Genomic DNA, 133980 nt, shown 5'->3' with positions numbered 1-133980 from the left:
ATTATGTATTTGCATTTCAAGTAATCTCTGCTTTAAGTTGATTGGAGAATACCTTTTTGTTAGATAAGAAGAATAAACATTTTTTGTTGCACTATATCCCTGGATCTCATTGAATGTTTGGCCGTTTGGAAACGTTGAGTGTGGACTGTATGCGTCCGAAACAACCCCGCTTCAGGCTAGGGCAGTGGCTATGGTAAAGAGGAAAGGAAGCCACTACATTCAAGTCAAAAAACTCCGTGAAGGATTACTACCGAAAGGAAATCTCCGGTTCGGACACACGCTGGATTTTGTTCTATTTGTAATTGCATTCGGACCATAAGGACAGCTCGCTTGGAAGGATTTGAACTCCTAGATTTCGCCAGCCGTGAGTAACCACTGCGAATGAATGAGCTGCCCTGTTCAAGGCGATCGTTTGATCATGCATATTATGGAAGCGCAAATGTGCTTATAATTGGAATGTTTGATAAACTTGGGAATGGAATTCAAAATACAGCGCTGTGAAAACAATTAAGAAGTTTAAGTTTGGGAAACACAGATCCTATGCACAATGTAGCCTAATCATATATCTAATATTTGGCCTAACGTGGAAATGCAATCCATCAACGCAACGAATGCAACTTAAGGATCTAAAGAGACTGCGTGTTAAAACTTCATTAAAGGGACAAAACCTCAACGGGATGAAATGTTTAAAACGCATCTAAAATGCCAAACTTGCACATGTGCAATTCAAAATGGGTCAATATGCTGAAATGGATGACTGTGTTTTTAAAGATTAAAGGAGGTCTAAAGGGGGCATTACGTTTAACAATCAAACCAACAACCGTGTCATTGTAAATTGAGTGAACTAAAAGTGAATGATGGAGGAGGAAATCCCAAATAAGACTCCACTGGAGAGGGCAGAGGAGCATCTAAATTCACTCTATGCAGCCCGGAGAGGCAAACTTGGAGTGTGTACACGCAAAATGAATGAAATAAAAGTCCTTCTTGTTGATGGAGGAAACATTGCAACTGTGAATGAGAGTCTTGAAGCATTTGATGCTGTGCTCAATGACTTTAAGAAGGCTCATGAATCTGTGCTAGAGCTGGTCACAGAGGAGGAACAGGAACAGGAGAGCATTAACTATTATCAACCAAGAATGAGAACTTATGAACATTTCCTGAAAGAGGTGGAAATATGGAAAAAGGCTGAAGTTGAGCCACAAACGCTCATTGAACCACATGACAGCATTTCCAATGTGTCAAAAATATCAAGTAAAACTAAGTATTCTAAGACTGCTTCCTCAGTGTCCTCTGAACGCCTTAAAGCCGAGGCAGAACGAGCAGCTCTACTAGCTCGCCAAGCATCATTACAAGACAAGCATGCATTGGAACTGGAGAAAGCTCAACTGAATGTTAGGATGGAAAAAATGGCACTGGAAACGGACATAGCAGCATATAATGCCAAACTGAAGGTCCTGGAGAGTACCGAGTTAACTTCTCAATCCCATTCTGTGGCAGCCCATTTACTAAGCCAAGAAGATGGAATGAACTCTTATTTTGAGAAACAGGAACCAGAGGTCTATGTGGAACCTGAACCATCACCTGTTGAGTTTGCTGCATTAGGTGCAGTTCCAAAGACCCCACTACAAAGAGTTTTACAACAACCCGACCACAAAGCCATCAAACCCTATTCCAAAAACAGTCGTAAACCACACTCTTCAGCAGCCAACAGCAAGGTCTAGCAATCGACACAGAATCAACACTGCGGGTATCAGCCATAATACCAGCCATGATAACCTCTCTACTGTCATGCAAAGGCAGAATGAAATTGCTGACCTCCTTGTACTACAGCACAAACAAGCCACACTCCCTGTTAGGGAGATACCTATGTTTGACGGTGATCCTCTAAACTTTAGGCCATTCATGCGTGCATTTGAGCATGGTATAGAAGATAAGACAAGCAGTCACCAGGATAGGCTCTATTACCTGGAACAATACACCTCTGGTCAGCCCAAGGATCTGGTCCGTAGTTGTCTGCATATGGAAGCCAGAAGAGGCTATGCAGTAGCTAAGAGGTTGTTAAAGGAACACTTTGGCAATGAAATCAAAGTCACCACTGCTTACATGGAAAAGGCTTGGAACTGGACAAACATCAAACCCGATGATGGAAAGGGACTGGGTGGTTATGCACTCTATCTAAGAGGTTGCTGTAACGCTATGCAAGACCTACAGAACATGGAAGAGCTTAATCTTCCCTCCAACATAAAGCTGATCATGTCAAAACTCCCCTACAAACTAAGGGAAAAATGGAGGTCTATGGCATGTGATATTTTAGAGAGAAGTCACCTGAGGGCCCAGTTCAGTGACCTGGTAACGTTCATGGAAAAACAGGCCAAAATACTGCAGGATCCGTTGTATGGAGATATTCAAGATCCCCTGTACAACAAAAGGTTTTAAAACCCAAAACAGAAGCTGACTTTAAACAGCAGTTCAAGTCCAAGAGTAGGGGAAGCAGCTTTGCCACTACAGTAGCTGTAGTGGCAGATTGTGACTCTGAAAAACCTTTAAAAGAACAAACATTCAAAGTAAAGAGACCAGGCACCTACCCTTCTGATGCTCCCAGTATCTCATGTATATTTTGTGCTGGTGCGCATCTATTGTTCGACTGCCAACAGGTGAAGGCACAGCCACATGAATTCAAGGTTGAGTTTCTGAGATCAAAAGGCCTTTGTTTTGGCTGTTTGATGAGAGGACACTTAAGCAGAGAATGTAAAAGAAGGATGACCTGTCAGAGCTGTCAAAGAAAGCACCCCACTATCCTGCACATTGAAGGAAGAGAGAGATTTAGATCTCAAAAGGCAGATATGAGTGGTGTAGCAGTAAAGCGGGAGGAGACTGTCAGCAGTGCTCTTGTTTCACTGGAAGCTGGTGAAGATACCGGGGCCGGTACAGATTGTGCACTTGCAATTGTGCCAGTTCAAGTAAAGGTGGCAAATGGAAGCAAGTCTGTGTTAACCTATGCGTTTCTCGATTCTGGTAGCTCAGCAACATTTTGTACGGAGAGACTCATGAGGCAGTTGCAAGCTAAAGGCAGTGCGACTGAAATTCTGCTACGCACAATGGGGCAGGAGAGTCCTACCAAGAGCTTTGAGATATCTGGATTAGAGATTGGCAATGTGGAAGGCGACACATTTCTTGCATTACCAAAGGTCTACACCCAACATAAGATCCCAGTGACAAGAGAGAACATTCCCACTCAGAAAGAGCTCAAAAGGTGGCCATACCTGAAAGAGGTTCAGTTGAAGGAGATTGATGCCGACGTCGAACTTCTGATTGGCGTAAATGCTCCAAAGGCAATGGAACCCTGGCAAATCATAAATAGCCAAGAAAACGGACCGTATGCAGTGAAAACCCTCTTTGGATGGGTGATGAATGGTCCTCTCAACAGTTGTACCATGGCAGAAGAATCCGGGCGTCCTACGGTGATGGCCAATCGTATCTCAATGGCCGACCTGGGGGTTCTTCTTGTAAATCAGTACAACCATGACTTCCCCTGAGAGAGAGTATGAAGAGAAAAGTGAGATGTCAGCTGAGGATCGTAGGTTTATGGAGATAGTATCAAGCTCCATAACCCTCAAAGACCATCACTACTACTTACCGTTGCCCTTTCGCAACAAAGATGTAGTCCTGCCAAACAACCGTGACATGGCAAAGCAGCGGGCTCTAAATATTATCAGGAAGTTCAAGAAGGACAAAGGTTACGCTGCAGAGTACAAAGGCTTCATGGAAGAGATGATAACAAAAGGTTACGCCGAGAAGGTACCACAAGAACAGCTCCTCAGAGAGAAAGGCAAGGTATGGTACATACCACACCATGGCGTTCACCATAAGCGCAAAGGAACGATACGAGTGGTGTTTGACTGTTCATCATCCTATAAAGGTACATCTCTTAACAGTGAACTCCTTCAAGGCCCTGACCTGGCAAACACGCTTATAGGAGTCTTGCTAAGATTTCGGCAAGAGCACATTGCCATGATGGCAGACATCGAAGGAATGTTCCATCAAGTACGTGTCCATGAAGATGACTTAGACTTCCTGCGATTCCTATGGTGGCCGGATGGTGATACTAACAAAAGATTGGAGGAGTACAGAATGACAGTACATCTTTTTCGGTGCTATATCCTCTCCAAGTTGTGCAAACTTTGCACTGCGAAAGACTGCAGAAGACAACTGTGAGGGGTACGATGAAGAGGTGATTCAAACAGTCAAGTCCAACTTCTATGTTGATGACTGCCTCAAGTCAGTGGCCACAGAAGAACAAGCCATAGCTCTCACAAGAAACCTCAGGGATGTGTCTCTCAAGGTGGGTTCAAATTGACCAAGTGGGTCAGCAACAGCCGCACTGTACTAGCTTCTATCCCTGATGAACACAAAGCCAAGCAGATAAAAGAACTGGACCTGGACAGAGAAAAGCTGCCTGTTGAAAGAGCACTTGGAATCCGATGGAACATTGAAAGGGATGTGTTTAACCTCCAGGTCACTGTCAAGAACAGACCCCTTACAAGAAGAGGTATTCTCTCAACTGTCAGCTCTATTTATGATCCATTAGGTTTCCTCGCCCCATTCGTATTAAAGGCAAAGCAAATTCTTCAAGTGCTCTGCAAGCTAAAGTGTGGATGGGACGAAGTCATCCCTGAAGAACACTCTATTTCATGGAAGAGATGGCTCTCAGAGCTGGACCAGCTCTCCAGATTCCAGATCAACAGGTGTATGATGCCGGAGAACTTTGGTCAAATCAAGACCGCACAGCTGCATCACTTCGGTGATGCAAGTGAACAAGGTTATGGCACGGCAAGCTACCTTAGGTTCACAAACGTTATGGAAAAGGTCCACATCGCATTCATACTGGGGAAATCAAGGGTGACTCCACTCAAGCAGATGACGATCCCCAGACTGGAACTTGCTGCAGCAACATTGGCAGTGCGAGTGGACAGGATGTTAAGGTTGGAGCTCCAGATTGAACTTGAGGAGTCAACTTTCTGGACAGACAGCCAGTCGGTGCTAAAATACATTCGCAACGATACCAAGAGATTCCATACTTTTGTGGCTAATAGGGTTGCTATGATCCGTGACCTATCGAAAGCAAAACAGTGGAGGTATTTGAACTCCAAACACAACCCAGCCGATGATGCCTCAAGAGGATTACATGTTGAAACTTTCCTGAACTCAAAGAGATGGCGCAAAGGACCAGAATTCCTGGAGAAAACAGAAACACAATGGCCGAAAGTCCCCGAGGAGCTTGGCTCCATCCCTCCAGATGATCCAGAGGTGAGAAAAGACGTCATCGTAAACAGTACATGTGTGGAAGAAAAGAGTCCGACCAGCAAACTGATTGAGTACTATTCAACATGGAACAGCTTGAAGAAAGCAGTTGCCTGGATGCTGAAACTGAAGAGACTTCTACTACAGTTAAGCCAGAAAAGGAAAGTTCTCACCCAAACTGATCCAGGATCAGATCAGAGTCTGACAAACTCACTGAAGGAACAAATTGACAAGTTCAAACTGACGTTTGGAAAAGAAAGTCTGTCTGTAGATGACCTAGATGAAGCAGAAAAGGTCATCATTCGATTTGAGCAACGACAGCACTTTAAACAAGAAATTGCACTAGTTGTAAAAGGAAAACAATGTGCCAAGAGAAGCGGCTCAATCTGTAAGCTTGATCCAATAGTTGACAATGGCATTCTGAGAGTAGGAGGAAGGTTAAGCAAAGCTGCTATGCCTACGGAACTAAAGAATCCTATGATCCTGCCCAAAGACTCCTACATCTCCAAACTGATCTTACTCCACATCCATGAGCAGGTTGGCCACTCTGGGAGAGGTCACATGCTTTCTAGACTTCGCCAGCGATATTGGATACCCTGTGCCAACTCCTTAGCAAGGAAGATCCTTAAGAGCTGTGTCTTCTGCAGGCGGATGCAAGCTAGAGCTGGGGAACAGAAGATGGCTGACCTTCCACTAGATCGGGTAGCACCTGATTTGCCGCCTTTCACCCATGTGGGCATAGATTACTTTGGCCCCATAGAGGTGAAGCGAGGCCGCGTTCATGTGAAGCGGTATGGTGTGATCTTTACTTGCCTTGTGAGTCGAGCTGTCCATCTAGAAAGTTGCTAGTTATCTGGATACTGATTCCTGCATCAATGCCCTGCGCAGGTTCATCTGTCGAAGGGGCCCAGTAACAAGTATCAGAACAGACAATGGCACCAACTTTGTTGGAACACACAGAGAGCTAGGAGAAGCTCTGAAAGAGCTGGATCACAACAAGATTCAAAATAAATTACTGAAGGAAGGAGTGACATGGTCATTCAACCCTCCCTCTGGAGCCCACCATGGGGGGTATGGGAGAGGTTGATCCGACTGGTGAAAAAGATCCTCTATTCAGTCCTTAAAGAGCAAGTACTGGATGATGAGGCTTTGCAGACAGCCTTGTGTGAAGTTGAGGCGATTATGAACGACAGACCAATCACTACTGTAACAAATGACCCTAACGATCTAGAACCCCTGACTCCAAACCATCTGCTTCATCTGAAAGCAAAGCCAGTCCTGCCACCAGGACTATTCCAGAGAAGTGACCTATACTCACGAAGGAGATGGAAGCAAGTACAATATATCACTGACCTCTTCTGGAAGAGATGGATCAGGGAGTATCTTCCACTTATGCAGGAGCGGAACAAGTGGAACAAAACTAAGAGAAACTTCAGTCCTGGTGACCTTGTGGTCATCGTCGATGACACCGCCCCAAGGAACTCTTGGCTAATGGGGCGTGTGGTGAAGGCTTTGCCAGGGGCCAAAGGTCTTGTCCGGAGCGTCATGGTTAAGACTAAGACCAATATCCTACAGAGACCTATCAATAAACTCTGTCTGCTCCTTGAGGCGACGAAGTGAGACACACACACACACACACACAGTGCTCCATCTTTGAATCACGTGCACCTCTGATTCGTTGATGTCGTACTCTTACATTCGTTGATGTCGTACTCTTACATTCGTTGATGTCGTACTCTTACATTCTTTGATGTCATACATTTTGTGGACGTCAAACTCTTGACATTTTTTGGAAGTTGAACACCTTTACACTTCAACTCAGACTGAGATCTATGGACTATTTTCCTATATGGCACCTTGTATATTTGTATATAGCTATGAACTGTAATGGTGCTCTGGTATAGAATGTTTTTGTATTGGCTCTACGTTTGAATATTAAGTAATTGTTGTGCATTCAGTGCAGTCAACAATTAGGGGCCGGTATGTTAGAGCCGATTTGGGCATATTTTGTATAAAAGACTGAACATACTGAGCTCCATGTACATTTGTGTAAATATATTAAATATTAATGTATATGATGAAATATTAGGTACGTACCTTTATGATTTATTTACCGGATTGAGATATATTCATTTGTTATTAGTGTAACTCAGTTTTTGGCCCCCCTCTTGCCCATTCATTGTACTGTGTTAATTGTGTTAGTATAAAGGCAGGAAGTTGGGCCTTCGGGGAGGAGTCCTTGCTAGATGCGGGAGCGGTATAGTTTTTTGACCATATAGACATACAGAAATACAGACAGACAGGTCATATTATATTATGTATTTGCATTTCAAGTAATCTCTGCTTTAAGTTGATTGGAGAATACCTTTTTGTTAGATAAGAAGAATAAACATTTTTTGTTGCACTATATCCCTGGATCTCATTGAATGTTTGGCCGTTTGGAAACGTTGAGTGTGGACTGTATGCGTCCGAAACAACCCCGCTTCAGGCTAGGGCAGTGGCTATGGTAAAGAGGAAAGGAAGCCACTACAAGGGTTGTACGGGATCTTCAGTTTCTTGGCAATTTCTCACATGGAATAGCCTTCATTTCTCAGAACAAGAATATACTGATGAGTTTCAGAAGAAAGTTATTTGTTTCTAGCCATTTTGAGCCTGTAATCGAACCCACAATTCCTGATGCTCCAGATACTCAACTAGTCTCAAGAAGGCCAGTTGTATTGCTTCTTTAATCAGCACAACAGTTTTCAGCTGTGCTAACATACTTGTAAATGGGTTTTAGCAAGAAGCAGTGCTTCTCAGGGTGTCCAGATTAATAATAAAGGATTAGAAACTCGCATTTCTCAATGAATCATGATGTAGGAGGGTAGGACTGCACAATATGTACTGCTGAGTATCACACTCCCTGTCAGTCTCACCTGTAGCCAGTGTGAGGGGATGCTGGGTCCAGAGGAGGAGTGTCCCACCACCGCTGCAGCGCTGCAGTCATGTCGGCTCTCTCTGCTCCCCTCCATTCAAATCCTCCAGAACGGCTCGCGGGCAGTTTGTTGCTCCCACCGATGGCATAGATGTCGTAGCCCAGAGTCACACCTGGTAGAATATCATGGTTTCTGTTGATCTCCTCCACAGGGAATATCACTATCCATTCCTCTTGAATTGTGCTGGAGAATGAAACAGCATAAGATATCTTCACACGACTGCGCATACCCTCCCCAACTCAAAATCTTTGGAACAATTTGAAAGGCACCATGTTGAAGACAGTAAGATCACCCTCTGACAATACTGAACAAAAACTAAATGTACCCTACATTTGAAACGGATCCACATGTTGTGATCTGGATAGGATTTAAAATACCTTTAACACAGATGTAACCAGCTAATAAGAATTCAAGTTGAGTGCAGTCAATTTGTATGTATACATTTAGTCATCAATGCAATGAGAGAGAGAAATCTGGAGTGACTTCAGTAGAAACTAGCACATTTCTCCGGCATCTTCTGGAGTTTCCCATCAGGTTGTTTAATTGCCTTTTTAGATGTCCCATGATATGTAATTTAGAGTCCAATCATTTGATTTCAGTTTCCCACTGAGAGAATTAAAACAATTACAAACTCAGTACTGATTAAACAAACAAGAGTAACATTTCAATTCAGGTCCTCCAAATCCTACAATAGAATATATAATAATAATACGTTATATGTGTTATACAGACAAAAAATGCATCAATGATTCCTAAATGTAATGTTCCTTGAGAGAGAAATTGTTAGTGCTTGTCACGGATTCTGCCGAGGCTGCCCCTCCTCCTTGCTCGGGGCAGGCTTCGGCGTTCGTCGTCACCGGAGTACTAGCTGCTGCCGATCTATGTTCTATGTTTCTATGTTCTACCTGTTGTGGTCTGATTGTCTCACACCTGTTTCCCATCGGGCAATTACTCCTTCCCTATTTAACACTGTGGCTCCCATTGTGTTTTGTGCGTGTTTGTTATTTCGTTTCGTGTGTCGTTTGGTGAGCGGGTTTACTCCTCCCTGTGTGGAGGTATTTTGTATTTGTTTCTTTACTTGTTAGCAAAGTACGTTTTCATTGAGTTCTGTGTCCTGCGCCTGACTTCGATCCACCGCATTACACTGACACTCGTGACAGTGCTGAAAAGAGATGATCAGATCTGTAAAAATGTACATCAGTAAAAACATGTTTTGCCAATAATTACAATTCCGTTAGTATACTCACCTTTCATATGTTATAACCAGATTCATTCTACAGTGAGTGAGAGCATCTCCAGTGGAGTTGTTTAAATTGAAACCTCTTGTCTCTCCATCCTCTCCACTGTGTGTTAGCTCAGTGCTCGGGACCAGACTCAGAGTCTTCTGCAGCAGGGAGTCACTGCCCCGGTGAACAGAGCTAACAAAACAAGTGTGACTGGCCTCCTCTCAGAGCCTTGGCACAGTCACCATCCTGGACAGTCTCTGTCTTTTCTAGCCTCCTGTCTCCTACCCAGCTGTAGGAGTCATCTTACGGAGGACAGACTGACAAGTAAACACAATTATTGCATGAGGCTTCCAGAACTTTGGAGAACAAACAACTTGAGATCTGATTCCTTTATCAACTAACGATCATTTCCATGTATTTACCACAGTATCTCTTTCAAGCCCTCCTGTAGCTCAGTTGGTAGAGCATGGCGCTTGCAACGCCAGAGTTGAAAAATGTATGCACTCACTAACTGTAAGTCGCTCTGGATAAGAGCGTCTGCTAAATGACTAAAATGTAAGTGTAGTTTTCCCGTTCACTGTGTGGCCTAAAATAAGAGACCTTTCCATTCCAGTGTACACAGGAAGATGTGTTATTTTCCAAGTCATTTGGCATTAGCTGACCTTTAATTTATTGCACCATCTATTTGAAATGGGTTACACTGGTTTCCAACTACAGATAGATATCATTCACAAAGCCGAGCGCATCAGCTGCAAAAATAGTTATTGATTCTATCCACCATATTATTACATGTGCATTACAACTAGAGTATCTGACATCTAATTGGCTGGCTACCTCTTTGTTATCCGTGTTCTGTCTGGGGGGTATCTGGTGTCGGAGGTCTTAGGTCCAGTCTGGTGGTTCTCTGTGGTGTCGGAGGGCTTAGGTCCAGTCTGGTGGTTCTCTGTGGTGTCGGAGGTCTTAGGTCCAGTCTGGGGGTATCTGATGTCGGAGGTCTTAGGTCCAGTTTGGTGGTTCTCTCTGGTGCTGGAGGTGAACGGCCTAGGTTCAAGGTCTTGAGGCCTTAACTAAGAGAACACTAATAGGCCTGTGGTAGGAGATAGCAAGGCCTACTGCCTGGCTCAGTGACACATCCTCCAGAGTGTGACATCACGCTGGCACCCTCCATGAGCAGAGGAGGGGATACTGCTGGGAATCAGTACACTGTAGAGGCTGTTGCTGCAATATGGAGGCAACTCATTGTAATGAGGATGACACATCAGTTGTTTGTTACAGGAAGCTCACAGCTGTGCCCAGTGAATGGCTGGGCATTGAAATTATCTTGACACCCAATGCTCCTTATAGAGAAGTCTAAATACTTAAAGCTAAAATCCTTAATTGAAACAATAACAATGCGTAATCCCCCGACTATGTTTTGGTAAAAAAAGCTGAGGGACGGGCCTCTCAAATTCATGGACAGACCTATGGATGCAAGGACTGACCATCCATAATATCACAATTACAATTTTAAAGATGTGTTGAGGCTGCACAGTGTTTGTTTGAGTTATTTACAAACATTGGAGTAAAGCAAGCTTATATTTTGGGTTCTGATGGGGTACGCCAGTTGAACTAAGCTCACGAGGCATGAGAATGTAAATGTAAAATGAGGCAATTGTAAGTTATATTCTTCTAAAATCAATGGGTATATCATTAATTTATAAGATATGTTCTTCTAGAATATTTGGGTATATATCATTAATTTATAAGTTATATTCTTCTAGGATCAATGGGTATGTATCATTCATTTATATGTTACATTCTTCTAGAATCAACAGGTATATATAATTAATTTATAAGTTATGTTCTTCTAGAATCAATGGGTATACATAATTAATTTATAAGTTATATTCTTCTAGAATCAATGTGTAAACGTAATTAATTAATAATGTATATTCTTCTAGAATCAACAGGTATATATAATCTATTTATAAGTTATATTCTTCTAGAATCAATGGGTATACATCATTAATTTATAAGTTATAGTCTTCTAGAATCAATGGGTACTGTATATTGAACAACTAAGGCTTTAATCTAATTCAAGGACATTTAATCTGTTTTATTGTGATAGTTTTTATATATTTGTTTCAAAATATATATTTTTCAATGAATGTCTTTGTAAGTAATTGATTATGATACGTCTCTTTCACATTTGATGAATATGTGAGATGTATATCAGATTTATGCATCAGATCTGTATTTTTCATATTGTACACAGAGAGAATATATTAAATTCAGCCAAGGCTAAGCTTGTCTGTGGACTGTGTAGATGTCAATAAATAAGCTGAGGTTGTTCTTTAGTTTATATCCACTACAGGGTGTATTGTTTTCTTTTCCTTCAGGACTGTCGGTGTATAATACATCGCCTCAGGTACACTGAGCTGCTGGTGTTTGTCACGGTTTCGGCCGAGGCTGCTCCTCCTCCTGGTTCGGGCAGGCTTTGGCGTTCGCCGTCCCCGGAGTACTAGCTGCCACCGCTCTATGTTTCTGTGTTTGATTGCTTTTGTCTGTCTGTCACACCTGTGTCTGTTTGGGAGTTGATTACGTGTCCTATAAATTCCGTGTTGTGATCTAGGGTATTTGTGTGTTGTTATTCTGTTGCCACTGTGTCTATGATACGTGTTTGTTTTCCGTGTCATTTTTTCATGTTTAGTGTTTTACGCGTGTGCGTAATTTTCCCTCGCCACTTCGTGTTTTCGAGGTCGGGGTTTTGTTCTCGTGTTATTGAGACTATTAAAAGTCTTGTTGGACTAAACCTCTGTTTCCTGCGCTTGACTCCTCCACCACATCCACGACGGAATAGTGACAGTGTTTTTGTTATATGAGAAAAAAAACACTGTTAGATGTACAAAGATGAAATTACACAGTTGGATATTTATTTAACATTATGTGGGGCAGATGGGTACAGTTTGAATCCTAATAAAACATCAAACCTAGAGAACCCACAGAATAGCTTTTAACTAACTTTAATTAATAAGATTGATTGACAATTGTCAGTTTTAAGTCAACAGTCAATAAATAACTGTAATACATTTTACATGTCGTTGTTTTTGTATTTAGATGACCCAAAAGTTAATAACGCATATCATTGGTCTTCTTCCCCATCATGTGTTTCTTGGTGTTTTCCTCTGGCCTCAGCAATATAATGAAACATTTTGGAAGAAAGATACAAAGTAGCATTCCATAACTAGAGGCCAGAATGGCAAATATCTCCACAGCTACAGTGAACTTCCCAGGAGAGCTGACATAAGCTGGGATAAAGGTGATCCAGACTGCACAGAATATGAGCATGCTGAAGGTGATGAATTTGGCCTCATTGAAGTTATCGGGCAGCTTTCGAGACAGAAAAGCCAGCACAAGGCACAAGAGAGCCAGGAGTCCTATATACCCCAACACAGCCCAGAAACCAATAGCTGAACCCACATCACACTCTAGAATGATCTTTTCCTTATAGGTCTTCATATTCTTGTAGGGGAAAGGAGGGGAGACTGTTAACCAGAGAACACAGATCAGGACCTGTATGAGAGTGAAAGCCAGAACACTGAGTCTCTGCTGTGGAGGCCCAAACCATTTCATGACATTACTGCTTGGAAGTGTAGCCCTGAAGGCCATCAACACCACTATTGTTTTCCCCAGAACACAAGAGATGCAGAGGACGAAGGTGATCCCAAACGCTGTATGGCGCAGCATACAGGACCACTCAGAGGGCCGGCCAATGAAAGTAAGAGAACACAGAAAACACAGAGTCAAGGAGAAGAGCAGCAGGAAGCTCAGCTCAGAGTTGTTGGCCCTGACGATGGGTGTGTCTTTATATTGGAAGAAAATTGTTGCTATAATAATAGTTACACAAACCCCAATCAAACAAAACAGAACTAAGACGACCCCCATGACCTCATTGTAGGACAGGAATTCAATCTCTTTTGTGACACATCTATCCCCTCTCCCATTGGACCAGTATTGGACTGGGCACTTCATGCACTCGGCTGAATCTGTTTTAGAGAAGAAAAAAAAAACACAATGTTAATGATTTAGGAAAACGTGCCGAGCATTTAACATATTATATGCTGTGTTGGTTCTACACATTTTCAGTTAAGAGGTTTAAGTAATTTGTGAAGGCCAGTCCCGTATTTAATCCAGCATGTATTCACCTCACCAACTGTATTTTTTGATGGCTGGGTGTAATTTACCTGTGGTATTACTGATCTCTCCCTCTGCACATGGTACACAGTCATAACAGCAGACAGGCTTTCCTTTCTGCGCAGCCTTACGAGTGCCTGGGGGACAGCTCTCACTGCACACTGACACAGGCACCTGGCACACAGAAAACAGACTCACATAGGGGACCAAGGAGAGTCTGTCTATTCATGTTCGCTCATGTACATATTAATCCTGTTTATCATCAATCAGCAATGTCGGTGCACTGTAGAGTGACTTGACTTGTATTGATACTGTACATACCAACAGGGGCTGAGTGGCTGAAGGTTAAGTGCAATTGTTGCGTTATTGAATACAATGCAGGATAGCATTCTGACTCCCCAGCCAGAGATACGACAACAAGACAATATGAAAATGTACCGTCTCACTCCTCCTTCCTCCCCAGACGATGCTAACATTGTTCACAGTGAACTGGTGGTCTTCAGTCAAAGAAGCGTCATAGAAACCGACTGTGGCCACTTCCATGGTTCCCGATGTGGCACTTTGTATATTAACAAGGTCATATCTGGCTGGGGAATCTCCATTGCTGTCAAAAAAGACTCTCTCCTCCTCTCCCGTTGTGAAATTGACAGACTGTAGGTAGTGCAACAGCTTGAGAGGAGAAATGGTAAAGAGAGAAAAGTCGTTTTTATATGTGGCGTTTGCATTCATCGTTCTGTTGTTATCAGTCTACAGTGAAATCATTTATTTTACTTTAACTGATTTGCAATAGACAAAAGGTCACATTTTTAGAGGTATATTTCTGCTCACCTGCCATGGCTGGATGTGTGTGGGTTGAGCACAGTTCCCATTAGAGAAGGGGCCCTGGCTCTCCTCACATGTCAACAGGTTGTGGAGGGCGTAAGCCACGGCATACACAGCCTTATACACATTATTAGTGAATGTCAGCTTGGACACATCTGTGAACGTGTTCTGCACGCCTCTTAAAGTCTCAGAGCCGTTGCATGGCTTCCTCTTAGATTCTGTAGTCATATTGAGAGAGCAGTCGAACACAATCTCCCAGAAATCCCTGAGAAACATGCTGTTGGGGAAGCGAGAGGGGTGGACGTCCCTCAGATGCTCTCCCAGCCCAGGGATGTGAGCCCTGCTCACCGTGAAGCCTATGGCGCCCACCAGGGTGCCGTGTCCCTCGCTGGCAGTGAGTGAAGGGTCTGTGATCCAGGCATCACTGCCGATCCACTGCAGTCCTGTGACGTTGTGCCTGTAGAGCTCACTCACCAGAACCTTGATCTCCCTGTGGGTCATGAAGGCCATGATGACCTTTGAACTGGACTGTTTAATAATCTCCACTATCCTGAGAAGCTTGTGGCGCGGACCTGTCTGCTCAAATGCCTCAGAGTATTCTATACACACTCCCTCCTCCTGTGCAGCTAGCATGAACGTGGCTAGGCCGCTATTTCCGTAGTCATTATCACTGCTTATAGCCCCCACCCAGGTCCAGCCAAAGTGCTTGACCAGCTGGGCCAGGGCTCTGCTCTGGTAGAAGTCACTGGGGATGGTTCTGAAGAAGGAGGGGAACTCCTTTCTGTTACTCAGACACGTACAGGTGGCAAAGTGGCTGATCTGTGTACAAAATAATAAAATGTTATTTGAAACTTAATGACACACTGTGCAGTAGTTTCGAGACCAAAAGCTATTTTTTGTTATCTTAAGACAACGATCCACAAAAATAAGACCTGTATAAAAGTCTATATTATACTGTATGAGTGCATAGAAAAGTGAATGGGACTTCTTACTACGGGTATATGAAAACTCCCAATGATGCGGACCAATCCCATGGTTGGTGTGGAGGCAGAGTGGCCTATGACAGCCTGAGCCATGACAGCCTTGGTGCAGTTCCCCTCATCAATAAACTCCTCCTGGCCACTGGCTAAAGCCACACCAGACTTCAGGATGTTGTCGTATCCACACGCATTGTGGATTGTGTAGCCAAGAGTATGGTTTGGGAGAATTGCAGGATTTCGATTGATTTCTTCAATTGCAAATATAAGTGTTTGGGCAAATTGGAATTCTCTGAAATTCATACTAAAGAGAGATACATTTAATAAATAATGTGCCATAAAAAAAGGCAAAATATATCTCACCAGTCTTACACACAACCTAAAACCCTAGGAGATAAATCTCAGATGGACAGTAGATTAAAACCCTAGGAGATAAATCTCAGATGGACAGTAGATTAAAACCCTAGGAGATCAACCTCAGATGTACAGTAGATGAAACAAATCACTCATTACATTGAAAACAGTGAAAGTCCCATATTTGAAACAAAAAGAAGTTATCTTCAACTGAGAGAGGATACTCACTTCTTACACCTTGGTGGGTCTGGCAAACTCTGGAAATCGGGCACCCTCCCGTCGTATTCCGTCTGGAAGGTGAAGATGCCTCCGATGACGAGGTCCCCGTCCTTGGCCAGCTCTGGCAGCTTTGCCCTGCTCTGCAGTCTGCACACAGGCTCTCCCTCCCCCATCACCATCAGCAGCACCAACAGGACCAGCTCCAGCTGTGGCATGGCTCCTTGCTCCGTGGTGCAGTCTGGAGTTAGGGCTGGCTCTGTGGCTCTGTGCCGCTCACAGCCCCTCTCTTTATACTCTCTCAACCCTGTGTCTGTCTCAGAGCCTTGCCACAGAGGCCCTGTCTGTCGGTGCTCCCGTCCCCGTCCACGTCCTGCCCACACCCCCGTTCAACCTGGCATGTAGGGGGTGTGTGACAGGGTCTCTGAGGTACAGAGAGAATGACGTAGGGGGGTCTTAAGAGAGCACAGGAGAGCCCGCCTGGCGCCGGCAACCCCATGTCCTCACAGTGAGGACGCGTGCGCCAAGCATGATTTAGCCCGTAGGTCTCTTTAACTACTGTACCATAGGTAGTGCTGTTGACAGTGTAATGTAACACTGGCAACATGTGGCACGTATGTATCCGGGCTCTTTGATGGGCTTTAAAGCTCTTTTACAGCCGCTCAAATTCCCAGATCGATGAGTTTGTGGCGGCAACAGTCTGTGAAACGTACAGAAATACATCAATACAAACTATTGCAAAACATGAAAACTGGACTCATTGAAGATATAAATGTGTACCCATAACTAGATCCCCGTTCTTCACCAGTTGGGGCTATTGAGGCTTTCAGTCTGTAAGGTCAACAATCCTTTTAGAAGAGCTTTATCAGCAACCAGGAGAGGATGAGGTATCACCCTGGGCTCTCATAGACACCTGTTCAACCCCCGTCATCCAGTAGGTCCCATTTGTATTACAATGGGTGGGATAAAGTGACAGGCTGATATCTGGGTGCATGGTTCATTTGATAGTATAGTGTATTATTTGCAGTATGATTGCTAAATAATATTTCTACAGATTCTGTCAAATATACTGCCCTGCCCTGGGTTGGGCCTCTTTGTATGTAAGGAGAGAGCAGCATTTTCTTGTGTTTATCTACAAAGCACTCATGCAGAAACTGCCCATGTATCTATCATCATTAATTCAATTTAGACTTACAAATTACCAAACCTGGTCTCAGGCTTGGATAAAACTGGAAGCATATTCGGTGTCCACAGAGTTGGGTAAAACTGCTTTTAGTTTTTATGTGGAACAACTCACAGAGCTCTCTGAAATGAGATGTTCTGGTCCCCTTTGGTCAGTTCAGAGTAATGATCAGAGACCTCTGTGTTGATAACTGTGTCTGGTCCCCTTTGGTCAGTTCAGAGTAATGATCAGAGACCTCTGAGTTGATAACTGTGTCTGGTCCCCTTTGGTCAGTTCAGAGTAATGATCAGAGACCTCTGTGTTGATAACTGTGTCTGGTCCCCTTTGGTCAGTTCAGAGTAATGATCAGAGACCTCTGAGTTGATAACTGTGTCTGGTCCCCTTTGGTCTTAATTATCAGAGACCTCTGAGTTGATAACTGTGTCTGGTCCCCTTTGGTCAGTTCAGAGTAATGATCAGAGACCTCTGTGTTGATAACTGTGTCTGCTATTCTTAACATGTTTTGTCATGTTGTATATTGTATATTATATGTGTTTGATGTATTTATGCAAGGGCTCATCTGTGAAAGAGACCCTAGTCTCAGTATGACTTCCCTTTAAGAAATATATATATTTGACATCCTTGCGCTATACAATGGAGTGCAATGGACCAGAATGTTCTGTTTTTCTTTTCAAAACTGGTTGAAGACTATTTTTATCCTGTCGGCACCTGCAACTGACCACAGGTGAGTTAAATTACACAGTAAACGAGGATCATTGCTTCCAACCAAATTAATTTGGACTATTTCATTTTTATTGGTCCTGTGCAGTAATAAATCAAATGTAAACACCAAATGTTTCTATTTCAATTTCAACTTACTTTAGAATAAATAGTGAATCATGCAAAGGTGGCCAATATTTGACGGCATCTGTATACGACACTGTGTCCCTGGATGGGATGCTGCTACTGTTGTTGTTGTTGTGTTAGAAGATGAGCTGTGGGCCTTGAGGTGTTTCCTCCCCTGGGGCTGAGATCTGTGGCATTAGCAGCAACTCCTCTGTACCTGGAGAGAGACGTCATACTGTGTGGCCCCGTGTAGCTTGCAACGCCAGGGTTTTGGGTTCGATTCCCACGGGGGGCCAGTATGAAAAAATTTAAATAAAAAAATGTATGCACTCACTCTGTAAGTCGCTCTGGATAAGAGCGTCTGCTAAATGACTGAAATGTCAGTGTGTGTTTGTCAAAGGCCCTGCCTGTCTGTCTGTTTGTCTGCCTGCCTGTTTGACTGTCTGTCTGAATGTCTGCCTGTCTGTCAGTTCGTTTGTCTGCATGTCTGCCTGTCTGTCTGTCAGTTTGTTTGTCTGTCTGTCTGTCTGTCTGCCTGCCTGCCTGTCTGTTTGTCTGCCTGCCTGTCTGTCTGTCTGTCTGTCTGAATGTCTGCCTGTCTGTCAGTTCGTTTGTCTGTCTGTCAGTTCGTTTGTCTGTCTGTCTGTCTGTCTGTCTGTCTGTCTGTCTGTCTGCCTGCCTGCCTGCCTGCCTGTCTGTTTGTCTGCCTGCCTGTCTGTCTGTCTGCCTGTCTGTTTGTCTGCCTGCCCTGTGATTTCGTTTACACAATAACATCTTGAGATAGCCTGTCTATCTTTGACAATGTTCTAATGTTTAAATATCTATTATTTGACAAAAGGTAATAATCAATACTTATGTTGAATGTGATTTATTTAAAAACACACAACACTAAAAACACATTAGTGACTTATATTCTTTATTAACGTTCGAACACACGGCAGCTGTTGTCTCACTATTTATTGTATCAGTTAGTAGGCCCAACATTTTCTAAAATATGTTAATAACGGATATCATTGGACGTCTTTCTCATCATATGTTTCTTGGTGTTTTGCTCTGACCTCAGCAATATAATGAAAATTTAGGAGCAAATATGCAGAAAAGTAAACCAAAACTAGAGGCCAGAATGGCAAATATCTCCACAGCTACAGTGAACTTCCCAGGAGAGCTGACATAAGCTGGGATAAAGGTGATCCAGACTGCACAAAATATGAGCATACTGAAGCTGATGAATTTGACCTCATTGAAGTTATCGGGCAGCTTTCGAGCCAGAAAAGCCAGCACAAAGCCAGAAGTCCTATATACCCCAACACAGCCCAGAAACCAATAGCTGAACCCACATCACACTCTAGAATGATCTTTTCCTGATAGGTCTTCATATTCTTGTAGGGGAAAGGAGGGCCAGGTCATCTGATGCATCAATTGGGTTGAGGACGGGTGATTGTGGAGGCCAGGTCATCTGATGCATCACTCTCCATCTTGGTCAAATAGCCCTTACACAGCCTGGATCTGGGTCCTCAGATCCTCAAAAAGTTATACAGCTGCACCATCGAGAGCATCCTGACTGGTTGCATCACCGCCTGGTATGGCAACTGCTCAGCCTCCGATCACAAGGCACTACAGAGGGTAGTGCGTACGGCCCAGTACATCACTGGGGCCAAGCTTCCTGCCATCCAGGACCTCTATACCAGACGATGTCAAAGGAAGGCCCTAAAAATTGTCAAAGACTCCAGCCACCCAAGTCATAGACTGTTCTCTCTGCTTCCGCACGGCAAGCAGTACCGGAGCGCCAAGTCTAGGTCCAAAAGGCTTCTTAACAGCTTCTACCCCCAAAGCCATAAGACTCCTGAACAGTTAATCATGGCTACCCAGACTATTTGTAATGTCACCCCCCCCACCCCACCCCCTCTTTTACGCTGCTGTTACTCTGTTTATTATCTATGCATAGTCTCCTTAACTCTACCCATTATTAGCATGTTTTAACCACTCCTATGTAAATGGTAGATTATCAGACACTCAAGAAGAAGGCCTGATTTAATTATTACTGAAACAGGATACAAGTGGAAAATCTAAAGATCCGGTCCATTAAAAAAATTGGAGGCCCCTTACACTTCAGTGTTGTGATGCAAACTGCAAACATACTGTGACACTCTGGCTCTAGAACTTTTGTATGTGAGCTAGAGTGTATGTTGTTTTGTTGGGGATTTGGGTGTTGTTCCAGTGTTGTATGTTCTGTCGGTGTCACAGAGGACTTCACGTATCGTCATTTGTTGTTTTTTTCGTGGTTGCTTTAATTAAATAAAGTCATCATGTTCACTCCACGCGCTGCGTATTGGTCCACTCCTTCAGACGATCGTGACAGAATAACCCACCGTAAAAGGACCAAGCAGCGTAACAAGCGGCAACAGGACCTACCTAGACAGGATTTGTGGACACCTCCTAAGGATTCATGGACTTGGGAGGAGATTCTGGATGGAAAGGGTCCTTGGGCACAACCGGAGGAATATCACCGCCCTCGTGAAGAGCTGAGGCAGCTAAAGCCGAGAGGAGGTGGTATGAGGAGGCAGCACGGAGTCGAGGCTGGAAGCCCGAGAGGATTACCCAAAAATTTCTTGGGGGGCTAGAAGGGAGTATGGCGAAGTCAGGTAGGAGACCTGCGCCTACTCCCTGGACTGACCGTGGAGAGCGAGAGTACGGGCAGACACCGGGTTACGCAGTAGAGCGCATGGTGTCTCCTGTACGCAGGCATAGCCCGGTAAGGTACATTCCAGCTCCACGTATCGGCCGGGCTAGGTTGAGCATTGAGCCGGAGGTCATGAAGCCGGCCCTACGCATCAAGCCACCAGGGCGTCTCCTCGGGCCGGCTTACATGGCACCTGCCTTAAGCATGGTGTTCCCGGTTCGCCCACATAGGCCGGTGCGGGTTATTCCTCCTTCCAGTACTGGTCGGGCGACGGGGAGTATACAACCAGGTAAGGTTGGGCAGGCTCAGTGCTCAAGGGAGCCAGTACGCCTGCACGGTCCGGTATTTCCGGCGCCACCTCCTCGCTCCAGCCCAGTACCACCAGTGCCTACACCACGCACCAAGCCTCCTGTGTGTTCCCGAGTCCTGTGCGTCCTGTTGCTGCTCCCCGCACTAGGCGGTATGTGAGTCCCCAGGGTCCAGCATGCCCTGTTCCGGCTCCCCGCACTAGGGCGTTATGGGAGTCCCCAGGGTCCAGCATGCCCTGTTCCGGCTCCCCGCACTGCAGGCGTCATGTGCGTTCCCAGGGTCCAGCAAGCCCTGTTGCTTCTCTCCGCACTAGCCCTGAGATGCGTGTCCTCAGCCCGGTACCTCCTGTTCCGGCACCACGCACCAGGCCTACGATGCGCCTCAGACGGCCAGAGTCTGCCGTCTGCCCAACGGGCCTGAACTGTCCGTCTGCCCAACGGGGCCTGAACTGTCCGTCTGCCCAACGGGGCCTGAACTGTCCGTCTGCCCAACGCCGTCTGAACTGTCCATCTGCCCAACGCCGTCTGAACTGCCCGTCTGCCCAACGGGCCTGAACTGTCCGTCTGCCCAACGCCGTCTGAACTGCCCGCTCTGCCCAACGCCCGTCAGAGCCTTCCGCCAGACAGGATCAGCCAGAGCCTTCTGCCAGACAGGATCAGCCAGAGCCTTCTGCCAGACAGGATCAGCCAGAGCCTTCTGCCAGACAGGATCAGCCAGAGCCTTCTGCCAGACAGGATCAGCCAGAGCCTTCTGCCAGACAGGATCAGCCAGAGCCTTCTGCCAGACAGGATCAGCCAGAGCCTTCTGCCAGACAGGATCAGCCAGAGCCTTCTGCCAGACAGGATCAGCCAGAGCCTTCTGCCAGACAGGATCAGCCAGAGCCTTCTGCCAGACAGGATCAGCCAGAGCCTTCTGCCAGACAGGATCAGCCAGAGCCTTCCGCCAGACAGGATCAGCCAGAGCCTTCCGCCAGACAGGATCAGCCAGAGCCTTCCGCCAGCCAGGATCCGCCAGAGCCGTCCAGCCAGGATCCGCCAGAGCCAGCCAGCCAGGATCTGCCCCTCAGTCCGGTGCTGCCCTTTAGTCAGGTGCTGCCCCTTAGTCCGGTGCTGCCACTTAGTCCGGTGCTGCCCCTTAGTCAGGTGCTGTCCCTTAGTCCGGTACTGCCTACTAAGCAGTTTGTGACTGTGGTGGGGTGGGGATCACGACCGGGGCCAGAGCCACCACCGTGGACAGACGCCCACCCAGACCCTCCCCTAGAGCGTATGCTGGTGCGCCCGGAGTGCGCACCTTTAGGGGGTACTGTGACACTCTGGCTCTAGAACTTTGTATGTGAGCTAGAGTGTATGTTGTTTTGTTGGGGGATTTGGGTGTTGTTCCAGTGTTGTATGTTCTGTCGGTGTCACAGAGGACTTCACGTATCGTCATTTGTTGTTTTTTTCGTGGTTGCTTTAATTAAATAAAGTCATCATGTTCACTCCACGCGCTGCGTATTGGTCCACTCCTTCAGACGATCGTGACACATTCTAGCAAAATGTATAGCGCATAGAATTTAAAAGGTATTGTCAGACATTATTCATTCTAATCAGACAGTTTTTTAAATGGAAGATACATTAGAGATAATATAAGGCAAGTACTGGAAACAATAGAACACTATGAAAAATCTGGGAAACCAGGCATGCTATTCATAGCAGACTTCGAAAAGGCATTTGATAAAGTACGACTGGGGTTTATATATAAATGCCTGGAGCATTTCAATTTTGGACAATCTCTTATAAAATGGGTGAAAATAATGTATAGTAACCCTAGGTGTAAAATAGTAAATAATGGCTATTTCTCAGAAAGTTTTAAACTGTCAAGAGGAGTGAAACAAGGATGTCCACTATCGGCATATCTATTTATTATGGCCATCGAGATGTTAGCTATTAAAATCAGATCAATAATCAAATCAAATCAAACAATAATATCAAGGGATTAGAAATCCAGGGCTTAAAAGCAAAGGTGTCATTGTACGCTGATGATGAATGTTTCCTTTTAAATCCACAACTTGAATCCCTCCACAGCCTCATAGGACGTCTATAGAGGATCTAGATACATTTTAGATACATTTTCTAACCTCTCTGGATTACAACCAAATTATGATAAATGTACTATATTACGTATTGGATCACTAAAAAATACAATTTTTACATTACCATGTAGTTTACCAATAAAATGGTCTGATGTGATGTGGATATACTTGGAATACATATCCCAAATGAAATAAATGATCTCACTCAAGTACATTTTAATAGAAAGTTAGCAAAAACAGATAAGATCTTGCTACCATGGAAAGGTAAATACCTGTCAATTTGTGGAAAAATCACCCTGATTAACTCTTTAGTATTATCCCAGTTTACCTATTTGCATATGGTCTTGCCGACGCCTAGCGAACAGTTTTTTAAAATTATATGATAAAAAAATATTCCATTTTATTTGGAACGGCAAGCCAGACAAAATTAAACGTGCCTATTTATATAATGAATATGAATTCGGAGGACAGAAATTATTAAATATTAAAGCATTAGACCTTTCACTAAAAGCTTCAGTCATTCGAAAGTTATACTTAAATCCGAACTGGTTCTCTAGCAAATTAGTAAGATTGTCTCACCCAATGTTCAAGAATGGCATTTTTCCCTTTATTCAGATTACAACCTCTCACTTTCAGTTATTTGAAAAGGAAATAATCTCCCAAATATCACTATTTCTAAAACAAGCCATAGAAAGTTGGTTGCAATTTCAATTTAATCCTCCAGAAATGACAGAACAAATATTGCAACGAATATTGTGGTTAAACTCAAATATACTAATTGATAAAAAACTTATTTTTTTGACAAAATGTTTTGACAAGGCCTCCTGTAGCTAAGTTGGTAGAGCATGGCGCTTGCAACGCCAGGGTTGTGGGTTCGATTCCCACGGGTGGCAGTATGAAAAATTTATGTACTCACTAACTGTATGTCGCTCTGGATAAGAGCGTCTGCTAAATGACTAAAAATGTAAATGTGAATGTAAAAAAGGTATAATCTTTGTAAATGATATTATCGGTAGGACTGGTGGAGTTATGTCGCACATGCAGCTAACAAAAACATATGGAAATGTCTGCTCTACCCAAAATTACAACCGAATAATTGCAGCATTACTGCAAAAGTGGAAGGGGGAAAATGTAAGGAACTTGTCTGTTGGCCTTCTATTCTACTCTATTTAGTCAATGCCACTCCGACATTGCTCGTCCTAATATTTATATACAGTTGAAGTTTACATACACCGTTGCCAAATACATTTAAACTCAGTTTTTCACAATTCCTGAAATTTTATCCTAGTAAACATTCCCTGTTTTAGGTCAGTTAGGATCACCACTTTACTTTAAGAATGTGAAATAGTAGAGAGAAGGATTTATTTCAGCTTTTATTTCTTTCATCACATTCCCAGTGGGTCATAAGTTTACATACAGTGGGGAAAAAAAGTATTTAGTCAGCCACCAATTGTGCAAGTTCTCCCACTTAAAAAGATGAGAGAGGCCTGTAATTTTCATCATCGGTACACGTCAACTATGACAGACAAAATGAGAAAAAAAAATCCAGAAAATCACATTGTAGGATTTTTAATTAATTTATTTGCAAATTATGGTGGAAAATAAGTATTTGGTCAATAACAAAAGTTTCTCAATACTTTGTTATATACCCTTTGTTGGCAATGACACAGGTCAAACGTTTTCTGTAAGTCTTCACAAGGTTTTCACACACTGTTGCTGGTATTTTGGCCCATTCCTCCATGCAGATCTCCTCTAGAGCGGTGATGTTTTGGGGCTGTCGCTGGGCAACACAGACTTTCAACTCCCTCCAAAGATTTTCTATGGGGTTGAGATCTGGAGACTGGCTAGGCCACTCCAGGACCTTGAAATGATTCTTACGAAGCCACTCCTTCGTTGCCCGGGCGGTGTGTTTGGGATCATTGTCATGCTGAAAGACCCAGCCACGTTTCATCTTCAATGCCCTTGCTGATGGAAGGAGGTTTTCACTCAAAATCTCACGATACATGGCCCCATTCATTCTTTCCTCAGTCGTCCTGGTCCCTTTGCAGAAAAACAGCCCCAAAGCATGATGTTTCCACCCCCATGCTTCACAGTAGGTATGGTGTTCTTTGAATGCAACTCAGCATTCTTTGTCCTCCAAACACGACGAGTTGAGTTTTTACCAAAAAGTTCTATTTTGGTTTCATCTGACCATATGACATTCTCCCAATCCTCCTCTGGATCATCCAGATGGTCATTGGCAAACTTCAGAAGGGCCTGGACATGCGCTGGCTTGAGCAGGGGGACCTTGCGTGCGATGCAGGATTTTAATCCATGACGGCGTAGTGTGTTACTAATGGTTTTCTTTGAGACTGTGGTCCCAGCTCTCTTCAGGTCATTGACCAGGTCCTGCCGTGTAGTTTTGGGCTGATCCCTCACCTTCCTCGTGATCATTGATGCCCCACGAGGTGAGATCTTGCATGGAGCCCCAGACCGAGAGTGATTGACCGTCATCTTGAACTTCTTCCATTTTCTAATAATTGCGCCAACAGTTGTTGCCTTCTCACCAAGCTGCTTGCCTATTGTCCTGTAGCCCATCCCAGCCTTGTGCAGGTCTACAATTTTATCCCTGACTTCCTTACACAGCTCTCTGGTCTTGGCCATTGTGGAGAGGTTGGAGTCTGTTTGATTGAGTGTGTGGACAGGTGTCTTTTATACAGGTAACAAGTTCAAACAGGTGCAGTTAATACAGGTAATGAGTGGAGAACAGGAGGGCTACTTAAAGAAAAACTAACAGGTCTGTGAGAGCCGGAATTCTTACTGGTTGGTAGGTGATCAAATACTTATGTCATGCAATAAAATGCAAATTAATTACTTAAAAATCATACAATGTGATTTTCTGGATTTTTGTTTTAGATTCCGTCTCTCACAGTTGAAGTGTACCTATGATAAAAATTACAGACCTCTACATTCTTTGTAAGTAGGAAAACCTGCAAAATCGGCAGTGTATCAAATACTTGTTCTCCCCACTGTATATATATAAACACATACATACACATACATACATATACACATATATATATATATATATATATATATATACATACATATCCTTTAAAAATATATATATTTCCCTTTATTACTTTCCAACCCCACCATCCCTTCCCTAATTGGAGTAAACTAGTGAACAACATTGCTTAGGCCGCTACTTCATGCTTATACATACTATATACATTTTATGGACACAGTCAATAATTATATTTTGTTTGTTTTTACTCCTGAACTTCCTCCGATCATTTTCATGATGTCCATCTGGTATGCTTCTATATGCCATATCTTTCTAACTGTGCTCTTTCACAAAAGCTCACAATATATAACCTATATACTTATTATGGACACAGCATGTCTTACACTAGTTATCTTGTTGTTATTAGTTGTTGTTATTAGTCACACCTCCCATCTATCTCTTAACACCATCCATATTGGATTTCTATTTGCCATATATTTTTCAACTGTACTGTGATGTTTTACAAAAGTTCAGAACCTTTCTATTCTCATTGTTTCTACAGTTTGTGAATTGAAATTAAACATTTTTGCTAAAAGTGTTATTATATTATTGATCGATTGACCATGACTTTTCAGATCACCCAGTAGTGCTATCTGCAGGGTCAGCTCCGTGCAAATATTGCAATCCTTCAGCCATTCCTGGACCTGTGTCACGCTCGTCGGGAACAGAGGAGGACCAAGGCGCAGCGTTGCAGGCAAACATACTCTTTATTTAGCGATATATTGACAAAATAAACAAAACGATAACGTGACAGTTCACGGTCTAACACAAACCTAAACAGAACAAGATCCCACAACTACTGTGGGAAAACAGCCTGTTTAAATGTGGTTCCCAATCAGAGACAACCAGCCACAGCTGACACTCGTTGCCTCTGATTGAGAACCACACTGGCCAACATAGAAATGAAACACCTAGAACTACAACACAGAAATCTACACACCCTGGCTCAACATAACAGTGTCCCCAGAGCCAGGGCGTGACAGTACCCCCCCCCCTAAAGGCGCGGACTCCGACCGCGCCAACCAAATACCACAGGGGAGGGACCGGGTGGGCACTCCGCCTAGGCGGCGGATCCGGCTCCGGGCCTGATCCCCGCTCCCTCTCCAACCCGCCAAAGTATCCCTGGTCCGGTCTGGCCCCGCTGGCCGGAGCTGGACTGCACACTGGTGGAGCGGATTGCTCTAGCTCCGGCGTGAAGCATCTGACCGGTGCCGGACCAGGCACCGGTGGAACAGGCACGGGACGTGCCGGACTGACGACGCACACCACTGGCTTGGTGTGGGGAACAGGCACGGGCCGTGCCGGGCTGACGACGCACACCACTGGCTTGGTGTGGGGAGCAGGAGCGGGCCGGACCGGGCTGGCGATGCGCACCATTGGCTTGGTGCGGGGAGCAGGAACGGGCCAGACCGGGCTGGCAACGCGCACCATTGGCTTGGTGCGGGGAGCAGGAACAGGACGGGCCGGGCTGGCGACGCGCACCATTGGCCTGGTGCGGGAGCAGGAACAGGACGGGCCGGGCTGGCGAAGCGCACCATTGGCTTGGTGCAGGGTACAGGAGCAGGCCGGGCCGGGCTGGCGACGCGCACCATAGGCTTGATGCGGGGAGCAGGAGCGGGCCGGACCGGGCTGGAGACTCGCACCATTGGCCTGGTGCGGGGAGCAGGAACAGGCCGGACCGTACTGGGGACACACACCACTGGCCCTACGCAGGGATCTGGAATGGGCCGGACCGGACTGGTAACACACCCCAGTACCTCTCGCCGTGCCTCTACACCTTCCATCCCCTCTTCGACCAGTGGCACCCGTAACCTGGCGGCCTCCTCTGCCAACCCGCTGGGCCACTCTGTCGCGGTCTCCTGCTGGCCCGTCGTCCACGGCGTTAGCCCCCCCCTAAAAAATTTATGGGCTTCACTCCTACCCGTGGACAAGGTCTCCATACTTCTCGCCAGCCTTTCGCCCTTCTGCTTCCACGTCAAGCCCCTCTCTTCCTCACCCGGCTTGACCCAGTCGAGGAGGCGCTGGATATCCGCTAGGGATCTCCCTGGCGATGGCTCCTGGACCCGCTGCTTGGTCCAGTTCTGGTGGGATCTTCTGTCACGCTCGTCGGGAACAGAGGAGGACCAAGGCGCAGCGTTGCAGGCAAACATACTCTTTATTTAGCGATATATTGACAAAATAAACAAAACGATAACGTGACAGTTCACGGTCTAACACAAACCTACACAGAACAAGATCAAATCAAATCAAATCAAATCAAATTGTATTGGTCACATGCGCCGAATACAACAGGTGCAGACATTGCAGTGAAATGCTTACTTACAGCCCTTAACCAACAGTGCATTTATTTTAAACAAAAAAAGTAAGAATAAAACAACAACAAAAAAAGTGTTGAGAAAAAAAGAGCAGAAGTAAAATAAAGTGACAGTAGGGAGGCTATACATACAGTAAAATAAAGTGACAGTAGGGAGGCTATATATACAGGGGGGTACCGTTGCAGAGTCAATGTGCGGGGGCACCGGCTAGTTGAGGTAGTTGAGGTAATATGTACATGTGGGTAGAGTTAAAGTGACTATGCATAAATACTTAACAGAGTAGCAGCAGCGTAAAAAGGATGGGGTGGGGGGCAGTGCAAATAGTCCGGGTAGCCATGATTAGCTGTTCAGGAGTCTTATGGCTTGGGGGTAGAAGCTGTTGAGAAGTCTTTTGGACCTAGACTTGGCACTCCGGTACCGCTTGCCGTGCGGTAGCAGAGAGAACAGTCTATGACTAGGGTGGCTGGAGTCTTTGACAATTTTGAGGGCCTTCCTCTGACACCGCCTGGTATAGAGGTCCTGGATGGCAGGGAGCTTTGCCCCAGTGATGTACTGGGCCGTACGCACTACCCTCTGTAGTGCCTTGCGGTCAGAGGCCAAGCAGTTGCCATACCAGGCGGTGATGCAACCAGTCAGGATGCTCTCGATGGTGCAGCTGTAGAATGTTTTGAGGATCTGAGGACCCATGCCAAATCTTTTTAGTCTCCTGAGGGGGAATAGGCTTTGTCGTGCCCTCTTCACGACTGTCTTGGTGTGTTTGGACCATGATAGTTCGTTGGTGATGTGGACACCAAGGAACTTGAAGCTCTCAACCTGTTCCACTACAGCCCCGTCGATGAGAATGGGGGCGTGCTCAGTCCTCTTTTTTTTCCTGTAGTCCACAATCATCTCCTTTGTCTTGGTCACGTTGAGGGAGAGGTTGTTGTCCTGGCACCACACGGCCAGATCTCTGACCTCCTCCCTATAGGCTGTCTCATCGTTGTCGGTGATCAGGCCTACCACTGTTGTGTCGTCGGCAAACTTAATGATGGTGTTGGAGTCGTGCCTGGCCATGCAGTCATGGGTGAACAGAGAGCACAGGAGGGGACTGAGCACGCACCCCTGAGGGGCCCCCGTGTTGACGATCAGTGTGGCAGATGTGTTGTTACCTACCCTTACCACCTGGGGGCGGCCCGTCAGGAAGTCCAGGATCCAGTTGCAGAGGGAGGTGTTTAGTCCCAGGATCCTTAGCTTAGTGATGAGCTTAGAGGGCACTATGGTGTTGAATGCTGAGCTGTAGTCAATGAATAGCATTCTCACGTAGGTGTTCCTCTTGTCCAGGTGGGAAAGGGCAGTGTGGAGTGCGATAGAGATTGCATCATCTGTGGATCTGTTGGGGCGGTATGCAAATTGGAGTGGGTCTAGGGTTTCTGGGATTATGCTGTTGATGTGAGCCATGACCAGTCTTTCAAAGCACTTCATGGCTACAGACGTCAGTGCTACGGGTCGGTAGTCATTTAGGCAGGTTATCTTAGAGTTCTTGGGCACGGGGACTATGGTGGTCTGCTTGAAACATGTTGGTATTACAGACTCAGTCAGGGACATGTTGAAAATGTCAGTGAAGACACTTGCCAGTTGGTCAGCACATGCTCGGAGTACACGTCCTGGTAATCCGTCTGGCCCTGCGGCCTTGTGAATGTTGACCTGCTTAAAAGTCTTACTCACATCGGCTACGGAGAGCGTGATCACATAGTCATCCGGAACAGCTGGTGCTCTCATGCATGCTTCAGTGTTGCTTGCCTCGAAGCAAGCATAGAAGTGGTTTAGCTCGTCTGGTAGGCTTGTGTCACTGGGCAGCTCGCGGCTGTGCTTCCCTTTGTAGTCTGTAATAGTTTTCAAGCCCTGCCACATCCGACGAGCGTCAGAGCCAGTGTAGTATGATTCAATCTTAGACCTGTATTGACTCTTTGCCTGTTTGATGGTTCGTCGGAGGTCATAGCGGGATTTCTTATAAGCGTCCGGGTTAGAGTCCCGTTCCTTGAAAGCGGCAGCTCTACCCTTTAGCTCAGTGCGGATGTTTCCTGTAATCCATGGCTTCTGGTTGGGGTATGTACGTACGGTCACTGTGGGGACGAGCATCATCGATGCACTTATTGATGAAGCCAGTGACTGATGTGGTGTACTCCTCAATGCTGTCTGAAGAATCCCGGAACATGTTCCAGTCTGTGCTAGCAAAACAGTCCTGTAGCTTAGCATCTGCGTCATCTGACCACTTTTTTATTAACCGAATCACTGGTGCTTCCTGCTTCAGTTTTTGCTTATAAGCAGGAATCAGGAGGATAGAGTTATGGTCAGATTTGCCAAATTGAGGGCGAGGGAGAGCTTTGTATGCGTCTCTGTGTGTGGAGTAAAGGTGGTCTAGAGTTTTTTTCCCTCTGGTTGCACATTTAACATGCTGGTAGAAATTAGGTAGAACGGATTTAAGTTTCCCTGCATTAAAGATCCCACAACTACTGTGGGAAAACAGCCTGTTTAAATGTGGTTCCCAATCAGAGACAACCAGCCACAGCTGACACTCGTTGCCTCTGATTGAGAACCACACTGGCCAACATAGAAATGAAACACCTAGAACTACAACACAGAAATCTACACACCCTGGCTCAACATAACAGTGTCCCCAGAGCCAGGGCGTGACAACCTGTGTCCAGAAACAAGCTACAAATGGACAGTACCAAAACAAATGATCTAATGATTCTGTGTCTTCACAGCCAAATCTGCAGAGCTGGGAAGATGTTATCCCCCATACAAATAACATTCTATTGATAGCAAGAATTGTATATAATAATTTTAATTGAAAAATTATAAGTTTTGAATCCAGCGTCGTTTTGCGTATCAGTTCATAAACACTATGCCATGGAATCGGTACGTCAAGAATCTCTTCCCAACTATTTTGCAATCTATATGGGACGGCTGTCAATCTTTTGGTCCGTAAATGAAACTGGTAAACTGGTTTATTTATCACAATTTTCTTTAACCAATTATGTTCTTTAATGCAAGGCCGACAGACAAGTTCTTTACTTTTTCCTCCTTCCACTTTCCTCTTCCATTTTTGCGGTAATGCTGCAATTATTTGGTTGTAATTTTGGGTAGAGCAGACATTTCCATATGTTTTTGTTAGCTGCATGTGCGACATAACTCCACCATTCCTACCGATAAAATCATTTACGAAGATTATACCTTTTTTTTTTTTTCTTCGATTTTATTTTTTTTTTTTATCAATTAGTATATTTCAGTTTAACCACAATATTTGTTGCAATATTTGTTCTGTCATTTCTGGAGGATTAAATTGAAAATGCAACCAACTTTTTATGGCTTGTTTTAGAAATAGTGATATTTGGGAGATTATATCATTTTCAAATACCTGAAAGTGAGGGGTTGTAATCTGAATAAAGGAAAAAAGTCCCTTCTTGAACATTGGGTGAGACGATCTTACCAGTTTGCTAGAGAACCAGTTCGGATTTAAGTATAATTTTTGTATGACTGAAGCTTTTAGTGATAGGTCTAATGCTTTAATATTTAATAATTTCTGTCCTCCTAATTCATATTCATTATATAAATAAACCCATTTAATTTTGTCTGGCTTGCCATTCCAAATACAATGGAATATTCTTTACTCATGTAATTTAAAAAACTGTTCGCTAGGCATAGGCAAGACCATAAGCAAATAGGTAAACTGGGATAATACCAAAGAGTTAATCAGGGTGATTTTTCCACAAATTGACAGGTATTTACCTTTCCATGGTAGCAAGATCTTATCTATTTTTGCTAACTTTCTATTAAATTTTTTTGGAGTGAGATCATTTATTTCATTTGGGATATGTATTCCGAGTATATCCACATCACCATCAGACCATTTTATTGGTAAACTACATGGTAATGTAAAAATTGTATTTTTTAGTGATCCAATACATAATATAGTACATTTATCATAATTTGGTTGTACTCCAGAGCGGTTAGAAAATGTATCTAGATCCTATATGAGGCTGTGGAGGGATTCAAGTTGTGGATTTAAAAGAAAACATTAATCATCAGCGTACAATGACACCTTTGTTTTTAAGCCCTGGATTTCAAATCCCTTGATATTATTGTTGGATCTGATTTTAATAGCTAACATCTCGATGGCAATAATAAATAGATATGCCGATAGTGGACAACCTTGTTTCACTCCATCTTGACAGTTTAAAACTTTCCCATGATGTCAAACAAAGAGGCACTGAGTTTGAAGGTAGGCCTTGAAATACATCCACAGGTACACTTCCAATTTACTGAAATTATGTCAATTAGCCTATCAGAAGCTTCTAAAGCCATGACATCATTTTCTGGAATTTTCAAAGCTGTTTAAAGACACAGTCAACTTAGTGTATGTAAACTTCTGACCCACTGGAATTTTGATACAATGAATTATAAGTGAAATAATCTGTCTGTAAACAATTGTTGGACAACTTACTTGTGTCATGCGCAAAGTAGATGTCCTAACCGACTTGCCAAAACTATAGTTTGTTAACAAGAAATGTGTTGAGTGGTTGAAAAACGAGTTTTAATGACTCCAACCTAAGTGTATGTAAACTTCAACTGTATTTCTTCATTCCATTCTTTTACTTTTAGATTTGTGTATTGTTGTGAATTGTTAGATACTACTGCGCTGTTGGAGCTAGGAACACAAGCATTTCGCTACACCCGCAATAACATCTGCTAAATATGTGTATGTGACCAATAAAATTTGATTTGATTTATTGAAATACAGCTCCTCACCCTCCTTTGTCTTGAAACACTTTTTTCATATATTTGAGAATCTAAGGAGACATAACATATCAGGAATGTATATAACACAGTTTTTTGCACAAACCGCCATTTGAACGGAGTGTATGACGTATGAATTCTGAGCTACACTGTGATGAAGTGTGAATGAAGGAGTCAGGCGCAGGAGGTAAAACACTGAAGTCCAGAGTTTATTCCGTTTACATAAATAAAACGCACCAAGCGTCAAAACGAAACTATCACAGGGGAAATATTCCACCTTGGAAATAACAAATGGAAGGGTAGCTCAACCAAGCTACTCACTCTCACAATGAAACAATCACTCACAAAGACAAGGGGAACAGAGGGAACACTTATACACATACTAATTAGGGGAATGAGCACCAGGTGTGTGTGATTGACAAGACAAGACATGACAAGTGGAGTGATGAGAATGGGATCGGCAGTAGCTAGTAAGCCGGTGACGACGAACGCCGAAACCTGCCCAAACAAGGAGGGGAGGCAGCCTCGGCGAAAGTCGTGACAGTACCCCCCCCACTTGACGCGCGGCTCCTGCGGGGACGGCCAGGAGGACGCGGAGCAAGGCGAGTCGGATGGCGACGGTGGAAATCCCTCAACAAGGAGGGATCGAGGATGTCCCTCCTTGGGACCCAGCACTGTTCCTCCGGAGCGTACCCCTCCCACTCCACGAGATACTGAAGGCCCCCACCCGACGCCTCGAATCCAGTATGGAACGGCCCGTGTACGCCGGGGCCCCCTCGATGTCCAGAGGAGGTGGAGGAACCTCCCGCACCTCAGACTCCTGGAGCGGATCAGCTACCACCGGACTGAGGAGAGACACATGAAACGACAGGTTAATACGGTAATTAGGGGGGAGTATCAACCTGTATGTAAACTTGTTTATCCTCCTCAGGACTTTAAACGGCCCCATAAACCGCAGGCTCAGCTTCTGGCAGGGCAGGCGGAGGGGTAGATTCCGGGTCGAGAGCCAGACCCGATCCCCAGGTACGAAAACCAGGGCCTCCCTGCGGTGGTGGTCAACATTCGCCTTCTGACAACGCACAGCGCGCTGGAGGCAAACGTGGGCAGCGTCCCAAGTCTCCTCCGCGCCGAAACCAGTCATCCACCGCAGGAGCCTCGGTCTGGCTCTGGTGCCACGGTGCCAGGGTCGGATGGTAACCCAAAACACATTGGAAGGGTGTTAGGTTAGTGGAGGAGTGGTGGAGAGAGTTCTGCCCATGGCAGGAACACCGACCACTCCCCCGGCCGGTCCTGACAGTAGGTCCGCAGGAACCTACCCACATCTTGATTCACCCTTTCCACCTGCCCATTATTCTCGGGGTGAAATCCAGAAGTCATGCTGACCGAGACCCCCAGAAGTTTCATGAACGCCTTCCAGACTCTAGACGTGAACTGGGAACCTCGGTTGGACACTATATCCTCTGGTACCCCGTAACGCCAGAAGACATGAGTAAACAGAGCCTCCGCAGTTTGTAGGGCCGTGGGGAGACCGGGCAGAGGAAGGAAGCGGCAGGACTTCGAAAAGCGATCCACAACGACCAGGATAGTGGTGTTACCTTGGGAGAGGAACTGGTAAAGGTTGTTGCTTACCCACTGGGAGGTGCCCAGGTGCCTTACTCTGGGCGCACACTGAGCAGGAGGAAACATACACTCTCACGTCCTTAGCCAAGGTAGGCCACCAGCACTTCTCGGTCAGGCAGCGCATTGTACGACCGATACCTGGAGGACCAGAGGAGGGTGACGTGTGTGCCCAGTAGATCAGACTTTCCACCGTGGTCGCACCAATGGAAATACCTAGACACCTACCCAGACACTCACGCGACCACCCTGTAAGAACCCTCTGCGGCCATGAAAAATTGGGGTTGTGAAGGGCTAACCACGGAATACCTAAGACTACAGAGTAAGCAGGAGACTCAATAATCAAAAAAGTGATCTGCTCAACATGCGTCTCCTATGTAATCATGGTGACTGGTACAGTAACCTCCTTAACCAACCCGGACCTTAATGGTCGACTATCAAGTGCTCTGATGGGGAGTGGAATGGATAGGGGAACCAATGAAATGCCTTGACGGCATGCAAATGCCCATAAAGTTCCCAGCTGCGCCTGAATCAACTAGCGCCTTACACTGGGAAACTACCAGGTGATCGGGAAAGGAGATAGATAAGGTACAGTGCGCCGCAAAGGGCTCTGAACAAGTTTGGGTGTTCGTTACCTGGGGTGATGCGTGAGTCCCCTGCCTACCACCTCCAGACCCAAAGGAACATTGATTGCGACGTGAGGTGGATTGTCCCTTTGTGCCACCAGAGTGGCACTGTCGCTGTCCTTCTGCGCTCTCTCGACAGGCGGCTCCCCCCAGCTCCATCTGCTCGGGGTCAGAGTCGTCCGGAGTGGGAACGGGCAGACCCCTACCAGGACTTCCTCTGGCTGCTAGCAGATTGTCCAGCCGGATGGCCATGTCCACCAGTTGGGAGAACGATAGCATGGCATCACGGCAGGCTAGCTCCCGTCGGACGTCCTCCCTTAGGTGGCACCGGAAATGGTCGATCAGGGCCCGCTCGTTCCACCCGGACCCCGCTGCCAGTGTCCGGAACTCCAGCGCGTAGTCCTGTGCGGTCCTCGTCCCCTGCCTTAGATGGATCAGTCGTTCACCTGCCTCTCGACCCTCAGGCTGGTGATCGAAAATGGCCCAAAAGAGGCGAGCAAACTACCTGTAGTCCTCCAACGCGGCGCCTCCCTCGTTCCACACCGCGTTGGCCAACTCCAGGACTCTCCCACAAAGGCAGGAAACGAGGACGGATACCTTCTCCCGCTCCAGTGGCGCCGGCCTGATGCTGGAGAAATACAACTCTAGTTGGAGCAGAAATCCCTTACATCGCGCTGCCGTCCCATCAAACGCCAGTGGCCGGGATATCTGGATCCCTCCATGGGCTGGGGTGTAGGTGGCTGGATCCGGTTGACCAGCTGGTCTCGATAGATCGGGTCCTCTCCTCTCCAGGCGTTGTACTACGGGAAATATTCCACCTTGGAAATAACAAATGGAAGAGTAGCTCAACCGATGAAGCAATCACTCACAAAGACAAGGGGAACAGAGGGAACACTTATTTACATACTAATTAGGGGAATGAGTACCAGGTGTGTGTGACTGACAAGACAAGACATGACAAGTGGAGTGATGAGAATGGGATCGGCAGTAGCTAGTAAGCCGGTGACGACGAACGCCGAAACCTGCCCGAACAAGGAGGGGAGGCAGCCTCGGCGGAAGTCGTGACATACACATGCATTTCAAAATGTGTGCTTAGCTACTCACCGTCTGTGGATCAGGCTGTGTCTTGTTGCCACATGTTTCCCCACATCTCCATATATTATGGAGGTCATGGGCCACAGCCAGCACCCCTTTATAGACATTATTAAAGATAGCCATTAGAGACAGATCAGTGAAGATGTTCTGCAGCCCAGACAGATCCGTGAAGATGTTCTACAGCCCAGACATATCAGTGAAGATGTTCTGCAGCCCAGACAGATCAGTGAAGATGTTCTACAGCCCAGACAGATCCGTGAAGATGTTCTACAGCCCAGACAGATCCGTGAAGATGTTCTGCAGCCCAGACAGATCAGTGAAGATGTTCTGTAGCCCAGACAGATCAGTGAAGATGTTCTGCAGCCCAGACAGATCCGTGAAGATGTTCTGTAGCCCAGACAGATCAGTGAAGATGTTCTGCAGCCCAGACAGATCCGTGAAGATGTTCTGTAGCCCAGACAGATCAGTGAAGATGTTCTGCAGCCCAGACAGATCCGTGAAGATGTTCTGCAGCCCAGACAGATCCGTGAAGATGTTCTACAGCCCAGACAGATCCGTGAAGATGTTCTGTAGCCCAGACAGATCAGTGAAGATGTTCTGCAGCCCAGACAGATCCGTGAAGATGTTCTGCAGCCCAGACAGATCCGTGAAGATGTTCTACAGCCCAGACAGATCAGCGAAGATGTTCTGTAGCCCAGACAGATCAGTGAAGATGTTCTACAGCCCAGACAGATCAGCGAAGATGTTCTGCAGCCCAGACAGATCCGTGAAGATGTTCTGCAGCCCAGACAGATCAGTGAAGATGTTCTGCAGCCCAGACAGATCAGTGAAGATGTTCTGCAGCCCAGACAGATCCGTGAAGATGTTCTGCAGCCCAGACAGATCAGCGAAGATGTTCTGTAGCCCAGACAGATCAGTGAAGATGTTCTACAGCCCAGACAGATCCGTGAAGATGTTCTGCAGCCCAGACAGATCAGTGAAGATGTTCTACAGCCCAGACAGATCCGTGAAGATGTTCTGCAGCCCAGACAGATCAGTGAAGATGTTCTACAGCCCAGACAGATCCGTGAAGATGTTCTACAGCCCAGACAGATCAGTGAAGATGTTCTACAGCCCAGACAGATCAGTGAAGATGTTCTGCAGCCCAGACAGATCCGTGAAGATGTTCTGCAGCCCAGACAGATCCGTGAAGATGTTCTTCAGCCCAGACAGATCAGTGAAGATGTTCTACAGCCCAGACAGATCCGTGAAGATGTTCTGCAGCCCAGAGAGATCAGTGAAGATGTTCTGCAGCCCAGACAGATCCGTGAAGATGTTCTCCAGCCCAGACAGATCAGTGAAGATGTTCTCCAGCCCAGACAGATCAGTGAAGATGTTCTCCAGCCCAGACAGATCAGTGAAGATGTTCTGCAGCCCAGACAGATCCGTGAAGATGTTCTGTAGCCCAGACAGATCAGTGAAGATGTTCTGCAGCCCAGACAGATCCGTGAAGATGTTCTGTAGCCCAGACAGATCAGTGAAGATGTTCTGCATCCCTGCCTGTACACTCTGAGTCTGACCCCTCTCTGACTGACCTCTCATCCTGCCTGAAGCGACAGTCAAACAGAGCCTCCCAGAACTTAGTGAACAGGCTGCTGTCAATGCCGGAGGAGTTAAAGGGCCTCACATCCAGGATGAACTCCCCCAGCCCTGCGACGTGGGCTTTGGCGATGGACAGGCCTTCTCCTCCAGGTCTGTCCTGAAGAAGGCCACAGAGTACTCCAGACAGATCCCCAGCTGCTCTGGCGTCTCAGTGAACATGGCCATGCCATTGTTGCCATAGTCGTCGTTGGTTCGGATGGCACCCACCCAGGTCCAGCCAAAGTGCTTGACCAGCTGGGCCACGGCTCTGCTCTTGTAGTAGTCACTGGGGATGGTTCTGAAGAAGGAGGGGTACTTGACTTTGTCACTCAGACACCCATATGTAGCAAAGCGGCTGATCTGAGGATAAAAATGATACAGGAGTCACAATAAACAACCAATTAGGACTTACAACTATCTACCTACAGTGTAAGAATAGACAACACATCCAAATACTCTTAGTTATTTTTGGGAAAAAGCATTGGTCAAAAGGTTGTTCATGACTACCAACGAGCATGTTTTGAGTTAATTAACATCTTAATGCACTGATGCCCTCTTGACTCCTAACCCTTCCCACTGCCTACCATTGGGATATGGAAAGGTCCGAGGATGGTAGCAGTGGCCACGCTGGGTGAGGAGGAGTCCTCCCCCATGATCGCCTGAACCTGGGCTGATCTGGAGCAGCCTGGCTCCTCTGAGGCTGTATCCTGGTTCCCGTTAGCCAGGGCCAGGGCCACCTTCACCTCCCTGGCTATGGAGCCACACGAGTCATAGATCTTATGGCCATAGAGACACCGGGCAGCAGGACTGTGCTTTTGTTGATCTGCTCTATGGAAAACAGCATAACCTGGCAGGTGTTATGTTCATTATGTTCCCTGACTAAAATGAGCAATATCGTTGTGCAATAAATATTGGAAATAACATTTTAAAATAAATTGTTCTAGAGATACGTTATTGAAACTGTAATAAAAAAGAAGGAATTCCTAATTTTCTGACATCTGTATATTATTATTGAAAACTAACCCATAGAATTTCCCCCTGATTTTCAATATTATGCCAACCCCATCCCTGCTAATAGTTTACCTGGTGCACTGCAGAGGTGGTGGGCTCTGTGTGTAGTTCAGCTCTCTGTTCTGCCAGCTGCTGTGGAATGAAAAGATGCCTCCTAGAATGATGTCTCCGCCCTTGGCCAGCTGGGGGTACTCTGGTCCTCCTCTCCACCTGCACACCACCAGGCCCTCTGGAAAGTTACAGGCATATTTAATGTGACTTGATTCAGCAGTCACATTTTAAACCTTGTACTTGTTTACTTATAGTGTAGTTGTTATACTTTGGAACACTACTCCTCTTACACGTTTAAGCTAGAAATGCCATTCAAACTTTAAAACATGCAGACTGTTCTGGAATAGAGTGCTTAAATATAACTTTTTTAAACAATTTGTACTTTTTAAACTATTAAGCTTTTTGTCCTCCTAAAAAACCTCCATCCGCTTTAATGGGATTTCTTCAACCTTCTAACGCTCCCATTGTTGATAAAAGGCAGAATCTACCGCACACCCAGAGCTGATCAGAGAAGGTGTCGGAGGCTAAAGGCAAAACTGGAGAAACAGGAAAAAGTCTGCACACTTCCAGTCAGATGCAAAAAAACATTTCATTCTAGCTGCGCTTTTGGTCAGTTGACCTCCATCAAAGCTCCCATTGTTAAAAACTCTATTTTTTAAGGCTGCTTTATACTTGGTCTATCGACATGTCTGTAGAGAGTGACATCATTAAAATTTTATTGTCGGCCGACATCAAACTTGTCATTGTCGTTATGAAAAAGTATAAACACACAAAATGACAGGAAAATAAACTCACAACAACATCATTATTTACAAGGTAATGGCAGGCTAATAATAGAAAATAGTGGGATGAAATAAAAGCAGGGTATTCTACCGAATAATTGTTGAACTTCTGCACTGTCTCGATGCTGTTGCAGGCAGGTAACCATGACAACTGATGCTGCGACAGGGTCAAAGTAGAATTTTTGTTAATGTGTCTGCGACAAAGGAAACCGACAGTCACATTCTAATTGTCTACAGACATGTCGTTAGACCAAGTATAAATCAAGCTGTGACTTCCAACATTCTTCACTGTAAACACTGTGACTTTTGACACAAATCAGCTACCCACTGGGCACACACTGGTTCAATCAACACTATTTCCACTTCATTTCAATGAAATTACATTAAATCAATGTGGAATAGACGTTGAATTGATGTCTGTGCCCAGTGGGTACTTTGACCACTTTCCCAACAATTTAGACAACAATTGATACAGTATGAGATCTTAATCTATTTCTCTGCTATTTAAATCTGACATATCCATATATCTATTACCAATCAAATAATACAATTGTTTTAGTAACAACATCAACTACTTTTTCTCTCAACTTTTAAAAACAACTGAACGTTTGACCACTTTCCCAACAATTTAGACAAAAGATTAGAGCATATGAAATATTGGCAAGTTTATATTCTATTCAAATCTGAACTCAGAACTAGAAATAACTTCTACCAATCAAGAGGTGCAGATGTTTTAGTAACCATATGAATTACGTTAATTAAAGGAATAGTTTACCCAAATTACAAAATGACACATTGGCTTCCTTACCCTGTAAGCAGTCTATGGACAAGGTGTGACAGCAATCAATGCTTTGGTTTAGTTTCCACATGCTAATATTTTAGCATTCGTGGCACAATTCCCATTCAAGTCATGGGACCGACATAAGCATTTTTCCAAATCATCCAAAAGTATCTAAAATGTGTTATGAATCTCAACAAAGTCACCTATATATGATTTGAACATAATGCATGAAAAATTCAAATATTGGTCCCATTACTTGAACGGGATTTGTGCCACAAATGCTAAAATGTTAACATGTGGAAACAGTGCCAGGGAAACTAAACCAAAGCATGGATTGCTGTCATACCTTGTCCTTAGACTGCTTATAGGGTAAGGACACCACTCATTTTGTAATTTGGGTGAACTATCCCTTTAAGATAATCTTCCAATATTGAATTAACTGCCAAGGAACTTTCAGAAATGTCAAATTATAGCACTGGGGGAAGACAATTCTAAGAATGAGACAGTTAGTCAATAATGTGACTTTTTACACAAATCCGCTACTTTTACCACCTTCCCAACAAGTTACACACACATTTAGAAGGTATGACATCTTAATTTACTTCTCTGCTATTCAAATCTGAAATCAGATCAGAAATATATTCTACCAATCAAACGATACAGCTGTTTTAGTAACCACATCAACTGCTTTCATTAAGCTAATTTATTCAGTCTGTAATCCAAACATTTTCAACCTCCCCTTGTCCCAGTCTGTAATCCCAACATTTTCAACCTCTCCTTGTCCTAGTCTGTAATCCCAACATGCTGACCACCATTATTCCTGTTCCCAAGAACTCTAAGGTAACCAGCCTAAATGAGTATCGCCCCGTAGCACTCACATCTGTAATCATGAAGTGCTTTGAAAGGCTGGTCATGGCAAACACTCTAATTCACACTGATTCTATGCACACAGCACTCTATCCACAAATTCAAACACACTTACATTCTCGCACACACACACACACACACACACACACACACACACACACACACACACACCACTTTCACACATGTACACATTCGCTCATCATATACGCTGCTGCTACTGTTTAATAGTTTATTAATTATTATTATTATTATTATTATTATTATTATTATTATTATTATTATTATTATTATTATTATTATCATGATCTATCCTGATGCCCAGTCACTTTACCCCTGCCTACATGTACATATCTACCTCAACTGCCTCATACCCCTCCACATTGACATGGTATTGGTACTCCATATACAGTATATAGCTTCATACTTGTGTGCTTTATTTCTCTTGTGTTTTTACTATATTATTTTTGAACTGCATCATTGGGAAAGAGTTTGTAAGCTGATGTAGACTATTGTTTTATTATGATTACTCTATTCCTGTTTGGACCCTGGGAAGCTAATAAGAATCCTAATCAATACGAAAATACTAAGCATTTCACTGTAATGTATTCAGTGCAAATATATTTGATTTGATTGGCTTCACAAGACCACCCTAGATATTCAACTACTACTACTACTACTACTACTACTACTACTACTACTACTACTACTACTACTACTACTACTACTACTGCTACTACTACTACTACTACTACTATTACTACTACTACACTCTCAGAAAAAGTTCCATAAGGGTTATTTGGCTGTCCCCACTTTTTGGTTCCAGGTAGAACTCTTTTGGGTTCCATGAATAACCCTCTCTGGAAATCCAAAAAGGTGATACCTGGAACCATGAAGGATTTTACAAAGGGTTCTCCTATGGGGACAGTCAAATAACCCTTTTCGGTTCTAAATAGCACATTTGTTTCTAAGAGTGTACTGCTGCTACTATTACTGCTGCTACTACTACTACTACTACTACTGCTACTACTACTACTACTACTACTACTACTACTACTACTACTACTACTACTACTACTACTACTACTACTGCTACTACTCAAATCAAATCAAATCTAATTTTATTGGTCACATGCGCCGAATACAACAGGTGCAGACATTACAGTGAAATGCTTACTTACAGCCCTTAACCAACAGTGCATTTATTTTAAACAAAAAAGTAAGAATAAAACAACAACAAAAAAGTGTTGAGAAAAAAAGAGCAGAAGTAAAAATAAAGTGACAGTAGGGAGGCTATATATACAATAGAATAAAGTGACAGTAGGGAGGCTATATATACAGGGGGGTACCGTTGCATAGTCAATGTGCGGGGGCACCGGCTAGTTGAGGTAGTTGAGGTAATATGTACATGTGGGTAGAGTTAAAGTGACTATGCATAAATACTTAACAGAGTAGCAGCAGCGTAAAAAAGTATGGGGTGGGGGGGCAGTGCAAATAGTCCGGGTAGCCATGATTAGCTGTTACTACTACTACTACTACTACTACTACTACTACTACTACTACTACTACCACATACAAATACATTTGGCCAGCTGAAGCAAGTCACACAATTATTCTTCATGGAAAATTACCATTCTAGTGTTTTCATTTATTTGTGGACAATTAGGCTGTCTTTCACTAGCGTTGTGATAATGCAAGGAAGACTGTAGATCCAGAGATATTAGACAGTTGACTTGTTTATTACAACGCCTGTAACATTACAGAATGGGCAGCCAATACGTACAATATAGACATTTATTCGTTGTAACACATTTCACTGAGATCTTGTTTTGCATTGATAGTGGTAGGAACGCCACATGCCCATTGGTGTATTGACACACATTGGGTTGTGGGCCCACAGGGCCTATGCGGTGAGGTTTAAGAAGTCAATGTCGTTTTTGATGAGATAGTAGACCATGCTTGTCCAGAGCAGGCCTGTGAGACAGAGGCTCAGTAAGGGGCTGGTGTGTGGGTTCCTGATCTGGACCTGGCCTGGACAGCAGCAGTCACTGGGGGGGTCACTGGGGGGGCCTGTGGAAGCACACCAGGCTGTCAGTGGCCGCTGGGGCAGAGTAGTGAGTTAAAACATAGACGGTGTCAAAAATGGGATTTTCTTTCTGCTTTATTGTTCTGCTTCATCATTGTGCGGACCACACCCCTGTAGATATGGCTGCTTGGCATAATGGGCTGTTTATTAGTGCACAGGAAGTGGTGGTCCTGTTGGATGAGTGTTCAGGAAAGGTGGAATTACTGAACGTCCATGCACCCATGACAGATCTCGTCCACCTGCCGGCTCTTTCTCTTTTGAACCGTCTGGTTTCACATTGTCTCAGAAAGAGACTGGAATGGATCCCCATGGCAGGGGCAGGGAAAACTCCCGCTGGATTTACATTGGCTGATCTCTCAGTCCATCACCATCTAGCATAACCCTCTACATTGTGAATTTCAAAGCGCGAGCAGTGCAAATGATGTAGGCTTAACAAGGAAGTGAGATCACATGTCAACTTTATATGCCCAAACTCAAGAATCAGTTGGGCTTCCCAAAAGTAATACGGTCGCTGTGATAGAACATTTATTTATTTATTGGAGATTTTCAGAATTTTTCAAAGTGAAACTGTAGCAGGCTCTCTCTCTCTTGCCTTGATTTGAACCCTTCCCCTTTCAAGTCCCACTTTATTGCACAGTGTTTCCAGGCTCTATATTCGGTGTCAATTGAACTTGGGGAAGAGGTTAACCCATGACTGATTTTGAAATGATGTTTCTGTGTCCGTGTTTATCATAGAAATAATTTGAATAGGCCAATGGTCAGTATTCATCCTAAAGGGCTTTGGATGACGCCTTTCCCAAAATATGTTTCTTTAATAACGTACATCATTGGATGTCTTCCCCATCAGAACTTTCTTTAATATCGTGTATCATTGGATGTCTTCCCCATCACATGTTTCTTTAAAATCGGATATCATTGGATGTCTTCCCATCATAAGTTTATTTAATATCGGATATCATTGGATGTCTTCCTCATCATATGTTTCTTTAATAACGTATATCATTGGATGTCTTCCCCATCATAAGTTTCTTTAATATCGGATATTATTGGACGTCTTCCTCATCATATGTTTCTTTAATAACGTATATCATTGGATGTCTTCCCCATCAGAAGTTTCTTTAATATCGGATATCATTGGATGTCTTCCTCATCATATGTTTCTTGGTGTTTTGCTCTGGCCTCAGCAATATAATGAAACATTTAGGAGCAAATATGCAGAAAAGTAAACCAAAACTAGAGGCCAGAATGGCAAATATCTCCACAGCTACAGTGAACTTCCCAGGAGAGCTGACATAAGCTGGGATAAAGGTGATCCAGACTGCACAGAAAATGAGCATGCTGAAGGTGATGAATTTGGCCTCATTGAAGTTATCAGGCAGCTTTCGAGCCAGAAAAGCCAGCACAAAGCACAAGAGAGCCAGGAGTCCTATATACCCCAACACAGCCCAGAAACCAAAAGCTGAACCCACATCACACTCTAGAATGATCTTTTCCTTATAGGTCTTCATATTCTTGTAGGGGAAAGGAGGGGAGACTGTTAACCAGAGAACACAGATCAGGACCTGTATGAGAGTGAAAGCCAGAACACTGAGTCTCTGCTGTGGAGGCCCAAACCATTTCATGACATTACTGCTTGGAAGTGTAGCCCTGAAGGCCATCAACACCACTATTGTTTTCCCCAGAACACAAGAGATGCAGAGGACGAAGGTGATCCCAAACGCTGTATGGCGCAGCATACAGGACCACTCAGAGGGCCGGCCAATGAAAGTAAGAGAACACAGAAAACACAGAGTCAAGGAGTAGAGCAGCAGGAAGCTCAGCTCAGAGTTGTTGGCCCTGACGATGGGAGTGTCCTTATGAATTGAAAACACAATAGCTACCAGAGCAGTAACACAGGACCCCAATAAGGAGAAAAATACCAGAACTATGCCCATGATTTCTTCATAGGAGAGGAATTCAACTGGTTTCAACACACAGCGGTCCCTTTTCTCATTTGACCAATACTCCAAGTCACATCGATAGCAGCCGTTAGAATCTGTAGGGAGATTGGAACATCATCATTCATTCTATGAATCAGGCCACTGTGTCATGTGTTCTTTGATATCTATTGGGCCTGTTGGGCAGTGATAGAGCTTGAAAGGTATTGTAGGCAGCCCTAAATGCATTATATATTACCTGTGATATTACTGATCTCTCCCTCTGCACATGGTACACAGTCATAACAGCAGACAGGCTTTCCTTTCTGCACAGCCTTACGAGTGCCTGGGGGACAGCTCTCACTGCACACTGACACAGGCACCTGTAGAGAAATACAACACGGGTGAATATTGGTGTATTTTATATAAATAATTGTGCAGAGATGTTTTAATGTCACTACTTGGTGAAGTTATATGACAAATACAAAACAATACAATTGAGGTAGACTATGTGGTTATGTATACATTATAGAATGCATGTTTTACATTTGCAGTGGTTTGAGGTTTGCATGTGTTATGCTTTTGCAACATAGTCAACATGTATTTAGTCCTACCTCTGCCTGGCCCCCTGCCCAGACCAGTTTTCCCTGGTTGATGGTAAAGCGCTGTTCAGGGGGCATCGAGGAATCATACAGCCCCACGGCATGGAACTGCAGGGTACCATCCTTCTCCTGCTGCCAGTTCACGAGGTCGTAGCACGCCACCGCATCCCCGTTAGCATCAAACCAGATCTCCTCTCCTGTCTTTACTCTAAACTTCACCTCCTTCAGGTACTGTAGAACCTGCTCAACAACATGGAGAGAGAGAGAGAGAGAGAGAGAGAGAGAGAGAGAGAGAGAGAGAGAGAGAGAGAGAGAGAGAGAGAGAGAGAGAGAGAGAGAGAGAGAGAGAGAGAGAGAGAGAGAGAGAGAGAGAGAGAGAGAGAGTGGGTTGATTCATATGATATGGTATTTATGTTTTGGTAAATCTGGAGCTTGCTCACCTGCTGTGGTGTGTAGAATGGTCTGTTGCCCCTGTCTGTGTCATTCTTTAAATCTGTCAGTAGGTTGTGTAGAGCGTGTGCGATGGCGTATACAGCTGTGTAAACTTTATTGGGTATTCTCAGTTCTGACACATCAGTGTATTGGTTCTTCAGCTCTGCTAAGCTCTCTGTTCCTGTACACAGCGTGCTGCTGCCCTGCTCGCTGCCACCCTCGAAGGAGCACTGGAACACAGTCTCCCAGAACTCCCTGAGCAGGGTGTTGTCTGGTGCCTGGGAGGGGTGCACCTTGTCTAGGAAGCCCTCCAGACCATCCAGCCTGGCGTTCCTGATGGCAAAGCCCACCGCCCCGCTCAGGAAGCTGTAGGCCTTGTTCTCCGCCAGCAGTCTGGCTGTGATCCAGGACTCACTGCCCACCCACTGCAGCCCTGGGTCTCCCTCCAGGGCCAGCTCATTCAGCAGGGGGATGAGGTCCCCCAAGCCCAGGAACAGTACCACCACCCTGGCTGTGGCCCTCCGGATCACCCTGACCGCTTCCAGGAGCCTCTCTCGGGGGTCTGTGCGGTAGATGGCCTCTTGGTACTCTACACAGACCCCTTCATGCCTCGCTGCCTCCATGAAGGTGGCCATGCCGTTGTTTCCATAGTCACTGTTGCTGTTCACCACTCCCACCCAGGTCCAACCAAAGTGTTTGACCAGCTTTGCCAGGGCTCTGCTCTGGTAGAAGTCACTGGGGATGGTTCTGAAGAAGGAAGGGAACCTTTTTCTGTTACTCAGACAAGCACAGGTGGCAAAGTGGCTGATCTGTGTGGAAGAAAAGGGAAGATTTGAATTGATGTTTCATACATAGCTGACATTGAGTATACTACATCTAAAGAGACAAAACCTGAAGGTGTCTCACCACAGGGATGCTGAATGGTCCGACCAGGGATGATATTCCGATGGTGGGTGTGGAGCTTGACTCCCCTACGATGCCCAACACGGCTGGAGGTCTGGAGCAGGAGGAGGGGTCACCCAGGCTGTCCTCAGGCTCAAGGCTGTTCATCAGGGCCAGGGCTGAGTGGATGGCCAAGGGGACAGAGCCACAGGAGTCATAGACCTGGTAACCCAGAGACAGCCCTGGCAGCAGATCACTGCTGTTGTTGATCTCCTCCAGGGCAAAGATCAAGGTCTGGGCAAACTGGAACTCACGTGGGTTGAAACTGGACAACGGTAACAAATGAAAAAATAAGTTAGTTGAAGCTAGGAATCACATATGCCAGCATATGAACTAAAACTGATATACTCGGTCGAGATGATTTGAGTATTATTTAGTATAATAGAAACAATTTGTATATTTGTTTTGTCCAAACATAAACACACAGATCATCTACAATAGTGTTATTCAGCCCTATGCCTAATTCCACTGCTAAGAAACATCTATCTTGATGATACAAACAGTGAAAAGTACTCACAGACAGTTGTTTTCAACACATACCTGATACAGGGTGTTTTCTCTGGTCTGGAGGTGAAGGAATGGACCTTGAAGAGGGCATTCCTATGTAGGGAGAACACTGCCCCAATGTTGATGTCCCCCTCGGCAGACAGGAGAGGCAGAGCAGGTTGGCCCAGCAGAGAGCAGGCTGGGGCTGCAGCAACCATACCGCTCACCCCCACCACCAGCAGCAGCTGAACCACATCTGTTCTCGGTGCCATGCCAGCTTCAGCAGGGCAGCTGTGTCTGACAGGGCAGACAGAAGGGTTCCTCTCTTTATAGAGGTGAGACACTGGGACTGCCCGTACACTCCCTCTCAATGAGTTGGATGTGGTTCCAGTGTTTATTGTGTCCCATGGGTACAGGATGAGAGAGGGAGGTGAGATAGTGACAGAGGTTTGGCCTATGCTGCTAATATGAGCAAGCAGTGGATAGATAAGTGCAGGCTTCTGACATTGTGGGAATAAAACATAATATCCGTCATGCTTTCCCATATGTTTTTTTTTTGTGTGTGACAATTTCAACACATACATAAAACAATAGAACAAAATAATATTTATTTCAAACCCATAATTGTTCTATTGTTTCATGTATGTGTTGAAATCACACAATGTCCCAAGAACGTCCCAAAAACGTCCTCGGGGGCGTCCCCGGGACAAACCGGGAACTAGACAAAACCTCCAGGGGACCATGACACAACGTCCAAAGTACGTCCTAAAAACGTCCTAGGGGACGTCCCCGGGACCAACCAGGAACTAGACAAAACCTCCAAGGGACCATGACACAACGTCCCAAGAAGGTCCTAAAAACATCCCGGGTCAAAACGGGAACTATAAAAAGGTCCCCCAGAGAACGTTCCCTTGGGACCATCATGCAACATCCTAAGGAATAATAAAATGTAGTTCCTGAGAATGTCCTGACATGATCCTCAGTGAAGTCCTTGGAACTTACAGGGAACTATAAAAAGCTCCCCCAGAGAACGTTCCCTTGGGACCATCATGCAATGTTCTTGGAATGTTCTCAGAATGTTGCACCAAAACCCTTAAGGGGCAGTGCAGTTAGATTAACAAGAATTTTAACTTTCTGCCCGTATAAGACATGTCTATGTCCTTGAAAGTTTGCTGTTGCTTACAACAGTCATGCTAATCACATTAGCGCACGTTAGCTCAACCGTCCAGAATACGGGACACTGATCCCTTAGAGGTTAACAAAAAGCCCGAAATTAGTTTCAGAATGGGGTGGCAAGAAATAAGTTACTCCTAAATATTTCAAAAACTAAAAGCATTGTATTTGGGACAAATCATTTACTAAACCCTAAACCTCAACTAAATATTGTAATGAATAATGTGGAAATTGTGATCAGACAGTATGCTAAGTGTTCCTCTTCTCAAATGAACAGCACACATTTTCCCATGCTAATCATCAATCTATGATTAATCCATTAATTTTGATAATGTAGCGCTTTTTACAAATACGTTGATTATGCAGAGGTATTGGCGGGCAGGATAACTTCCTTGAGAGGAACCAAACTAAGCAACCTGGATTCAGGGTTAGACGTAACATAGTACACGAAAATCCACCCTGACCAACCACTCTCCTTTCGTTTTTGCCTTAACCTTTTCTCACGTGAGTTCCAATTATCTCTCACGGTCGCCCCAGACCTAGAGGTTAATATAGGGCTAGAAACAAGATCCCTCCTTTCTCCCCTATTTACTTGCCTGCATTTCTGCTGCAATCACTTGGTTATAACTTTGAATTGAGCAAATATTCCAATATATTTTTGATAGCTGCACGTGTGACATAACTTCACCATTCCTCACCAAAAAATTAAAAAAAAAAATCCTATTCATAATATAATTAGTAAAGATAATACCATAAAAAAAATCCATAAATTATGGTTTTTCATCAAGAGGTATATTTGAGTTTAACCATAATATTTGTGGTAATATTTGATCAGGCTTTTCAGGAGGATGAAATGGAAATTATAATCAGCTTTGTATTGCTTATTTTAGAAAAGACGATACTTTGAGGTTTCATTTTCAATTAAACAAAAATGTGAGGTTGTCATCTGGATGAAGGCAAAAAGGCAATTTTTGAACAGAGGGTGAGCCATTCTTATTAATCTGCAGGAGAACCAGTTTGGGTTTAAGTATAACTTTTGTATGACTGAAGCTTTTAGTGAGAGGGTTTTAATGCTTTAATATGTAGCATGTTTTGCCCCCCAAATTAGTACTCATTGTATAAATAAGCATGTTACATTTCGTCTGCCTTACGGCTCCAAAATAAGTGAAATATTTTTTGCTCATTTACACTACCAGTCAAAAGTATTTTCTTTAATTATTTTTTATTATTAAAAATCCAGAAAATCACATTGTATGATTTTTAAGTAATTAATTTGCATTTTATTGCATGACATAAGTATTTGATACATCAGAAAAGCAGAACTTAATATTTGGTACAGAAACCTTTGTTTGCAATTACAGAGATCATACATTTCCTGTAGGTCTTCACCAGGTTTGCACACACTGCAGCAGGGATTTTGGCCCACTCCTCCATACAGACCTTCTCCAGATCCTTCAGGTTTCGGGGCTGTCGCTGGGCAATACGGACTTTCAGCTCCCTCCAAAGATTTTCTATTGGGTTCAGGTCTGGAGACTGGCTAGGCCACTCCAGGACCTTGAGATGCTTCTTACGGAGCCACTCTTTAGTTGCCCTGGCTGTGTGTTTCGGGTCGTTGTCATGCTGGAAGACCCAGCCACGACCCATCTTCAATGCTCTTACTGAGGGAAGGAGGTTGTTGGCCAAGATCTCGCGATACATGGCCCCATCCATCCTCCCCTAAATACGGTGCAGTCGTCCTGTCCCCTTTGCAGAAAAGCATCCCCAAAGAATGATGTTTCCACCTCCATGCTTCACGGATGGGATGGTGTTCTTGGGGTTGTACTCATCCTTCTTCTTCCTCCAAACACGGCGAGTGGAGTTTAGACCAAAAAGCTCTATTTTTGTCTCATCAGACCACATGACCTTCTCCCATTCCTCCTCTGGATCATCCAGATGGTCATTGGCAAACTTCAGACGGGGCCTGGACATGCGCTGGCTTGAGCAGGGGGACCTTGCGTGCGCTGCAGGATTTTAATCCATGACGGCGTAGTGTGTTACTAATGGTTTTCTTTGAGACTGTGGTCCCAGCTCTCTTCAGGTCATTGACCAGGTCCTGCCGTGTAGTTCTGGGCTGATCCCTCACCTTCCTCATGATCATTGATGCCCCACGAGGTGAGATCTTACATGGAGCCCCAGACCGAGGGTGATTGACCGTCATCTTGAACTTCTTCCATTTTCTAATAATTGCGCCAACAGTTGTTGCCTTCTCACCAAGCTGCTTGCCTATTGTCCTGTAGCCCATCCCAGCCTTGTGCAGGTCTACAATTTTATCCCTGATGTCCTTACACATCTCTCTGGTCTTGGCCATTGTGGAGAGGTTGGAGTCTGTTTGATTGAGTGTGTGGACAGGTGTCTTTTATACAGGTAACGAGTTCAAACAGGTGCAGTTAATACAGGTAATGAGTGGAGAACAGGAGGGCTTCTTAAAGAAAAACGAACAGGTCTGTGAGAGCCAGAATTCTTACTGGTTGGTAGGTGATCAAATACTTATGTCATGCAATAAAATGCAAATTAATTACTTAAAAATCATACAATATGATTTTCTGGATTTTTGTTTTAGATTCCGTCTCTCACAGTTTAAGTGTACCTATGATAAAAATGACAGACCTCTACATGCTTTGTAAGTAGGAAAACCTGCAAAATCTGCAGTGTATCAAATACTTGTTATCCCCACTGTATATACAGTTGAAGTCGGAAGTTTACATACACCTTAGCCAAATATATTTAAACTCAGTTTTTCACAATTCCTGACATTTAATCCTAGTAAAAATTCCTTGTCTTAGGTCAGTTAGGATCACCACTTTATTTTAAGAATGTGAAATGTCAGAATAATAGTAGAGAGAATGATTTATTTCAGCTTTTATTTCTTTCATCACATTCCTAGTGTGTCAGAAGTTTACGTACACTCAATTAGAATTTGGTAGCATTGCCTTTAAATTGTTCAACCTGTGTCAAACGTTTTGGGTAGCCTTCCACAAGCTTCCCACAATAAGTTGGGTGAATTTTGGCCCATTCCTCCTGACAGAGCTGGTGTAACTGAGTCAGGTTTGTAGGCCTCCTTGCTCGCACACGCTTTTTCAGTTCTGCCCACACATTTTCTATAGGATTGAGGTCAGGGCTTTGTGATGGCCACTCCAATACATTGACTTTGTTGTCCTTAAGCCATTTTGCCACAACTTTGGAACTATGCTTGGGGTCATTGTCAATTTGGAAGACCCATTTGTGACCAAGCTTTAACTTCCTGACTGATGTCTTGAGATGTTGCTTCAATATATCCACATAATTTTCCTTCCTCATGATGCCATCTATTTTGTGAAGTGCACCAGTCCCTCCTGCAGCAAAGCACCCCCACTGCATGATGCTGCCACCCCTGTGGTTCACGGTTGGGATGGTGTTCTTCGGCTTGCAATTTACCCAATTTTTCCTCCAAACATAACGATGGTCATTATGGCCAAACAGTTATATTGTTGTTTCATCAGACCAGAGGACATTTCTCCAAAAAGTACGATCTTTGTCCCCATGTGCAGTTGCAAACCGTAGTCTGGCTTTTTTATGGCGGTTTTGGGGCAGTGGCTTCTTCCTTGCTGAGCGGCCTTTCAGGTTATGTCGATATAGGACTCGTTTTACTGTGGATATAGATACTTTTGTACCTGTTTCCTCCAGCATCTTCATAAGGTCCTTTGCTGTTGTTATGGGATTCATTTGCACTTTCCGCACCATATCTGTATCTGAGATGTATAATGGTTCTAACTGTCCTCCTTTGTCCCTCCACTAAACAGTCCCCCATCAACCCAAGAAAAGCCCTATCAATCGGGTAGCATTTTTTGGTTGTCCATGTGTGTTCCATCACATGGATCCTAGGGCCCATAAGAAATTGGGACCCTTCCGTTGAAAAGAGCTCAAAGTGCCACTTACAGAACAAAACCAGGTTAGAGCAGTAGGCATTACTAGCAGCTTCACCTCGACTTTGGTGTATTTTAAAAATATATATATTTTTCTCCAAATGCATGAATTCCTTTCAAATTAAACAGATTACACGTAACACTGTAGGTACTTCCTACAAAATATAATTACCGGCAGTACGGGCAGTAGAAATTTGACATTTAACGAAGCAAATATTATTTTATATTACAACATGAGATTCAACGTAATCTGTGTTTCTGGTCATACCTCATACCAATAATAAATATAAGTATGAACAGAAATAATGATAATAGTAATAGTAATAGTAATAGTAATAGTAACTATTATATCAATCATGATAATACCAATAATGATAATAATATCATTAAAATTAATAATACTAATAATACTAATAATTGTAACAATAATAGTGACAATAATAGTAATAACAATAATAATAATTACATAAATAAATAAAAGTAACTATAGTTGTAATACAGATTGTCATACCATACCAATAGCTGAGAGGATTTGGTGTAGGAAATATTACCATTCCTATTTGTATCCCATCCCAGTCCCTATCATCATCATCACCCAATGGCAGCAACTGCGGAATGCATACAGGCACACGCCTCCAGCCGCACTCACACACCTCTCCCCTCCCACACATACACCCACACCCACACTCACACCCACATACACCCACAAGAGTAGGCTTGCAGTGCTATGTGATTGTGCACACAGTTGTAACCGTTTGAGCGTAATGCCAATTGTGCAGGGATGGGTGTATTCTGATTGTCCACTGTCTAGTCCTGGCTGATGAAGTTCGGTAAGCCTAGTTAGCTTTGTTGAATAATGGTTTATAAATACACTTCAAATTATTCCATCATGTAACCCTGCAAGGGTTTCACTGTTGAGGAACATTCTCACTTTTGGATGGGATGCATTGGTGCAATTATTTATTTATCCCAAGAATTGAGGCATCATGTCAAGATCTGCCCATCTGTGCAACACGCTCGAACGTGCCCACGTGTGTTGAAACTGACGTCATGTGACAGTACGCAAAGAACATCGGTCGAGAAGATCTGTGTGCCAAATGTAGAACGATTGCCGTGAAAGAAACAAAGTGTTGTAGGTCAAAAACGTCAACACAGGAGAGAGAAAGTAAGTTTTCCATGCAATTTGTTTTGGTTTATTGGACACATGAATTCTGCTAAACAATTTAACATATGTAGTTAGCTAGCCTAGTGTTGGATAGCTAGCTAACTGTAGCCAGAGCCATATATTAAGAGAATTAGCCCTACTTTTAGAATTGGTTTTTATTGTTCTAGCTAATTTTAGACATTCAGTTACATAGCATTGTTTAAATATGCCATAGAATCTAGAAGTGTCATGTAAATGCATTATAATGCAGAAATCGTATTGTTCCAGCTCTCTAAAAAATATGTCTCTGACTGTAGCTAGCTAGCAAATGTTAGCTGGCGTTTTTGTTCGACCTACCAACTAGGCTAGCTAGCTAGCTAGCTAGTTAACATCTACAGAATAGATTTTCCATGCAATCTGTTGAGTTTTTTGGGATTAGATAGTTAGCTAGTTCCTAGCTAAAGCTGGCAATTATGCTATGGTCGCTACCTGCTAGCTAACTAGTTAGCTAACGTTAGCTGGGCTCGATGGTCTTATCTTCTCTGAACCTTGTTCTCAGAGTATCCGTACCCCAAGAGTATTACGTGAGACACACCCAGCATGTTAACGTTAGCTAGCTAGCTACTTGTGTCAACACACTATAAGTCCTTTTCAATGTAGCTAAACACAAGCTAATTTATTAGTGTTAGCATGCACTATTATTGCTAGCTCAATAACACAAAAGGTAGCTAGGTAGGCCTAGCTATATGACTAAACGATAGAAATCATGATGATGATAACTAGGGGTAATGTAGAGTGTCTATGCTAAATGATCATACATTCTTATTCTCTACCACATATTCCCATAAGGTCTCAGACTCCAGGATGGGAACATGCTTACAAGAAAGAAACAGAGGAAGACAGAGACAGAGTTGTCGATTTCCATTTTGTAATGTTAAAAAGGATAGAAAAAGACAACCCTGCTTTTCTAAATTAGCTATCCAGGCCAGTGTTTCCCAACTCCTGTCCTAGAGTGCCCCCAACAGTACACATATTTATTGAACCCCCGGACAAACACATCTGATTCAACTTGTCAACCGATCTTGAATCAGGTCTGTTTGTCCGGGGCTACAACAAACATGTGTACTGTTGGGGGTACTCCTCGACTGGAGTTGGGAAACAATGATCAAGGCCAAGGATTCCCAAACTTCTTTGCTTCATGACCCACCAATTGAGGTGTCTTGAGTCGCGACCCACCATATGGGTTGAGCAGTGAAAAAACGTACACAGACCAAAGAATAAGTACAAAATATAATCTTGGCAGCAGATAGAACATTTTGTAGTTTTAAAGCTAATTTCCTGCAATTCTACCCATTTTGCCATGGAGCTGAAATAAAATGTTGTAGTTTTAAAGCCACATTTTCTGCAATTCTATACATTTTGCCATGGTAAAAACTGTGTTCTTATGCTCAAACATTATAACAAAATCAATGGGGGCTTGATTGTCTAGTTTTTATTTTGTTGATTGTAAGTTCTCAAAGATTACAGGCTATTATTTTAAAATATATGGGTCCATCATATTTTCTACAAGCTTTCTATTTGGTTTTAGTCATTCAAGTTTACACTGAAAGTGTTTTACCATTGCGAAAATCTATAAAAAAAAAAATCTAACGATCATCCTGCGACCCACCTGGACCCCTGCCGCGACCCACAAGTGGGTCCTCACCCACAGTTTGGGAACAACGGATCTAGGCTACTCACCATACTGTGGGCTACAGATTTATGTTATTGAGTAGGCCTATATCTTTGTTTAATCTAATTCATCCATTTGTTAACAATAAAAATCCTTATTATTTTGTAAGGGAATGTAAGGTATTTTTACGTTTCAATAAAGTTGACTGAAGTAGAAGCTAATTTCCACTTAGTAATGAGTAATAAGTAATTACATAGAAATACACTTGATTTTAACTATCTAAATCCTGTGTAACACATAGTAATTACATTGCACTTATGCATATATTACATGTACTCCTGAGTGGCGCAGTGGTCTAAGGCACTGCATCGCAGTGCTAACTGTGCCACTAGAGATCCTGGTTCGAATCCAGGCTCTGTCGCCGCCGGCCGCGACCGGGAGACTCATGGGCGGCGCCGTCTCAATTGGCCCAGCGTCGTCCAGGGTAGGGGAGGGAATGGCCGGCAGGGATGTAGCTCAGTTGATAGGGTTGTGGGTTCGATTCCCACGGGGGGCCAGTATTAAAAAAAAAAAAAATTCACTAACTGTAAGTCGCTCTGGATAAGAGCGTCTGCTAAATGACCAAAATGTAATGTAAAAATGTGTACTTGTGTGTTTATCCCTTAAAATAAGGGCCAGGTTCTCAGGATGGGTACTGTATAAGTACACATTCATTACAAGTAAGAACCCCTCAAGATACACTTCATTTTATCTAGCTAAATCCCGTGTAACACCAAGTAATTACATTGTACTTTTATGTGATAATGCCCGAGAAGCCGGTGTTTTGGAGGATATATTGGCACGGGTGTTGTTAGGCCCGAGACGAAGTCGAGGTCCTGCAAACCGTGCCAATGTACACTACCAGTCAAAAGTTTGGACACACCTTCCATATGTGTTATATCATAGTTTTGATTTCTTCACTATTATTCTACAATGTAGAAAATAGTAAAAATAAAGAAAAACCTTTGAATGAGTAGGTGTTCTAAAACTTTTGACTGGTAGTGTGTATTTTTTAAATACAGGCTTTCCTGGGTATTTTACAGCTTGTTTCTAGCATAAAGCATCGCAGACCAAAGCGCCGTAATAGATCACTTTATATAATCGGATACGTTTTATTTTATTAAAAATCTTAAGCTAACAAGGGGTAGGCCTATGCTTTTTTTTTGCCATTTTCTTTAGCAAGATGTATAGTATACACTCACATAACCCCTCAATTCGAGGCCTGATTTTAACTTGGTTTTTAACCTGTTTCTAACCTGTTTTTAACACACCGCGCATTTCACTGACACAGAGGCTTAAAGAGTGCATGGTGGGTGGAGGAATTGGGGACAAATCTATTGATAGCATTTTATAATTGCGTCTGTCAAACAGGTATGCCTACCTCTTATTTCTTAAATGGTAAGAAACAGGCTCCAACACAAAACCCTCTTGTTGTTAATAAAGTTGTTTTTATTCAAATCAATTCTAGCAGTAGCAAGCTTACCTCCGGTCCTCCTCCTCATCTTCACGCTCTCCCTATCAAACTGGACAGGACACCAGTAGTCCACGCGCACGATATATACTTTTTTGGACTAAGAAAAAAATATTTGCAGAACTGCCACCGTACACAGATCAGCCATTGGTTAGGCAGCACAAAAAAAGGTTTTGGATCAGCAAATGCAGGGCAGGCCAGGCCTCAGGGTTGGAATATCCATTGCAGTGTGTAATGCAGCCTAATTCTATTCACACCATCCCAGCTGCGCAAAAAACTCAGGATTTTCAACTTAATTTTCTTAGAAATATAACTTTGCCCTGTGCTTCTCCGAGCATGCACTTCGTATAGCCTAGCCTAAGGTAAGGATAATTTTATTGAGACCACACTAAATAGCCTATAGACGCACTTGATATTGCGCGGCATCGGGCACACATAGCCTAATTATAAAACAATGAAAAATATTGAAATGTCATCAATTACAAATTACATGTCCCTCCCCTGGACTAGATTAAAAAAAAATAAAAAACCTCGCCCTGAATGAAATCGAAAGCATTTTCCTCCAGGTCCCTAATTACATTATTGTGATTTTGCATGACTTTTCCCCATCAAGTGTTTTTTTGTATTTTTCTCTGGTTTAAGTAATATGATATAACACTTTGGAGCAAATATACAGAAAAGCAACCCATAACTGGAGGCCAGAATGGCAAATATCTCCACAGCTACAGTGAACTTCCCAGGAGAGCTGACATAAGCTGGGATAAAGGTGATCCAGACTGCACAGAATATGAGCATACTGAAGCTGATGAATTTGGCCTCATTGAAGTTATCAGGCAGCTTTCGAGCCAGAAAAGCCAGCACAAGGCACAAGAGAGCCAGGAGTCCTATATACCCCAACACAGCCCAGAAACCAATAGCTGAACCCACATCACACTCTAGAATGATCTTTTCAGTGACGTGGGCTGTGTTTTTGAATGGGAATGGAGGGGCGAGAGCTAACCAGAGAACACACATAACCACCTGTAGGAAGGTACAGCTGAACACACTCACTCTCTGGAGAGGTATAGAGCACTGGGGAACTATATTGCCTGGCATTGTGGCCTGGAAAGCTATCACCACCGCTATGGTCTTCGCCAGGACGCAGGACATACACAGAGCAAAGGTGATCCCAAACACTGTGTGGCGCAGCATACAGGACCACTCAGAGGGCCGGCCAATGAAAGTAAGAGAACACAGAAAACACAGAGTCAAGGAGAAGAGCAGCAGGAAGCTCAGCTCAGAGTTGCTGGCCTTGACGATGGGAGTCTCTCGGAAGCAAAAGAAGACCAATGACACCACTGTGGTTAAACACGCTCCGACCAATGAGATTGCAGCCAGGAGGATTCCCATGATTTCGTAAAATGAGAGAAATTCCACCATCTTCGGGACACAGAGAGTCTTGTCTCTGTTTGGCCAGTATTCCAGGGAACACTGTGTGCATTCAGCTGAATCTACAAGGAAAACGCTCATGTCACAACACTGATCTACAGTCAAGCAGTGTATAACATTCTAGAAGTTTACAAATTCTACATGTGATGTATCTTTTTGGTCAGTAGATTTGGTTAGTATCAGTCAGAGCGACATAAGAGGCCATTAGAGAGCCCCCAGACCATACATAAATACATTTTGCTAAGGGGTCCCAAAAGTTGCTATCTAGAACCTAAAAGGGTTCATCGGCTGTCCCCATAGGAGAACCCAATTTACCTAGAACCATTTGGTTCTAGGTAGAACCCTATTTTGAGTTCTATATGGAACCCAAAAGAGCTCTACCTGGAACCAAAAAGGGTTCTCCTATGGGGACACCCGAAGAACCATTTTGGAACCTTTTTTTCTAAGAGTGTAGGGCCAGCTGTGGTATCAGTTGTCTCACCTGTTAGGTTGCTGATCTCCCCAGCAGCACAGGGAATACAGGAGAAACAGCAGACTGGCATTCCTTTGATCTCTGCCTGGCGGAACCCTGGGAGGCAGCTGTCACTACACACAGACCGAGGCCTCTGAAACACAATACAACACCTGCTCACTCCCTCTCTCTGTCTCTCTCTCTTTACTCCTTCAGTCACATTATTAACCCCTTGGTCACTCAATCATTCAATTAAATTCATTCTCACAGTATGTGTCATCAGATTTCTCCCATCAATTCAAATATCTTCAATCTAATTATCTGTGTTGTCTGAATGTACCTGTAACTTCTACCATGTGTTTTCTGTGTAACTGTGTACCTTTAAGGAATTGCCAGCCCATGCTATCTTTATCCTATTCATGGAAAACTGGTCTCCATTAGGGAGAGAGGCATCGTAATTCCCCACTGTGACAAACACAGTCTCTCCTGCCTGGTCTCTCTGCCAGTTCATCAGCTCATAGGTGGCTGTGGGGTCTCCGTTCTCATCAAAATAAACTCTCTCCCCAGACTTCATGGTGAAGTTTACGTCTCGCAGGTATCTCAACACCTGCATGAGTTAAAATACATACACAACACAGTGTAAAATACAGAAACAACACTGTCCCCATAGGAGAACACTTTTTGGTTCCAGGTAGTACTTTTTTTGTTTCCAGATAGAACCCTTTGGGTTCCATGTAGAACCCTCTGTGGAAAAGATTTTACATGGAACCCAAAAGGGTTCTACCTGGAACCAAAAAGGTTTCCTCAAAGGGTTCTCCTATGGGGACAGCTGAAGAAACGTTTTAGGTTCTAGAAAGCACCTTTTTTTCTAAGAGTGTAGAATTCACGTACTTTAGAAATAACATGGTGTGATTGTAAATATTTGCCATTTTCATAAAACCAGTCAGTCAATTATCAAATCAGTTGAACAGAATTAACTACCGGTGACCTATAGAGGTAGCTGCTCACCTGTCCTGGCTCGATGCTGTCTCTGTCTGAACAGTTCCTATTCCCACCTTGGCCTTTACCATGCGTGCAGGTCAGCAGGTCATGTATGGAGTGGGCCACAGCATACACTGCCTTATACACATTATTAGAGAACCTCAGCTCAGACGTGTCAGTAAAAGAGTTATTGATTTCCTCTAGTCTCTCAGACCCAGAGCACTGACTCTGACTAGGCCCACCGTCACTCTCCTCCTGAGGGGAAAACCTGCAGCTGAACGTGACCTCCCAGAACTCTCTTAGCAGGGTGTTGTTTGGGTCCTGGGCTGGACCGACCCGGAGCAGGAACTCTCTCAGGCCCGGGATCTTAGACTTACTGATGGTGAATCCCAGAGCGCCGCTGAGGACAGCAGATCTCCTCCTGGTGGCCAGGCGATCAACAGTGATCCAGGACTCACTGCCCACCCACTGCAGCCCGGTCAGGTTCTGGGCCAGAGCCTCCTCCAGCAGAACATCCATCTCCCACTGGGTCACAAAGGCCACCACAACCCTGGAGCTGGCCCTGCCAATCACCTCAACCACCCTAGCTATCTGCTCCCTGGGGCTGTTCCATAAGATAGCCTCAGAGTACTCTATACACACCCCCTCCAGACCTGCGGCCTCCACGAAGGTTGCCATGCCGTTGTTGCCGTAGTCGTTGTCACTTCTAACAGCCCCCACCCAGGTCCAGCCAAAGTGCTTGACCAGCTGGGCCAGGGCTCTGCTCTGGTAGAAGTCACTGGGGATGGTTCTGAAGAAGGAAGGGAACTCCTTTCTGTTACTCAGACACGCACAGGTGGCGTAGTGGCTGATCTGGATGGAACGGGAGGAATAAGACAATAGTTGTCATTTTTCATCAGCCAGTATGGTTAAACTAAATGAGTGACTTGAATTTGATTAATATTACCACTGGTATTTGAAAAGCTCCTGTGGATCGTGACATCACTATGGTGGAGGAGGAATCAGAGGCTCCGATGATGGCGTGGACTGCTGATTGGCCAGAGCAGGTCTTTCCCACTATCCTCTCCTGACCGTTCATCAGGGCCATGGCCACATGCATGGAGGACAGAGTCGAGCCACAACTATCATATATCCTGTAGCCAATAGAGATGTTGGGGAGCAGAGAACTGCTGTTGTTGATCTCTTCGATGGCGAAGATCATGGTCTGAGCAAAATGAACATCTTGGAGGTTCATGCTGCGGAAACAAAAAGGAAAAAATGGCATTGCATTAGGTTAATCTGATATACGATATGAAACTGCAGATGTAACCATGGTCTGATTTCATTGTCAGGTTTAGTTCTTCTTTGAATCATATGATTCCAATCATATTTTCATTTTGTCCAAATAATTTTTGTCACATCAATGACATATAAATCCATCAGAGAGACTGGGTGTCTGTGAAAGAGATTACCCGGAGCAGGTAAGAGGAGGTGGTGTGTCTGTGAAGGAGCTTACCTGGAGCAGGTGAGAGGAGGTGGTGTTTCGGTGAAGGAGAGCGGGGTCTCTGTGATTTTGGTGTGGATGGAGAAGGCTCCTCCGATAGTCACATCTCCTTCCTTGGACAGCAGAGGGAACTCTGGGCTCCCCAGTATCCGACAGAGAGCCTGCTCTCCCTCTGCCCCAAAGACTCCTAACACCCCCACCACTACCACCCAGAGCAGCTGCATCACACACTCTCAAACATACTCTTTAAAGGCCTGAACGGAACAGGGAAGACCTTACCCCCACCACCTGAAAATGTCTGGGTTTTATACATGATCGAGACTGTGACACTTTCTTCTAAGCAAATCAGAGAAGGATGAGGTCATAAGGGCTGTGTTTTAGCTGAGCTGCTTCAAAAAAATACACCACACAACTGTTTTTATAACAAATACCCTTGATTATATATTCAAACTCCTGCATATTTAAGTTTGACCAATGTTGTTAAACACATTTTCCTAGTGAGTGATAACGAATACAGGTTGTGTGTGTTTTATGTGTATTTGGGGACTGTTAATGCCAGCATATACAGGTGGATGAAGGTGTCAAATTCAAGTCCTTTGTGTTTATAGTTGTGCCCTCCCTCTCAACCCTGCGTGTTTCCTAAGCCTTGACCTCCAGATGTAATCTCTCAGCGTACACCCTAATCACCGAACCTTATTAGAAAACAGGTGTTCACACACCATGCTCACAAGCTTTTATGTGTCTGCGTCTGAGAGGGATATGGGGGTGCATACTGAGAGGGATATGGGGGTGCATACTGAGAGGGATATGGGGGTGCATACTGAGAGGGATATGGGGGTGCATACTGAGAGGGTATGGGGGTGCATACTGAGAGGGATATATTGGGGTGCATACTGAGAGGGGTATGGGGGTGCATACTGAGAGGGTATGGGGGTGCATACTGAGAGGGATATATTGGGGTGCATACTGAGAGGGATATGGGGGTGCATACTGAGAGGGATATGTGGGTGCATACTGAGAGGGATATGGGGGTGCATACTGAGAGGGATATGGGGGTGCATACTGAGAGGGATATGGGGTTGCATACTGAGAGGGATATGGGGGTGCATACTGAGAGGGATATGGGGGTGCATACTGAGATACTGAGAGGGATATGGGGGTGCATACTGAGATACTGAGAGGGATATGGGGGTGCATACTGAGAGGGATATATTGGGGTGCATACTGAGAGGGATATGGGGGTGCATACCTAACTAACTTACAGTAAAACTGAAATATGTCTGATGTTGATTTACTAGTTTAATTTACGTTCCACGAAATGATCCCCTTTTGCGTCCCTTTAATATTTTAAGTAGAAATTGTGCACCATTATTGCGTTTTCAAAAGCCTGTTGTATTAAATGAATCAGATATTTTTTTTATGAATTATATATTTTTTTATATGAATAAAGACTTGCTAAAGTGTCAGAATTCATCATTTTGACATGTCCCTCTGTGCACCCTGTGCCTTTTAGGAAGATTTTAACCCACTTAACCCCAAAATGTCTCCAGGTTTTCAGCATCATTTTAAAGCCCTAGTTATTTTGTTGATTATTATTATTTATTTCATGTGATTAGCGATACATTTTAAGGAAGAAAAAATAACTGTCCCTCATTGTAAGGTCAACCCTGTTACATGAACTGAACTCTCGTTTTAATATGGTGAAACTATTGCTTTTTAAATCTGGTAAAAGCAGGTGATCTGGTTTACTCTTTTTGGCAATTTTATGGTGTTTTGTGGTGGAAAACTGAGTGGGTCAAGCATTACACGTCAACCCTTTCACCCATAAATAGACAGGCTAGAAATGTCTTAAAAATGTAATTTATTTTGTGAAGTTTGCATTCAATTGCCCCTCCCTGTTGTACTCAACAAGCCTGCGTTCCCCCTGTCACAAGGGGACTCATGGCTGATTTAAGATGAAACAATCAACCCTGTTACGGTCAACCGTGTTGCTTTATTTGGCGCTTAAAGCTAGAATTCTTAGGGCTGGATTCAATCCGTATCGCAGAAGTATCGTGCTCTTTAATTATTTGTTACTTTTATTTCTATGTCTTTTTTTTATATATTTTTAGCTTTTTTTCTTAAAACTGCATTGTTGGTTAAGGGCTTGTAAGTAAGCATTTCACTGTAAGGTCTACACCTGTTGTATTCGGCGCATGTGGCAAATAAAATGTGATTTGATTTGATTTGAAGATCCGCAAATTTAAGGGCAATATTCCCTTGTTCGCAGAGACTGCATTCATGGTAAACGCTGCATATCTCGGCTCAATCGGAAATCACGATTACTATGATTAGTAGTAAAGTAGAAGACATGATGTCATAATCTAGACGTTACATTGACCAGGAACTGAACCCTGAAAAACTGGAGTAGGACACACGGAGAGCAATTTGAATAAGTTCTGCGTAGGTTGATTGTTGGGCTTGTGGTACGTGTAGCGTTGCTGATCTCTCCCTCTGCACATGGTACACAGTCATAACAGCAGACAGGCTTTCCTTTCTGTGCAGCCTTACGAGTGCCTGGGGGACAGCTCTCACTGCACACTGACACAGGTATCTTTAGGGGACAGAGAGCATACATGGTTTACTCTAAATGTTACACGTTTTTACTTCAACAGGGTTTGTTAAATACATGTTTTCAATTGGAATATTGAGCCAAACAATATGGAAGGAAAGGATGTTTTATTGTCACGTATAGGTGCAGTGAAATGTGTTGTTTTACAGGACTAGCCACAGTATAAAGCGCCCTCTTTGGCCTCATGGGTGGAAAGTTATAAATATTTTTCATAATTTCATAATTGATTAATATTATTAAAAAATTTTACTAACGAAAATCCTGTGTTTCTATGTCAAACAGTTTTTTTTTTATATTTCAGTCTTCTGTGATGTAAATTATATATACAAAAGTATGTGGACACCTCTTCAAATTAGTGGATTCGGCTATTTCAGCTACACCCGTTGCTGACAGGTGTATAAAAGTCGAGCACACAGCCATGCAATCTCCATAGACAAACATTGGTAGTAGAATGGCCTTACTGAAGAGCTCAGTGACTTTCAACGTGGCACCGTCATAGGATGCCACCTTTCCAACAAGTCAGTTCGTCAAATTTCTGCCCCTGCTAGAGCTGCCCCAGTCAACTGTAAGTGCTGTTATTGTGGAGTGGAAATGTCTAGGAGCAACAACGGCTCAGCCGCGAAGTGGTAGGCCACACAAGCTCCCAGAACGGGACCGCAGAGTGCTGAAGCGCATAGAGCGTAAAAATCGTCTGTCCTCGTTTGCAACACTCACTACCCGAGTTCCAAACTGCCTCTTGAAGCAACGTCAGCACAATAACTGTTAGTCGGGAGCTTCATGAAATGGGTTTCCATGGCCGAGCAGCTGCACACAAGCCCAAGATCACCATGCACAATACCAAGCGTCAGCTGGAGTGGTGTAAAGCTCGCCGCCATCGGACTGGAGCAGTGGAAAAGCGTTCTCTGAAGTGACGAATCAGCTGCAGGGCATGGTGGACTAGAGTTAACCAATCAGAGACAGGCGTGATGGGACGGTTATTATTGCCTCTATTGTAATAATATATCATCACTCTGCTGCTTTAAAAACAGGATTACTTTTTACGGCATGAGGGACATCATCAGTGATCATTAACTTTCTGGAGTTGGGGGGTACTATTTATTATATTCAATTACACTATCCTGTAGGTCGATAGCATAATGAAGGGGAATGTCCTCTTTCCCAGTTTGGCTTCAGCTGTGTGGTAGAGCTCCGGGGCTTCAGCTGTGTGGTAGAGCTCCGGGGCTTCAGCTGTGTGGTAGAGCTCCAAGGCTTCAGCTGTGTGGCTCCGGGGCTTCAGCTGTGTGGTAGAGCTCCAGGGCTTCAGCTGTGTGGTAGAACTCCAGGGCTTCAGCTGTGCGGTAGAACTCCATGGGCTTCAGCTGTGTGGTAGAACTCTGGGACTTCAGGACTGAATGCATCTCAATAGTCTGACATGACCGTGTTTCCTTGTCTCCTCCTCTTTCATCTGCACTGATCAAAAAACACCGGACCGATGAATGAAAGAAGGCAATTGGCTTTCAATTGTCTAGTTATTTTATATCAGTGCAGAAGAGGGAAAGGAGAAGGCAAGGAGATGCACCCAGTGACTGTAAGGTAGGGTCAGCTGTGGAGCTGAGTGGGTGGTCTTAGGCCTTGAGTCTGTGGGGTAGGCCTTGCTGTGGAGCTGAGTGGTTAGTCTGCCCTACACTCTTAGAAATAGATAGGATAACCCTTTTTGGTTCCATGTAAAACCCTTTTTTGTAAGAGTGTAGGCCTAGAGTCTGGGGGTCAGCTGTGGAGCTGAGTGGGTGGTCTGTCCTAAGCCTAGAGTCTAGGGGTCAGCTGTGGAGCTGAGTGGGTGGTCTGTCCTAAGCCTAGAGTCTGGGGGTCAGCTGTGGAGCTGAGTGGGTGGTCTGTCCTAAGCCTAGAGTCTGGGGGTCAGCTGTGGAGCTGAGTGGGTGGTCTGTCCTAAGCCTAAAGTCTGGAGGTCAGCTGTGGAGCTGAGTGGGTGGTCTGTCCTAAGCCTAGAGTCTGGGGGTCAGCTGTGGAGCTGAGTGGGTGGTCTGTCCTAAGCCTAGAGTCTGGAGGTCAGCTGTGGAGCTGAGTGGGTGGTCTGTCCTAAGCCTAGAGTCTGGGGGTCAGCTGTGGAACTGAGTGGGTGGTCTGTCCTAAGCCTAGAGTCTGGGGGTCAGCTGTGGAGCTGAGTGGGTGGTCTGTCCTAAGCCTAGAGTCTGGGGGTCAGCTGTGGAGCTGAGTGGGTGGTCTGTCCTAAGCCTAGAGTCTGGGGGTCAGCTGTGGAGCTGAGTGGGTGGTCTGTCCTAAGCCTAGAGTCTGGGGGTCAGCTGTGGAGCTGAGTGGGTGGTCTGTCCTAAGCCTAGAGTCTGGAGGTCAGCTGTGGAGCTGAGTGGGTGGTCTGTCCTAAGCCTAGAGTCTGGGGGTCAGCTGTGGAGCTGAGTGGGTGGTCTGTCCTAAGCCTAGAGTCTGGAGGTCAGCTGTGGAGCTGAGTGGGTGGTCTGTCCTAAGCCTAGAGTCTGGGGGTCAGCTGTGGAACTGAGTGGGTGGTCTGTCCTAAGCCTAGAGTCTGGAGGTCAGCTGTGGAGCTGAGTGGGTGGTCTGTCCTAAGCCTAGAGTCTGGAGGTCAGCTGTGGAACTGAGTGGGTGGTCTGTCCTAAGCCTAGAGTCTGGAGGTCAGCTGTGGAGCTGAGTGGGTGGTCTGTCCTAAGCCTAGAGTCTGGGGGTCAGCTGTGGAGCTGAGTGGGTGGTCTGTCCTAAGCCTAGAGTCTGGAGGTCAGCTGTGGAACTGAGTGGGTGGTCTGTCCTAAGCCTAGAGTCTGGAGGTCAGCTGTGGAGCTGAGTGGGTGGTCTGTCCTAAGCCTGGAGTCTGGGGGTCAGGGCTCAGGGGACCTTGGGCCCGAGGCTCAGGATGGGCCAGGGCAGAGCCTCAGGAGTCTGGGGGTCAGGGCTCAGGGGACCTTGGGCCCGAGGCTCAGGATGGGCCAGGGCAGAGCCTCAGGAGTCTGGGGGTCAGGGCTCAGGGGACCTTGGGCCCGAGGCTCAGGATGGGGCAGAGCCTCAGAACTGATCGTCAGAGCTGATGGTTGAATAACTGTGATGTTATGCACGTGCAGCAGATACTCTTCCTGGGGTCCACATAAAACATACAAATACATGCGTCGTGACTTCACTTTAACATTAATCTGAAGACTGTTATTTATCTAATTAACTAAATATGTTTAATTGTTACCCGATTCAATTAATCATGTAACAATTTAACTCATTAGGATCTGGGGCACAACGAGAGCAGTTCTTTAAAGAGTCACCTGAATTAAACTCTAAAAGGTCTTTACCTATCACATCTATAAACAGTCAACTTATTCATCATAACCTCGTATCATATCATCATTCTGAACAGTCATAACCTCCTTGCATCTGCAAAAACCCGAGCCTTACTTATGATTCAGTACTACACAAATTGGTTTAATTATTTATTTACTAGTTAATTAAATGGGAACACAGGATAAACACACACACTCTGCACCGGTTGTTGACTTGAGACTTAATTGTTATGATTTACCAGTATTAGAACCCAAATGCAGACAAGTACACCAAGCCAGAGAAGGTTTAACAGGTTTATTTAAAATGTTCAATAGTCCAGGTTTCCAATAATAGGGGAAGAGCAAGTCCAGGTTACAGGGAGGGTAACAGATCCAGGTCAGGGCAGGTGTGGTACCGTAATGTCCTAGTGTCCGTGGTGAGTCCAAAAGAGAGGTCCGGTAGTGGAGAGCAGGATGGTGGTGGCAGGAGTGAAGCGGAGGCAGGAGTCAGGTTCCAAATATATGGTCGTCTTGACTATGATCTGACGATGAGTGGTAAGTTTGACCGGGTCTTAAAGGCTGAGGTGATTATGGTGAATGAGCTGCAGCTGGAACCCTGACTCCCGCACACCAGACTTCACTCCTGCAATCAAGGACAGACAGAGGGGAGGGAGAGAGCAGAGAGAGAGCTACCTAGCAGCAGTAGGCCTAACAGTACCCCCTCTACGGACGCCACCTGGCGGCCGACGGGGTTTATCGGGATGTAACCTATGAAACTCTCGGACCAGAGCAGGATCCACAATGAAGCTCCTGGGCACCCAGGAACGTTCCTCAGGACCATAACCCTCCCAATCCACCAGGTACTGGAAACCACGACCCCGGCGGCGAACATCCAGAAGTCGCCGGACAGTGTAGACCGGACCCCCACCCACGATCCTGGGCGGAGGAGGGGGACGAGAGGGCGGGCACAGAGGGCTAACCGACACAGGCTTAATCTGGGAAACATGAAAGGTGGAATGAACCCGTAGGGAGGCAGGAAGCTGTAGCTTAACCGCGCAGGGGTTAACAATAGACAGTATCTTGAACGGTCCTATAAAACGAGGCGCCATCTTCTTAGACTCCACCTTCAATGGAAGGTCCCGTGACTTCAGCCATACCTCTTGACCAGGAGAGTAACCGGGAGCCTGGGACCGGTGACGGTTGGCTTGCCTCTGTATGTACGCCGAAGCTCGGGACAGAGCTACCCTGGCCTTCCTCCAGACCTTGAAGCAGCGGCGCATGTGGGACTGCACCGAGGGTACCGCCAGTTTCCTCTCTTGAGAAGGGAACAGGGGAGGTTGATAACCCAGAGCACACAAAAAAGGAGACAAACCAGAGGAAGCGTTAGTCAAGGTGTTATGAGCATATTCCACCCAGGGGAGCATGGAGCTCCATGACCCAGGGTTAGACCCTGTGACACAGCGAAGAGCGGTCTCCATCTCCTGGTTCGCTCTCTCGGCTTGCCCGTTGGTCTGGGGGTGATATCCAGAGGACAGGCTGGATGTAATGCCCAAAGCTTTACAGAAAGCTTTCCACACCTGGGAGACAAACTGGGGACCCCTGTCAGAGACAATATCCGTGGGTAGACCATGAGAGCGGAACACATGTTCAACCAAAATATCAGCCGTCTCTCTGGCAGTGGGCAGTTTAGGTAGGGCCAAAAAATGAGCGAACTTAGAAAAACGATCAATCACCGTAAGAATTACAGTCTTTCCAGACGAGGGGGAAGTCCAGTGACAAAATCCATAGCGATATGCGACCAGGGCCGGCTGGGTATAGGTAGAGGTCGTAGATGACCAGCGCTGGCCTGGGTGGAGTTCTTACTTCGTGCACATACCGTACAAGCAGCAATGAAGGCTCGAGTGTCCGCCTCCATCGTGGCCCACCAGAACTTCCGTCGCACAAAGTCAAGGGTCCGCGAAACTCCAGGGTGACAGGTAAGGGGAGACGAGTGAGCCCACTGAAGTACCTGGGAGCGAGCAGACTCAGGGACAAACATCCGGTTAGGAGGACCCCTCCCAGGGTCAGCTTGATGATGTTGAGCCTGTCTAACAATCCCCTCGATGTCACATGTGACGACCGCAATACTGCAGGTAGGAGGCAAAATGGGTTCAGGGTTACTACCAGTATCAACAGCCGAATGAACACGAGACAGGGCGTCAGGCTTGACGTTGCGTGACCCAGGACGGTAAGACAGAGAAAAATTGAATCTCCCAAAAAATAGTGCCCACCTGGCTTGACGGGGGTTGAGCTGCTTCGCTGACTGGAGGTAAGCCAGATTCTTATGATCCGTCCAAACGATGAAGGGTTGTTCCGCCCCCTCCAACCAATGTCGCCACTCCTCGAGAGCCAGCTTAACGGCGAGCAGTTCACGATTGCCAACATCATAATTCCTCTCTGCCTGAGAAAGTTTCCTTGAGAGAAAAGCACAGGGATGCAGTTTGTTATCTTCAGGAGAACGCTGTGACAACACCGCACCTACCCCAGTGTCGGATGCATCCACCTCCACGACAAACTGGCGGTCGGGGTCCGGCTGCATCAGAATGGGAGCCGAGGCGAAGCGATGTTTCAGTTCTTCGAACGCTGATTCGGCCCCTTCATTCCAAGCGAACGGTCGTGAGATGGAGGTGAGAGCGGTGAGTGGCGCCGCAATGCGGCTGTAGTCCTTGATGAACCTCCTATAGAAGTTCGCAAACCCCAGAAATCGTTGAAGTTGTTTGCGGGTAGAGGGGCTGGCCAGCCCGTGACAGCAGAGATCTTAGCTGGGTCCATCCGCAACTCCCCCTGAGCGATGATGTAACCCAAAAAAGAGGTCTCAGACACATGAAATTCACATTTCTCCATCTTCACAAACAGTTTGTTCTCCAACAACCTTTGCAACACCTGGCGCACATGCAGTTCATGTTCCTGGGAGGACTCTGAGAAAATCAAGATATCATCCAGATAGACAAAAACAAACCGATTCAACATGTCCCGAAGGACATCATTGACTAGTGCCTGAAAAACAGCAGGGGCATTAGACAACCCAAAAGGCATAACCAGATACTCAAAATGTCCCAAGGGTGTGTTGAAGGCAGTCTTCCATTCATCACCTTTACGAATGCGCACCAGGTGATACGCATTTCGTAGATCCAGTTTCGTAAAGATGGTAGCACCATGAAGGAGGGGAAAAGCAGAATTAATCAAAGGCAGAGAATACTTGTTCTTAATGGTGATGTTGTTAAGTCCACGGTAATCAATACAGGGTCTGAGGGTCTTATCCTTCTTAGCAACAAAAAAGAATCCCGCTCCTACAGGTGACGAGGAAGGACGCATAATACCTGCCGCCAAGGAGTCCCGAATGTAGTTCTCCATAGCCTCCGTCTCCGGCCGGGAGAGATTGTACAGGCGACTGCTGGGGAGCGGGGCTCCTGGCTGGAGGTCAATGGCGCAGTCGTAAGGCCGGTGAGGAGGAAGAGAAGTAGCTCTGTGTTTGCAGAAAACGGATGCCAGGTCATGATACACGTCAGGAACATTAGAAAGATCCATGGACTCCAGTGGAGGTCGAGGCACAGTACTGGCAGGAGTCAGAGCAGAACACAAACAATTCACATGACAAAATGTGCTCCATGAAACAATTCTACCTGTCACCCAATCAATGTGTGGATTGTGTCTTATGAGCCAGGGGATACCAAGGACCAGAGGGGTCTGTGGGCAGTCGATAATATGGAATTGAATGTTCTCCTGATGATTTCCCGACACTCTAAGACAAACAGGAACAGTCTGATGGGTAATATGGGTCAACAATTGTCCATTCAGACCCTTAGCCTGCAGCGGACAGTCCATAGGAACAGTCTCCAAATCCATTTGTTGAGCCCACTCTCTATCCAAAAAGCTTTCGTCTGCACCAGAGTCAATCAGCGCACTAACAGAGAGATTCTGGAACTGCCACTGGAGGGATGCCTGGAGCAGAATGCGGGAGAAGAGGAAGAATCCGCTGCTCGGCTCACCAAAACTTCTCCCATTAATGATGAGCCGGCCCTTTTCCCGGACGAACTGGGCAGGAAGGAACGAAATGACCAGCTTCTCCACAATACAGGCAGACCCGAGCCTGAATGCGACGTGCACGCTCCTCTGAGGACAACCGTGCACGACCCACCTCCATGGCTTCGGGTTCAGTGCTCCTCGTATCGACTCGGGAAGACACGGCTTTCTCCGTAGGGAAGATGCGGGGAGGAGTTTGTTGATGACAGACAGGTTGCTTGGAACTAACACTCCTCTCCCGGCGGCGCTCCCGAATCCGATTATCCAACCTGATGGTGAGTGAAATAAGATTATCCAGCGTAGGCGATTCATCATATGACACCAATTCATCTTTTAAAGTCTCAGACAAAGCATTGATGAACACTCCTTGTAATGCCTCGTCATTCCAACCACTCACTGCTGCTAAAGTCCGAAACTCCACTGCCATCTCCGCCACACTGCGAGCCCCCTGCCGAAGAGAAAACAACCGTTTTCGCAGCCTCCTTGCCTCGTACGGGGTGGTCAAAACCTTCCTCATCTCAGTGGTGAAGGCAACGTAAGCGTTGCAAATGTCCGACTGACTCTCCCAGACCGCGGATCCCCAGGCACGAGCGGAACCGCTAGTAGAGTTGATAAGGTAGGCAATACGGGCTCTTTCTGAGGCGTAGGTGAGGGGCTGTTGTTCAAACACTAACGAGCATTGAGTCAAAAAATCACCACAGGTTCCCATGTTCCCGTCATAGCGCTCTGGAGCAGGAACAAAAGGCTCTCTGATCTGGGCTGAAGGGGTAGTAAGGGCAGACACTTGATTGGTGAGTAATTGAACCTGATTAAGCAGCACCTGACTGTCCTCAGCAATCGTCTTAAACAGGGTATCATGTTGGCCAAGTAAAATGCCCTGATTGGCTATGGCAGTCCAAATTTGAGTGCACTCTGGGGTGGTATCCAAGCTACTGTCTGCTGGGTTCATCGTTTGGTCAGATCATACTGTTATGATTTACCAGTATTAGAACCCAAATGCAGACAAGTACACCAAGCCAGAGAAGGTTTAACAGGTTTATTTAAAATGTTCAATAGTCCAGGTTTCCAATAATAGGGGAAGAGCAAGTCCAGGTTACAGGGAGGGTAACAGATCCAGGTCAGGGCAGGTGTGGTACCGTAATGTCCTAGTGTCCGTGGTGAGTCCAAAAGAGAGGTCCGGTAGTGGAGAGCAGGATGGTGGTGGCAGGAGTGAAGCGGAGGCAGGAGTCAGGTTCCAAATATATGGTCGTCTTGACTATGATCTGACGATGAGTGGTAAGTTTGACCGGGTCTTAAAGGCTGAGGTGATTATGGTGAATGAGCTGCAGCTGGAACCCTGACTCCCGCACACCAGACTTCACTCCTGCAATCAAGGACAGACAGAGGGGAGGGAGAGAGCAGAGAGAGAGCTACCTAGCAGCAGTAGGCCTAACATTAATACGCTGAAAACAGGTCCCTAGCGGAATGGCAACAACATGGATGCTGGTTAAAGAAGAGATGGAGAGAAAGAGAGAGGTCTAATGTGTTAATTCGTAACCCCATCATTTATACCTTTTTGATCGAAAGGGGTGGTTGCGGCAGGCTGTTACGCTCCCTGACCTCACTTCGAGGCGGTGATTACTCACTGTGCAAAGTTATGGAAAACAATTATCTCTTACAGCTTCTCAAATCACATCCCTCTCTTAACAAAAAACACTTTCATCATTTTTCATATTACATGCACAACGCATAGTATGGAAACTTCATCTATGTAGTGGGTATACTTTCCAAGTTACAGTATTTCCTTTATAACATTTTTAATGACATCACAAAATAACAAACAAAATGACATTAGTGTTCTATAGATCACCTCTGACCTCCCCTCGTTCTACGTTAGAAATATTGTTCCAGTATTCGCTTTTGAATGTGTTAGAGTTTCAGCGGGGGAAAAAGGGTATTTTGAGACAAAGAACATTCCTTTGGTGAATTTGGAGAGCACAGGCCTGGATCTTCTCCCTTAATTTACAACAGGACGTGAGTTGTTAATCCCCAATAGTTATTTCCTTCCCCCTCTACGGGTGAGAGGGGGTCTGATTGAAGTTATTCATTGCAAACCTGATTTGACCTATTTGTATTCTCGTGGTCAGTCATGACACATGACAAAGTACAGAACAGTACTAGACAAAAACAACATAAGATATTACATTAAATAAAACATAAATATAAAATAAGAGTTCTGTATAAGAAAGACAACCAAGAAATAACAAACATACTATTGTCACACCCTGGCTCTGGGGACTCTATATGTTGAGCCAGGGTGTGTAGATTCTATGTGTTGTTGCTCTATGTCGGGATTCTAGTTTTGTATTTCTGTGTTGGCCAGAGTGGTTCCCAATCAGAGGCAACGAGTGTCAGCTGTTGCTGGTTGTCTCTGATTGGGAGCCATATTTATACAGGCTGTTTTCCCACAATAGTTGTGGGATCTTGTTCCAGTTGGTTTTGTGTTTGTACCGTGGACTTCACGTATCGTTTGTTGTTTTGTTTATTGTATGTGCACTTAATTTAATAAGATGTACAAATCTCACGCTGCGCATTGGTCTACTCCCTTCGACGATCGTGACAACTATTTACACATTATTCATATATACAGTAAAGTACATATTCATATTCTTATATACAGTACTGTTAAATTAGATCTTTAAAAAGAGGAGCGGTGCTGTGATACAATATGTTTTTTATCTGGTTTTTTTTAAACTAAACTTGCTTCTTGCCTGAGTAACCTCTGGTGGCAGAGCATTCCTCGATGACGTGGCTCTATACATAGCTGAGCGACGCATTAAATCTGTTTTTGGTTTGGGTGCCGTGAAGAAACCCATAGTGGCGTGTCTGGTGGGGTGTGTCTGTCTGTTTTGAAGTGTATGAAAATATATTACACAAGTGGTTAGGCATTTTCAACACACAAATTGTTCTTAAAGACTAGAAGAGAAGTAGTACATTTCTCCTCAAACCTCAACAATGTCAAATCAAATCAAATCAAATGTATTGGTCACATACACATGGTTATCAGATGCTATTGTGAGGGTAGCGAAATGCATGTGCTTCTAGTTCCGACAGTGCAGCAATATCTAGCAAGTAATATCTAACAGTTCCACAACAAATACCTAATACACACAAATCTAAGTAAAGGAATGGAATAAGAATATATAACTATATGGATGAGCAATGTCATTATTATCAGAGTGGCATAGGCGAAGATGCAATAGATAGTATAGAATACAGTGTATACATATGAGATGGGTAATGCAAGATATGGTCCTCCCTCTGCTGTTTCCTGAAGTCCACGATCATCTCCTTTGTTTTGTTGACGTTGAGTGAGAGGTTATTTTCCTGACACCACACTCCGAGAGCCCTCACCTCCTCCCTGTAGGCTGTCTCATCGTTGTTGGTAATCAAGCCTACTACTGTTGTGTCGTCTGCAAACTTGATGATTGAGTTGGAGGCATGCATGGCTACGCAGTCATGGGTGAACAGGGAGTACAGGAGGGGGCTGAGCACACACCCTTGTGGGGCCCCAGTGTTGAGGATCAGCGAAGTGGAGATGTTGTAGCCTACCTTCACCACCTGGGGGCGGCCCGTCAGGAAGTCCAGGACCCAATTGCACAGGGCGGGGTTGAGCTTGGAGGGTACTATGGTGTTGAATGCTGAGCTATAGTCAATGAACAGCATTCTTACATAGGTAGTCCTCTTGTCCAGATGGGATAGGGCAGTGTGCAGTGTGATGGCGATTGCATCGTCTGTGGACCTATTGGGGCGGTAAGCAAATTGAAGTGGGTCTATGGTGACAGGTAAGGCGGAGGTAATATGATCATTGACTAGTCTCTCAAAGCACTTCATGATGACAGAAGTAAGTGCTATGGGGCAATAGTAATTTTGTTCAGTTACCTTTGCATTCTTGGGTACAGGAACAATGGTGGACATCTTGAAGCATGTGGGGACAGCAGACTGGGATAGGAAGAGATTGAATATGTCCGTAAACATACAAGCCAGTTGGTCTGCGCATGCTCTGAGGACGCTGCTAGGAATGCCGTCTGGGCCAGCAGCCTTGCGAGGGTTAACACGTTTAAATGTCTTACTCACGTCGGCCACGGAGAAGGAGAGCCCTCATTCCTTGGTAGATGGCCGTGTCAGTGGCACTGTGTTATCCTCAAAGCGGGCAAAGAACTTGTTTAGCTTGTCTGGCTGCAAGATGTCGGTGTCCGCAACGTGGCTGGTTTTCCTATTGTAGTCCTTGATTGTCTGTAAACCCTGACATATCTCGTGTCTGAGCCGTTGAATTTCAACTCCACTTTGTCTCGATATTGACATTTTGCCTGTTTGATTGCCTTGCGGAGGGAACGACCACTCTGTTTGTATTCTGCCATATTCCCCGTCAACTTGCCATGGTTAAATGCGGTGGTTCGTGCTTTCAGTTTTTCGCAAATGCTGCCATCTATCCACGGTTTCTGGTTAGGGTAGATTTTAATAGTCACAGTGGGTACAACATCTCCTATACACTTCCTTATAAACCCACTCACCAAATCAGTATATTATTCTCAGAGGCTACCCGGAACATATGCCAGTCCACGTGATCAAAACAATCTTGAAGCGTGGATTCCGATTGGTCAGACCAGCTTTGACTAGTCCTTAGCACGGGTGCTTCCTGTTTGAGTTTCTGCCTATAGGAAGGGAGGAGCAAAATGGAGTCATGGTCAGATTTGCCGAAAGGAGGGCGGGGGAGGGCCTTGTATGCATCGCGGAAGTTAGTGTAACAATGGTCCAATGTTTATCCAGCGCGAGTGCTACAGTCAATATGCTGATAGAATTTAGGTCGCCTTTTTCTCAAATTTGCTTTGTTAAAATCCCAAGCTACAATAAATGCAGCCTCAGGATATATGGATTCCAGTTTGCATAAAGTCCAGTGAAGTTCCTTGAGGGCCATCGTGGTATCGGCTTGAGGGGGGATATACACGGCCATGACTATAACCGAAGAAAATTATCTTGGGAGATAATACGGTTGGCATTTGATTGTGAGGAATTCTAGGTCAGGTGATCAATATGACTTGAGTTCCTGTATGTTGTTACAATTACACCATGAGTCGTTAATCATGAAACATACCCCCCCACACTTCTTCTTCACGGAGAGATGTTTATTCCTGTCGGCGCGATGTACTGATGGCTGTATAGACGGGGACAGCATATCCCAAGAGAGCCGTGTTTCCATGAAACAGAGTATGTTACAATCCCTGATGTCTCTCTGGAAAGCAGCCCTTGCCCTGATCTCGTCAACTTTGTTATCTAGGGACTGGACATTAGTGAGTAATATACTCAGAAGCGATGGGTGGTGTGCGCGCCTCCTAAGCCTGACTAGAAGACCGCTCCGGCTGCCTCTTCTCCGGCGGACTTGTTTTGGGTCGGCCTCTGGAATCAGTTCAAATGCCCTGGGTGGTGCGGACAAAGGCTCCGCTTCGGGAAAGTCGTATTTCTGGTCGTAATGCTGGTAAGTTAACGCCGCTCTGATATCCAATAGTTCTTCCCGGCTGTATGTAATAACACTTAAGATTTTCTGGGCTAACAATGTAAGAAATAATACATTAAAAAAACGAAATACTGCAAAGTTTCCTAAGGACTAGAAGCGAGGCAGCCCTCTCTGTCGGCGCCATTTTTGTGTGTCTTATCATGTTGGAGTGAGTGTGCGTGTGTATGTCACAGAGAATGTGGAATAATTTCTGTTCTTCCCTCTGCTGTGGTAAGTCCCCCTTTCTCGTATGTATAACATGCGCTTAGCCCCTACGTAAGTCATAGTGTATAGGCCTGTATGACATTGTGAATTGACCTTCAAAGGCACATGACCCATTTATGAGGTAAGACATGCAATAATAACGGCCGTTTGGCATTGAAGACGACTTTGAAGGTGAGTCTAGACTGACTGATCTACAAATCACCTTGCATCATAAATAACTATTGAATATTATTTGTAGATCAGTCAGTCACAATTTACCCATGATACATCACGGTGTTAATGCTCTCGAACAGAGCCACTGTGTGTGTTTGCGTGCGTCCGTGAGAGAGTCATTGCATCTGTTCGTGCGTACCTGTGTGTGCACATGTCTGGCAGACAGTTTATTTGTTTATGTTTGTGTAATTTTGGCAGATTGCAGTAATTTTATTTGATGTATTCACTTCCATTATTTATCTTCACATCACCTCATTCCTTTGCAATTTAGGCCCATCATAATCATCTAGATAAGGATATTAATATCATACTTTTGACAGTCACACTAAATAAACAATTAATTCACTGTGCCTGATTTAGCGAGGCATTGAAGCATGCTGTGTTCAATTTTGTTGTTATTATTTTTCCCAGCCCTGTGGTTGTTTAATGATCTTCTGATGTGGCTGTTAGGCCAGGTTTAATTAAAACCTGGGTTGTTTGTGTTGTGAATTTGTGCAGACGCCTGTCAGATCGTTTTCCAGGCGAGTGCTCTTCTGAGGGCCGTCCGTAGGGGAGTTAGATCTGAGCTCAAGAACACATGTGTTGAGGTGGAGGAGCCTGAGGCCTCCCCCCTGCCCCCCCCCCCGTGGTTCCTTCTGGTTCCCCTCAGACCCCAGGTAGGCGTCGCCCTCTGACAAGCCCCCTGACTTACTGACAGAACTCCCCCATGACTGCCCTGAGTACCCCCTCACTGCCTCCCACCTGGCTCCAGCAGAGGAAGTCATGGCCTGCTCGTGGACCATTGTGGCATTGATAGTGGTCAACTCTATCTGGCCAATACAGACTGGACAGAGGAAGAGCACTTTCTAATCACAAATGCAATGTTAACTTTCAAACGTTCAGCCTCCCTGTTAAATAACACTGAACTTTCAGCCTCCCTGTTAAATAACACTGAGCTTTCAGCCTCCCTGCTAAATAACACTGAGCTTTCAGCCTCCCTGCTAAATAACACTGAACTTTCAGCCTCCCTGCTAAATAACACTGAGCTTTCAGCCTCCCTGCTAAATAACACTGAACTTTCAGCCTCCCTGTTAAATAACACTGAACTTTCAGCCTCCCTGCTAAATAACACTGAACTTTCAGCCTCCCTGCTAAATAACACTGACTTTATTGTAAGGCACATAGAGGTGCATAGCTGGGCTCCCTGCCTGTGCCATTAAACCCCTACAACTCATCCAGAACGCTGCAGCCCGTCTGTTGTTCAACCTTCCCAAGTTCTCTCATGTCACCCCGCTCCTCCGCACACTCCACTGGCTTCCAGTTGAAGCTTGCATCTGCTACAAGACCATGGTGCTTGCCTACGGAGCTGTGAGGGGAACGGCACCTCCGTACCTTCAGGCTCTGATCAGTCCCTACACCCAAACGAGGGCATTGTGTTCATCCACCTCTGGCATGCTGGGCCCCCCTACCTCTGCGGAAGCACAGTTTCTGCTCAGCCCAGTCAAAACTGTTCGTTGCTTTGGCACCCCAATGGTGGAACAAGCTCCCTCACGACGCCAGGACAGCGGAGTCACTCACCACCTTCCGGAGACACTTGAAACCTCACCTCTTTAAGGAATACCTGGGATAGGATAAAGTAATCCTTCTACCCCCCCTTACCCCACCCAAAAAAAAAAAAAAAAAAGATACAAAAAAAAAAAAGATACAAAAATAAAATGTATTGTAAAGTGGTTGTTCCACTGGCTATCATAAGGTGAATGCATCAATTTGTAAGTCGCTCTGGATAAGAGCGTCTGCTAAATTACGAAAATGTAAAATGTAAATGTACATAGAGTTGCAATGCATAGAGTTGCAGTACATAGAGTTGCAGTACATAGAGTTGCAATACATAGAGTTGCAGTACATAGAGTTGCAGTACATAGAGTTGCAATACATAGAGTTGTAATACATAGAGTTGCAATACATAGAGTTGCAATACATAGAGTTGCAAAACATAGAGTTGCGATACCTATTCAATGAACATTTCCAGAATACTTTCCTCAATCATGTAGCTAAAACAAATCAAACCTAATCAAATTGTATTGGTCACATACACATATTTTGCAGATGTTATTACAGGTGTAGCGAAATGCTTGTGTTCCTAGATCCAACAGTGCAGTAATATGTAACAATTCACAACAATACAGACAAATCTAAAAGTAAAAGAATGGAATTAAGATATATATAAATATTAGGATGAGCAACGTCTGAGTGGCATTGACTAAAATACAGTAGAATATAATACAGTATATACATATGAAATGAGTAAAACAGTATGTAAACATTATTAAAGTGACTAGTGTTCCATTATTAAAGTGACCAGTGATTCCATGTCTATGTACATAGGGCCGCGGCCTCTAAGGTGCAGGGTTGAGTAAACGAGTGGAGGCTGGCTAGTGATGGCTGTTTAACAGTCTGATGGCCTTGAGATAGAAGACGTTTTTCAGTCTCTCGGTCCCAGCTTTGATGCACCTGTACTCACCTCGCCTTCTGGATGATAGTGGGGTGAACAGGCCGTGGCTCGGGTGGTTGATGTCCTTGATGATCTTTTTGGCCTTCCTGTGACATCGGGTGCTGTAGCTATGGGATTGATTACATTATGGTTAATGTGGGATAGTGAACAGATATGCTAATGACACAGTCTTGGACTGTTCTAAGACAATGGGACAGTCTTGGACTGTTCTAAGACAATGGGACAGTCTTGGACTGTTCTAATACAATGGGACAGTCTTGGACTTCTCTGTTGCCCAGTCCAAAATCAACCTCTTACAACTATCCCTGGACTCTATGAAAGGAAAAGAGATGGGGGTGTCAACGACATGAAATACCCCTCAGCAGGCCAGATGGAGTTTCCACCATATTACTTAGACCCAAACCCATCCAATCCTTTCACATGTCCATTCTGGCATGGGCTAGGGGTTAGGTGTTGGTTTCAGAGTATGAGCCTCTCTGCCCAGACACAGGTGTTGACTCCTAAAACATCTCAGTGAGACAGAGAGGCACAGAGGGCCTTATCGTGGAGTCTGTCTCCCTCCACTGACTGTGTTGAATGAGAGCAGCCTCTCTAGATCCCTATTTAGTCAATGACAACATGCAGAAGCGTCCTCTCTATCGATCTGATGTTGACTGCGGGTTATACTATCTGCCATGTTATTCAGCACGGGTTGTATAGTAAAGTTTCCTAAAAGGGTGGGAAATACATGTTTTTTTTAAAATCACCATTATTAACTTGATTATTACAACAAATTATTATGTTCTCGCAATATTGTAGATACGTCTACTCCAGATAGACTCTCACGTGTGCATTAACATTCTCAACATTATTTGCCAAGTCTTGCTTAAAACCCTTTCCTGCAGTCAAATTACCAAATCGCCCTCTAGTGGCCTCATGGGTGGAATGTAATTAATATTTTTCATAATTTCATAATTTATAAACATTATTTAATAAATAAACAAAAAACGCATAAATCCGTTTTTCTATGTCAAACAGTTTGCTGTATTACGTGTCTTCTGTGATGTATATAAAGTGTACTATTGGGATGCAAACTCAAAATGTAATACATTTAAACTATATCTGACATGGTACAGGTGTCTTCTTTTTTTTAAGCCCATAACCATGTGTGTGAGGTGTATACTTTTGTTTCGAAGTGGATTTGTTTAAGACTACCAAGAAACAGTAAAAGGTTAGGGGAAATCTGCAATTGCTACATCCATTTTTGGACTCATAAATTAATGATATATACCAATTTGATTCTTGAAGAATATAACTTATAAATACCTCATGAGCTTAGTTCAAGAGTCCTACCACATCAGAAAAAATATAAACTTGTTTTACTCCAATATTTGTAAACAATACAAATGTAAACAAACACTGTACAGCCTCAAAACATGGTTAAAACGATAATTGTTAATATCATGGATGGTCAGTCCTTGCATCCATAGCTCTGTCTATGAGTTTGAGAGTGGTTACATTTCTCCAGGCCTATCCCTTAGCCTTTTACCAAAACAGTCGGGGTAACCACTTTGTTACTGTGTCAACTGCAGATTGCCCCTTTAAGATAGAGAGGGTCAATTCCTAACTAGATAAATTAGTGAGTAAATCGTGCAGTGATGTCAACGGTAGATTTGTTTTTAAACGTTGTGATGTGTGCTCATACAGCAGGCCACCTCAGCCCATATTGATGACCTGGTTCCTGGAAAGACCCTATCTGTTACACAAGCCCATCTGTACATCAGCCTCGCACAGCCATCGTGATCTATCATTACACACCTGACTGTCATCCTTACAATATTGTTCTATTATCATTCAATATGTAAGGATATGGATATTTCTACGTCTTCAGAAATGTTACTTCATCTCTCCATTTCTATAGCACATATAACATTGTTTATTGTATACATAGAACGTAGGTGTGCTCCTGTGGTCTGTGGTGTGTGCAGGCCTTCCCAGGCCATAGTTAATAAGTGTTTTGATCATTGAACAGAGCAACAGTTACCCCTCTGAGTGCACCTTGCCAGCCTGTTGCACTTCCCCTATCCCTCTGCCAGACCTGGAGACTAATTATGGTTCCACGCCACACCTGGTGAACCGTCGCCTCATCGCCCCTGGCCCAAATGTCATCACCTGTGTATGAAACACCTACCTGCCCCCGCCTGCCCGCCCTGCCTCTCCGTTCCTCCTGTACCCCCTGGGCTTACCGTAAATTGGCAGGTCTGGGGTAAGGTCTCCTCACCGGTGCCCATCCCTAAGTGCCACGTTTTAACCGCTTCAGCGAGTCTTTGTCATGCTTCGTTACATCTGGCCTAACACGGCTCGTTAAAACAGTGCTCCAGGCAAGGCTGGGACATCGCAGACGCACACAGGTGATTTTCCGGTGCTCTAAGTTCACAACAACCCTCCCTGTCTCTCTCTGGGGAAGCCTCTCTGTAATTGTTTTTCTTTGCCAGTCTGCTACAGTTAGTGGTGTTTTCCACTTAGAGGCCCTCAACTAAAACTGTGGCAGCTCAGGGAGAGAACGTCTTATGGTTGGCGTCTCCACCCACATGCTTTTCATTAAACGGTAGGGGGGATTTTGAATGTCAAAAAGAAGAACAGCTCATCCTTAAAATAAGTTAGGGCCTGTTTGTTTACCTGTACTCTAGAGCTAATGTGTGGTATACGGCTGCACATGTACAATATGCTTTACTGAAGTGAGATGCATTGTTGTACAGTGTTACAACAAAATCTGAAAGAACACCCTCTCTCTCTCTCTCTCTCTCTCTCTCTCTCTCTCTCTCTCTCTCTCTCTCTCTCTCTCTCTCTCTCTCTCTCTCTCTCTCTCTCTCTCTCTCTATCTCTATCTCTCTCTCTTTCTCTTTCTCTGCCAGGCCTCACCTTTCATATAATGGATTAATATCTCTCAGAACCACATCTCTGTCACAGGGCAACTAGTGCTCTCAATGGACTCAGTGCAATTGTAATAACCGAGTGGTACAAATGTATGATTTTTCCATCTGTAATGGGGACATTTTAAGATCACAAATATTTAGTTTAGAGTGATCAACACAACGTTCAACATATTTAGAGTTTTGTGACACAGTATTTCTAGTGTTCTATGTGGGTTGATGGCCACTACGTGCTGAATGTTATGGATTATTCTCATGTCTGTTGATCGTGATTGATGCCAGACTGGAGGTCCAAGGACCAAGGACACACTGATTATTCACTGTTCCATTGAGTTGATGACATTCTGTGAACACTAACCAAGTTTCCATCCAACCATTTCATGACGATAACTTCACTTACGTATAGAAAAGTAATGTCAGGGCTGATGGAAATAGGAAATCCCAGTACAAATTCATAAACGTCGACCGACAATTTGTTCATTCGACACGGTGGGATCTTTTTGGAAATATTAATTATGCGAGAAATGTCGAAGGAAAAAACCTTTATGCTTAAATATTGATATAATAACCATCAGATCAAAGTGAACTTGTAGTCACGCGATTATATGTTACGTTGTCGGTCTACCACCACCACGTGGAATAGCATGAAAAGTTTATAGGCAGATGACATAAGTGATCATGAACTTCACATGGTGGTTAGTGCACAGTGATCATGCAGAGCTAAATATCGAGGGTAGGCTATTATTTAAAAGCTGGTGACATGATGATCGGTGCTTGGTTCTTGCTCTCATCCATATCTCATCACACTTTATCAGTGGACTCTGGGCCAAAACCAGATTGGGCAAGTTTGCTATCCATCGCAACAGTTTTTGTGACAAAACCATTGGTAGAGTTAAAAATGCGATTGGAAACCCATTTAACTGATATATTTGATTCTGTACATGGGAACTTAACCACAAAAGTGATTTTTATGTGCAATACATCATCACGCACCGACTTTTATCCGCAACAAGTACGTTTGCTGGAAACACAACTCTGGTGGGATTTTTAAATATTTTTTTTTGGCAGATTGTAGAATATTTGCATAATGAACTGTCGCTAGCTACTGTGGGATTCTGTAGCAGCTAAAAAAAGTCACTGTCTTTTTGTTTTCACTTCCTACAAGCCACTCGTGCTGGTGTTAACAGAACATTTGTTTTGACTTCCTACAAGCCTATCGGGCTGGTGTTTACAGAACATTTGTTTTGACTTCCTACAAGCCTATCGGGCTGGTGTTTACAGAACATTTGTTTTCACTTCCTACAAGCCTATCGGGCTGGTGTTTACAGAACATTTGTTTTCACTTCCTACAAGCATATCGGGCTGGTGTTTACAGAACATTTGTTTTTGACTTCCTGCAAGCCTCTCGGGCTGGTGTTTACAGAACATTTGGTGCTGTCTGATTATGATATAACGGGCCTCTCTCCAAGAGGCCAGTTAGGTATCTTTTCAAGGTGTTTTTTATGTGTTCTATATACCTAGTCCAAATCAGTGTTATGTTGATGATATGACAAAATTCATCAATAGTCATGACAGCTGGTCAAGTTCAGTGTTAGCTACCAAACTTTTTATCAGTATCCTGTATTTAGACATAGCCTACAGACACAAAGTTATTGGCACCCTTGCACTTTACAATGGAGTGCAATGGAGCAGAATATTCAGTTTAGTCTTTTCTACAGTGGTTGAATGGCAATTTCTACCCTGTAGGAGCATGCAATTGACCATAACGTAAGATACATTACACCGTAAACAAGAATCATTACCTCCAACCAAATGAATTAAAATGTTGAATAATTTAGTCCAGGTCATTTTTTTTTACTTTAAAGTGAAAAATCTTTTTTTTTAAATTGGTTCTGAGCAGTTGTAAATCAAAAAAATGCATGTGTAAACACCAAACATGTTCGATTATTTTAGAAGTAATAGAGAATCATGCAAGAGTTCCAATATAAAGTATTTGATCCCCTGCTGATTTTGTACGTTTGCCCACTGACAAAGACATGATCAGTCTATAATTTTAATGGTAGGTTTAGTTGAACAGTGAGAGACAGAATAACAACAACAAAATCCAGAAAAATGCATGTCAAAATTTTAATGAGGGAAATAAGTATTTGACCCCTCTGCAAAACATGACTTAGTACTTGGTGGCAAAACCCTTGTTGGCAATCACAGAGGTCAGATGTTTCTTGTAGTTGACCACCAGATTTGCACACATCTCAGGAGGGATTTTGTTCCACTCCTCTATGCAGATCTTCTCCAAATCCTTAAGGTTTCGAGGCTGACATTTGGCAACTCGAACCTTCAGGTCCCTCCACAGATTTTCTATGGGTTTAAGGTCTGGAGACTGGCTAGGCCACTCCAGGACCTTAATGTGCTTCTTCTTGAGCCACTCCTTTGTTGCCTTGGCCGTGTGTTTTGGGTCATTGTCATGCTGGAATACCCATCCACGACCCATTTTCAATGCCCTGGCTGAGGGAAGGAGGTTCTCACCCAAGATTTGACGGTACATGGCCCCGTCCATCGTCCCTTTGATGCGGTGAAGTTATCCTGTCCCCTTAGCAGAAAAATACCCCCAAAGCATAATGTTTCCACCTCCATGTTTGACGGTGGGGATGGTGTTCTTGGGGTCATAGGCAGCATTCCTCCTCTTCCAAACACGGCGAGTTGAGTTGATGCCAAAGAGCTCCATTTTGGTCTCATCTGACCACAACACTTTCACCCAGTTCTCCTCTGAATCATTCAGATGTTCATTGACAAACTTCAGACGGCCCTGTATATGTGCTTTCTTGAGCAGGGGGACCTTGCGGGCGCTGCAGGATTTCAGTCCTTCACGGCGTAGTGTGTTACCAATTGTTTTCTTGGTGACTATTTATTTATTTATTTATTTATTTCACCTTTATTTAACCAGGTAAACCAGTTGAGAACAGGTTCTCATTTACAACTGCGACCTGGCCAAGATAAAGCAAAGCAGTGCAATAAAAACAACACAGGGTTACATATGGGGTAAAAAAACATAAAGTCAAAAATACAACAGAAAATATATATACAGTGTGTGCAAATGTAGCAAGTTATGGAGGTAAGGCAATAAATAGGCTATAGTGCAGAATAATTACAATAGTATTAACACTGGAATGCTAGATGTGCAAGAGATTATGTGCAAATAGAGATACTGGGGAGCAAAAGAGCAAAATAAATAACAATATAGGGATGAGGTAGTTGGGTGGGCTAATTTCAGATGGGCTGTGTACAGGTGCAATGATCGGTAAGGTGCTCTGACAACTGATGCTTAAAGTTATTGAGGGAGATAAGAGTCTCCAGCTTCAGAGATTTTTGCAATTCGTTCCAGTCATTGGCAGCAGAGAACTGGAAGGAATGGCGGCCAAAGGAGGTGTTGGCTTTGGGAATGACCAGTGAGATATACCTGCTGGAGCGCAGACTACGGGTGGGTGCTGCTATGGTGACCAATGAGCTAAGATAATGCGGGGATTTGCCTAGCAGTGATTTATAGATGGCCTGGAGCCAGTGGGTTTGACGACGAACATGTAGTGAGGACCAGCCAACAAGTGCGTACAGGTCACAGTGGTGGGTAGTGTATGGGGCTTTGGAGAAAAAACGGATGGCACTGTGATAGACTACATCCAATTTGCTGAGTAGAGTGTTGGAGGCTATTTTGTAAATGACATCGCCGAAGTCAAGGATCGGTAGGATAGTCAGTTTTACGAGGGCATGTTTGGCAGCATGAGTGAAGGAGGCTTTGTTGCGAAATAGGAAGCCGATTCTAGATTTAACTTTGGATTGGAGATTCTTTATGTGAGTCTGGAAGTTGAGTTTACAGTCTAACCAGACACCTAGGTATTTGTAGTTGTCCACATACTCTAGGTCAGACCCGTCGAGATTGGTGATTCTAGTCGGGTGGGCGGGTGCCAGCAGCGTTCGATTGAAAAGCATGCATTTAGTTTTACTAGTGTTTAAGAGCAGTTGGAGGCTACTGAAGGATTGTTGTATGGCATTGAAGCTCGTTTGGAGGTTTGTTAACACAGTGTCCAATGAAGGGCCAGATGTATACAAAATGGTGTCGTCTGCGTAGAGGTGGATCTGAGAGTCACCAGCAGCAAGAGCGACATCATTGATATACACGGAGAAAATTGTCGGCCCAAGAATTGAACCCTGTGGCACCCCCATAGAGACTGCCATAGGTCCAGACAACAGGCCCTCCGATTTGACACACTGAACTCTATCTGAGAAGTAGTTGGTGAACCAGGCGAGGCAGTCATTTGAGAAACCAAGGCTATTGAGTCCTGCGTTTGATTCCTACATTACACCTACAACACGCCCTGACAGAATTACACACCACACTATGGAATCAGCAGGAGCCGAAGCAGCCCAGACGAGACTGGAGGCCCAGGTTCGGGACCAGCAAGATCAGCTCCTGCAGATGGGGACCGCCCTGCAGGAGGTGATTTCCACCATCCGAGGCTGGGGTCCGCCTCCACCGCCTCCCGCCCTGCCAGCACCATCGGCCAGCCCGCCCATTCCAGCGCCGGAACCTCGAGGAGTCCGACTATCTCTCCCGAGGGCCTACGACGGAGCCGCGGCTGGGTGTCAGGGATTCCTACTCCAGGTGGAGCTATACCTGGCCACAGTGCACCCGGCACCTTCAGGGCATGAGAGCGTGTCCGCCCTGATCTCCTGCCTGGCCGGAAAGGCGTTGGAGTGGGCCAACGCGGAGTGGAGGAAGATCGACGCCACGACGATTCACTTACAACGAGTTCTCCCGCCGCTCAGGGCGGTGTTTGACCATCCCCGGAGGGGAAAGCGGCGGGGAGCGTCTGGTCTTCCTCCGGCAGGAGGAGAAGTGCCCAGGAATTCGCGCTCGATTTCCGTGACGCTAGCGGCAGATGCAGGGTGGAATGATCGGGCCCTCATCGATCTGTACAGATGTAGCCTACGAGAGGACGTCCGTCGGGAGCTGGCTTGTAGGGACACCAGCCTCTCCTTCGACCAGCTGGTTGACATGTCCATCAGGCTGGATAACCTACTGGCTACCCGCGGACGTCCTGCGGAGGGTCCGCCCATTTCACCCTCCAGCGCCTCCGAGCCGTGTCCTATGGAGCTCGGGGGCGCTGGCGCTAGAGAGAGGAGGAGTCGGCAGGCTAGGGGGTCCATCCACTGCACCAACTGTGGTCGGGAGGACACACCGCGGCTAGGTGCTGGGGATGGCCTCCTAGGGGAGATGACGACAGGTCCCGCACTGGGGATTCCCTCCAGGTGAGTAGGCGCCCCACTCACCCAGAGCTCACTGTTGCCCATTTTTGTATGCCTGTACGTTTTCCACAGGTAGCACCTCATTCCCAGCATAAGGCGCTGGTAGATTCAGGCGCGGCTGGGAATTTTATTGATAAAAAGTTTTGTTTAGAGTTAGGGATTCCCCTCATTCCTGTTGATGTTCCTTTTCCCGTTCACGCCTAGATAGTCGTCCGTTGGGTACGGGCTTAATCAGGGAGGTCACGGCGCCACTTAGGATGTGTGCGCAGGGGGATCATCAGGAGATGATTCAGCTGTTCCTGATTGACTCTCCTGCGTATCCGGTGGTGCTGGGCATGCCCTGGTTGAGTACCCATAACCCAGCTATTTCGTGGCAGGAGAGGGCTCTGATGGAGTGGTCTGCTCAGTGTGTGGGTAGATGTTTGGGCGTTTCCGTAGGGGCTACCTCGGTGGAGAGTCCAAACCAGGGGCCCGATTGCACGTTCCACCTGAGTATGGGGATTTGGCTATTGCGTTTAGTAAGGCGAGGGCGACGCGGTTGCCACCCCATAGGCAGGGGGATTGTGCGATAGACCTCCAGGCAGGAGCTGCGCTCCCACGGAGCCATGTGTATCCTCTGTCTCAGGAGGAGAAGAAAGCTATGGAGATTTACATAGACGAATCGCTGAGACAAGGATACATACGGCCTTCCACTTCCCCGCGTTCTCGAGTTTCTTTTTCGTGAAGAAAAAGGATGGTGGTTTGCGCCCGTGCATCGATTACCGTGGTCTCAATCAGATTACGGTGAAGTATAGTTATCCACTCCCGCTTCGATTGCGACCATGACTGAGTCGTTGCATGGGGCGCGTTTTCTTCACGAAATTAGATCTCAGGAGCGCGTACAACTTGGTGCGCATCAGGGGAGGGGTGATGAATGGAAAACAGCCTTTAGTACCACCTCGGGCCATTACGAGTATCTGGTCATGCCATACGGGTTGATGAACGCTCCATCAGTTTTCCAATCATTTGTGGATGAGATCTTCAGGGACATGCAGGGGCAGGGGTGGTGGTGTACATTGATGACATTCTCGTGTACTCACCTACCCGTGTCGAGCATGTGGCCCTGGTGCGCAGAGTGTTGCGGAGGCTGGTGGAGCACGACCTGTATGTGAAGGCAGAGAAGTGTCTGTTTTTCCAGGAGTCGGTCTCCTTTTTTGGGTTATCAGTTGTCTGCGTCAGGGGTGAAGATGGAGGTAGACCGGGTGTCGAGCCGTGCGTAATTGGCAAACACCAACCACTGTGAAGGCGGTGCAGCAGTTTTTGGGGTTTGCAAATTACTACAGGAGGTTTATCCGGGGTTTTGGACAGGTGGCAGCTCCCATCACGTCTCTGTTGAAGGGGGGTCCGCGTGCGTCTGCAGTGGTCGGCCGAGGCGGACAGGGCTTTTGGGAGGCTGAAGGACCTGTTTACCTCGGCCCCGGTGCTGGCGCATCCGGATCCCTCTTTGCCGTTCCAGGTAGAGGTGGACGCGCCGGAGGCCGGGTTTAGGAGCTGTGCTTTCCCAACGGTCTGGCGCGCACCCTAAACTCCGCCCCTGTGCTTTTTATTCTAAGAAGCCTCAGTCCGGCGGAGCGGAACTATGACGTAGGGGACAGGGAGCTGTTAGCCGTGGTACAGGCTGTCAAGGTGTGGAGGCACTGGCTTGAGGGGGCTCAACACCCTTTCCTCATTTTGACGGACCACCGTAACCTGGAGTACATCCGGGCGGCGAGGAGGCTGAACCCTCGCCAGGCAAGATGGAGTATGTTCTTGACCAGGTTTACTTTTAAGATCACGTACATCCCTGGGTCACAGAATGGCAAGGCAGATGCGCTGTCTCGGCGGTATGACACGGAGGAGAGGTCCGTGGAGCCCACTCCCATACTGCCTGAGTCGTGTCTGGTGGCACCGGTAGTGTGGGAGGTCGATGCTGAACTCGAGCGAGCATGGCAGCACCGACCCTAGTCCACCACAGTGCCCGGAGGGTCGGAAGTACGTTCCGCTCGAGGTTCGGGATCGATTGATCTATTGGGCTCACACGTCACCCTCCTCTGGACATCCGGGTATCGGCCGGACAGTGCACTGTCTTAGTGCCAAGTACTGGTGGCCCACGTTGGCAAGGGATGTGAGGGTTTATGTTTCCTCCTGCTCGGTGTGCGCCCAGTGTAAGGCGCCTAGACATCTACCTAGGGGTAAGTTGCTACCCCTGCCCGTTCCACAACGACCATGGTCCCACCTCTCAGTGGACTTTATAACAGACCTTCCCCTCTCCCAAGGGAATACTACCATCCTGGTCGTTTGGACCGGGTTCTCTAAGGCCTGTCGTTTGCTCCCCCATGCCGGGTCTTCCTACTGCCCTACAAACTGCCGAGGCACTGTTTACCCATGTGTTCCGGCACTACGGGGTACCCGAGGACATTGTGGCTGATCGGGGTCCCCAATTCACCTCCAGAGTCTGGAGAGCGTTTATGGAGCGGTTGGGGGTCTCGGTGAGCCTCACCTCGGGTTACCACCCGGAGAGTAATGGGCAGGTGGAACGCGTAAACCAGGATGTGGGTAGGTTTCTCAGAACATACTGCCAGGACCGGCCGGAGGAGTGGTCAAGGTACGTTCCCTGGGCCGAGATGGCCCAGAATTCCCTACGCCATTCCTCCACTAACCTAACTCCATTTCAATGTGTGTTAGGTTACCAGCCGGTTCTGGCACCCTGGCAGCAGAGCCAGATCGAGGCTCCTGCGGTGGATGAGTGGGCGCGGCGCTCGGAGGAGACTTGGAACGCTGCACACGTCCACCTGCAGCGGGCCCTCCGACGTCAGAAGGCGGCGCTGATCTCCACCGCAGTGAGGCACCGGTGTACGCACCTGGTGATCGAGTCTGGCTCTCTACCAGAAACCTGCCCCTCCCGCCTGCCCTGTCGGAAACTGGGTCGGCGGTTTGTAGGGCCATTTAAAGTCCTGAGAAGGTTGAACGAGGTATGTTATAGATTACAGCTACCTGTGGAGTATAAGTGTATTAACCCCTCGTTCCATGTGTCCCTTCTCAGGCCGGGTGGTAGTGGGCCCACTCCAAGAAGATGAGATCTTGGAGACTCCTCCGCCCCCGTTGGACATCGAGGGGCACCGGCGTACTCGTGAGATCCATCTTGGAAACCGGATTGCATAGCGGAGAAGGTACGGTGGTATTCGAAATGGTCGGTGATCTGTTTGTTAACTTGGCTTTCAAATACTTTCGAAAGGCAGGGCAGGATGGATATAGGTCTGTAGCAGTTTGGATCTAGAGTGTCACCCCCTTTGAAGAGGGGGATGACCGCGGCAGCTTTCCAATCTCTGGGGATCTCAGACGTTATGAAAGAGAGGTTGAACAGACTAGTAATAGGGGTAGCGACAATTTCGGCGGCTAGTTTTAGAAAGAAAGGGTCCAGATTGTCTAGCCCAGCTGATTTGTAGGGGTCCAGATTTTGCAGCGCTTTCAAAACATCAGCTGTCTGAATTTGTGTGAAGGAGAAGCGGGGGGGGCATGGGCAAGTTGCAGCAGACTATGGTCCCAGCTGCCTTGAGATCATTGACAAGATCCTCCCGTGTAGTTCTGGGCTGATTCCTCACCATTCTCATGATCATTGCAACTCCACGAGTTGAGATCTTGCATGGAGCCCCAGGCCGAGGGAGATTGACAGTTATTTTGTGTTTCTTCCATTTCCGAATAATCGCACCAACTGTTGTCACCTTCTCACCAAGCTGCTTGGCGATGCATTCCAGCCTTGTGTAGGTCTACAATCTTGTCCCTGACATCCTTGGAGAGCTCTTTGGTCTTGGCCATGGTGGAGAGTTTGGAATCTGATTGATTGATTGCTTCTGTGGACAGGTGTCTTTTATACAGGTAACAAGCTGAGATTAGGAGCACTCCCTTTAAGAGTGTGCTCCTAATCTCAGCTCGTTACCTGTATAAAAGACACCTGGGAGCCAGAAATCTTTCTGATTGAGAGGGGGTCAAATACTTATTTCCCTCACTAAAATGCAAATCAATTCATAACATTTTTTACATGCGTTTTTCTGGATTTATTTGTTGTTATTCTGTCTCTCACTGTTCAAATAAACCTACCATTAAAATTATAGACTGATCATTTCTTTGTCCGTACAAAATCAGCAGGGGATAAAATACTTTTTTCCCTCACTGTATTTGACTGCATCTGTACACTGCGTGATTAAATCTCTCTGCTCTGTGCCTCCTGCCTCTTCCCTGGAGGAGCTCAGTGATACAGTAACTTCCTCAGTGTTGTTCTCTCTCTCACCATGTTGTTTTCATTATCAGCTGAACAGGTCCTCCTCTGAGAGAGGTGCACCCTGGGACATCTTATTATGACCCTACTTACTAAGCAAAGGTAGTCTCAGGGAGGTATTAGAGGAGAGGAGGGGAAACTGTTGCCTGGAGCGCCACAACACACCTCTCTACCTCTTTATCACTCTCCATCACTCCCCCTCCCTCCCTCCCCCCTCCCCCCTCCCTCCCCTCTCTTTCTCACAAAGGGAGGTATTAGTTAAGAGGAGCCAAACTATAGCCTGAGGCGACATAACACTAATTATTTCCGTTTACATCTCTTTATCTCTCGCTCTCTCGCTCTCTGCCCTCACATAGCCTGCAGCGCTAGTCTTAATGATCGGTTCCCCAACACCACAGCAGATTATTACACAAAGTGGGCCTTAATGAGTCATTACACAGGTTTACAGCAGAGACATGTGTTTAGAGAGTTGGGATATTGAGTTTTTTTTACGTTATGCCTCAGAGTGACCACAGTTTTTCAGTTCATCCTGTCTTTTACTATCTTCCAAGGGTGCAGCTGTGTGGAGAGATGAGTAGTAACGGAGCTAACGTTATCACTTGTTTGTGCGCTATGACCTGATACACATAGCCACAAGAAGAAAACAAGGTAGCTCCTGATTTGAACGGGGAGGGGTGGAACCAGCCATGACTAAGCATTTTTAGGACCACTATATAAGACGTCAGCATTTCCTGTTCGTTGGGCTCTCACTCTATCCACTTGGTTGTGTGGGTATTGCGACCAAACAGTGCGGAGACAATGAAGAGGTCAGTTTTCCTTTGTGTGACAGTGCTGTGCTTGGAGTTCTTCTGTTTAATCTCCTCCCAGCCTCAGCCTCAGTCCCAGCCTCAGCAGTGTAGTCTGATAGCGGGTCCCTCTGCCCTGCCCGTGCTACAGAGGGAGGGGGATGTGATGCTTGGGGGCCTCTTCTCCCTCCATGACATGGTGCTAGAGCCTGACCTCTCCTTCAACTCCAAACCAGCCGCCACACGCTGCACCGGGTGAGGGTCTGAGCTAGTCCTAGACTGCGGCCGTCACCATGTAAGGATTCAGTGTAGGACTCATCCCTCTGTCCTCTCCTCTCCCATGCAGGTTTAACTTCCGGACATTCCGCTGGATGCAGACCATGATGTTTGCCATCGAGGAGATCAACAGAGATGATAATCTGCTCCCCAACTTCACTCTGGGATATAAGATATATGATTCCTGCAGTACTCCTTACCAAGCCTTGAGGGCTTCTATGGAACTGATGGGGGGAGAAGGGGAGGGAGAAGGAGAGGGGGAGGGGGGGTCCTGTCGTGGCATGGTACCGGTGGTCATTGGGGATGGAGGCTCCACTCTGTCTCTGGTGGTGGCTCGCTTCCTGGGAGTCTTCAGAGTGCCTCAGGTAGGCAGACTGACCACTCACATCAACAGTATACACTAATCAAATCAAATCAAATTTTGTGCCGAATACAACAGGTTCACCTTACAGTGAAATGCTTACTTACAAGCCCTTAACCAACAATGCAGTTTTTAAGAAAATAAAAAAAGTGTTAAGTAAAAAATGTATCAGTAAAAAATTGAAAATAGCAAATAATTAAAGAGCAGCGGTAAAATAAACTAACAGTAGGGATGCTATATGCAATGCAAATAGTCCGGGTATCCATGATTAGCTGTTCAGGAGTCTTATAATGGGGGTAGAAGCTGTTAAGAAGCCTTTTGCTCCGGTACTGCTTGCCGTGCGGTAGCAGAGAGAACAGTCTATGACTAGGGTGGCTGGAGACTTTGACAATTTTTAAGTCCTTCCTCCCACTTCACAATTTTAAGATGTTACTAACAGAAGTACATTGAGGAGCTACTTTCTCCTCTAATCCTCTCTCTCTCTCGCTCTATTTTCTCTCTCTCTCTCTCTGTCTCTTTTCTCTCTCTCTCTCTCGCTCTATTTTCTCTCTCTCTCTCTCTCTCTCTCTCTCTCTCTCTCTCTCTCTCTCGCTCTCTCTCTCTCTCTCTCTCTCTCTCTCTCTCTCTCTCTCTCATCTCTCTCTCTCTCCCTCTCTCTCTCTCTCTCTCTCTCTCTCTCTCTCTCTCTCTCTCTCTCTCTCTCTCTCTCTCTCTCTCTCTCTCTCTCTCTCTCAGGTCAGTTATTTCTCCAGCTGTGCGTGTCTCAGTAACAAGGCAGAGTTCCCAGCCTTCCTCAGGACCATGCCCAGTGACTTCTTCCAGGTGACTTCTCATTCCATGTAACTCTCTAACTCATCCACTTTCTGTCTCTGGTATAAATCACTATCTAATCTGTACTCTAGCCGGTTTGGTAGCAATTGAACGTGGGGAAAAAGTGAATCCCTGTCTGATTTCCCAGGTGGATGCTCTGGTGCAGCTCGTCCAGCACTTTGGCTGGACATGGGTGGGTGTGGTTGCCGGGGACGATGCTTATGGTCATGGGGGAGCCCAGATATTTTCTGAGGAGGTTTGTGGGATATGGTGTATTATTTTGTCCAGTGTGGAGGAATATACAATGTGAATGTGTTATGGCTTAAAGTGTCTGCTAAGTGACCATAGTATACCATTATAGGTCCAGAAGCTCGGTGCCTGCGTGGCCCTCCATGAAATCATCCCCAAAAACCACGCGGAGGGGGCCATGGCCTCCATCGTGGCCCGTATTCGGTCCTCCGGGGCAGGGGTGGTTCTGGTGTTTGCCCTGGAGCAGGATGCTGGAGCTCTGTTTGACGAGGCCCTGCGGCAGGGTCTGACAGGGGTTCAGTGGCTGGCCAGCGAAGCCTGGAGTACAGCCTCAGTCCTCTCCACCCCTCCCCGCTTCCTCCCCATCCTCCAGGGCTCCATGGGCTTTGCCATCCGCCGAGCTGTACACATCCCTGGGCTACAGAAGTTCCTGCTGCGTCTGCACCCCTCCAGCCAAGACGCCTCCAAGGACCCGTTCATACGCCCCTTCTGGGAGGAGATGTTTGGGTGTAGCCTGCAAGGTGTTGGGGGTGTAGGTGGTCATGGGGGTAAACCTCTGTGCTCTGGGTCTGAGGACGTGGGCAGTGTGAGGAACATCTACTCTGACGTGTCTCAGTTGAGGATATCCTATAACGTGTACAAGGCTGTGTACGCCATCGCCCACGCACTGCAGGCTATGAGGAGCTGTGAGACAGGAAGAGGACTCTGCCCAGATACTGGCGTCATACAGCCATGGCAGGTACTGGACTGGCACTGCTTAGCTCAATGTACTGACGTTTTAAACAAGAAAAATAGTTACTTTTAAATATAGTTTTGGACTGGCACTGCTTAGCTCAATGTACTGACGTTTTAAACAAGAAAAATAGTTACTTTTAAATATACTTTTGGACTGGCACTGCTTAGCTCAATGTACTGACGTTTTAAACAAGAAAAATAGTTACTTTTAAATATAGTTTTGGACTGGCACTGCTTAGCTCAATGTACTGATGTTTTAAACAAGAAAAATTGTTACTTTTAAATATAGTTTTAGACAAACATTTATTTTACTTTTATATATAATTTTAAGTAAGAAAAATAGTTACTTTTGAATATAGTTTTAAACAAGATAAATGGTTACTTTTAAACATTCTGAATGCACGCCCGATTGTCGCTGACTCTCCTCAGCTCCTGCATTACCTGAAGCAGGTGGAGTTCTCTAACTCGTTTGGAGATGAGACTAAGTTTGATGTGAACGGGGACCCAGTGGCTGAGTATGACCTAGTGAACTGGCAGTTAGGGGCAGAGGGCCAGGTGGAGTTTGTCACAGTGGGGAGGTTTGACGAGACCATCAGCCTTGGCAGGAAGAAACTACACATCCAGGAAACGGACATCATCTGGAATGGAAACCAGACAACAGTAAGGCTCTCATAAATGTCTGAACTTCTTCTTTGGAAAAATAAAATTGTATTTCTTAGAAAATGGGGAGGCAAAGAATAGCTGGAGGGAATGGATGCAACAGAGAACATTCATTTCAGTCAACATCATCCAACTATAATGTCTGTTAAATGTTGTTTTGTAAGAAACTGCATTTCATAGTTTCGTTTTCCATTTCAGATTTATTCTTTTGAATCACATGATCATAGAATATGGTCAAATAATACATTAATTAAGTCGAATTTGTATTATTATTATTATTATTATTTATTTTTTTATCTCTGTTGCTCTTGTGTGTGTGTTCCTGTGCATTCATGTGGGTGTGTTTAATTCTGACTGGAGTATCAATCAATCAATCAATTTTATTTTATATAGCCCTTCTTACATCAGCTAATATCTCGAAGTGCTTTACAGAAACCCAGCCTAAAACCCCAAACAGCTAGTAATGCAGGTGTAGAAGCACGGTGGCTAGGAAAAACTCCCTAGAAAGGCCAAAACCTAGGAAGAAACCTAGAGAGGAACCAGGCTATGAGGGGTGGCCAGTCCTCTTCTGGCTGTGCCGGGTGGAGATTATAACAGAACCATGCCAAGATGTTCAAAAATGTTCATAAGTGACAAGCATGGTCAAATAATAATCAGGAATAAATCTCAGTTGGCTTTTCATAGCCGATCATTAAGAGTTGAAAACAGCAGGTCTGGGACAGGTAGGGGTTCCATAACCGCAGGCAGAACAGTTGAAACTGGAATAGCAGCAAGGCCAGGCGGACTGGGGACAGCAAGGTGTCAGCATGCCCGGTAGTCCTGACGTATGGTCCTAGGGCTCAGGTTCTCAGAGAGAAAGAGAGAACGAGAGAATTAGAGAGAGCATACTTAAATTCACACAGGACACTGGATAAGACAGGAGAAGTACTCCAGGTATAACCAACTAACCCCAGCCCCCCGACACATAAACTACTGCAGCATAAATACTGGAGGCTGAGACAGGAGCGGTCCGGAGACACTGTGGCCCCATCCGAAGAAACCCCGGACAGGGCCAAACAGTAGTGTGTGATCTCCCTCCCCTCAGGTCCCTCTGTCAGTGTGCAGTAGAAGCTGCACCCCAGGGACTCGGAGGGCCATCAGGCCTCACTTCCCCATCTGCTGCTTTGACTGTGTGGTCTGCGCAGCAGGGGAGATGACCAATCAGACAGGTGAGTGCAGTCTACAACGTGTATGGATGAGAGAGTGTGTTGTCATAACTTAGCCTCACTAGAGAAATATGTATTCTCTTCTCCAGATGCTATAGAGTGTGTGCGCTGCCTGCCTGAGTTCTGGTCCAATGAGGAGGGCACAGCCTGCGTCCCCAAGCAAGTTGACTTCCTGTCCTACGGTGACACAATGGGTATCACTCTGCTCTCCGTGGCCCTCCTGGGGTCCTTCTGCACTGCCACGGTCGTCCTCATATTCGCCTGTCACCGCGCCTCACCCATCGTCAGGGCCAACAACTCTGAGCTGAGCTTCCTGCTGCTCTTCTCCTTGACTCTGTGTTTTCTGTGTTCTCTTACTTTCATTGGCCGGCCCTCTGAGTGGTCCTGTATGCTGCGCCATACAGCGTTTGGGATCACCTTCGTCCTCTGCATCTCTTGTGTTCTGGGGAAAACAATAGTGGTGTTGATGGCCTTCAGGGCTACACTTCCAAGCAGTAATGTCATGAAATGGTTTGGGCTTCCACAGCAGAGAGCCTTCATCTCACTCTGTACTCTGGTCCAGGTAGAAACGTTGTATCATCTTTTATAGACCCGGTTGTTCTCTTTGTATCATGCACCCTGGTTGGACTGTTAGCTATCAACATTACAATTATTTTCCTCCCCCCAGGTGGTGATCTGTGCTGTGTGGCTGGCTGTGGCTCCTCCCACCCCGCGCAGACTGATGACACGTGAGAGTGCCAGTGTCATCCTCCTGTGTGATGAGGGCTCAGCCCTGGGCTTCTGTCTGGTGCTGGGCTACATCGGCCTGCTGGCCTCTCTCTGTCTCCTCTTAGCCTTCCTGGCCAGGAAACTCCCAGACAACTTCAACGAGGCCAAGTTCATCACCTTCAGCATGCTGATCTTCTGTGCCGTGTGGGTGGCCTTCGTCCCTGCCTACGTCAGCTCTCCTGGGAAGTACTCCACGGCCACGGAGGTGTTTGCCATCCTGGCCTCCAGTTACGGCCTGCTGACCTGCCTCTTCCTCCCTAAATGTTACATCATCCTGCTGAAGCCTGGAAAGAACAACAGGAAACAACTCATGGCCAAGTCTGCACCTGACAAGACGTTATAGTTGATCTTACAACTTCTATAACTTGGATCAGGGATGGGCAACTGGCCGCCCGCCTCCCTTTTGCAGGCCCGCGGATTACTTTACTGTTGAGAGTTAGAATAGTACAATACACAAGGTCATATTTAGAAATGTGGCTGTGCATCAGCATTTTCCTCTTGTTATGTCAGTCACTGACAGCCACTCAATTAACCCATGTCAGCTAACATTTTCTAGATTGGTCTAGCCAGCTATCTAAACTTGTAGTAATCATGGTCAAATTACCACTCTCACTCAGATATCATATTCAAAACGGAATATACTACAACCTATGGCAAAATGAGTAGAATTGCATGAAATTAGTTATAGCATTGCTAAATGTGTAGAATTGCAGAAAACTTGCTTTAAAACTTGTGTAGATATGCAGGAAATTAAATCTAAAACTTTTTCTCTCTGCTGTCAAGAGTGGGGCTGCTAAAATGTTTTGCTAGCAGGGAGGGGGGCCCCCCCAACAAAATGTAACTTAGGACCCTAAAAAAGGTTAAGGCCGGCTTTTACTGCATGTGTGGGTATGAATGTGGGGAGGCAGACCCGCAAGCCACTGCGGCCACACATGAGTTCAGATTTTATGTGGCCCCTCCCTGATTTAGATTGTGTGGAAATTATAATGTAGCTTCCAAAAGTTCAATCAGGAAGTCTGAATGCTCGTTTAACTTTATCCATGAAGCATAACATAATACCCATGAATACACACGTGTCATCAGCATAGTGGGAATGAATACACACGTATCATCAGCATAGTGGGAATGAATACACACGTATCATCAGCATAGTGGGAATGAATACACACATATCATCAGCATAGTGGGAATGAATACACACATATCATCATCAAAGTGGGAATGAATACACACATATCATCAGCATAGTGGGAATGAATACACACATATCATCATCATAAGCATAGTGGGAATGAATACACACATATCATCAGCATAGTGGGAATGAATACACACATATCATCATCATAAGCATAGTGGGAATGAATACACACATATCATCAGCATAGTGGGAATGAATACACACATATCATCATCAAAGTGGGAATGAATACACACGTATCATCATCATAAGCATAGTGGGAATGAATACATACATATCATCAGAGTGTTGTTCCAGAAAAACGCATGTCAAAAATGTTATAAATTGATTTGCATTTTAATGAGGGAAATAAGTATTTGACCCCTCTGCAAAACATGACTTAGTACTTGGTGGCAAAACCCTTGTTGGCAATCACAGAGGTCAGACGTTTCTTGTAGTTGGCCACCAGGTTTGCACACATCTCAGGAGGGATTTTGTTCCACTCCTCCTTGCAGATCTTCTCCAAGTCATTAAGGTTTCGAGGCTGACGTTTGGCAACTCGAACCTTCAGCTCCCTCCACAGATTTTCTATGGGATTAAGGTCTGGAGACTGGCTAGGCCACTCCAGGACCTTAATGTGCTTCTTCTTGAGCCACTCCTTGTTGCCTTGGCCGTGTGTTTTGGGTCATTGTCATGCTGGAATACCCATCCACGACCCATTTTCAATGTCCCTGGCTGAGGGAAGGAGGTTCTCACCCAAGATTTGACGGTACATGGCCCCATCCATCGTCCCTTTGATGCGGTGAAGTTGTCCTGTCCCCTTAGCAGAAAAACACCCCCAAAGCATAATGTTTCCACCTCCATGTTTGACAGTGGGGATGGTGTTCTTGGGGTCATAGGCAGCATTCCTCCTCCTCCAAACACGGCGAGTTGAGTTGATGCAAAGAGCTCGATTTTGGTCTCATCTGACCATAACACTTTCACCCAGTTCTCCTCAGAATCTTTCAGATGTTCATTGGCAAACTTCAGACGGCCCTGTATATGTGCTTTCTTGAGCAGGGGGACCTTGCGGGCGCTGCAGGATTTCAGTCCTTCACGGCGTAGTGTGTTACCAATTGTTTTCTTGGTGACTATGGTCCCAGCAGCCTTGAGATCATTGACAAGATCCTCTCGTGTAGTTCTGGGCTGATTCCTCACCGTTCTCATGATCATTGCAACTCCACGAGGTGAGATCTTGCATGGAGCCCCAGGCTGAGGGAGATTGACAGTTATTTTGTGTCACCTTCTCACCAAGCTGCTTGGCGATGGTCTTGTAGCCCATTCCAGCCTTGTGTAGGTCTACAATCTTGTCCCTGACATCCTTGGAGAGCTCTTTGGTCTTGGCCATGGTGGAGAGTTTGGAATCTGATTAATTGATTGCTTCTGTGGACAGGTATATTTTATACAGGTAACAAGCTGAGATTAGGAGCACTCCCTTTGAGAGTGTGCTCCTAATCTCAGCTCGTTACCTGTATAAAAGACACCTGGGAGCCAGAAATCTTTCTGATTGAGAGGGGGTCAAATACTTATTTCCCTCATTAAAATGCAAATCAATTTATAACATTTTTGATTTTCTGGATTTTTGTTGTTGTTATTCTGTCTCTCACTGTTCAAATAAACCTACCATAAAAATTATAGACTGATCATTTCTTTGTCAGTGGGCAAACGTACAAAATCAGCAGGGGATCAAATACTTTTTTTCCCTCACTGTATATGTCAACTTACCCATGCTCTCTCACCTGCTGTATTTCAGCAACAGTTTTCGACAACCGTCCACCTCCCCACCACTGACTGTTATAATAGCCTGAAATGCTCGTCATTGGAACTCCTTTCCCTAGAGTGCAGGGGGGGTTCGATTGCAGCTGCCCAACAAAGGCATCTAACAAAGGCATCTAACAAAGGCATCTAACTTCGAGGAGCATTCCTTGGAGGCCATACTGCAAACTATTTAATACAATTCCATATTGCATTCTCTTTCTGTTCTTCATTCAGTTCAGCCTTTACTCGAGTACAGTGTGCTGTTGTCCCTCCTCAGAGCCAGTTATCTACCACAGGAGTGTGCTGTTGTCCCTCCTCAGAGCCAGTTATCTACCACAGGAGTGTGCTGTTGTCCCTCCTCAGAGCCAGTTATCTACCACAGGAGTGTGCTGTTGTCCCTCCTCAGAGCCAGTTATCTACCACAGGAGTGTGCTGTTGTCCCTCCTCAGAGCCAGTTATCTACCACAGGAGTGTGCTGTTGTCCCTCCTCAGAGTCAGTTATCTACCACAGGAGTGTGCTGTTGTGCCTCTTCAGAGTCAGTTATTGTAATTAAATATCCTTCATCTTTACATTGATCCTCACTCAGATTGTCCTCCGACACCTCTCTCAGATCTTTGTAGCGTTTGACAGGTATCCTAATAAAATAAGAGTTATCTCTCACTGCAGGAGAACAAACATGAATTATCCTCCTCTTTCACTGCTGAGTCAGAAATCCACCCCTGCCTGCCTCCGGTAGCCCTGCAGGCTAACACAGGTCAGAATGATGGGAGGGGCACGGGCCAGAGTGATAAGATGGGCCAGAATGATGAGAGGGGCCAGAATGATGAGAGGGGCCAGAATGATGAGAGGGGCCAGAATGATGAGAGGGGCCAGAATGATGAGAGGGGCCAGAATGATGAGAGGGGCAAGAGTGATGAGAGAGGCAAGAGTGATGAGTGAGTCCAGAGTGATGAGAGGGGCCAGAGTGATGAGAGGGGCCAGAATGATGAGAGGGGCCAGGGGCCAGAGTGATGAGAGGGGCCAGGGGCAAGAGTGATGAGAGAGGCAAGAGTGATGAGTGAGTCCAGAGTGATGAGAGGGGCCAGAGTGATGAGAGGGGCCAGAGTGATGAGAGGGGCCAGAATGATGAGAGGGGCCAGAGTGATGAGAGGGGCCAGAATGATGAGAGGGGCAAGAGTGATGAGAGGGGCCAGAATGATGAGAGGGGCCAGAGTGATGAGTGGGGCCAGAGTGATGAGAGAGGCCAGAGTGATGAGAGGGGCAAGAGCGATGAGAGGGGCCAGAGTGATGAGTGAGTCCAGCCCTGCATGTGTGTACATTGTACAATCAATAAGTGAGAGAGAGCCACAATATCATATTAATTTGTGTATATCCACTGTATACTTGAATAGTGGCAAAGTTGATTCCTGTTTCAGTCAAGTCTTTGGTCACATTTGCAAAAACACCCTAATGATTAGTTGACTTTAGAGCCTCCCACAATGCAAGTAAAGACTGCAGGATGCAGTTGGTGAAGAGCAACTGAAGAAACTTTCAGTCGCCTATCTTTTACTTCAAGACAGATGGAAACCACTGGCCTATCTTTGAATTCACCACAGATGGAAACCACTGGCCTATCTTTGACTTCGTCACAGATGGAAACCACTAGTGTATCTTTCACTACACCACAGATGTCACCACTGGCCTATCTTTGACTTCAACACAGATGTCACCACTGGCCTATCTTTGACTTCAACACAGATGGAAACCACTGGTCTATCTTTGACTTCACTACAGATGGAAACCACTGGCCTATCTTTGACTTCACCACAGATGGAAACGACTGGTGCATCTTTGACTACACCACAGATGGAAACCACTGGCCTATCTTTGACTTCACCACAGATGGAAATCACTGGCCTATCTTTGACTTCACCACAGATGGAAATCACTGGCCTATCTTTGACTTCTCCACAGATTGAAACCACTGGCCTATCTTTGACTTCAACACAGATGGAAACCACTGGCCTATCATTGACTTCTCCACAGATGGAAACCACTGGCCTATCTTTGACTTCTCCACAGATGGAAACCACTGGCCTATCTTTGACTTCACCACAGATGGAAACCACTGGCCTATCATTGACTTCTCCACAGATGGAAACCACTGGCCTATCTTTGACTTCTCCACAGATGGAAACCACTGGCCTATCTTTGACTTCAACACAGATGTCACCACTGGCCTATCTTTGACTTCAACACAGATGGAAACCACTGGTCTATCTTTGACTTCACTACAGATGGAAACCACTGGCCTATCTTTGACTTCACCACAGATGGAAACGACTGGTGCATCTTTGACTACACCACAGATGGAAACCACTGGCCTATCTTTGACTTCACCACAGATGGAAATCACTGGCCTATCTTTGACTTCACCACAGATGGAAATCACTGGCCTATCTTTGACTTCTCCTCAGATTGAAACCACTGGCCTATCTTTGACTTCAACACAGATGGAAACCACTGGCCTATCATTGACTTCTCCACAGATGGAAACCACTGGCCTATCTTTGACTTCTCCACAGATGGAAACCACTGGCCTATCTTTGACTTCACCACAGATGGAAACCACTGGCCTATCATTGACTTCTCCACAGATGGAAACCACTGGCCTATCTTTGACTTCTCCACAGATGGAAACCACTGGCCTATCTTTGACTTCACCACAGATGGAAACCACTGGCCTATCATTGACTTCTCCACAGATGGAAACCACTGGCCTATCTTTGACTTCTCCACAGATGGAAACCACTGGCCTATCTTTGACTTCACCACAGATGGAAACCACTGGCCTATCATTGACTTCTCCACAGATGGAAACCACTGGCCTATCTTTGACTTAACCACAGATGGAAACCACTGGCCAATCTTTGACTTCACCACAGATGGAAATCACTGGTCTATCTTTGACTTCACCACAGATGGAAACCACTGGCCTATCTTTGACTTCTCCACAGATGGAAACCACTGGCCTATCTTTGACTTCACCACAGATGGAAACCACTGGCCTATCTTTGACTTCTCCACAGATGGAAACCACTGGCCTATCTTTGACTTCACCACAGATGGAAACCACTGGCCTATCTTTGACTTCTCCACAGATGGAAACCACTGGCCTATCATTGACTTCTCCACAGATGGAAACCACTGGCCTATCTTTGACTTAACCACAGATGGAAACCACTGGCCAATCTTTGACTTCACCACAGATGGAAATCACTGGTCTATCTTTGACTTCACCACAGATGGAAACCACTGGCCTATCTTTGACTTCCCCACAGATGGAAACCACTGGCCTATCTTTGACTTCACCACAGATGGAAACCACTGGCCCATCTTTGACTTCACCACAGATGGAAATCACTGGTCTATCTTTGACTTCACCACAGAAGGAAACCACTGGTCTATCTTTGACTTCTCCACAGATGGAAACCACTGGCCTATCTTTGACTTCCACATCTATTGTTATCTCCAATGTTTTGGCACCTTCCACAAAATGCAGCCGCGGATCAGCCATAAAAATAGTTACAAGGAATAAGATGAAGTTCCGGTAATATGGAAAACTATTGAAAGATAGCTAATATGCATTTTTCTACATTGTAATAGACACGGTGCAACCTTTGGTAGGTAGGCTGCTGGCAGGCTTCGGCTGTGGTACAGCGAAGTCAGCCCGTGCTAATGGTTCTCACAGGGGAAGTGAAATGAAAGGCTACAATGACTTTGCTTATGATCATGCACACCCCAAATGACATGCAACTATTCTGTAAGTTCCTTGAATTTAATTTCTCAGGTGCCTTTTCATTATCTGAATAGACACTTGTGGTTTCTAGCTAATGTTACACCAATCAAAGCAGTGGAGTGTCTTGTCTTACGCTGAGGGCAGCGTCTTAGCCATAGGCTAAGCTGCATGATTGTACATGGATAACGTACCGGAATATTGAACCAGTCATAATGGGGTTCCATCTGTCAACTCGTACCCTTGTGTGTTGGCTTTGATGTGATTCTCGAAAAAAGTATTGAGCTTCCCTGGCAGTGGAGAATGTGTGTGTTGTGTTCTGGAAGGTCAAGATGAGTTTTGCCGGGTGGATGACTAAAACGATAACTTATTGACTTACATCGTTGTGCAACATCGTGGGTAAGTTCTGGGCATCTTTCAGCTTGAACAAGTGGATTTCTACTGGTGTGGGTATTTAGTACAGTATGATGTAACATCTGCCTCAATGGAGCCATCAGATGTTGTTGAAGAACAGATACTGTATCTCCTGTGCTATTACATTACCTTCAATAACATCAACCTCATAGGCTTTCTCCAATTACCCCCAATTACCTGTTCCCCAAGTTATCCTCCAATAACAAGCCCCAATTAACACCATCCTGCCCCTCCCGTCCCTACAAGCACCCCCTGGTGGCTGTGTACTTGTTTTTTAGCCGGGGGCTCATTTTTCCCTATATCAACAGCTCCCCTTCTCTCCTCTTCCTCTCCCTCTTTCACTCTCACACTCTCTGAAGGAGATGACAGACTGACAGACATTCCATCCTCTCTCTCTCTGTGTCTGTCTGTTTGTCTGTCTGTGTCACCAGGATCAGGTTTACTGTTGCTAGGTAGGGCAGAGGTAGAACAAGGTTTTGTGTGTCTATAACTGTTGTTTCATACATGTCTGGTGACAGGTGTCTGTGGTGTATGGTGTATCTCTTCATTGATAGCACTTTTTGTTCATGTCATTCTATCTACTCAGTGTTCTGTCTGTAAGGTCTTGGTTTGATCTCTCCTCCAGGTGACGGTACTCTCCCAGTCCTCGGCCTTGTCTCTCTCCAGGTGATGTGCCTGTGTGGCTGGCTGGGGCTGCTCTACTGCCTCCATGTCCCTGGGTCTGTCTGGGGTCTGGCTGGAGATGGAGGGGGGGCTTGTCGGCTGATGGCTAAGCCCGTCTCCGGCAGTGTTTATCGGGCAGGAGATGTTGTCATTGGGGGCCTGTTCCCCATCCATGTGGAAGCCCCTCTGCCAGAGCAGGAGTTCAGGAGCATTAAGGGAAATTCTACCTGTACAATGTACGCAGCTTGTGTGATAACAGCTTTGTGTCATTGTGTTTTCACTTGTGTACAGTGTATTCAGTTACCTCCTATCTTCCCGTTTCTTCCTTTCTTCCGTCTGTCAGTTTCTACCAGCGTGCTTACCGCTGGTTCCAGACTATGATCTTTGCAGTGGAGGAAATTAACCGTGACTCAACCCTCCTGCCTAACCTCACCCTGGGGTTCCTGGCTGCTGACACATGTCTGGCAGAGGGCACCACCCTGGGGGCAGCCCTAGCCATGGTGACCGGTCAGGAGGCCTCCGTGGCGGGCACAGAGTGTGGCGCAACCCCTGAGGTTCCCGTCATCATCGGGGATGCCCGCTCCTCAGCTTCCATTGTGGTGGCACAGACCCTCGGGCCATTTGATTTACCCATGGTGAGGCTTAGGGTTGGATTACAGGTTGGGATGAAATGATGACTCTCTTACACATTACATTTGAATATCTATCTAGATGACTCGCTCTCTAACATTTACTTTCGCTCACCCTCTGCTCTCTGTCGCTTAAAAATTATAATTCTCCCTGACTCTCTCTCTCTCTCTCTGTTCTCTGACAGGTGAGTTACTTTGCCTCCTGTGCGTGTTTGAGTGACAGCTGGAGGTACCCCTCGTTTTTCCGTACGGTACCCAGCGATGCCTTCCAGGCTCTGGGCATGGCCAGGCTGCTGCGTCGGCTGGGCTGGGTGTGGGTGGGGCTGGTGTCTGGGGATGATGACTATGGCAAGTTTGGTATTCAGCTGCTTCTCCAAGAGCTTCAGGGATCTGGGGTGTGTGTCGCCTACTCTGAGGTCATCTCCAAGGTTTGACCTCACTCTGATGATCTGACAATATACACTTTCTTTTGCGCTCTCTTTCTCTCTCTCTCTCTTTTACTCTGACCCCCCCTCTCTTCTAATCTAACAGAAACCCTCTCTCTGATTTTCTCTGACTCTCTTCCCTCTCTCTCACTGATGGTCATCCCCAAGGTACCGTCTAAGAGACAGATCAGGCACATCGTGGACACCATCAGAGGATCTACTGCCAGAGTGGTGGTGACATTCGCTATCACAAAGGATGCACGGGTGAGCAGTGACTGGTCAGAGTATTGTTCATTATTTGTTAAACAGCTGTAGCTGTGTCCTTGTGTCTTACCATGTCTTGATGCCCTTTATAGACACAAGCATTTCCTAATTGATAATCTTGTATTTCAGCTGAACTATCTTGATCTTTTTAACCATCTCATTCTCCAGGCCCTGATGGAAGAGGTTGTCCGTCAGAACATAACAGAAAGGCAGTGGATAGCCTCAGAGGCATGGGTCACTGACTCTACTCTCTCCTCCCCTGAAAACCTGCCCTCTCTTGCCGGGACGATCGGTTTTGCCCTGAAGAAAGCTGTCATTCCCGGCCTGGGGCCTTTCCTAACACGCCTCCATCCTGATGGGGACTACCAGAAGTCTGATCCCTTCCTGAGGGAATTGTGGGAGGAGATGTTTGGCTGTTCTCTGGGGGTTGACCTCAGCGTGACCCAGTCGTCCAGGCGACAGTGTACTGGGTCAGAGGTCATACGTGAGGGAGAGTTTACACCTAAATCTCTGTTTTTGTGTCCTGATTCCCAATGTTGTCTCAGTAAAATAAAGTGTCAATCCTAGGTGAGGGGGAGAGCCAGTACGCTGACGTGTCTCAGCTGAGAGCCAGCTATAATGTGTACAAGGCTGTGTACGCCATCGCTTACGCCATACAGGACATGTTGGCCTGTCGACCAGGGGAGGGAGCCTTTAATGATGGACAGTGCCCTGATATCAGGAAGCTTCAGCCCAGCCAGGTGACAATGCCATATTAATCTGTTTTCAAGTTAACAGCACTAATGTTTCCAGTCAGCATACAGTGAAAACACTTTGTAAGGTTTGAGTACTAAAGGCCCACAGCCACAGTTGGTTCTAACTCTTAATACTGTTCCAATGCCCTTTTCTCTTTGAGATTGTTCATTATCTGAGGGGAGTGAACTTCAGCACTCCTGTGGGGGAATCTTTCCACTTCGACTTGAACGGTGATCCGCCTGCCTCTTATGACATCATCAACTGGCATGTGACCCCCGAGGGTACGGCAGAGTTCGTCCAGGTCGGCCATTTTCTGTCCTCTGAGGGATCGGGCGGCCAGATTCACATCGACATGGGGAAAGTTGTGTGGGGTGGGGGTAGTGGAGATGAGGTGAGAACCATTCCGTTTGGTTTCTCTGAGGCAGAGAGGAGTGTGTGTGTGTGTGTGTGTGTGTGTAATGATGATGACGATGATGATGATGAAGATGATGACTGCATCCTCTCCATCCTCTGGTAGGTCCCTGTGTCTGTATGCAGTGCTGCCTGTCCCCCTGGTTCCAGGCATGTGGTACAGAAGGGGAGGCCTGTGTGCTGCTTCGACTGTTTGTCCTGTGCTGAGGGAGAGATCAGCAACACAACAGGTAGTCTATCAACGGTTCTGATTCCAATTCATATTTTTCCTGAATCCTGACTGGTCCTGATTTGGACTCCTCCTTCTTCTTCCTTCTCTATCAGGGTCAGTTGAGTGTATTAGGTGTCCAGAGCGGTTCTGGTCCAACCCTGACCGTACGGCCTGCATCCCCCAGCTGGTAGACTTCCTCTCCTACAGCGACACCATGGGTGTCATCCTGTCCGTCATCTCAGTTTCCGGGGCAACACTCACAGCCGGTGCCCTGGCCACCTTCCTCTACCACCGTCACACGGCCCTGGTGAGTTGAATCATATGATCATATATAGAGGTACTGGACAGAGATGAGATTGTGTCATATAAGGAGGATATTTCTGATGTAACGCAGTCTAAATTATCTTTCTCTGTCTCATTCCAGGTGAAAGCCAACAACTCTGAGCTCAGCTTCCTGCTCCTGCTGTCACTAAAGCTCTGCTTCCTGTGTGCGCTGGTTTTCATTGGCCAGCCGAAGACGTGGACGTGCATGCTGAGACACACCCTGTTTGGTATAAGCTTTGTGTTGTGCATCTCCTGCCTGCTCAGCAGGACTGTGGTGGTGCTGGTGGCCTTCAGGGCCTCTCTGCCTGGAGAGAACCTGATGAGATACTTCAGCCCCGCCCAGCAGAGGATGGGTATCTCACTCTGCACACTCATCCAGGTGAACATCTAGTTTTCACTATATTCTATTGGAATTTAAAGGCCCAGTGCAGTCAAAAACTTGATTTTCCTGTGTTTTATATACATTTCCACACTATGAGGTTGGAATAATACTGTGAAATTGTGTGAATGATGATAATGTCCTTTTAGTGTAAGTGATGTTTGAAAAGAATCCTGAAATTCCAGTCGATTTTTGGTGGGATGGAGTTTTGGCCTGCCTGGTGACATCACCAGGTGGTAAATGAGTTCATCCTTAAAGTGGAACTGACAGCATTTTAACATTTACATTACAGTCATTTAGCAGACGCTCTTATCCAGAGCAACTTACAGTTAGTGAGTGCATACGTTATTATTATTATTATTATTTTATTTTTTCATACTGGCCCCCCATGGGAATCGAACCCACAACCCTGGCGGTGCAAACACCATGCTCTACAAACTGAGCTACATTCCTGCCAGCCATTCCCTCCCTGGACGACGCTGGGCCAATTGTGCGCCGCCCCATGAGTTTAGGCGTAAACTCTCCCTCACCTATTAACCACTTTGCAGATATGAAACAAACAGACAATCAAAAAAAAAAGCTGCAGAAAAGTACCTTAAAAAGTGTATCTAATGTTCCCTCATTAGATTTGAGCTTATCTTGCTCTGGCTAGCATTAGTTGTTGATCTTGTCGTTGTTGATGTGCATAGGCAACTGAGGGAGAGAGAGAGCCTACCCGTTCATGGTTGTTTGATCAATAGGACTGTGAAGTTCCCAAATGAAAGAGGACTCCTGTGCTATTTACATATTTGCAGAAATATATTCATGTGTATTTTGTGGCTTTTGGCGAATGCTTTCTAATGATCTAAAGTTGCGCTGTTGCTACTGCCTGTAAACACACAGTCCAGGTCAAAGTGAATGATGGCAGGCCCGTGTGGCGAATGGCTTATTTGCAAATATGCCTACTGTAGCTCTGATTGGCTATGGCGCACCGGTCTTCATAAACTCCGGTCCTGGACAAGACAGATGTTTTTTATTAGGTTTCATTTTCTGCAGTGTCTATTAATTGTCCAAACGCCCGGCCGCTTTCCCACACACAAATGAAAACGCCCATATCTAAGTGCTGGCTTGTCAGATTTTTATTTTTTTTATTTTAAAGGTGTCGTATTCTTCCTGGAGGTGTATATGAAGAGATTTTAATAAGATTTCATTTAGCTAAAACACTGTCAGTTCCACTTTATACTGACACTCAAATCAGTGCCCCTGGAAGGGGGGGGGGGGTCTACAAAGCTAACATGTGGAATTGTTTTAAGATGGTCATATCAAGTATAATTTAGCTATTTTATTTAGAATTTTAGTACTTTGAACTTTAGGTATAAAAATATATATATTCATACATGGAAAAACAGACAAAAAAATCTATCAAAGTAAGTTTGTTTTAAAGTGTCTGTCCTATATCTGAGTGATATAAGAAAGATCAGGAAATTATACATATTTATTTGACCATATAATAATAAAATTGGGGCACTAAACTACTTCCATATATACTTCCATTCACTTTTTTGACCCGACTACCTTCAGACGAGTCTTGTGAGGCTTGTAGGCGTCCTAGAACTAAACAACCTAAATGTACAGTGTCTTGCAAAAGTATTCATCCCCCTTGGCGTTTTTCCTATATTGTTGCATTACAACCTGTAATTTAAATGGATTTTTATTTGGATTTCATGTAATGGACATACACAAAATAGTCAAAATTGGTGAAGTGAAATGAAAAAAATAACTTGTTTAAAAAAATCCAAAAAAATAATTAACGGAAAAGTGGTGCATGAATATGTATTCATCCCCTTTGCTATGAATCCCCTAAATAAGATCTGGTGCAACCAATTACCTTCAGAAGTCACATAATTAGTTAAATAAAGTCAACCTGTGTGCAATCTAAGTGTCAAATGATCTGTCACATGATCTCAGTATTTATACACCTGTTCTGAAAGGCCCCAGAGTCTGGAACAACACTAAGCAAGGGTCACCACCAAGCAAGCGGCACCATGAAGACCAAGGAGCTCTCCAAACAGGTCAGGGACAAAGTTGTGGAGAAGTACCGATCAGGGTTGGGTTAATAATAATATCAGAAACTTTGAACATCCCACGGAGCACCATTAAATCCATTATTAAAAAATGGAAAGAATATGGCACCACAACAAACCTGCCAAGAGAGGGCCGCCCACCAAAACTCACGGACCAGGCAAGGAGTGCATTAATCAGAGAGCAACAAAGAGACCAAAGATAACCCTGAAGGAGCTGCAAAGCTCCACAGCGGAGATTGGAGTATCTGTCCATAGGACCACTTTAAGCTGTACACTCCACCGAGCTGGGCTTTACGGAAGAGTGGCCAGAAAAAAGCCATTGCTTAAAGAAAAAAATAAGCAAACATGTTTGGTGTTCGCCAAAAGGCATGTGGGAGACTCCCCAAATATATGGAAGAAGGTACTCTGGTCAGATGAGCTTTTTGGCCATCAAGGAAAACGCTATGTCTGGCTCAAACCCAACACCTCTCATCACCCCGAGATCACCATCCCCACAGTGAAGCATGGTGGTGGCAGCATCATGCTGTGGGGATGTTTTTCATCGGCAGGGACTGGGAAACTGGTCAGAATCGAAGGAATGATGGATGGCGCTAAATACAGGGAAATTCTTGAGGGAAACCTGTTTCAGTCTTCTAGAGATTTGAGACTGGGTTGGAGGTTCACCTTCCAGCAGGACAATGACCCTAAGCATACTGCTAAAGCAATACTCGAGTGGTTTAAGGGGAAACATTTAAATGTCTTGGAATGGCCTAGTCAAAGCCCAGACCTCAATCCAATTGAGAATCTGTGGTGTGATTTAAAGATTGCTATACACCAGTGGAACCCATTTAACTTACATTTACATTACATTTTAGTCATTTAGCAGACGCTAAATGTGAATACATATTTTTTTTTATACTGGCCCCCCGTGGGAGGGTTAGGGTTAGGGGTGAATAGTTATGCACGCTCAAGTTTTCTAGTTTTTTTGTCTTATTTCTTGTTTGTTTCACAATATTTTGAATCTTCAAAGTGGTAGGCACGTTGTGTAAATCAAATGATACAAACCCCCCAAAAAATACATTTTAATTCCAGGTTGTAAGGCAACAAAATAGGAAAAATGCCAAGGGGGGTGAATACTTTCGCAAGCCACTGTATGTGTTCGGTCATAATAGTGTGTAGCCCAAACTGTTCAGACGCTACAGAATTTTGCAGCTACAGACAGAAGTTGGCAGATCGGTGGTACAGACTTCAGACGAGTCCCGTGATGCTACAGATGTTTTTGTGAAAATACAGATTATTGGGGTGTCAAACACCGCTGTAGCTCGGCCACCTTCCACCGCAGATGTGGACGGCCACCATTGGCGGATGCTGTGGATTGAGATGCAGCCCATGCAAAAAAAACTGCTAGCTTAAACAGACAGATTTTTAGTTTTAAAAAAATAATGTTAATTCGATTTCCACGGGGGCGAGGACATCAACTTTGCTAGACCATAAAGAAAGAGATCTCCGAATCTCTCAGCCAATAACATCTAGTTTTCAGTTTTCCCCTCCCCACTCAGACCACTCCCAGACAGTCTTAGCTAAATTCATCATAACTTATTTCATCTGTAGCCTAATAAACTACATGGAGGACCACACACCACGTAATCGAGTGACTCCAAGTTTACTTTGATATGATGGTTATTATATCAATATTTGCAAATAAAGTTGTTTCCACCACCATTTCTCGACTCAAAAAGATCCCACTTTGTCGAACGAACAATTATCTGTCTGCGTTTAAAAAAATTGTACCGAAACGGCCTGTTTCCATCACAGCTGTCGTAAAAAAAATTATACGGCATGACTTTACTCGCTTAAAAACTGGATGGAAACTTGTTTACTGACCATATTATTTGTTGCTATGGTAACTGCGCTTGCTTTTTCCATCCAACCCTTTCCCTTCCACAGGTGCTGATCTGTGTGCTGTGGCTGACCCTAGCTCCACCCCGACCTGCTGAGAGAGGGGGCAGAGAGGGTCGGGGGCCGAGAGTGGTCCTGGAGTGTGAGGTGGGCTCTGTGGTCGGCTTCTCTCTGGTGCTGGGCTACATCGGCCTGCTGGCCTCTATCTGTCTCCTCTTAGCCTTCCTGGCCAGGAAACTCCCAGACAACTTCAACGAGGCCAAGTTCATCACCTTCAGCATGCTGATCTTCTGTGCCGTGTGGATCTCCTTCATCCCAGACTACGTCAGCTCTCCTGGGAAGTACACAGTAGCTGTAGAGATCTTTGCCATCCTGGCCTCCAGCTTTGGGCTGCTGTTCTGTCTGTTTGCTCCAAAGTGTTTCATCATCCTCCTGAGGCCAGAGAGAAACACCAAGAAACACATGATGGCCAAATAGAAACATATGTATTGACCACAGGAGTGTGATGTTGTGCCTCCTCAAAGTCAGTTATTGTAATGAAATATCCTTCATCTTTACATTGATCCTCACTCAGATTGTCCTCTGACACCACTCTCAGAACTTTGTGGTGTTTGACAGGTATCCTAATAAAATAAGAGTTCTCTCTCACTGCAGGTCCACAAACTTTCATTCTCCACCCCTTTCACTGCTCAGTCAGAAATCAACCTCTGGCTGCCTCCTAGACCTTGGGCCCCTGATCTGATAGGATTGGATGGGTGTAAAAGCCTATTTATGCTTGATCCGAAAAATGTGGTTGAAGGCATGGTGCTGAGAGAGGCCAGAGTGATGAGAGGGACAAGAGTGTCAGGGCTCTCTGCTGTGACAGGCTGTCATTCGATCATTAAACGTTCCTCTTCTGGAGCTCTAACACACCATGTAAACATGCCTGGATGTCCCCTGCAAAAACAAACTAGAATGTCAGCCCTTTTTCCACTTGGACGCTGCCGCCCTGCTGCTATCGATTAGCCAGCACTGATTGATCTGTTGCTGTTCCTGCTGAGGCGCTCAGACGACATGGAAGGATATGGGGCCCCGCAGAGGAGGGGTGTGTGACTCCAGTTATGGAAGGATATGGGGCCTGCCATGCCAAATAAAGTCCCCCAGCCAAAAAGTGTCCCCACTCCCCCGCGTCACAATGGGATTCGATTAAACTATTAGCGTCCATTGCTATATCAACGGTGTGATGACCTAATGATTCGAATTTTGGAGATCGTTTTTACAGCCTAAATGACATTCTTTTCATCCCTCTATGCAAACAAGGCTGATTTCCACGACAATTTCACTGTTTAAACGGGTTTTGTTTAGCTAATAAAATGAAAATATTACTTCAAACTACTTTTGTGTACCTTGTTAACATTACAACATGAAATCCATGTCTTAAACGTTGCTACATTTCGGAAATAGCAAAGAAAATGTGGTCTGCTTGACACATTAATGCTACTTACCTTACAGATCACAAAGTCAGCTAATTTCCACTCCATTCATATGCAAATCCATTTGATTTATACTCTGGCTTGTCTGGCTGTCATGTTTATATTTTAACCTACCCTTCCCTTATCTACACTGAAATAATATAATTTCAGTAGTCCTCTATTGTTATTCATTTTTTTCTATCTCACATAGCTCATTAGTACCCCCTTGTGGTTGAATATATATGTATCTATTGTAAATCCTAGGATACAACAATGAATAATGTCAAACTAATAAATACCATCAAAGGATACCTTAAAACGTACAATAATGAACACCTTGTGAAACAGATGTGAAAACCAACCTGGCAGTATTTGAGATTTTAATATATAAACTTTGATTTTTTTTTGTTCAGATTTTCTGTACACTCACATGTCAATCATACATTAAAATACTGAATTCTGGTGTGTGGAATATAGAGGAGGTGGTTGCTGTGTGGGTGGGAGGTTCTGCCTGTCACTTGTTCTCAACAGGCAGCCAGTCTTGGAAACGGGACTCGAAGAGGGAGACTGCAAAGTCCAGGCACTGCTGCTCCCTTTGTTCTGAGTGTTTGCTGTGCTAGTGTTTTTAGTTCATCTGTGTATCTCACATATTATGTGCCCAGCATGATAGAGCAAGAAAACTTTCTTATCTTAACAAGCAAACACACAGGTTACACTTTACTGGGAGAACATTTTATGGATTAGTGCAGTGTTATAAAATTGGAGATATGTACTTTTCAACAGTTTTGGTTGAAGCTGGTCCCCCTCCCACTCAGAGCACAGAGAATCAGACTGATCCGAACTCACTGGTTCTGGTGGATGGGATACCTCCTGGGGGGCTCGGGCAGTCGATGGTCCTTAAGTCATTTGGAGAGGTAAATTGAAGAGGTACATTTTTATAAGCTCAGCATAACTACCATTTCTTGCTTTCTCAAATGTCAACCAAAGCTTAACATACTTTGTCTATTGGGCTTCACTGAAGTGTAGGGCGTCAGGGCTTTCAGTGGTCGACCGTCCAACTGCTCCAACTGGAGAAGATTGTTGGCTTCCACCGAGGTAACCCTTGGAAGACAAAGAGAAAAATATCTGTGTTAGGGAAAATAAAACTAGCTTCAGGTTATTTTGTGTGCAAATGCAAATAGTTATTATCTGAGATGTTTTATATTCACCTTAACAGATGGTGACCCCAGCTAGGAGTGAAAGAGCAGCGAGGTTTCCCAGGTCTCGCCTTCCTTTCGTCCTTCTTCCAAACCAAGTCATTCGCCTGGATGTCGAAGCACTTGGTCCCCTTCTTGATTCTCCTCCGGTAGCTCTCCTTCTGTTTCTCCTGCGCCTAGTCGATGTTCAGTCTCACCTTGATTGATAACAGGAATAAATGCAATTATATGTCATATTACAAATACATTTCTTACATATCTCTTAGAGGGCCAGAAAATAAATTAACAGCGGACAATCATTTTTACCTTGTCAAAAACCTCCACATCCTTCTCAGTCCGTGCCTGAAGGTGGTCCTCGAAGGCGTTCTGATCTGGTTCGACAACTTCCACCACATCAGGTCGGTTTTCAGTGATCTGAAAGTACGTTATACAAAAATAGCAATAGACAAACAACCTCAACACTAAGTCAATCACAAATGTTAAATACTACAGTATATGCAATAATTGTATATACAATTTCATTGTTTACCTCAGTCAACAGCTACAGCTCCCATCCGTACTCGGTGGAGGCCTGGACGCTGCTGTTGTATGCAAAGAAAATTACCTTCAGGTTGTTCTCCCACTGTTCCTGGTACCCATCAAGGGACTTGCCCATGGCAGTCTTGAGGGTCTGGAGGAAGGGGTAGGAAAGCCATATCTATTGACAAATTAAGATATTGAAATATATAATATGTACCATGGAAAAACTAAAAACTAAAACAAGTTGTAAAAAATAAATAAAACAAACCATTGGTGAGAGAATATAACCTATAACATCCGTACCTTGCTCCAGCGTTCATGACCTTGGTCACTCAAGATGACCTCGGAGGTGGCCTCGCCAGTCTCATCCTTGATGGGTATAATACAAAACTAAAATCAATTCTTGGTTCCAAGCATCCTTTTTAATGGGTTACAGAAGGGAATTTAGAGTTAAGCACGTTCTCTTCCTTTACTGACCTTAATGGGTATTGCCTCCACCCACTTGGTAAAGTGATCGGTCGCCATCAGTCACCAGCTGTTGCCATTCCTGGATTTCATGAAGGGTCCGATGAGGTCCACCCATAACATTTAAAGTGTTAGAGAGAAGATTACTTTATTCTTACCCGTATCTGTGTCATACAGTATGCAGATTTTCATGTTGTTAAGGACACTGACACACACACATTCTATAATATTGAACTCTGTGGTCAAATAAAGCAACCATTACAAAACAACTTATCAGGGCAAAATTTGAATTGGGACACTTACCGATCAAGTGCCATGGTGAAAGAACTTTGATGGGCTTCAACACAGGCGCCACAGTCTTCACCCTCTCAAACCTCTGGCAGGCTAGACAGGGTACTGACCTTTAAGCACAAAGTGACCAATTGAAAACATTGTGTTCTCTCTCTGATAAGACATTCAATGAAATCATAATAATTGCAGATATAATAGAATGTGATTGATAAACAAAAGGTTATTTCACTTGCCCAGCTGTCCACCTCCATGACAATTCCCCTTCAGAAGAGGCAGTGGTTGATTTTGGCACTTCACTCCGAAATGGCCAGCATGCATCTCGTTCAGCACGGCCTCCTTCTCCTCCTTAGTAAAAATCACCCTCCTGTGTGGCTGGCCATCCTCCTGTGTGGCTGGCCATCCTCCTGTGTGGCTGGCCATCCTCCTGTGTGGCTGGCCATCCTCCTGTGTGGCTGGCCATCCTCCTGTGTGGCTGGCCATCCTCCTGTGTGGCTGGCCATCCTCCTGTGTGGCTGGCCATCCTTCCCCCAGAGGTACATGTGATTGCCTAACAAGCTGTTTCTCTCACTCCATTTATCTCTCTGTCTTCCACTCTCTTCCCATCTCTCTCGCTCCCTCGCTCCCTCTCTCACTTTCATCCTTTCTATCTCACTTTCTTCCCCCCTCCCCTCTCTCTGTCTGTGTCTGTCTAGCGAAGACACCTAGTTAAGAGCATTTGGAATTAAAATGGATTTTTGGGGGGTTTGTATAATTTGATTTACCCCCTCCCCCAAAAAAAAAAAACTGCTCCAGCTCCTTCAAGTTGGATGGGTTCCGCTGGTGTACAGCAATCTTTAAGTCATACCACAGATTCTCAATTGGATTGAGGTCTGGGCTTTGACTAGGCCATTCCAACACATTTAAATGTTTCCCCTTAAACCACTTGAGTGTTGCTTTAGCAGTATGCTTAAGGTCATTGTCCTGCTGGAAGGTGAACCTATGTCCCAGTCTCAAATCTCTGGAAGACTGAAACAGGTTTCCCTCAAGAATTTCCCTGTATTTAGTGCCATCCATCATTCCTCCAATTCTGAGCAGTTTCCCAGTCTCTGCTGATGAAAAACATCCCCACAGCATGATGCTGCCACCACCATGCTTCACTGTGGGATGGTGTTCTCGGGGTGCTGAGAGTTGTTGGGTTTGCCCCAGATATAGCGTTTTCCTTGATGGCCAATAAGCTACATTTTAGTCTCATCTGACCAGAGTACCTTCTTCCATATGTTTGGGGAGTCTCCCACATGCCTTTTGGCGAAGACCAAACATGTTTGCTTATTTTTTCTTTAAGCAATGGCTTTTTCTTGGCCACTCTTCCGTAAAGCCCAGCTCTGTGGAGTGTACGGCTTAAAGTGGTCCTATGGACAGATAATCCAATCTCCGCTGTTATCTTTGGTCTCTTTGTTGCCTCTCTGATTAATGCCCTCCTTGCCTGGTCCATGAGTTTTGGTGGGCGGCCCTCTCTTGGCAGGTTTGTTGTGGTTCCATACTCTTTCAATTTTTTTATAATGCATTTAATGGTGCTCCGTGGGATGTTCAAAGTTTCTGATATTTTTTTACAACCCAACCCTGATCTGTACTTCTCCACAACTTTGCCCCTGACCTGTTTGGAGAGCTCCTTGGTCTTCATGGTGCCGCTTGCTTGGGTGGTGCCCCTTGCTTAGTGGTGTTGCAGACTCTGGGGCCTTTCAGAACAGATGTACTGAGATCATGTGACAGATCACGTGACACTTAGATTGCACACAGGTGGACTTTATTTAACTAATTATGTGACTTCTGAAGGTAATTGGTTGCACCAGATCTTATTTAGGGGCATCATTGCAACGGGGTTGAATACATATGCATGCACCACTTTTCTGTTATTAATTTTTTAGAATTTTCTGAAACAAGTTATTTTTTAAATTTCACTTCACCAATTTGGACTATTTTGTGTATGTCGATTACATGAAATCCAAATAAAAATAAATTTAAATTACAGGTTATAATGCAACAAAATAGGAAAAACGCCAAGGGGGATTAATACTTTTGCAAGGCACTGTAAACATTACACAACAAGTTGGAAATCACAAATTCAACAATGAGTGCTAAGGCGCCACTGGAGCCCCGGGTTCGATCCCAGGCTGTGTCACAGCCGGCTGTGACCGGGAGACCCATGAGGCGGCGCACAATTGGCCCAGCGTCGTCCGGGTTAGGGGAGGGTTTGGCCGGCCGGGATGTCCTTGTCTCATCGTGCTCTAGCGACTCCTTGTGGCGGGCCGGGCCCCTGCAAGCTGACTTCGGTCGTCAGTTCGACAGTGTTTCCTCCGACACATTGGTGCGGATGGCTCCCGGGTTAAGCGAGCAGTGTGTCAAGAAGCGAGCAGTGGATCTCGACGTCCGTCGGGGAGTTGCAGCGATGAGACAAGATCGTAACTATCAATTGGATATCAAGAAAAAGGGGGTAATGCGATACAGGGGCGCAACTTTGGTTTTAGAAGTGAGGGGAGGGACATATAGAAAATAAAAATCCAGTCAAATAAACACTCCAAACAGCCTACCCGACCGCTCGGAGGTGTCCGCATTTTCCTAAAGCACACCGTTGCCTTGTTTTGTATCACATTGATAAAACTGGGGGGGACAAAAATGCAATTTCAGAATGTGGGGGGGACATGTCCCCTGTGAAAGTTAGGCCCCTGACACCATGGGCCAGAAAAGTTTGAATACATTGCCCATGCTCTCAATCCAGCATGACCTCTGCCACGTTCAAAACAACTGGAAACTCGGAACTGGGAAATCTCAGACTTCAGTAAGTTCAAGACAACTGGGAACTCAAATAAAACTAGGTCCGACTGGGAAGATACAAAAAATAATTTTGAATGGTCATCCAACTTGGAATTCCAAGTCGGGATTTCGGGCCTCTTTCTAGAGCCCACAAGAAGGACTGCCGCGCCACCTTCCTGTTCAAGTGAGCACAGCACAACAACGTGAGTCCAAAAATGTATTGTATGCTGCTGCATAAATGATGTAATATGCCAGGGAGATATGTATACTGTAACTAAGAAAGTAATACTAAGTGTATGTTCTGTAGTAAGCTGTTAGTAGCCCATGTGCCTCACCCTAATCATTTGGTCCCTTTCCCCCTCATAATTTAGTCTACTGTTCTGACTTGGTGGTTTACATGTAGCCTATAGCCTGTTTTAGAGAAATGTAATGATTGAATATTGTAAGAGCTTTCATTGACTGCTTACGTGCCCCCTTTATTTATCCTACGGTTCTGACTTGGTGTACAGGGAGAATACTGTAAGAATGGCCCGCGGGGCACACGTAGACAAGATGGCGTATTGAATAGAAATCGGTACAAAACACCTCAAGATAAAAACATAATATTCAAAATCAGTAAGTTAGACTAAATATTAGCATTTCATATATTCACAGTTAATATAATTCAATCTGGATAATAACACAAAACAGATCATAAGTGTCAAAGTCAATTCAAATCTGGTATTAGGAACAAAAGAGGTCAACACGACTTCTAAGATATACTAGTATTTTAATTAATGTAAAACCTTCAATGGTAAATATGATGTTCGTATATACGGGCTCCTTGAAATACCTCGCAGGGCACTCAGAGAACTAATCCATTGTTTCAGATTGTTCTTCAAATACTCTTGACAGTTCTCAGTTCCCGCTCTCTGCTGGCCAATCAGAGTAGAGGCTGAGCGTGGTTTAGACTTACTCAGCCTATCCGTTGACGCACGGGCTAGTCCCAGCCCCTTAGCGCATCCCGGTTGCCAGGCATAAGTTTATCATAACAACCTGTCATGGTGAGAAGAGCCAGCTCCTCTAGACACCATTCCTACGTCCAAGGATGGTTCACAGATCACAAAGAACCAGTATAGTCTAGTATTTGGAGACACAAATTATTATCTTATCTTACCCCCTAAAACCGCTCTTCACATCAATCACAGCTTGCCAGGTGACACAACCTACATCAGCACAGTCCAGAATGCATTCTTTCTAAGTTAGTCATCCCATCAATTATGAGAATAATAAATCCCCCACATAAGGCTAGAGAAATATATCGACAAATATTACAACAACACGCAACACCCAAACATGACTGAAGACAAGCATGGAGAGCCGATCCCCAAAAGGAAACGCGACTCTGTCATGAGCACTCTCTCTCCCTGGTAGCAACATTAATTGCATTCAATTATCTTCCACTCTGCTCACCTCCCTCTCTCTACTCAGCCTAACTAGCTCCACCTGCCCTGCTCTGCTCTTGTTACCTGGCCAGCTGCACTGCATTTCCCACTCACCATCCTCACCTTGCCTCACTCCTGTTCTAATTACTCTGCCAGCTGAACTGCATTTCCCCACTACCTCTCCCAGTATATCAAGCCCTGTTTTTCAGCCCAAGCCCCTGTCAGATCGTCTTCAAACCCGGACCAGTAACCTGCCTGTCTGCGCTCCTGACTCCTGTTTGTGATACCGATCCTTTCTTGACTGCCTCCTTGTTCTACTGCCCCGTCTATCCCAACCTGCCTTCTGGACCTCGACTACTCTCCGATCTTCAGCCCCTCCGGTAACTCGTTTCTGCCTTCTGTCTCTCACCACGATATTTGCCCAGCCCTGATCTGTACTTCTGCCTGCCATTCATATTGCTGTTGTGTGTGTGTGTTCCCCCAGGTCTCCGACCACCAGATGAGCGTGCCCAGACGTTTCACCACCCTCAGCCCGATACGCCGCCTCCATCACTGGGGAACACACACACTAGGCACTTGGACTGGACACCCCCGGACATTTGGTGACCCCCGAGCACAGGTACCCACAGGAGGACCCTGAAAGACCCCTGACACCCCTGGGACTCCTCTTCCGCCTGTAACCTTGAATAAAGAACTCTGAATTTGAACTTGCGCTCTTGGGTCCTCTTCTGTTCGTGACAGAACGATCGACCATCATGGACCCAGCGTACTCCCTGACCACGATGGAGGAAGAGCCAGAGAGGACTGCCCTACAGCGACTGGAACGCCCTGAGGGAGACATAAATCGGATGGCTAGCGACATCGCTTCCCTTCTCCAGCTATTCAACCAGCAGCAACAACAGTTCCAACTGCAGCAACAACAGCTAGCCCAAGCCCCTGCAACTACTCTCAAGCTCCGGCTACTCACCTGCACCCCCCCTGGTCCTTTTGTTCCTGTACCACCGATACTCCTTCATCCCTCCGCTGGAGGTCCCAATGCTGCAGGCCCGGCAGTGCTGCCACCAGATCCCCACGCTCCTGGAAACCAAGGATTGGGAACCCGGAACGTTTTGATGGCAACCAGAAGCAAGTAAGACCATTCTTGAGCAGCTGCCGAATCCAGTTTGCACTACAGCCCAGGACTTTCTCAACAGAGGGAGCCAAGGTGGGGTATGTCATCACACATCTCACCGGTCGAGCTCGTTGTGGGGAACGACGGAATCCGACCGGCAAACCCCCAGCCTGTGCCTCCTTCAGTGCCTTTGAGGAGGAGATGTTAAGGTCTTTGACCTAGGCTCGCCAACAGCCGAAGCGTCACAAGCTCTGCTCACCATCCGTCAGGGCAATCGGACAGTGGCAGACTTCTCCATTGACTTTTCGTACCCTGGCCAGTCAAAGCTCGTTTAACCCAGAGGCACTGGTGCAAGCCTTCCTCCATAGCCTGGCGGGACTATATCAAGGACGAGCTTGTTTCCCATGACCCGCCCTCAACGCTTGATGCCGCCATTGACCTTGCCGTTCGCGATTGACCGCCATTATACAGACCCGGAGGAGGGAGAAGGGGCCGTCTCAGTCAACCTGCCATCCGTGCTCGGTCGATACCGCTTCTGTCCAGCCCTGCCTGTCAAGTCCCATAGCCAACTCAATCAGCCTGAGCCCATGGAGATTGGCCGTGCCTCTCTGACTCCCCGAGGAGCGCCGGCGCCGTCTAAGCTCCAACCTTTGCCTCTACTGTGGTGGCGAGAATCACCGTAGTCGCTACTTGTCCGGCAAAAGCCGCAGCTCACCAGGTGTAGGGGAGATCCGGTGAGCTCAACAAGCCTTCAGTCTCCCTCCATCCGAAAGACCCTGCTTCATCTCCGCCTTCAGCTTTCTGACAAGACTCATACATTGGCCCGCCCTGTGGATTCCGGGAGCCGAAGCAAACATCATGGACCCTGAGCTTGCACAGCAACTGGGCGTGAACCATCATCAACTGACACAACCCATTCCTGCACGAGCCCTGGATGGGCATCATCTTGGCACTGTCACTCATATCTCCGCCCCTGTGACAATCCTGCTGTCAGGAAACCACCAGGAGTCCATCCAGTTTCACCTCCTACACTCACCTGGCCAACCACTCATTCTTGGATACCCGTGGCTCCGTCAGCACAACCCCACATCGACTGGGAGACAGGAACAGTCCGTGGAGTGGGGAAGGAGTTGTCACCAGACCTGTTTAAGGGGGGGCCACCCTGCCCGTTCACCGGGAAGGATCTAGCGCTACCTCCGACATATCCAATGTTCCGGCCTGTTACCACAGCCTGAAAGAGGTGTTCAACAAATCCAAGGCGACATCTCTACCCCCACACAGACCCTATGACTGCGCGATTGATCTCCCTGCCTGGCACAGCACCTCCCAAGGGTCGTCTGTATTCACTGTCAGCCCCGAAAGAAAGGCCATGGAGGACTACATTAATGACTCTCTTGCCTCCGGATAATTAGACCGTTCGTCTTCCCCGCAGGAGCGCGGATTCTTCTTTGTCGGCAAGAAGGACGGTTCTCTTCGTCCATGCATAGATTACCGGGGTCTGAAACGACATCACGGTTAAGAATCGCTACCCACTGCCCTTACTTCTGTCTGCCCTTCGAACTGCTGCAGGGAGCCACTGTATTCACTAAGCTGGACCTTCGCAATGCCTACCATCTGGTGCGGATGAGGGAGGGAGACGAATGGAAGACAGCGTTCAACACACCAACCGCCACTATGAATATCTCGTCATGCCCTTCGGCCTCACCAATGCCCCAGCAGTTTTTCAAGCCCTAGTGAATGATATCCTCAGGGACATGCTAAATACGTTGCGTATTTGTGTACCTTGACGATATTTTAATATTCTCAAAGACTCTGTCAGAACACACGCACCACGTCCGGCTGGTCCTGCGCCGCCTGCTGGAGAACTCTCTTTTCGTGAAGGCAGAGAAGTGCGAGTTCCATGCCAAGACCGGTTTCATTCCTGGGGTATGTGGTGACCGAGGGCAGCATTCAGATGGATCTCACGAAGGTGTCGGGCTGTCACTTCCTGGCCAGTTCCTGAGTCTCGGAAGAAGTTGCAACAGTTCCTGGGCTTTGCCAACTTTTATAGGAGATTCATCAGAAACTATAGCACAGTGGTTGCACCCCTCACGGCGCTAACCAGCACTAAACAACCGTACCAATGGACATCAGCTGCTGATAAGGCCTTCAATATCCTCAAGACATGTTTCACTTCTGCTCCCATCCTCCAGATGCCAGATGCAGCAAGGCAGTTTGTGGTGGAGGTAGATGCTTCGACGTGGGAGTGGGTGCAGTGCTTTCAAAGAGCAGCTGAGGATGGCAAGATGCACCCTGTGCCTTCTACTCCGTCAGCTAACCCTCCGCCAATGCAACTACGACATTGGGAACCGCGAGCTGTTGGCTGTCAAGCTCGCCCCTTGAAGAATGGCGGCACTGGTTAGAGGGGTCAAAGGAACCATTCGTAGTGTGGACAGACCACAAGAACCTGAGTATATCCAAACAGCCAGGAGGCTGAACTCCCCGTCAACAGCGGTGGTCTCTCTGTTCTTACGCGCTTCAATTTCACGCTCTCTACCGCCCGGGATCTCGCAACATCAAACCTGATGCTCTTTCCCCGGATGTTTCAGAAGGACGAGACCACCGCCATGACAGCTCCCATTCTTCCCAGCCACTTGGTCGTAGCGGCCCTCACCTGGGAGATCGAGAAGCAGGTCATGGAGGCTCTTCGGGGACCAGCCAGGTCCAAGCACCAGCGCCCCCAACCGTCTGTTTGTTCCAGCAAATCTCAGGTCACCTGTGATTCAGTGGGGGCACGAATCCCGTTCTGGCCTGTCATCCCGGCATCACTGCACCCTTCATCTGGTCCGCCAGCGGTTCTGGTGGCGGGGGATGAGACGGGATGTCCGAGAATTCATCCGAGCTTGTCCCACTTGTAACCGAAACAAGACTCCCAACCAGCCTCCTGCTGGGTTGCTGTAACCTTCTACTCATACCCAAGAGGCCCTGGTCCCACGTTTCACTGGACTTTGTTACGGGCCTGCCGCCTCTGACGGACACACAGTCATCCTTACCATTGTTGACCGCTTTAGTAAGATGACCCACTCGTGCCCCTTCCCAAACTACCCTCTGCTAAAGAGACCTCCCAGGTGGTCCTGGAACATGTGTTTCGTATCCATGGCCTACCCCAGGATATAGTGTCAGACCGGGGCCCGCAATTCTCAGCAACCTTTTGGAAGGAGTTCTGTCATCTCCTTGGGGCCACCGCCAGCCTATCGTCTGATTCCACCCGCAGTCAAACGGCCAGACTGAACGCATGAACCAGGAGCTGGAGAAGGCACTGAGGTGTGTGGCTTCCCAAAAATCCCCGGGCCTGGGCTCAACACCTGCTCTGGGTGGAATATGCCCATAATTCACTCACCAGTTCCTCCACCGGGCTCTCTCCCCTTTCAGTGTGTCTACGGGTATCAACCTCCACTGTTTGCCAGCCAGGAGGCGGATGCCACCTGTCCGTCTGCTCTGCGTATGCCCGCCGCTGCCGCCGCCACCGGGCCCAGGCTCGCACTGTGCTCCTGAAGTCTGGAACCAGCTACGCCGTCGGTGCCAACCGACGGAGGACCCCAGCACCTACTTACCGGGTTGGTCAGAAGGTCTGGCTGTCTGCCCGGGATCTGCCGCTGCGGGTTGTATCACGAAAGCTGGCCCTCGCCTCATTGGTCCTTTTCCTGTGCAGAAAGTCATCAGTCCAACGGCGGTCCGACTTCAGTTGCCCGCTTCCATGCGGGTCCACCCCACCTTCCACGCTCTCCAAGGTCAAGCCGGTCCATGAAAGTCCCCTGGTCCCTGCAGCTCCGGCGCCACCTCCTCCGCGCCTCGTAGATGGCGGTCCTGTCTTCACCGTCCGGCGGCTGCTCCGCTCTAGGCGAAGGGGTAGGGGTCTCCAGTACCTCGTTGATTGGGAGGGATATGGTCCAGAGGAGAGGACCTGGATCCCGGCCAGGAGGATAGTGGACCGGACCCTTATCACTGACTTCCACCGACTCATCCTGATCAGCCTGCAATCCGTAGGGGGCCGGTCCAAGAGGGGTTCCTAGCCGCTCCGGCCCGCCCCTGCTCCTGTCTCAGTGCCTGTCCTGTCTCCCCGACCGTGACCCTCCAGCTCCTTCTGAGGATGAGGAGATTCACTCGGACCGCTCGGGAGGAGTTCTGACCCGCCGCCTGCTCCCCTCCACCCTCCCGGCATGATGTTGTTCTTGGGACTTCTGGGGGCCGTCCCTAGTGGGGGGTCCTGTCATGAGCACTCTCTCTCCCTGGTAGCAACATTAATTGCATTCAATTATCTTCCACTCTGCTCACCTCCTCTCTCTACTCAGCCTAACTAGCTCCACCTGCCCTGCTCTGCTCTTGTTACCTGGCCAGCTGCACTGCATTTCCCACTCACCATCCTCACCTTGCCTCACTCTGTTCTAATTACTCTGCCAGCTGAACTGCATTTCCCACTACCTCTCCCAGCATATCAAGCCCTGTTTTTCAGCCAAGCCCTGTCAGATCGTCTTCAAACCCCGGACCAGTAACCTGCCTGTCTGCGCTCTGACTCCTGTTTGTGATACCGATCCTTTCTTGACTGCCTCCTTGTTCTACTGCCCCGTCTATCCCAACCTGCCTTCTGGACCTCGACTACTCTCCGATCTTCAGCCCCCTCCGGTAACTCGTTTCTGCCTTCTGTCTCTCACCACGATATTTGCCCAGCCCTGATCTGTACTTCTGCCTGCCATTCATATTGCTGTTGTGTGTGTGTGTCCCCAGGTCTCCGACCACCAGATGAGCGTGCCCAGACGCTTTCACCACCCTCAGCCCGATACGCCGCTCCATCACTGGGGAACACACACACTAGGCACTTGGACTGACACCCCCGGACATTTGGTGACCCCCGGAGCACAGGTACCCACAGGAGGACCCTGAAAGACCCCTGACACCCCCTGGGACCCTCTTCCCGCCTGTAACCTTGAATAAAGAACTCTGAATTTGAACTTGCGCTCTTGGGTCCTCTTCTGTTCGTGACAGACTCATCGACTGATACAGATGATATATGCTTTTCACCACTGGGTATGGTAAGTGTGGAAAGCGACCTGTTGAAGTCGATAAATGACAAATTGGGCATACTAGAATTGGTCAGTAAAGACGTAAAAGAGTTGAAAGCGAGTCTTCAAATGAGTGACGAAAAAGCTTTGGTAATGGAGAAAGAAACCAAAGAATTAAAAGTGACAGTCTCTAAAATGGAAACGGACGTTAGGAACTAAAAAGGAGAACCATCTTCTGAGAGAAGCCTTACTAGACATCCAAACTAGATCGATGGGGAAATCTAGTACTTACGGGTATTCAGGAAAAGGAGGGAGAAATAACAGAGAATATTATGAAGGACTTCCTGCATACAGCGCTACAAATCCCACTCGAGGCTGTCGATAAAATCCAACTCCGAACGTGTACATCGTTTCGGAAAAAGAGGACAGAAATATGAGCGCCCAATCGTTGCCAAATTTGCTTTTTTTAAGGATAAAGCTATGGTGAAAAGCCTAGGAAAAAGACTTGCTGGCACGAAAATAGGCATGAATGATCAGTTCCCGAGGGAGATTGTAGAAAGGCGTAAAGTTCTGTATCCAATCTTCAAGGAAAACAGATTAAAAGGGAAACGTGTTGCACTAGTGGTGGATAAATTATATATTGACAACCAAATGTTCAGAGACACAAAGACTACTCCATGGCTATTCTAAAAGTTGTAATAGAGGAGTCAAATATTGGAGCACCTGATACTAGCAATGATAGGGCTTGTAATATTAAATAACATTTATAGTAAGTATAGTATTTTATAAAAGGATAAAACGATATAACAAGCAGAATAATACATATTTAAATACAAATAATTAGAACATGGCTTTTTTTGGCGGGAGGTTGTTGTTTTGGCGGATGGTTGTTGTGGTTGGTCCTGTGTTCTCTCTGGCGTCCTTTCCCCCTTGCGGCAGATGTGGATGCGGGTGCGTTTGCACGCTGGGCCCATTTCTTCCCTAGTCAACCATGTGGTGTGTATTTTTGTGTTTGAAAAGGTGCGGCATTAAGTGAGTGAGAGGGGAAATGGTTGCATATCCCAGAGCCGACCGGGGGTCTATGAGCAGGGGTACTGAGAGAGAGCTTTCAATTTTGTGTAGATGAGGGATATACATTTTTAAATATAGTATACATCTAATCTAATTTTTCATTGTCCTATCATGATGGAAAGATCCCTAACCCTATAACCTGGACACCGACCTGAGCGACCCATACACCAAAGAGAAGTTCCCATCTCTTTTATGGACCTGCTGTGAATATGCAGCCTAAACAGATAAATAAATGCGGTCAGAGACCTACTTGAGCAGCACCGCCCCCTCAAGATTCTGAGCCTGCCTGGCAGGGTTGGTCCTACAAAGCCAGAGCCCCCTGATGGGAGAGCATAATATACAAGGAAATTCTCAAAGCTGCTAATGAGAACCTTGACGACCTTTTACCTAGCCGGTGGGGATTCCGGTGGGGTACGCCCACCCAGGTAGTGGCAGTGCTGGCAACACTGGCTGCAGTAACCCATGGGGAGGGGGTCACACTCGGACAATCAGAGAGGGGGTTTATCAATGTAGCCCAGGTGGCACAAAATAATCAAAGGTCTGACCGCATGGAGATGCTTCGGAAAATGGTTACAACAGGGGATCAGAGTGTTTGTGTCTCAGGTGAAGAGGGTGGATCTGATCTCCATCACCTAGGACTTGACATAGATTAAGTAGATTAATCAAATCTCACATTGTTATCAATTTCTGCTCAATCTGCATGCTTTCTCAATCAGCTTTAACTGTATGTGCACTCGTAAATCAAGTTATTTCTCGAGTTGGGCTCTGGGATATAACAGCCGTTGAGTATCTGATTTTATGGTGGATTGTGGAGGAGGGGGGTTGAGTGTGTTGGAGTATGTGAGTATGTGCGTGTGTGCTTGTCTGGCATCTGTTGTGGGGGGGTGGGGATGTTGGGGGGGAGGGTATGGGATGGACCACGGGAATTATTTGCTAGGATAATAATTGCTTGTCAATGAATTAAATGTAATACAATGGCAATCCGGGTTATATGTTAGAATCCTACGCGTGAACTGCCGACATTATTACGCATATTAATTGATAATGATGGAAAATAGGATATTGTCAGAAGGTGTGCTGTGAAGGTGTGGTGCAGGAATCAAGCGCAGGACGCAGGAACTTAGTCCAATAGACTTTAGTGAACCAAAACTCAAAACGAGTCAAAAGAGCTTGGATACAAGCGATTACGCACACAGGCGTAAAATCGAACAAAATAACAATAACGCACAAACACGTGCGAGAACCTCTCCAACACAGAGGAGAGAACGAAGCACAGACATACACGACAGCAAGTTCAATCACACACAACACATGACAAACACAACGAGAACTTATAGGACAATAATGAACGCTAAACGATAACAGGTGTACAACATCAAGACAAAACCAAACGAACATCGAAACATACAACGGTGGCAGCTAGTACTCCGGAGACGACGACCGCCGAAGCCTGCCCGAGCAAGGAAGAGAGGCAGCCTCGGCCGAAACCGTGACAGATATGCATAATAAAATAAAATATAGTTATATATATAGATAGAGGTGAAAGCATTGGAAATGCTTTTGGCGGTTAATCTGCTTCTGTTTTGTGGGTGGTACTGTGTGCTGTTTTCGATGGATGGGTCCTGGCCTCTCGGGGCCTTAGGGATGCGGAGGGACGTGGGTGGGATGCTGATCACTGGGATAACGGCTCAACTTGGGATGGGGAGGGGTTTTAGCGGGGAAATTAGTGGAGAACAATTGAAGGGTTGCTCCGTAGCAGTGCAAATATCACGGTACAGCTATATGGACACTCAATCATTACGCTATTTTTATTGGTAAATTTACAAACATATATAATGATAAATAGACTTGAAACTTGTATCTCATTATGGTGTATGGTGAAATAAGTATAGCCAGTTATAATTGTAATGGCTTAGCTGATAATAACAAAAGAAGAACAATATTTACATGGCTCAAAGAGAAGGAATATAATATCTATTGTATACAGGAAACTCATTCAACAATTCGAGATGAAGTAGCGTGGAAAAAAGAATGGGGGGGGGGGGGAAATATACTTCTCCCATGGGCAAAGAAATTCAAAAGGGGTGATGATATTAATTAATAGTAATTTTGATCCGAATGTGCAAATTGTACAAATAGATACACAAGGTAGATGGATTATTTTAAATATGTTATTGTACCATAAACAGATATGGCTCATTAACCTTTACGGACCAAATAATGATGATCCACAATTCTTTGACAATATATATAATAAATTATCAAGCCTGCAAGCAACTCAAGACAATATTATTATGGTGGGGGATTATAATCGTGGTCCTCTGTAGCTCAGCTGGTAGAGCACGGCGCTTGTAACGCCAAGGTAGTGGGTTCGATCCCCGGGACCACCCATACACAAAAATGTATGCACGCATGACTGTAAGTCGCTTTGGATAAAAGCGTCTGCTAAATGGCATATTATTATTATAATACTGTTTTAAATAGCTCAATGGACCGTAAAGGAAATCACACCACAAACAATCCCCCACATGCTCTTAAGGAAATTGTTAATGTCATGGATACATTAGAACTAGTAGATATATGGAGGCTTAAATATACTGATCTAGTGAGATATACATGGCGGAGACTGAATCAAGCTAGTCGTCTTGACTTCTTTCTTATCTCATTCTCGTTGGCACCAAAAGTTTAGAAAAGTGTTGATAGGGGACAGAATGCGGTCGGACCATCATATAATAGGCATATACATTACTCTTACTGAATTTCCACGTGGGCGAGGATATTGGAAATTTAATCAAAGCCTATTGGATGATAATTTATTTATAATTAGAACAAAGGAATTTATAACTGACTTTTTCCAACATAACATAGGTACAGCGAATCCCCTTATTGTATGGGACACCTTTAAATGTGCCTTTAGAGGCCATGCAATTCAGTACTCATCTTGAAAACAAAAGCAATTTAGGTCAAAAGAGTTTATACTAAGAAAGGAAATAGAAAGTCTAACAGAACAGATAGATGGCAATAAAAACTGTAACATAGAGGCTCAGAATAAATTAGAGGAAAAACAAAAAGAAATGGAGAAACTTATTCAAGAAAGATCAAGTGTACTATATTATAAAAATAAAGCAAACTGGATGGAATATGGGGAAAAATGCACAAAATTCTTTTTTAATCTTCAACATAGGAATGCTACCAAAAAGAACTTAATGAAACTGGTTACAATTGACGGAGTCACCCATAATTCACCAAATGATATTTTGAAGGAAGAAACAAAGTACTTTAAGCATATGTTTTCTTTTCAGTCGCCTCCATCTCCTCTAACTGAAGCTAATTGTAGAGATTTTTTTCTATTGATAATGTCAAATTAACAGCCACACAGAAAGACTCATGTGAAGGTGAAATTACAGAGGAGGAACTTCTGGATGCAATTAAAGACTTTAAGTCCAGGAAAACTCCAGGGTTGGATGGCATACCAGTCGAGGTATACCAAACCTTTTTTTGATATACTAAGAGGACCGTTATTAGCATGTTTTAACCACTCCTATGTAAATGGTAGATTATCTGACACTCAAGAAGAAGGTCTGATCTCATTATTACTGAAACAGGATACAAGTGGAAAATATAAAGATCCAGTCCATTTACAAAATTGGAGGCCCTTACACTTCAGTGTTGTGATGCAAAAATCCTAGCAAAATGTATAGCGCCTAGAATTAAAAAGGTATTGTCGGATATTATTCATTCTAATCAGACAGGTTTTTTACATGGAAGATACATTGGAGATAATATAAGGCAAGTATTGGAAACAATAGAACACTATGGAAAATATGGGAAACCAGGCCTGCTATTCATAGCAGACTTCGAAAAGGCATTTGATAAAGTTCGACTGGGGTTTATATATAAATGCCTGGAGCATTTCAATTTTGGAGAATCTCTTATAAAATGGGTCAAAATCATGTATAGTAACCCTAGGTGTAAAATAGTAAATAATGGCTATTTCTCAGAAAGTTTTAAACTGTCAAGAGGAGTGAAACAAGGTTGTCCACTATCGGCATATCTATTTATTGTGGCCATCGAGATGTTAGCTATTAAAATCAGATCCAATAATAATATCAGAGGATTAGAAATACAGGGCTTAAAAACAAAGGTGTCATTGTACGCTGATGATTCATGTTTTCTTTTAAATCCACAACTAGAATCCCTCCACAGCCTCATAGAGGATCTAGATACATTTTCTAACCTCTCTGGATTACAACCAAATTATGACAAATGTACTATATTACGTATTGGATCACTAAAAAATACAATTTTTACATTACCATGTAGTTTACCAATAAAATGGTCTGATGGTGATGTGGATATACTCGGAATACATATCCCAAAGGAAATAAATTATCTCACTTCAATAAATTTTAATAGAAAGTTAGCAAAAATAGATAAGATCTTACAACCATGGAAAGGAAAATACCTGTCAATTTGTTGAAAAATCACCCTGATTAACTCTTTAGTATTATCCCAGTTTACCTATTTGCTTATGGTCTTGCCTACGCCCAGCGAACAGTTTTTTAAATTATATGAGAAAAAAATATTCAATTTTATTTGGAACGGCAAGCCAGACAAAATTAAAAGAGCATATTTATATAATGAATATGAATTCGGAGGAAAGAAATTATTAAATATTAAAGCATTAGACCTATCACTAAAAGCTTCAGTCATACAAAAGTTATACTTAAATCCGAACTGGTTCTCAAGCAAATTAGTAAGATTG

General features: G+C 45.5%; 4 protein-coding genes across 4 annotated transcripts; 2 read left to right on the top strand and 2 right to left on the bottom strand.

The window, feature by feature from the left end:
- Positions 1–12610: 12610 nt before the first annotated feature.
- LOC121567166 (extracellular calcium-sensing receptor-like) lies at positions 12611–15777 on the bottom strand. Its single transcript, XM_045213942.1, has 6 exons — positions 15490–15777; positions 14814–15316; positions 14504–14774; positions 14114–14344; positions 13726–13849; positions 12611–13527 (listed from the first exon to the last, which is right to left on the bottom strand). Exons 1-6 carry the CDS (start codon positions 15775–15777, stop codon positions 12611–12613), a joined length of 2334 nt encoding a protein of 777 aa, XP_045069877.1.
- Positions 15778–35772: 19995 nt separating this feature from the next.
- LOC121566975 (extracellular calcium-sensing receptor-like) lies at positions 35773–99052 on the top strand. The gene is made up of 14 exons (XM_045211542.1): positions 35773–35797; positions 43120–43124; positions 45468–45635; positions 76824–76832; positions 93797–93900; positions 93992–94286; positions 95018–95104; positions 95241–95348; positions 95454–95636; positions 95715–96080; positions 96506–96736; positions 97821–97944; positions 98031–98503; positions 98609–99052. Exons 1-14 carry the CDS (start codon positions 35773–35775, stop codon positions 99050–99052), a joined length of 2622 nt encoding a protein of 873 aa, XP_045067477.1.
- On the bottom strand, positions 57559–61698 carry LOC121567167 (extracellular calcium-sensing receptor-like). The gene is made up of 5 exons (XM_041877099.2): positions 61410–61698; positions 60491–61315; positions 59862–60089; positions 59513–59636; positions 57559–59093 (listed from the first exon to the last, which is right to left on the bottom strand). Exons 1-5 carry the CDS (start codon positions 61695–61697, stop codon positions 58183–58185), a joined length of 2376 nt encoding a protein of 791 aa, XP_041733033.1. The 5' UTR covers position 61698; the 3' UTR covers positions 57559–58182.
- A 7493-nt stretch (positions 99053–106545) lies between the features above and the next one.
- LOC121567168 (extracellular calcium-sensing receptor-like) lies at positions 106546–114335 on the top strand. The gene is made up of 11 exons (XM_041877101.2): positions 106546–106775; positions 106883–107174; positions 107354–107596; positions 107762–107857; positions 108026–108341; positions 108425–108597; positions 108753–108983; positions 109110–109233; positions 109328–109521; positions 109639–109917; positions 113907–114335. The coding sequence occupies exons 1-11, from the start codon at positions 106546–106548 to the stop codon at positions 114333–114335; spliced, it is 2607 nt and encodes an 868-aa protein (XP_041733035.2).
- Positions 114336–133980: the final 19645 nt, after the last annotated feature.

The sequence above is a fragment of the Coregonus clupeaformis genome, chromosome 5, assembly GCF_020615455.1.
Source record: "Coregonus clupeaformis isolate EN_2021a chromosome 5, ASM2061545v1, whole genome shotgun sequence".
NCBI lineage: Eukaryota > Metazoa > Chordata > Actinopteri > Salmoniformes > Salmonidae > Coregonus > Coregonus clupeaformis.
The sequence above is the reverse complement of the archived record's forward strand: the minus strand, read 5'-3'. Positions and strand labels throughout refer to the sequence as shown.

Coding starts and splice junctions, on each gene's coding strand:
- LOC121567166 (XM_045213942.1), bottom strand. CDS start 15,777: ATGAATTTCAGAGAATTCCAATTTGCCCAAACACTTATATTTGCAATT. Junction 14,345..14,503: donor CACACATCCAGCCATGGCAG/GTGAGCAGAAAT, acceptor TCTCCTCTCAAG/CTGTTGCACTACCTACAGTC. Junction 13,528..13,725: donor AGAGATCAGTAATACCACAG/GTAAATTACACC, acceptor TCTCTAAAACAG/ATTCAGCCGAGTGCATGAAG.
- LOC121566975 (XM_045211542.1), top strand. CDS start 35,773: ATGGCATCACGGCAGGCTAGCTCCC. Junction 96,081..96,505: donor GCGTCATACAGCCATGGCAG/GTACTGGACTGG, acceptor GACTCTCCTCAG/CTCCTGCATTACCTGAAGCA. Junction 97,945..98,030: donor GGAGATGACCAATCAGACAG/GTGAGTGCAGTC, acceptor TCTCTTCTCCAG/ATGCTATAGAGTGTGTGCGC.
- LOC121567167 (XM_041877099.2), bottom strand. CDS start 61,697: ATGAACCTCCAAGATGTTCATTTTGCTCAGACCATGATCTTCGCCATC. Junction 59,637..59,861: donor GGGCTGGCAATTCCTTAAAG/GTACACAGTTAC, acceptor ATTGTGTTTCAG/AGGCCTCGGTCTGTGTGTAG. Junction 59,094..59,512: donor GGAGATCAGCAACCTAACAG/GTGAGACAACTG, acceptor TTTTCCTTGTAG/ATTCAGCTGAATGCACACAG.
- LOC121567168 (XM_041877101.2), top strand. CDS start 106,546: ATGTGCCTGTGTGGCTGGCTGGGGCTGCTCTACTGCCTCCATGTCCCT. Junction 106,776..106,882: donor GGAAATTCTACCTGTACAAT/GTACGCAGCTTG, acceptor TCCGTCTGTCAG/TTTCTACCAGCGTGCTTACC. Junction 108,984..109,109: donor GTGGGGGTAGTGGAGATGAG/GTGAGAACCATT, acceptor ATCCTCTGGTAG/GTCCCTGTGTCTGTATGCAG.